This window comes from Schistocerca piceifrons, chromosome 1, assembly GCF_021461385.2.
Source record: "Schistocerca piceifrons isolate TAMUIC-IGC-003096 chromosome 1, iqSchPice1.1, whole genome shotgun sequence".
NCBI classification, from domain to species: Eukaryota; Metazoa; Arthropoda; class Insecta; order Orthoptera; family Acrididae; genus Schistocerca; species Schistocerca piceifrons.
Window position 1 is genome coordinate 632,292,406 of NC_060138.1, and position 144,179 is coordinate 632,436,584.

Genomic DNA, 144,179 nt, shown 5'->3' on the forward strand with positions numbered 1-144,179 from the left:
CAACGCTGTTAGCAACGACGCAACACCAGACAAGAACTGACGCAGAGGATATTATAAGACACAACAATGAGAATCTACAAAAAAAAAAAAAAAAAAAGACACGAACAATACCCACACAAAGTACTACGAGTCTCCGAGATACAACGTATGGCGCCAAACGCGTGCGTAAATGTTCTCAGTGCACCATAGTCTCACTTTGGAAAAAAAAAAAAAAACGCCCCTGTTTCGCAAGATAACGCACTACCTCCAGCCAAGGGCCGCCAACTACAAGCCGTTGCTTGCTTTAATAATAATTATATGTCTGAGTGATGTTTTATGTTATTTGTTTACGTAAAGGGAAATATTACCTTCTCAGTAACCCTCAAATCGTGAGCTATGCTCTTAATTTTTGCGTGTGAATTAGTGAATTTACTCATGGCACTTTTGTTGCCCATGTCTATGGTCAGTTTGGATCGTTGACATTCTTTGGAACAGCTTAAGGTGCAGAGTCTCTTTACTGCACTTGTGATAACATCAGGTACAGCTCTTCGGCACTTGGCACTGCAAAAAGCCCATAAGGAATACCTCGGACAGACAAACAGAACAAGCGCTTCCCACCAACGCGAAATTCGTCACTCTCGTTCGTTTACATACGACTGTGGTATGGGAGTTTCCGGTCAGTCCACTACTCTTTAGCATAATTATTACTGATAAAACGATGGTAAATCTCATACCATTTCATCTGCTGTTCCTGATAAATGAACAAGCGTCAAAATCATTCTCAACAACTACCAGGCTATCGTCAAGCATACACGCTTTCTTTATATCATTAGATCTTTTACTTTTATTCTCATTCTTTGCTTGTATTAAATTATCCAGATGTCGAATGTACGAATATATACATAGTTACACAATATCAATTAAGCAATGGATTGATTTTATTTTGTAAATGTATTGCTATGATTTATGTAAAGTTACGCTCAGAAAATAGCGAATTACTAAATGCCACAATTGGTTAAATTCTTTTCCAATAATCTTTTAATAATTAATTTGTCTTTTTTCTCGTTAAAACGTCAGTTATCACAAAAATTCTCATTTGCCTAATATGAGATAGTACAGACGTAGCTCAGATAAACAGTTCGTAGCATTACAACCTATGATTTCATATTAGATTGCTTAGACGAATTCAAGTATATGTATTATATGCAAAAGTAATGAAATCTATCATAGCAACATCAGTTGGTTAATGCGATCATCTCCAATGGAAGGAATGAAGAGATGTCAAGTTGTTCGTTCAACGAGACGCAGCAGACCTGTATTCTATTTGTTAAACTAATTGTCTGACTTGCCAGTGAAATATTTACAGCGAAATTTCCCACATAAAATTCAACACAATAATATACAAAACCTAACGAAGTTATACACAAATACTGTCCTCTTCATGTGTAATCCTAAAAAAACTTTTCATGTTAACCTTCGTTGGTTGCTAAGCATTATTTGGGCTGGACACTGTAGCCATGTAACATGGCGTTCAGAGTGGAGAAACTCAGGAATGGTTTAGCCCCCATCTTGCCACATTGCTAACAAGATTAATAATAGCTCCAATAGTCTTAACTATGAGTATGCCACGCAGTAAGGGATGCCTTTGAGAGTCCTTACGAAATTGGAATAAGTACAGTGACCTCAATAGCAAGAAAAACAGTTTCCCTCTCCCAGAGCGGTTACTTCTACACAACCTCCGCACTCAAACCACCAGTCGCCACTGTCTGTATAGAAACCATTCTAGGGTAAATACAGAATGGATTTGTTCACTGCCCAATCTGATATTTCATTTTAATATTACTTCTGAATCTTAATATTAACATTCATTTTACAATAATACTTCAATTGCCACCTCTTAGCTAGGGTACACAATAAAAAAAATAACATTTTCTTACTAACACCATGACACAGTGTAAGCAGTTACATAGCTTGTTTCTCCACTGTCATTAAGAATGGGGTACTTGAATCATACATAATGATAGTTAAGCACTATTTCAAATCTTTTATTTACATTAGGCCGAAATGAGACCCACTGACAAGTAACCAATAAATTATCAGAAGTTCCTGAGAGGACTTCTTACCTCTTTAATTTTGAAGAATATTGTTCTCCTGTTTCGTTTCACATTAGTCAGTTAAGAATGGTCATAAACCCTGAGTACTACACATACTCTTTTCCCTCCCAGTCTCTGGGTTAGTTAATATTACCACTTTTGACTGTGACGTTCTCGTTATCAGAAATGGTCCCTCATACAAAAAAATGAGTAGAGCTTACGAATTACCTTTTCACACTTAGTAATTCATGTACGGTTCTTAACTAAAATTAGGTTCCCCACCTTGAACTGTACCATGGTATCTTTCTCCCAACACCTTTAACGCTTTTCTGCCTCTTTGTTTTGCGATTACTTAATGTTATTTGCTGGCACTGATTGAATGGCAACATTATATTCTAGCCGATTAATCCACTTCAAGATTGTCTCCGCTTCTACTCCTCCTCCTACCAATTCTCCACTAGGGAAATCTTGGTAAAAAAGTGTGGTAATTCATTCAATACGTTTTCAAATTAACTTACGGGATTCGTCCATTTCGAATGCTTGTTTGCACAATAAATTCTGCGTAACTTACCTAACTCACACATGACTCTCACTGCCTGATTACTTTGTGGATGATATCTGAAAATTAAGATATGGATCACGTTTTCCCACGCCGGAAATACCATAAACTATTTGGCTGTAAATTGTGTTCCGTTGTCTGATGGCAGGTTCTTGAGTTTACCAACATCTTTTAAATAATGATGTCATTACTTAACTGTCACACTGTTTGTCTTTGCTCCTTTTTAGGGGATACATTTTTAGTAATTGTGACCAGCATTCTAAAACAACAAGGATGTATCCCAGCCCTCCTCATATGGCGAAACAAGGGTTGTATCATTTGAGAGATACAGAAGCGAGCGAGTGGGTCGGGACTTACCGCAGTTCACTGCTAGTAGCGCCACACCATCGCAATGCGCCTGTGCGAAGGATACAAAGTATTGCGCCGCAATGTAAGGATGAAATTAAAAATTAAAGTAGCTTTTCCGAATTTTTGTCATATGTGCTTCAGTATATTAATGTTGAAATTGTTAAATATAAGGATAATCAGATGAATATACTTCACTAAATACATTGTTTTAAGTGAATCAACAAGCTATAAAGTAAAAAATTGTTCAGAATGTGCATGTGTATTTCGCAATCAAGTGTTACAAGTCTCAACTTGAGCGGAGCAATATTTTGGTCAAAATCGGCGTTTTTACAAAAAATTGAAGGCGCTAAATGTTAGACTCGAGAAGATGAAAATTCGTACGAAGGTTCAGTCTGATAAAAAAAAAAAAAACATTAACCATGTGACCCCATTAAGCTATAGTTTCCAAGTAATTTACTAAAAACTAGATATGGAGCAAAAACGTCCTTATTTGTAATAGATTAAGTATCATTTGTATTAATGATAGTAATTTATGATTACAGCACTTGATTACATACATTAAATAATAAATCTGTAACAAGTTTCAAGACTTTAAAGCGACTAATAATCAATACAAGCTCTCTTAAGGACACAGTTCAGAGGACATGTTTTAATGTTGGTTCCGTTCTAAAACTTCTAGTCGGCAAAGTTTAAATGCAGCCAAGCTGAAACTTTTTCTGTGATCAAAGCCAACTTAACTCCATTCACATAAAAATTACGAAGATTGTAAGTTGACACACAACAGCGTTATAAAATATTAGGTGTCCGAGAAAGTGGCCATTTAGATGCTGCTACCTGGGCATTGAGCAAATGAAGAGAGATGTTCTGTTCGGCCATCCACTGCGCCCATCTATAAACACGGCATGAGAGGCAGTAATAAAGAGCGTATGTCATTGGTGGCCGGGAGACCCCTCGCGGGGCGGTTCGGCCTCCGCTCCCCATGTTCTTTAACGCCACTACGGCGACTTGCGCGTGAATGAGGATGAAATGATGATGAAAGACACACAACCCGAGTCATCTCGAGGCAGAGAAAATCCCTGACCCCACCGGGAATCGAACCCAGGACCCCACGCGCGGGAAGCGAGAACACTACCGCAAGACCACGAGCCGCGAACATGAGAGGCAGTGACAGACACACTTCGCTCCGAGCTATCAGTCCGTCCGCGGCAGTCAAACGCCGGCCGTGGCCGCCGAAAAGATCGGCTTTTACGCGGGGCCTCGGAAGACGTCACAGACAGTCTGCTGCTATTATAGACGCGTGTTTTCGGTACAAATAGGAAGTGAACTTTCGAGGGCCGTACACCGTCCTGGATCGCTTAGATTTCGCGGGAGTAACTGTTTGTGTGCGTCCCGTAATGTTAACAAACTCGCGTGGCGTGTGGTGAGATATTTTCCACTTTTGTGGCGAGCAATTAACTTTGATGAATAGAATCAGGACGAAAGACCATTTAATTAGAACTCACCGCAGAGGTCGCCTCTAAACTGCTCATAATGCTATTATGACAAGGACATTATTATTACTATTATTATCAGGAATATTGCTATGGTCGTGCGCATGAACTTTTGCTGAATATATGAATCAGTTAGAACTCAAAACTTTTGTTTATAATCATAGTTCCGCTGAGTAAATAGAGTGTAGAAACATTTCTTTCAGTGAGGACATGAAGAATGTGAACTTACAGGCTAGACACTATGGTCAGTATGTTCTCCATCGCTTTCTGGCTGACCGCAAATATAGTTTTCAGTCTCTTGTAAAAACGGCGAAGCTATAATTATTATAGTAGTTAACCCATTGCCCCACACCCAGCCTCACTTTTGGGGATGTATCACATCATAATACTTTCTCTACTTGCCAATTCATCTTTCTGAAGTACTGGTAATACTACTTTTCCATATGCCTGGTACAATTCTTTGGTCCTTAAGTGAGAATATCCTAAAAGAAAAGTTTGGAAGGTAAGAGACGAGGTACTGGCAGAAGTGAAGCTGTGAGGAGGAGGCGTGAGTTGTGCTTGGGTAGCTCAGTTGGTAGAGCACTTGCCCGCGGAAGGCAAAAGTCTCGAGTCTCGGTCCGGCACACAGTTTTAATCTACCAGGAAGTTTCATGCTAAATGTATGTACCATGTTAATAGTATTATGCTGTTTTTAGTTATGCATAGTAAATATTTCGCTATGAAGTTGTTCTTAAGAAATAAAATTATTTGGTGTATTTCCCAGTTTTCACTGTTGCTTGTGTTGTTTTGCTCTAAACATTGAATCTGAATGTTTAGGCTGATATCTTGTCTTTGTATGGTTCCTACATTGTAACAGAGTTTTATAATAAATTTTTCGTATTTATTAACTTTTAAAAAGTATATAGCAAAGTTTTCTGTTTCCATTACATCCTGGTTGCCTGAAAACCTGCTGGTAACCTCGGCAGTACATCAGATACTTGCTGTGTTATCTTTTACTTTTACATATCTAATTGCAAATCTAAATTCTTGTAAAAAAGGAGTCCATTTCATGAGTCATATATATAAGTCTGTTTTTAATAAAAATTTTAATGCACTATGAACACTATGTATTACCATTCCATTTCCTGCTAAAAGGGATTTAAATTTTTTGAATTTCCACATTGTGGGTAACGTTTTCTTTTCTTTTGTATTGCAATTCGTCTCAAGTTATGTTAGCATCCTGTTTGCGAAAGCTATAGGGAATTGTTCTGCTGTATTATGTATAGGACATTACTGAAATATTATGTATCCTAGATCCTAGTCTGAGACATCTGTTGTTAAGTGCAATGGTAAGTTGAAATCTGAGTGAACTAGTTGTGGTCATTGAGTTAAATGTCCCGATAGTTTGTTGGGTTCCTCTATATAATGTGTATTCCAGTTTTAATAGTATCAATAAATGTGGTGCATTTAGCGCAGATTTTGGAAGAAATTTCCTACAGAATCCTTCTGTCCCTAGACAAGATTCTAGTTGCTTTTAATTTGGTGGTTCAGGGCAAAGTTTAAAAGCATCTCGTCTCTGTGGATCATGTCTGATTCCTGTTGTATTCACAATGTCTTTCAAAAATTTTGCTTTGTTTTTACCAAATTGTGATTTCAATAGGTTAACCACAGTGTCCTGTGAACTTAATCTATAGAAAAATTCGTACAAGATTGAAGGTGTTCACTCCATACTCCATACTCACCTACTATGTCGTCCACATATATTAAAATTTTTCTCTTAACTCACTGCCTGTAACTCTGTCTAATGCTTGTATAAAAACTGATATCGAAACATTCAGTCCAAAAGGTAACACTAATAACTGGTATGACCACCTCTTGAATAGAAAAGCTGTGTGCTTTCTGGAATCCTTATGTAGACTAATTTTCCAGAAGAATCATCCGATTTAAAAAAGAAATCATAACTGTTATGTTATTTGAGACACGTGAGTGAACAATGTACTGCTGGAATGAGCAAACTCTCGAGTTTTACATGGTTACCGCTACGTAGCAGCAGTGTGTGCCCACTTCAGTTGTAATAAAAATGGTGTCGGGACAACTGAAAGCATTTTGTGTTCTGAGTTTTCGCAGTGCAGGTCAGTAATAACCGTGCAGCATGACTTTCGTACTAGGTATGTTGTGCATCCTCCTACAGAACAGAACATTAGATGATGGCATGAACAATTCCGAGAAACAGGTTGTTTGTGTAAAGCCAAATCGCCGGGCCGTCCCCGAGTGTCGAACGCTTCCGCCATAGCTTCACAAAGAGTCCACAGAAATCCGTTCGTCGTGCAGCTTCACATCTCAACATGCCCCTAATGTCCGTCTGGCATGTGTTGCGTCGACGCTTACACATGAAATCATACATAATTCAGCTACTGCGAGCTCTCTGTGAAGGTGACAAACAACAACGTGTGGAATTCTGTAATTTCGTTCTTGGCAAGATGGAGGATGACAGTTTTGTTCCACACTTAGTGTTTAATGACGAGGCAACATTCTATTTAACTAGTAATGTGAACCGTCATAATGAGAGAATATGGGAGTACAGAACAACCACATTAAGATATATAACATGTGTTTTGCGCAGTTTCGCAAGAAAAGGTATATGGTCCATTTTTCTTTGCCGAGAACACTGTCACAGGAAGCACGTACCTCGATATGCTCGAGCACTTCTTTTTTCCCACAGTTGGAGACTGATTCGAACGACTTCATTTGCCAACGGATGGGGCACTGGCGTCTGGAAGTGTGGGAATTTTTAAATCGAACGATTACTGAACGATGGATCAGTCGCATTGGACAAAATGATTCAGCCTTACATTAGTGACCTCCAAGGTCGCCGGACCTGACTGTATGTGATTATTTCTTGTGGCGGTTTATAAAAGTTTCTTTTTATGTGTCTCCATTACCAACAACTATGAATGAACGGAGACATAGCATAAGAGCAGCTGTGGAAGCCGTAACTCAAGACATGCTCACTGCAGTATGGGAACCATTTGAATATCGCATTGACATATGCAATGCATCACAAGGGGGCATATTGAACACCTATGAAAAGTTATGAAAAAAATCTTTTTGGATTTCCTGTTCATCAAAAAATGTTTATTAGTTTCAGAAATATCGATGTGCAAAATCTGATGATTATTTTTGATACTCCCTGTATTCTGCCCCTGCAAATTTCGTTTACATTTCTTCTATTATAGGTGCACTATCTCTTTTTGGTTCAATTATTTTATTCATAGTCCATCTTGTTTTTTGACTACTACTAAAGGGTTGTTATAAAAACTGTCAAAGGGTCAATGATATTCCAGTTAATCATTCTCTCAGTTTATTTTTGTACTAATATCTTTGTGGACATAGGTATTGATTATGGTCTTATTTGGAATGGATCATAAGTCTTAATCTTTAGAGTGCAAATGATGTCTTCATTTATTCCTGGTTTCATTGAGAAAACATCTCCTTGCTTGTATAATAATGGAACCATATCTTCTTTTTCTTGTGTGTTAATGTATTTTGATTTACTGATATTGTTAATTATATCACCTTAGTTTATTTGTAAATGAAAATCATCTAAGCTTTCGACTACCCAGCTTCTGCTATAAGCGTTAAGCCTATCTATTGTGCAGATATGGAAGTGCAACCTGTGATGGATTACTTTGCCCTCAATAACAAAATTGTTTTACAGTGTATTCCATTACGGGAGTTGCACCCATGCTTTTCGTAGTTTCAGGAGGTAAAAGTGCTCACAACCACTGATCTTAATCAAGCTTATTTCCAACAGCCCTTAGCTGAGGATTTGCAAGCAGTAACCACCTTCGCCCCGCTGGGTCAGGGAATTTTCTCCGTCCAGGGACTGGGCGTTGTGCTGTCCTCATCATCACCCTATCATCCTCATCGACTGCAGGTCGCTGAAGTGGAGTCAAATTGAAAGACCGGCACCCGGCGAACGGCCTGCCTGGCGCGGGGCCCTAGCCATACGATTACATTAAAAAAAACCGCCTTCGTGACTGGAACCTGTTTCAGTATAATCCTTTGGACTGTCAACGAGAGTGGCCATGTTGTCTCATATTCTGCCTAATGTTTTTCTTCCAATTTAAAGTTCAGTTGTGTCTATCACTATTTGGATACATTGATTATTTTAGTTGAGGTGTTCAGGTGCGTGTTAGGGAAGTCCTTAAGCATTTGCAAGAAGGTAGACTTACAATCAAACCATCTAAGGTAAAGTTCGCTCAGCCAGAGATCTCCTTTCTATGACATATAGCCTCCAATGTTGACCAAAGTGATACAGAAGCGATTTACATCTGCTCACTGCCCAGAAATGTGAAGACAGTGGCTCACTTCATAGGGATGGCGAATGTATCTGGGAAGTTAATCCCAAATTTCGCTCATTTAGCAGCCCCAGTTAATGAGCTGAGGAAAAAAGGGGAAAGGTTTGAGTATCTTCCATCTCAGAAGGCGCTGCTCAAGGCTCTGAAGGTGGCTCTGGTAAGTACTCCCACACAGGCGATGCCCAACTTGGGAAGGAGTTTATGGTCCAGATGAACGCTTTGATGTCTGGGGTTGCCAATGTCGTACTTCAGGAATATTGTAATGGAAGGCGACCTGTGGCTTATGGATCTTGTGACCTTTCTCATTTGGAAGCTAATTACTCCATATACGAAGATGAGGCCTTGGGAGTGTTGTTTGCCTTGGAGAAATTTAAGAAGTATTTAGAACACTGAACTTTTCAACCAGAAACTGGTGGATTCTCACAAGGCCGAGGCAGACTGGGTCTATTGACAAGAGGGCAGTGTTCAGTGGACAGAGTGTGTTTGCTAATGGTCCGAGCTGCATGTTTGGTGGGATATTCAGGAAGAGGAAAAGGTGCAAGCTATTAACATCAAACCAGGCAGAGAAGTGTGCCCAATTTTGATGACTCTTCCGCTCATTGTTGAGGCCATTGTGCATCAAAATGCAGATGTAGAATTAGTCCCATAAAGAGCATTTGAGAAAAAGGGGGAAATAGTCAAACCTTATGTTATGAGGGGAATGTCCTGCTTAAACCAAATTGGGGGTGTCATGGAGATAAAATTGTGTTAACATCGGAATTGTATCATACTTGTGCAAGTGTTACCCTGAAACACCTATATGGAGCCATTTAGGCAGTTTTAAAACTAGAATGAAGATTCACAAAAATTTTATTTGGAAAGGGATGGTCAAGGTGATACAGAAACTGGTAACGTCTGTAAGAACTGGTACCTCCATAAACCTGCCCTGTACACCCAAGAGGATTTACTGTTCTCCAATGTTATACAAGCCCCAATCCACAAAATATATATTGATTATGTCAGCCCATTTCCACAGCTGAAGGACTGGAACCACTTCATGTTTGTTTGTGTGTATACATGTAAACTTCCTTATTGGATAATTTCCACTATGAACATTGATGTGCTGTTTACTATCACCAATCTCAAGAGAATTTTTGATACTTTTGAGCTGTGTAGAATCCTAGTATTTCCATTGTTGGTGTTTAGGAACTGTTGTTTCGAGATGGGAATAGCTCATATTGCCATGGCACCTTACCAATCGACAGTAGTAGGGAGATGGTGGCACCACTCCAATTTTGATACCAAATTGATACCCAACTGTTATGCAAGTTAATTAAAGTGATCATTAATTACCCCACCCCCACCACTCACCCACCCCAACGCATCCCTGGATGATGTCATGTGTTTTTCTCATGTGGGTCCCAGCCCACTCCCCAACCCTCCCCCTTCCACAAAAACAATAGATTTGTTTTCGAAGGTTAATGTTTTCCTCTCATAGCTGTATCCTAACGAACAACATGTATTTCGAGGGTTGCAGCTGGTGACAGAAGTGCAAGGCTATCTGTTTGTCCCAGAACGAAGAAAGAGATTTTTTCTAAAGACAGTAGCTGCGTTTTTCCAGCCACGTGCAGCCACTTATCAGCAAATAGGATATTTTCGAAAAGTCCCTCTATTTGTTTGTTCCAGAATTTTTTTCTCCTTCACAGCGGCATTTTGTTTCCCCGCCACCTGCGTCATGCCTGCATCAGTCTGCTTGAAGAAAAAGAAGGCAAGTTATAACTTGGTGCTGGCATTCTGAGTTGCTATTGGTCCTCTGCAAAATAGAGGGTAGAGTCTGATGATATATAAAGCCCAACCCCCACCACACTCATCGTTCTTTTCGAGAAAGCCTGCTCAGAAAGTTTTGGGAAACGGCATTTGAAGCTGACTGCCAAACGGTTCTACTGCCTCCAACATACACGGCACGTAAGAACCACGAAGATAAGATACGAGAAATTAGGACTTTTACAGAGACATACAGACAATCGCTTTTCCATCACTCTATTTGTGAGTGGAACAGGAAGGGAAATGACAAGTAGTGGCCACCGCCTCGGCCTCCGCCACGTACCGTATGGTGGCTCACGGAGTATCTATGTAGATATAGATGTAGATCAACAATCTTTGACAGTGCCTATTTGTGTCTGTGTGATTCTCGCGATATGAAACGGTCAGCCAGTAGCAATGCCAGTAGCAGCGGTGATGGGAAACGGCCAGACTTGGAGTAGTTTCCATGTATGTGTTTATAAAAACATTACGAGTTCAAATTGCGACAGTTATAAAATTTCGTAGCAAAGCATTCAAAATTTTCGGGATTGTGATACATTTTTGTAACAATTGGTTATAAGACTTCTTTTTTTTCTATTGCGACATTTATTCCCATAATGTCAACTTGAAACTGAAAGTCGCCAACAAGCTGAAGACGTTGTGCTATGTAAGGCATCTCAAAACTCTGTGTGTTAGTTTACGTGTTCAAAAGACATCCCTTAGAGTACTCAAATCGCAACAACTGCTTGTAACATTTCTACTGTTGTCCTAGCATTAGAGAAGCAGCAACCGGATGGTGAAAATCAACAACAGGAGCAAGCCGAAGAGGTTATGCTACCATCATATACGTTTATCTCCAAACTTTGTGTGATAGTTTACATGTTCAGAAGACGGCTTTTGATGTACTCAAATAGCAGAAAATGAATATAAAATTTTTGATATCGCTGTTGCAGCATTAGAGCAGCAGCTGACCGACCTCGAGCAGCTGCTGGATGCTGAAATGCAGCAAGAATGTAAGTACATTTGTAATATATTGCTGTTAGACTTTTTCCATCGTTTACAGTTGTGTAAAACATATAGTCGTCATTGTTGTAGATGATTCTATGGAGCAAGAGGATGATGAGAATCTAGCAGGAGTAATTATGTATAATCACTATCTCGCTGCAGGCAAATTCAGTAACGAATTTTTGTCGTTGTTGTTTCTTATAATCAGCATCTTGTTGTAAACGACTTCCCTGAGATGGATCAGTGGCTCCACAACAACAGTTCTGGCGAGGGCGAAATACCGGAGTGGGTGCATGAGATGGCGCCTGCTGAAGGGCAGTGCCGTCTCGCCCATTTGGATGAGGAGGAGGAAATATTTGATAGGGTGGAATAACTAGCTGAAAGATCACTGAACTGCTCAATCCTGGGACCCAGAGTGTAAAAAGTGATTATAATGCAACCGTCGTCGTCACAGCATATAATTATTATTCTGAAATGCTGATGTACTTGATTGTTGATATTTGCTTACAGCATATATTCAAAAAGTCTTGGGCGTTTTACTTAATTTTTCCCGCTATTCGTATGTTACAGATGTGCCACCAACACTGCCACCATAACAGCTTGCTGTGGCATGGACACCTAGCGTGGTCGTTGTGGGAGCAGGCATCAAACATGAACGCAAGTGGCGTGCACCATCGTGCAAATCTCCACCACTCGTGGCCACGTGAGAGGCAGCAGAAGCAGCTGCGACCACTGCAGTGCCAGCCCACACACCCATCACTTAAACTCTGGCCTTTCTGTGTGGTTCAGTCAGAGCAACGATCTCACAACCCCGAGGCTGGCGTTCGTGACGGCTGCAACAGGCAGCAGCATCAATGAGCGCCATCTCCATAGCCAGGTTGCTCCCACAGGAGCTTACCGCCGCCATCTCCTCTTGCTCCAGCTCCAGCCATTTGCCCTCGCCGGCAGCGAAAGGTATGTGTGCCTCAGCACTTATCCCTCTCCCCAGAAGGCGCCTCCTCCCTAACGCCATCAACCAGCAGGTGGACACAGTCGCCTACTAGTTGTAATGTTCATGATAATGAACCTGTGGCTGGCGGTAGTGCTCTACCCCGTCCTGATAGTGAAGTACATGAGATCAGCGGCATCATGATCCTTCTAGAATACTCAGCGGTAGCTAGGGCCTTTGAGGGGCGCACCTGATTCACTAAAATTTAGAGTCAGGCTGTGGTATCGTGACCCAGTCAGGTTTCTAGAAACATGCCTGCCAGTGCTGGATGCAGAGCTCCTCGAAGCCCTCGATGTTCCTAGATTAAATGCCATTAAATGTAGCGCAGTACTGTGCTACGAGTTGGCTCACCCTCCTAAGCAGCCGGTTGCTGCTGAGGAGCAAAGCCTGCAGTACATCTGGGATGATAATGGCTTTATATCTCGAAGTACATCAATCTCCGAGTGGTATCGTGAATCCACCTTTGGTGCTATATTGGTCCTGTTTTCTGAGTTAGAGGGTTAGCTAAAGCACTCAGCCAAACACCACACCTCGACATCCATATTCATTCCTATGATCCGTTAAATGGAAGGTCCAGTTATATTAAACTCCCTAAGGATATAGCTGGTAAGAAGGCATGTATTAATATCCAAAATGAAATGGATGACGCTTGTTTTGCACGGTCAATCCTAGCTTGCAAAGGAAATTACACAAAAGATCTACAGCACACATCTTGATGCGGAACAGACCTTAACATTCGTGGATGTTATAACTTTGATGGTATTGAGTTCCCCATAAAGATTCAGGACATATCAAAGTTTGAGGTACAAAATCCCGGAATATTGCTTCACATTTATGGTCTGAAGAAGAACCAGAAAAGCAAGCGAGATGAGCAGGATAAGCATACCATAGTTGGACCACTCTATTTTTCGACACGTGCAGGTGAGCGTGGTTTTCATGTAAACATGCTGCTCTTTCCTGAAGCTGTTAATCGGCAGTACATATGGATCAAAGACCTGTCCCGCCTCCTTTACAAACAACTGTGAAAACGTGGGAATAAAAAACACATTTGCTGCAGGTGACTAAATACCTTGCCGAAAGAAAAGTATTTAAAAAGGCTGAAGGACTGTGTATGCAAGCAACCGGGAGATGTTGCTGCCCTTCATAAGACAACAAGTTCATTAAATTCAAGAAAGCTCACCACCAGGAACGATGTCCATTTGTTGTATACGCTAACTCTGAATGTCTCCTTTACCCTATCATCTGCTGTGAAGAGGCCCTTAGCCTCACATACAACCTTTGTGCAAATACATGTACTGCATGCAGCAGCGTATCAAATCGTATGATCATATGATTCAAGTCTTAACTGCTATGAATCTTATGTCGAGGATAATCCTGCAATTTCGTTGCTCACAGGGCTTGAAAAACTTTGACGGGATACTGGTAGGCTTTACAGGAACAACATCCCCATGACCGAATCGGAGGAGGATAAAAAAATTATACAATGATGCATTTATCAGTCGTATTTGTGGACTGCCATTAGAAAGAAAAGCTGAAATTCCCCATAAGACCACTGTCATCTGACAGGGAAGTTCCATGGTGCAGCTCACAACGTATGCAATATGAAGTATAAGTTGCTAATGTACATATCGTTTTCTTCCAAAATTAAAGCGGGAATTATGCCCACTTTCTAGTTGAGCAACTGGCTAATTTCTACTGGGAGAAAAATCAGACCAGCGTTCTAGCTGAGGGTGTAGAGAAATGAGTTTCATTCTCCAAATGATTAACGCCAAGAATTACACTCTGCTTCCTTGATCGCTACGTTTTATGCAGGCGTCCGTCGAGAAACTTGTTGAAACTCTACCTGGAGAGGATATGCATATCACCCAATCCGTGTACCCTGATGAGCAAAAGCTTCAGCTTGCGGCTAGAGGAAAGGATTTTTCCCTTATGAGTATCTGGATAGTAACGCAAAACTCTAAGAAACCAGGCTATTCAACATATTTGCATTACCAGTACTCTTACAAGCGATGCTGTAACCAGTGCAGATTATGAGCATATCGTTAATGTCTGGTGGGAATTCAGCATTCCCATATGGGTAAAGACACTAGACTATACATGAACACCGACGTGCGATTTCCTGTAGATGTTTTTGAAAAGTTCTGGAGTGTATGCATCACCACGTACTCTGTGGACCTCTCCTTTTATTACACGGCACCTGGGTTGTCCTGGGATGTGATGCTCAAGAAAACGAACTGCAGCATCAAACTTTTGATTGATGCTGATATGCTTCCTTTCTTTAAGAGCAGGATCCGTGGAGGACTTTGCCAGTGTGTCCATAGACAGGCCAAGGTACATAATCCATGTATGGATGTGGGGTTCAACGCATCCCTCTATTCTAATTATATTCTATATTGGAATGTGAATAACATGGACATATCACGATGCAGCCATTGCCAGTAGGTGGATTTCAATGGGTGCCCAAGAACGAATTAGAGGGAAAAGGTGGAAGAATAACTGGTCTGGTGACTGATTCTGATGTAGGCTACACCAGGAGGCAGACCTGATATACTCTGTTAGTATGCATGTCCTGGGCAACAAGTTCCATAAGTAAGTACTATCCCTAAACTGATGACCACTGTTGGACACAAGCAGATGTACATAATTCATTATCATAATCTCAAGCAGCTTAGGAAAGGAGGTAGGTAGAACCACCCAGGCTATCTCATTCAATCAATCCTTCTGGCTGAAGGAGTATATTGAAGTAAATACCAGAAAGGGGGAAGGCATGACTAGTGATTTTGAAATAGATTTCTATAAATTACTGAGTAATTCCATTTTCAATCAAATCATGGAGAATGTAAGAAATGATTGTAATATTTTGATTAGGACCGAATGGGATGGGAGTTGGGGCACAATAAAGTGCATCACCAGAACAAATTTTAAGTGGGTCACTATTTTCAATGAAAAGTCGAAGGGTTCAGTACAGTTTACAAAAGTTGTCTATTTGGGTTTGTATATACTGGACATCTCCAAACTCAACACGTACTGCATCCACTATGTGTTTGTTAAAACTCATTTCATGGAACCAAAGTGACTTTACATGTGTACGGATAGCTTCGTCTATTGGGTGAAGAACTGCAATCCATATGAAGTAATTAGATGTCATGGTGATAAATTCGACACATAAGGTAATAAATTCGACACATAGGGATACACAGTCAATAATCCTTATGGTAGTGTTCCTCAGGACAAGAAGGTTAGCGGCTTAATGAAAGACGAGGCGGGTGGAATGCCAACTGTGCAGTTTGTGTATCTATGATCAAAAATGTATGGATGCCACCCAAAGGTGGGCTAAGGGTGTGTGATATATGGCATCACATGTCCTCATGATCAAAGATTATTTGCAGTGCCTGTAGAGTGGTGTTTGCAGTGCTCTGCCACAGTCTCTGCATATGGTACAGCAAACTAGTATTCGATCGTGAGGTCATGAAGTGTACACTGTGCTGCAATCTAAAGTTGAATTGTCACCTCATGATGATAAAAGAGCCATTTGTGATGACAGGGTCAAAACCTTTCCATACTCACACTATTTAGTTGAAGCATGAGAGGGTGTGGGGTGGGGGACTCAGATGGTATGGATGAGAGAGAGTGAGTTACTGGCTGAGTAAGAGCATGTGTCGAGTAGTACGACTCTTTTATCATAGTGTAAATATTGTATATGTGTGGTGTATGGTGTGCCTGTATGTGTGATTGCTTATGTGTCTCCGTATATGCTTGTGAGTGTGTTTGTGTGTGGATGCCTGTGTAAATTTGTATGCCTGTTAATATATATATATAAAGTTTAAAAGTTGGAGTAAAATCATCAAAATGGAGAAAATATGAAGAAAAATAGTGTTACTGCAGTTTTTCTCTTTTGAACTTCATGTGCGTGTACCACTGTGTGAGCACATGTGCAGATATAATAGTTTTTAAGTTTCACCTACTGCTAGCTCTGAAGCCATACTAGTTCTAAGTAAGAGTTCCACCCAGTTCATTTTAGTATATCTGTTTGGGATGAACATTTTAGGGCCTCCAATTCATCCTATTGTTAAATTATTTTAGCTGCTTGAGGCAAAGAATGTTTAGAGTCACCTAGTTCAACATATAAATTAAGCCTTCTGTTTGGGTGGAATTTCACTAGTAATAGTAATAGCATTAGTGTAAGAGAAACTGTACCTCTGCAATAGCTGTAATCAGTACTGCAGTGTAAAACAAAAAAACTCAACCAGTACTATTAATTGTAAAAGCAAGAACTATGAATAAAAAAATTTCGACCAGTAACAAGGAATGTGAATTTTAAAGCAGTGTTACTTCATATGTTGTAAAAACAACAAGATTTGTGATTGTTAAGATGTACTACTACTGTGAATATTTATGTGTAAATAAAAAATTCTTATTCTTTACCAAACGTCTTTGTAGTTATTTCACAAATCCCTACCCTTGCAAATGTGTACAAAAGCTGTGTAAGATGCACAAGATATTAGTTTGAAGCATGAGGAAGGTAACGTTAAGGCAGCGGAAAGCAAAATACATGTAATGACTGCATGGTATTTCGCCTATCATGCTGCATATATAGTTTTTGGGAACAGACATATAGCAAACATGTCGGAAACTATATCACCTGTACTTGAACAAAACCACAGATGTAGGATCTGGGCAAAGCTACATACTATCTCAATAGGAGATAGGTAGAAAGAAAGAAAAACATTGAACGTGAGGTAAAAAATTCATTTATTTTCATTAATCCAGCTTAAAAGTATTTTTACGTTTTCATAAGCAGATGTAACACTATTTTCATACATCTTCTTCTTTTTGAGCTGATGGATAGCAGGGCACGCATAGAATTCCATGTCTTGAATAGATGCAAACTTAAGATTCGTTGCATCCATGTGATCTTCTCTCCACCTTTGACATAATGATGGTATCAGGATGATCGAGTATTCGAAGTGAGGTCATCATATCTTTATAAGGTACATCCAGATTGTTCCAGTGGAGTCGATGGAAGAAACGTGTTAACCATGTGATTGCAGGCTTTCTCGCCGTATTTCAGCTATGAAATGTTCACGGGTTATCAGAAGAGAGGCGTCGTCTTCTAGTCGCAACGTTTCTATGGACTGCGTATCCACACCACTCGGCTGATAACCCGTGAAGATTTCATAACGTGTTAACCACTTTGCACTCCTTCATGTTTTAGTACGATTCACATATTTGAAAGACCTCATAGATGCAATTCTCTCTATTTTATCACCATCTTCTGTGCAACCTTTGAATGCAACATCTTCAAGTATGAATTATTTGCACTCATCATCTTAGAAACCTTGAATGTCAGCATCGACATTCACACTCCAAGATGTCACTCAGAAATGCTCTGGGTATGACACAGCACTTGGTCATTTATACAGCACACTGGACAACACCCAGTAAGGGGGCAATGGTTAATCACACGATCATGTAGAACCGAAGCATACACTGCAGTGTGTCCTGGGAAATTTTGATGAGTATTCAAATTCGATTAGTTCATCTATTGGTTCTGATTTAATCATCTCTTAGAACAGTCTGTTACGATGATTGGTGCCAGCTCCTTGAATTTCTGTGGACTTAGTAGGCATCCTTCCTTTCCAACATCTTCATAGTAAGAAGCACAGAACATTCCACACATGCTAGACTGTATACATTCTGCTCGCCACTATAGCAGTAAACTGTCATACAGATAGAATTCTGAATTCAAGTAGACTCTTGTATTAGTTAAACTACAGTTGCTAAATACGTTGGGATCATTTGCTAAATTCCCCCTTCTATTGCTCCAAAATGCAAGTATGATAAATCTCGGTGTTTCCAACTGCACAGAGATTTTAATGGTTCAAATGGCTCTGAGCACTATGGGACTTATCTTCTGAGGTCATCAGCCCCTTGAACTTAGAACTGCTTAAACCTAACTAACCTATGGACATCACACACGTCCATGCCCGAAGCAGGATTCGAACCTGCGACCGTAGCGGTCGCGCGGTTCCAGACTGTAGCGCCTAGAACCGCTCGGCCACCCCGGCCGCCGATGTTTTAATAGCCCATGTTTGTCTGCTCACTGTCGATAGCATTAGATACTCAAAAATCTCACATGAGCGGAAAGCTAATGGCAGATATGTACCGGTACTCAGAAATTTTAAAAGCTTCAAGTGATCCTCCTCTGCCACAGCGATGTGTGTCATTTTCCATATAATTTCATTGATGAAGATCTGATTATGTTGATAGGGAGAATATCCACTGTCTGATCAGACTTATAAAATTTACTGGGATCCATCTTTAAAAAACCTGTCCCTTTGTCGAACTGACAACTGAACCTTTCTGTTTAGTCAGTCGATGCATTCACCGTCCTCATTTCAGATTTAAGTGTACTGGTGTTTGTACGGAGCTCAATCCCTTTTCCAGACTTTTTCAAAATTTCATTTAAATCGTCAATATCTTCTGCGCTAGGTTCAATTTCCACAATTTCGTTTTTACAGTTAATTTACAGAAGCAGTTTTTGTTAACCTCTGCGATATTTGGGGTGGTTATGTATGTCTACAGTCCAATCAGCGCGATGGTCCAGTCTCCAGTGTTGAAATCAATTGTTGGGAAGTAATTGACATGTAATACAGACGACTGTTCTTTTAAAGTCAGATTATGCAGCATTGCATCTAAACGTGGACTGGTGAATGGATGCTTAATGCCCGTCCTTATATCTCATTTGTAAACGTCAGGAGGAACATGATGGATAGATGACCACACAGGAATATATTAAAGTCTTGGTAGCGTCGAAAATCGTAGAACACATGTTTTCTGCCTTTGAGGTATCGTTGTAATTCTTTTACGGGTTGCAGGTCACCGAATGAGTCGGAATAGTAGACGTTATTTGAATTTTTGTTTGTTTGTTTAACATATGCTACGCAGTGAGTTCCACGACCTCCAGATGCATATAGATTCACAGTAGAGAGGATATAAAATGTAGACTGGCAATGACAAGGAAAGCGTTTCTGAAGAAGAGAAATTTGTTAACATCGAGTATAGATTTAAGTGTGAGAAAGTCTTTTCTGAAAGTATTTGTATGGAGTGTAGCCATGTATGGAAGTGAAACATGAACGATAAGTAGTTTGGACAAGAAGAGAATAGAAGCTTTTGAAATGTGGTGCTACAGAAGAATGCTGAAGATTAGATGGGTAGATCGCGTAACTAATGTGGAGGTATTGAATAGAATTGAGGAGACATCTACATCTACATTTATACTCCGCAAGCTACCCAACGGTGTGTGGCGGAGGGCACTTTACGTGCCACTGTCATTACCCCCCTTTTCTGTTCCAGTCGCGTATGGTTCGCGGGAAGAACGACTGTCTGAAAGCCTCCGTGCACACTCTAATCTCTCTAATTTTACATTCGTGATCTCCTCGGGAGGTATAAGTAGGGGGAAGCAATATATTCGATACCTCATCCAGAAACGCACCCTCTCGAAACCTGGCGAGCAAGCTACACCGCGATGCAGAGCGCCTCTTTTGCGGAGTCTGCCACTCGAGTTTGCTAAACATCTCAGTAACGCTATCACGGTTACCAAATAACCCTGTGACGAAACGCGCCGCTCTTCTTTGGATCTTCTCTATCTCCTCCGTCAACCCGATCTGGTACGGATCCCACACTGATGAGCAATACTCAAGTATAGGCCTAACGAGTGTTTTGTAAGCCACCTCCTTTGTTGATGGACTATATTTTCTAAGAACTCTCCCAATGAATCTCAACCTGATACCCGCCTTACCAACAATTAATTTTATATGATCATTCCACTTCAAATCGTTCCTCACGCATACTCCCAGATATTTTACAGAAGTAACTGCTACCAGTGTTTGTTCCGCTATCATATAATCATACAATAAAGGATCCTTCTTTCTATGTATTCGCAATACATTACATTTGTCTATGTTAAGGGTCAGTTGCCACTCCCTGCACCAAGTGCCTACCGGCTGCAGATCTTCCTGCATTTCGCTACAATTTTCTAATGCTGTAACTTCTCTGTATACTACAGCATCATCCGCGAAAAGCCGCATGGAACTTCCGACACTATCTACTAGGTCATTTATATATATTGTGAAAAGCGATGGTCCCATAATACTCCCCTGTGGCACGCCAGAGGTTACTTTAACGCCTGTAGACTTCTTTCCATTGATAGCAACATGCTGTGTTCTGTTTGCTAAAAACTCTTCAATCCAGCCACACAGCTGGTCTGATATTCCGTAGGCTCTTACTTTATCAGACGACAGTGCGGAACTGTATCGAACGCCTTCCGGAAGTCAAGGAAAATAGCATCTACCTGGGAGCCTGTATCTAATATTTTCTGGGTCTCATGAACAAATAAAGCGAGTTGGGTCTCGCACGATCGCTGTTTCCGGAATCCATGTTGATTCCAACAGAGTAGATTCTGGGTTTCCAAAACCGACATGATACTCGAGCAAAAAACATGTTCTAAAATTCTACAACAGATCATGTCAGAGATATAGGTCTATAGTTTTGCGCATCTGCTCGACGACCCTTCTTGAAGACTGGGACTACCTGTGCTCTTTTCCAATCATTTGGAACCATCCGTTCCTCTAGAGACTTGCGGTACACGGCTGTCAGAAGGGGGGCAAGTTCTTTCGCGTACTCTGTGTAGAATCGAATTGGTATCCCGTCAGGTCCGGTGGACTTTCCTCTGTTGAGTGATTCCAGTTGCTTTTCTATTCCTTGGACACTTATTTCGATGTTAGCCATTTTTTCGTTTGTGCGAGGATTTAGAGAAGGAACTGCAGTGCGGTCTTCCTCTGTGAAACAGCTTTGGAAAAAGGTGTTTAGTATTTCAGCTTTACGCGTGTCATCCTCTGTTTCAATGCCATCATCACCCTGGAGTGCCTAGATATGCTGTTTCGAGCCACTTACTGATTTAACGCAAGATCAGAACTCCCTAGGATTTTCTGTCAAGACGGTACATAGAATTTTACTTTCGAATTCACTGAACGCTTCACGCATAGCCCTCCTTACGCTAACTTTGACATCGTTTAGCTTCTCTTTGTCTGAGAGGTTTTGGCTGCGTTTAAACTTGCAGTGAAGCTCTCTTTGCTTTCGCAGTAACTTCCTAACTTTGTTGTTGAACCACGGGGGGTTTTTCCCGTCCCTCACAGTTTTACTCGGCACGTACCTGTCTAAAACGCATTTTACGATTGCCTTAAACTTTTTCCATAAACACTCAACATTGTCAGTGTCGGAACAGAAATTTTCGTTTAGATCTGTTTGGTAGTCTGAAATCTGCCTTCTATTACTCTTGCTAAACAGATAAACCTCCATCCCTTTTTTTATATGCCTATTAACTTCCATATTCAGGGATGCTGCAACGGCCTTATGATCACTGATTCCCTGTTCTGCACTTACAGAGTCGAAAAGTTCGGGTCTGTCTGTTATCAGTAGGTCCAAGATGTTATCTCCACTAATCGGTTCTCTGTTTAACTGCTCGAGGTAATTTTCTTATAGTGCATTCAGTATAATGTCACTCGATGCTCTGTCCCTACCACCCGTCCTAAACATCTGAGTGTCCCAGTCTGTATCTGGTAAATTGAAATCTCCACCTACGACTATAACATGCTGAGAAAATTTATGTGAAATGTATTCCAAATTTTCTCTCAGTTGTTCTGCCACTAATGCTGCTGAGTCGGGAGGTCGGTAAAAGGAGCCAATTATTAACCTAGCTCGGTTGTTGAGTGTAACCTCCACCCATAATAATATTAAGAGGAGTTTGTGGCACAACTTGACTAGAAGAAGGGATCGGTTGGTAGGACATGTTCTGAGGCATCAAGGGATCACCAATTTAGTATTGTAGGGCAGCGTGGAGGGTAAAAATCGTAGAGGGAGACCAAGAGGTGAATACACTACGCAAATTCAGAAGTATGTAGGCTGCAGTAGGTACTGGGAATTGAAGAAGCTTGCACAGGATAGAGTAGCATGGAGAGCTGCATCAAACCAGTCTCAGGACTGAAGACCACAACAGCAACAACAATGTATTCCGCATAACCACACCTCGGAATGTTGAATTTCCTCGTAACCAACTTAAGCAAATCCGTATTTGTAAATGCCCTGTGTGATAGGATTGCTAGGGAGCTTTTTTTGTTTTGTTTATGAACAAACCTAGTCTTTTTTGTATGGTTTTGTAAGTATCCCTTTTCCAATGGCTGCTATCTGCATCATGTGGTTATGTCTTCTTGCTTCCTGCAGTTGCTCCTGAGAATTCTGTGCATTCTTGACTGTCCTGCAATAACCCCAGCACAGCAGCCAGTGAACCCACCGCCGAGAGATCGGCTAGGGCAAGAAGAGGAAAGGAATAATTCCACCCAACGTCTTGCGTTTTGATAGGACCCTGGGTGGTTTAATCGATCTTCTTTTCCTCGCTCCTTTCTGCTGTAGAGCGCTTTTAGCTGCATACATAGCTGTCAGGATGCAGTTGTTCATGCACCCTTTGGTTTTCATCTTCTTTCTTAGCGCCCTATGTGCAGCGCTCGTAAATTGGCTGAACTTCTTCACACCCGAGCCCAACTTAACTTTACCATGCATAGTTTTTTCAACTACAAATGCTTCATTGTGTTGACCTATATCTCTATCCCTTCTTGCACGTATTGCCTTTCTTTATCAGGTAGAATTCGATCGGTGGTGTGATGATCTGTATTTGCTGCGATGTCGTGTTCCATCACGCATTGTAGAGCACATTTATCCCCTTACCACCATGCCCCAATCGTCTTTCAAGTTTTGTTCCAGAACCACAGTAGTTATATCCAGGAATGTGCGATTCGACTGGTTGTATGTCGAGAATAGCACCACCTCCTCTAACGTGGCTCTGTCACGCGTTATACAAATGAGGTGGTTGTGGTCTGTGCACTTTGTTATGTAGCAAATCGTAGGCGTCGACCCAGCTGTTTTGTGATTCGGAAAAACCAAGCCGTTTAACTAATTCTCTGTTCCCTCGATGCTGTGTGACCCTCTCAACGAGATACACTTCAGGTTGTGAGCTCTTCTGTAACTCTTCTGTGTAAAACCATCCTGCAATTTCAGTACCTCTCCTGTCCTTTAAGAGGTAGGTTCTAGATTTTGTTCTCTACACTTTGGAAACTGTGAATATCTCGGTTGACCAATTTGTCAAGTATGACATCTCAAATGCTGTCTTACGTTTTGAAATAGGTACGAAATCAGCTACACTAAATTATTGTTTGCGTGGATCTAACATTTTAATACGATTGTATACTGTATCTAGAAGTCTTTTATCATGAACATCGATGTGCGATGTTTGGTTTGATTTTACTGTGCAATTATTTTCAGGAGGATACCAGTCCAAAGACTGAAGCGCATCTGCATTTGGGCTTTAAGACGTTCCAAGATATTCGCCTTCAGGTGGGTGGATGTCGAGTAGTGATGTATTCCATACCGCTTCATCACAGTCTTGAAATATCTATTGTAAAACTCGCTGCTGTGATCTGTTTGAAAGTTGTCTGGGCTTCGATTTGTCCCCATTTGCAGAAATCGCTCAAACACATGAGCGACATCTTTCCCTGTTTTCGCTTTCATGGGTAATATCCAATCACATTTAGAATAAGTATCAATGACTGTTAAAATATATTTGAATCTGTTATTCACACATGAATATTTCCTCATGTCGACGAGATCCACCTACTACAGGTAGTCCAAACCTTTATAATAACATATCTTTTAGGGTATGTTTTGCTGTTTGTGCAGTTCTTGAGCTACGGTCTCCACACGTATTCCATGATACCTCTCCAATCTCAGAAAACGCTGAAACTACTTCATTCGAATGAGTTGTATTGCCAGTGCCAGCTGATGCGATGAGCATTCATAGCCTATCTATTAACCCATTGGGGGCGTCGTAATATACTGCGGGTGTCAATTGATCATTCTTTTATGCTGAATGTCAATACCATCATCACTGCTTTCTTTCCACCGTCCAATACAGGTTTTGTAATGGATTTATATTACACATTGCTTTGGCTATTTGCATTCTTATGCAGGTCAGTTAAAAGCAATATTTCACGATATATTTCCACATCTTTAGGCGAATAATTTACAGATTTTGTGGGTCTTGGGAAAATAGGGGTTCAGTAGACCAGTTATCCTTTGAAACCGTCTATCGCCAATCTGTATGGTGTTCTCAGTTAAAGTTATAGGCTGGATACTCCACATATATGGTTTTTCGCCACTGACACCGAATGTTTTGTCTATCCTACAGGAAACTTTCATCTATTTCTGGAAAACTTGGATGCATTGTTGTGCTATCTGTCAGATAGGGGAAAGCAAATTATTATTTGTGGGCACTTCAGTGTTGACTCACTGAAAGAGTGTAATAGGAAGAATGACCTGGAAGTCTTGCTCGGTTCTTTCAATTTGACATCTGTCATTAATTTTCCTACTCGGGTAGTAAAGGACAGCAGCACATTGATAGATAGCACTTTATAGACCAAGATAAGTTTAAAAACATAAATTATAGTCCTGTTGAGAATGGCCTTTCTGATCATGGTGCTCAGCTAGTTACAGTATATGACAAAGCTCCATTCAGTAATTCAAAATTACCCTCCAAAGTTGTGCATTCAATTAATGACTCAACAATTACAAATTTCAGGGAAAATCTTCAGCAGTTAGACTGGGATGAGATGTACAAGGAACCTGATGCTAATTAAAAATATAACTTATTTCATGATGCACTTGAAGAGAATTTGAAAACTGTTTCCCCAAGAAAGTAGTTAAATCTAATTATAAGAAACCATGCAAAAAACCTTGGCTTACTAAAGGAATAAAAAATCTTGTAACCACAAAAGGGAACTGTATCTTAACAACAAGAAAGAGTAATGACCCAGAAACAGCCAAATATTATAAAAACTACTGTGCTACATTAAGAGAGGTTATTAAAAAGTCCAGAAGCATGTGCATCATGTCTGAGATTAATACCTCTGATAACAAAATCAAAACAATTTGGAATATTATTACAAGGGAGACAGAGCAACCAAGAGTACAGGATGATGGCATTACCATCAAAGCGAATGGAAACTTGAGAAACAACAAGCCAGAAGTCGAAAACATTTTCAATAATCATTTTTTAAACGTTGTTGAGAAAATAGGATCTAAATATTCATTAGAAGAAGCAAGGCAGTTAATGGAAGAGGCCTTACCCACACAATTTGATAGAATTGAAATTCCACCCACGTCTCCTTCTTGAGTTGGGAAGATAATAAACTCTCTCAAGAATAAAAGCTCACATGGAATTGATGGCATTTCCAGCAGGATAATAAAAGCTTGTTCTCAAGAGATAAGTGGGATTCTTAGCCACATACGTAATAGCTCTCTGAAGCAGGATATTTTTCCAGATAGACTGAAGTATGCCATTGTTAAACCACTGCATAAAAGGGGGGATACATCTGATGTCAACAACTACCACCCAATCTCTCTTCTGACTGCCTTATCAAAAATTCTTGAAAAAGTAATGTATTGTACAGTAGCTTCACACCTATGTAAAAATAAAGTTTTAACAAAATGTCAGTTTCCTTTCCAGAAAGGTTTTTCAACGGAAAATGCTATATTTACTTTCACTAATGAAATATTAAATGCTCTGAGTAACCGGAAGTCACCCATTGGGTTTTTTTGTGATCTCTCAAAGGCTTTTGATTGTGTAAATCATGGTATACTTCTAGATAAGTTCAAGTGTGTGGTATGAATGGGACAGCGCTCAAATGGTTTAAATCATACATAACTGGAAGAGTGCAGAAAGTTGAAATAAGCAGCTCACGTAACATGCAAAAAACTGGTGATTTCTCAAACTGGGGAACAATCAAAATTGGGTGCCGCAAGGTTCAGTCTTGGCTCCTCTGCTGTTCTTAATATATATTAATGACTTGCCATTCTATATTCACGAAGATGCAAAGCTGGTACTTTTTGCCAATCGTACAAGTATAGCTATCACAACCAACAGACAAGAATTAACTGGTGAAATTGTAAACGACGTTTTTCAGAAAGTCATTAAGTGGTTCTCTGCAAATGGGCTCACATTAAACTTTGACAAAACACAGTATATACAGTTCCACAAAGTAAATGGAATGACACCATTAATAAATACAGATTTCGATCAGAAATCGGTAGCTACGGTAGAATATTCAAAATTTCTAGGTGTATGCATTGATGAGGGGTTGAACTGGAAGGAACATCTGCTGAAACGTTTGAGTTCAGCTACATATGCTATTAGGGTCATTGCAAATTTTGGTGACATACATTTCAGTAAATTAGCTTACCACGCCTTGTTTCATTCTCTGCTTTCGTATGGCATCATATTCTGGGGTAACACATTGAATAAAAGCGTTCATTGCACAAAAGATTGTAATCAGAATAATTGCTGGAGCTCATCCAAGATCATCCTGCAGACACTTATTTAAAGAGCTAGCGATCTTCACTGTAGCCTCACAATATATATATATATATATATATACACTCCTGGAAATGGAAAAAAGAACACATTGACACCGGTGTGTCAGACCCACCATACTTGCTCCGGACACTGCGAGAGGGCTGTACAAGCAATGATCACACGCACGGCACAGCGGACACACCAGGAACCGCGGTGTTGGCCGTCGAATGGCGCTAGCTGCGCAGCATTTGTGCACCGCCGCCGTCAGTGTCAGCCAGTTTGCCGTGGCATACGGAGCTCCATCGCAGTCTTTAACACTGGTAGCATGCCGCGACAGCGTGGACGTGAACCGTATGTGCAGTTGACGGACTTTGAGCGAGGGCGTATAGTGGGCATGTGGGAGGCCGGGTGGACGTACCGCCGAATTGCTCAACACGTGGGGCGTGAGGTCTCCACAGTACATCGATGTTGTCGCCAGTGGTCGGCGGAAGGTGCACGTGCCCGTCGACCTGGGACCGGACCACAGCGACGCACGGATGCACGCCAAGACCGTAGGATCCTACGCAGTGCCGTAGGGGACCGCACCGCCACTTCCCAGCAAATTAGGGACACTGTTGCTCCTGGGGTATCGGCGAGGACCATTCGCAACCGTCTCCATGAAGCTGGGCTACGGTCCCGCATACCGTTAGGCCATCTTCCGCTCACGCCCCAACATCGTGCAGCCCGCCTCCAGTGGTGTCGCGACAGGCGTGAATGGAGGGACGAATGGAGACGTGTCGTCTTCAGCGATGAGAGTCGCTTCTGCCTTTGTGCGAATGATGGTCGTATGCGTGTTTGGCGCCGTGCAGGTGAGCGCCACAATCAGGACTGCATACGACCGAGGCACACAGGGCCAACACCCGGCCTCATGGTGTGGGGAGCGATCTCCTACACTGTGCGTACACCACTGGTGATCGTCGAGGGGACACTGAATAGTGCACGGTACATCCAAACCGTCATCGAACCCATCGTTCTACCATTCCTAGACCGGCGAGGGAACTTGCTGTTCCAACAGGACAATGCACGTCCGCATGTATCCCGTGCCACCCAACGTGCTCTAGAAGGTGTAAGTCAACTACCCTGGCCAGCCAGATCTCCGGATCTGTCCCCCATTGAGCATGTTTGGGACTGGATGAAGCGTCGTCTCACGCGGTCTGCACGTCCAGCACGAACGCTGGTCCAACTGAGGCGCCAGGTGGAAATGGCATGGCAAGCCGTTCCACAGGACTACATCCAGCATCTCTACGATCGTCTCCATGGGAGAATAGCAGCCTGCATTGCTGCGAAAGGTGGATATACACTGTACTAGTGCCGACATTGTGCGTGCTCTGTTGCCTGTGTCTATGTGCCTGTGGTTCTGTCAGTGTGATCATGTGATGTATCTGACCCCAGGAATGTGTCAATAAAGTTTCCCCTTCCTGGGACAATGAATTCACGGTGTTCTTATTTCAATTTCCAGGAGTGTGTATATATATATATATATATATATATATATATATATATATATATATATATATATATATATGTATTCACTTATGAAATTTGTTATTAACAATCAGAACGAATTCAAAAGTAATAGCAGTGTACATGCCTACAACACTAGGAGAAAGGATGATCTTCATTATAAAAGGTTAAATCTAACTTTGGCTCAGACGGGGGTAGATTATGCTGCCACAAAAGTCTTTGGTCACTTACCTAATAGCATCAAACGTCTGACAGATTGCCATATAGCATTTAAAAGGAAATTAAAAGAATTTCTAAATGGCAACTCCTTCTACTCATTAGATGAATTTTTGGATGTAGTATGTAGGTAATTTCCCCTCCCCCCACCCCAAAAAATATTAAGTGTCATGTAATATTTTGTCTAATGTAATATCTTGTATAGACAACTTTTATTAACCTGACACACATCATTACAAAGTGTTGTATTCATGATATATGGAACAAGTACTAATCTAATCTAATCTAGCGTCATTGTGACAGTTAATGAAATCGGCAATAGTGTCATTGTCATCGTAATGAAATTTCACTAAGCGTTCATTGAGAGATTCAGTAGTTGGTTAAAAGGTTTCTCACAGTCTCTGTTCCCCTTGTCAAATGCCCTAACCTCAGCAACCGTAACTTCTCTCGAACGACCTTGTGTGCCTAAATGACTTCAAGCTTAGTCGACATCTTGTTGTATACTAATCAGACTTCTGTGCAGTGTGAGGTTTTATGTACTCACTCATCTTTTTCTTATGATGCTCCTCCTTCTCGGTAAAGCTATTTCCTCTTCAATTAAGTCGTTTACTTTCTTTTCGAGTGCATTAATCCGATCAATCAGGTTATTGTTCAGTCTCAGAAGGGTTTGACAAAATGTCTGAAGCTCCTTGCTGATGCCTCTGACTTTACGTTCGAGAGTTTTAAGTTTCTTGCCTATGTACAAGTGAACGTTTTGTCTATACACACCCATCCTATCCTCCGGGAATGCGTGCAAATTTATCTATGGTGATGCATATATTGATGTACACACCTCTTTCCATGTCTGTATATATAAGAACGCCTGGAAGTTCCATCTATATGTGCCATTATTCGGTTTTTTCGTTTTACCAACAAGAAACCCATACTGTAAGTGATTCCAACAATCTGCACGTATCTTTACAAAGTCATTGAACGACATGTCAGTTCCTACGTGAACCTGGAAGATGTGTTTTAAATTCAAATTGTCCTGTTTGAATTACTATAGTTACATATGCATTATACCTCACCAGCTGTTTTGGGAGTCTGGAAAATGTTTGACTTAGACAACATACCTCGACAGCCATATGGCGACGAAAACAGAAAGATAATCGAATTGTATCTGTATTTCGACAGCAACATCATGAAATATGTACAATGTGTTTGGCTTTAATTTTTCTGGTGGAGGGATATAACTGCTCTCACTGAATGTCTTGTACGTCACGCCACCTACTTTCTGCAATATCACCTGTAAAAGCTGGTACTTGGGCTGAAACAGTGTTTTTCAAAATACACATACATGCTCAAAGTGGACTTCATCCAGATGTTTTAGCAGCGACATAAGAAATTCTGTCTTGCCACATTTCGATGGACATACAATTATTGCACACATGTTGTCGGAAAGGAGTATGACTTCTTCTTCCGGTCTTCTCGCATGCTATCACAGCTCCAGTTGCTTACAACAAAGTCTTGATGCTTCACACTCCCTTCCACGATGCCTACTACATCAGGTATTGGCGAGCAGTGGGTTTTTATAGAAAATAGTGAACACTATGCCCTGCCATGATACCAACTGTGTCAGATACTGTCGTGCAATGGGCTTTTACAGAGAATTTAGTTAAATGACATAATTTTCTGCTGTTGTATGCATGTGGTCAAAATATGGGTAGCAATAGCTTAAGTACTTGCAATACAGTGAGAGATAACAAATAAAACACACAGATTTTATTCAGTAATCATACATGGAATGCACTACATCAACAGCTTCTTTCTTTATCTTAACACCAGTACAAAATACAAAAAATAAAGCTTTCTTGTGAGCACAGAATTCACCATGTATTTCTCTCAAACTTATTGTCAGTACATTAGTTTTCGCCAGCACCATACTGACTCACTGTTCGAAGTCGTCTACATGCACACTGCTCATACTTAGATACTCTGTAATGTCTCTGTACATAGCTTTAACACAAGACAGCCATCTTTTCAGTCTTTCCAACGCAATGGGTAGCACCATCTGTAGATCGAAAAAGTTTTTAATGGTGAAGTGCTGTAGATAAACGGATGTGTCACCTGATAGTCAGCAGTTAACTGCTGCTTGATGTAAGATTTTGCACAGCACAGTTTATCCCATTCCACCTCCATAAACCGTACTTTAATACTTTAAGCTGTACAGAGGAGCCAAGTAGATAACGCCTCTGTGCGATGTCAGGAATCGTCTGGAAGCGCTTGTGGCACTAAGAAACATGATTTTTCAGCGAATAGTTTATTTTGACAATTTTTACAAAAGGTGGTGCACTGTTGGCTGTAGTTGCCTCCTGCCCTGGTCATGGACAGACTCTCAGTGTTGGACACTGTGCTAATCCTTGCACCTGCTTCCTAGTGAGATGTTGTTCCTCTTGCGTCGATACGGATGCTTAACCCAGCCTGGTAGTGCGTGGATGGCTGCTACTGGCTAAGGGAGTGTATTCAATCCTGCTCCATAGCTCTTCTTCCCTGGACCACTGCATCCGTGGTGTGGTGTAGGCGGCAGGCATTGTAGCCAGTACTGCTAGCCTGGTAGACCCACACCTGGAGGTGCTTAGGCACACCGGATGGTGGTCCACCAGGAACCCTGGTCTTTGTCTTCTGTACCACACTCAAAAGAGTACAGCACCTGGTACTGCACTGTTTCTGGTAGTTCACCAGCTCTCCTATCAGTAATGGTTGGTGTGACACAACATGAAGTTCGTCAGTGCAGTCCAGCGTCTGCAACACTCCACGACTGGCTGGTACTGTGCCGGTTGATCTGAGACAAGACTTACTAAAACAGTATGGTCACAGAATGGAATGTCGTCGACACAGACTCCATCGCTCCCATTGACCTGAACCATTCTCCCCTACTTTGAGCTGGGGCTCTGGTATTTAAAGGGCTCTCCGTAGTTCTGTGAGGTGCAGTTTACTAGCGATGACTGCATGTGACCTCCTTATTCTGCTACCCTTGCTTTAATTCTCTCTTAGCAGGTAGTTAAATTGTTCTATGAGTGTTTTTCCTGGGTGTCGTTATTGCTTCTTCTGACAGTCCGCCACATGAATGAGCATGCATGTTATTTTGCTTAGCCTGTATCCTTTTCTGTTTTCCCACTGCGTTTGCTCTCTCTCACTCAGCTAATGTAGAGTTGTAGACTGTGATGCCTGTCTATCTTGCATCACTGTGCTTCCTGGTCCACCGCTTATTGTGGTGTAACATCAAGGTGGTTGAACTCTGTTAAAGTTTTATAACTTGGAACCGTATTAGTCTGTGCCATAACAACTGCATTCTCAATCTCTATCACGACATGGCAGTCTCTACCTGTGGATCCTTCTAAACCAATATCTACACACTTTGAACCACTTGCGGTTAAATAATACACTGAAATGAACAGTAGTGGTGCACAGGGCTTAATTGGTATCATCTCATCCATTACATCCTCACTTTGTCCATACAGTATCATTGGAATATTCTGTAATGGCGCATGTGATGGGATCCAGTACTGACCTGCATCATGTCTGATTAGAGACCCCAGTGCACTTCCGTGTGCCAGGGGCTGGTTGGGTGTCAGTAGTCCACAATAACAGCTCATTGTTTTGCTACAACAAGTTGACCAGGTGCGCGACAGGCTGGGACACATGTGCGACAGGATGAGACACCTCACTGCTGCAGACCCCAACAGGCTGGAGGATGTTGCGTCTACTGATGAGCAAAGACGAAAAATCGTTACAAGCGTTAATAGTAGCACAAAGTCTTCATCTTCCTCACACAACAGTAAACACAGACATTAAGCAAGGGGTACTTACGCTTCTGCGGCTTCTTACTATTTCGCCAGCCATCTTATATCCCCTATGTAATTGGATGCTGCGTTCTATAGACTACTGCCAGTTTCAAGCCCTTCTGGTGGCATTATTGTGTTGGGGGGTGCACTTGGGCTTTCCTTCCAAATGGACTGTGGTTCGAGTCCCAGAAAGGGCACCACTATTTTTTAATTTCCAGCCAGTTCTCAGCTGGGGGGGGGGGACGTCATTGTAGCCTTGGGAGAAAGAAATTCCCACTAAAATTCGAAATTCCCGCCAAAATTCGAAATTCCTGCCAATAGGGAGTGGGAGGAGGTGGGGACCCACCTGCTGGCAGGGGAAAACACATGACTTCATCTGAGGATGGGGGTGATTAATTGATTAATTTAATTAATTTGCATATCAATTCCATATTAAAATTGCACCAGTACCACCGTCTCCCTACTACTCCCGACTCCCTCATTTACAGAGAGCGTTAAACGAAATGTATCTACAATGCTCATTGGCTTCCATCACGATAATCATATTATGTAGGATACATCCTTGTGTTGGTTGAACTATGTGTTTAACACTTTCTGTCCATGAGGCATAAGAGGATAGTCTGAGCACTATGATGTTTCCTTCCCAAAATAATTCACTCCTGTTCAACCTATCGCACTTGAGTGATTTTTTGTGGAAAGGACTGCAAATCTGTGATATGTGGAAGAAGGCAAGGAGAAACGTGAAAATGAAACATGAAAGGACTGCTCAGTATTATAATATAGGGAAGGACCCATATAATTAAACCCAGGTATCAGACATATGTCAAAAATATTGGTGTTGTGAGCAAGGGGACAAGTTAGGTCATGGGCAAGCTTTTGCCCTGTTTCAGAGGTCCTGTTCAAATCGAAGGGTTCTGGTTACCTTAATGATAAGGGATCCAAAGAGAAGACTTATTTTCAGTGTCCATATCTGAAAGAGTAAACCATATCTGGGGGGGGGAGGGGAGCTTTTCTGAAAGTAACAAAAATGTAACCAGGTATTCGTTATTGCACAGTATACGTTAGTTGTTCTGTACATCAATGTTCTTTAGTATTTAATGGTATGGTTTAGTTAAAATTAAGATATTTTATTTTTTTGTTTTATATACTCTGAAAGTTGTAAACACTGCATACCTTACAGTAATCTTTCATGTTGGTTAATCGGCATGTGGGAGTTTTTAGGGCCTAGTTCCTACCCCCAGGACGTTACGTTTTTTGGCGGGGAGGATGTGCCATCACCAGGGGTCACACATCTGTGGCAATTTGGAAGGCTGTGTGAATCGAATTGTGACTGTGACAGTGCTACAGTGTGAGGTACTGCTGGCAAGAACACCGTTACACCCAACACCATCCACAGCCAATGTGGGCAGCTGGTAGTCATGGAAGAACAGAACGCTGGACACCACCAAGAGTAACGCTGACGACAAGAAGGAGGTCAAAGGAAGCACTGGAAGACATGCTCAAATAACTGTCAGCAGGCAGATTGCTGGCATTAGGCATGTGCTGTTTGCTGCAATTATGGCTCTTCCAGTGCAGTTTCAGTGAAAGAGTCTGTCCTGTGGCCCTACTGGAGTGTGTGAACTGAGGTTAGTCTTGGATCTGTGTGTGTATCTATTTTGATTACAGATCTCTCTGGTTCTGGTACATGTTATACGAGGGCCGTTCAGAAAGTAACCTCCGGTTGATTTAAAAAAATACACCAAGTTAAATAAAAATATTTTAATATATACATCTTACAACTACATCTTTGCACTATTTTTCTACATAGTCTCCATAGCGATTGAGGCACTTATCGTATCTCTTCACAAGCTTTGAGATTCCTTCTGCATAAAAATCACCCGCTTGTGCCTGGAGCCAGCCTGTGACCGCATCTTTGAGCTCTTCGTCGTCATCAAACTGCTGTGACCCGAGCCATTTCTTCAAATGCATGAAGAGGTGATAATCACTTGGTGCCAGGTCTGGGCTGTAAGGTGGATGGTTGATAACGTCCCACTTGAAGGACTCAAGAAGGGCCATTGTTCTGCGAGCAGAGTGAGGACGGGCGTTATCATGCAAAAAAACGATACTGGAAGTCAGCATACCACGGCGTTTGTTCTGTATAGCCCGTCGTAACTTTTTTATTGTTTCACAGTACACGTCTTGATTAATGGTCGTACCACGTTCCATGAATTCAACCAACAACACCCTTTGGCATCCCAAAACACCGTTGCCATCAGTTTTCTGGCAGAAAAATCTTGCGAGGCTTTTCTTGGTTTGGTAGGCGAATTTGAATGTGCCCACATCTTTGATTGTTCTTTTGTCTCAGGGTTCACGTACTTAATCCAGGTTTCGTCACCGGTCACGATTCTGTTTAACAATGGTTCTCCTTCGTCCTCATAACGTGACAGAAAGTCTAACGCAGAGGCCATTCTTTGAGTTTTGTGGTGGTCGGTAAGAATTTTGGGCACCCATCGTGCACAGAACTTATGGTAACCCAATCTTGCTGTCACTATCTCGTACAAGAGAGTCTTAGAAATCTGTGGAAAACCAGTAGACAACTCCGACATTGAGAAACATCGATTTTCACGAACTTTTGCATCAACTGTCTGAACGAGTTCGTCAGTCACCAATGATGGTCTACCACTCCTCTCTTCATCATGAACGTTTTCTCGTCCACTTTTAAATAAACGTACCCATTCACGGACAACTCCTTCACTCATAACTCTTGGTCCGTACACGGCACAAAGCTCACGATGAATAGCTGCTGAAGAATATCCTTTGGCTGTAAAAAACCTTATGACAGCACGCACTTCACATTTGGCGGGGTTTTCTATTGCAGCACACATTTCAAACTGCCACAAAAACTAAATTAGCGCAGGTACGACGTTCACTCGACCACGGCTTGATGCTGACTGACCTGTTGAGTGCGTGAACGCACAGATGGCGTCGCTACTCCCCCCACAACCCGCACTGTGACCAATCGGAGGTTACTTTCTGAACCGCCCTCGTATGTCTGCCTACTATATAGACATTATCAAATTTATAAGAAGCAGATGGAAGTACTCTGTGGATATTAATCTGAACTGCTGCCAAATACTCATTGAACCAAATTCTGTTTGTCATGCTAACCCATATGCTTGTGGGTAATGTAGAGTTCGACATGTCAGGCATGGTGGTAAGTCTAATTACTTGATAGCAGATAATTCAGCAGGACCATGGGCTCCATTAACTAAAGCTGAATTTCCTCTATGTTAGATATTTTATATAGTGTCATTTCATTTATCTCCTTGTTTTATTTAAATTGTATATAATTTCTATATCTACATTTACATCTATATTCTTCAAACCACTGTGCATGGAAGTGTATGCTCCCATTATATCTGTTATTAAGATTTTTCCTGTTCCACTCATATGTGGAGCACAGGAGAATGAGTGTTTAAATGCGCTGGCACCTGCTGTAATTAATATAATCTTGTCCTCAAGATCCCTAAGGGAGTTATATGTAGAGGGCTGTACTACATTCCTAGAATTGCCAATTAAAGACAGTTCTTGAAACTGTGTGAACTGAGGTTAGTCTTGGATCTGTGTGTGTATCTATTTTGTATGCAGCTCACTCTGGTTCTGGTATATGTTTAAGTCTGCCTATTATATAGACATTATCATATTTATAAGAAGCAGACAGAAGCACTTTGTGGATATTAATCTGCACTGCTGCCAAATAATTATGTGACTAACGAATCACACGTGATTTTGAGCACAAGGTTGAAGTTGAAATGCTAGTTTGTGTAACAATACTCATTGAACCAAATTCTTTTTTTCATGCTAACTCATATGCATAGTGTTCGACATGTCAGGCATCGTGGTAAGTCTAGTATTTTTCATGATAGTTTACATCTATCTTCAATAGTATGCCAATTTAGTTCTTTCGCCATCTCTGTGATGGGTTAGACAAACCTGTGTGACCATATATGCTGTACTTCTCTCTACAAGTTCAATAGCCCATGTTAGTCATATTTGACATGGGTTCCACAAACTTATGCAGTATTTTAGGAATGGTCACACAAGTGATTTGTAATCAGTTTCTTTTGGAGACTAGTGCCAAAGTCTGCTACCTGATTTACCCACACCTGAACCTATGTGATTGTCTCATTTCATTCCATACTAATCGTCACATCCCGGTATTTTTATGGGTTTACCGATTTCGACTGTGGCTCACTGGTATGATATTCGTAGGATACTATGTTTTCTCTTTTTGTGAAGTGCACAGTTTTACATTTCTGTATATTTAAAGCAATTTGCCAATCTTTGCACTACTTTGAAATATCATCAAGATCTGGCTGAATATTTATGCAACTTCTTTCAGACAGTCTTCATTACAGATAACGGCATCATCTGCAAAATGCCTGAGGCTATTATTAATGTTATCTGCAGGGTCAGTAATATACATCATGGATGGCAAAGGCCCCAACAAACTTCCTTGGGACACACCTGAAGTTACTTCTACATCTAACAACGACTGTTCATCTGAGATAATTCGCTTCATCCTCCCTACCAAAATATTCTCAATCCAGACACAAATTTCATTTGATACCCTATACGATGTACTTTTGGTAATAAGCATTGATGTGACACTGAATCAGATGCTTTTCAGAAATCAAGAAATACTGTATCTACCTGACTGCCTTGATCCAAAGCTTTCAGTATGTCATGTGAAAAAAACGAGAGTTAGATTTCACATGATCGATGTTTAGGGAATCTAAGCTGGCATGGAGGAGGTCATACTGTTAGAGATATCTCACTGTGTTTGAACTCAGAATATGTTTTAAGATTCAGCAGAAAATTGATGGCAAGGATATTGGACAGTAGCTTTGTGGACCATTTGTACTACCCTTCTTGTAAAGGGCCTGCACTTTCCTTCAACTACTGGGCATGGTTGTTTGTGGCCTGGAGCTCTGTTCAGTTTCAACAGTTTCAGCTGTTTCTCAACATCACAAACACTAATATCTGTTTCATTCATGTTTTCAAAGGCACAAGTATTAAACTGGGGCAACTATCCTGGGTTTCTTGTGTAATGGAACATCTGAAAATGGAGTTACGGATTTCTGCTTTTGCTTTGCTAACGTCAATTCAGTTCCTGTCTCATCTGCAGGTAAGTTGACACTAACTGTAGTGCCACTAACAGCCTTTACATGAGATCAAAATTTCTTTGGATGATTTTGTGAAAGATCATCTGAAAATATTCTGCTGTGGAGTAATTGAACTTTTCACACATTGCCCTCTTAACAACCAAAACATATTTCATTCAGTATCTCTCTGTCTATAGTCCTATGCTTTGTTTTATGCTTACTACGCAGTAGTTTCTATTTCTTCAGAACTTTCTTTACAGTGACTGTATATCATGGGAGGTTCCTTCCATTATGAAATGTTCTACTTGATATACATCTATCCAGTGATTGGTAAACTATTCCTTTAAACTTGAGTCATATTCCTCTACATGCTACTGTCCTGTGCTAAAAGTTTCAAGTTCCTCAATGAGATAGGACACTACCGCTTTTTTATTGAGTTTAGTGAACGTATATACGTTTCTACTCGTTTTAGTTTCCCTTTGTACTTTGGTATCAGTGTTGTCACAACTGCCTCGTGGTCATTGATACCAGTCTTCAAAGAGGTCAAATCTGTTTACTGTCATTAGATCTAATAAAGCCTACAGGTTGGTCAGAAAAAGTCTGAAAAGCTTTCAAGGGGATTTCAGGGTAGGTTTCACTGAGAAATAATTCTTAAGAAAAGAATTCGATATGTTGCGCCATTTCCAAGTTAATTAGCATTAAGATAGGCATTCGAGGCATTTCACTCGCAAATTCAAGTGCGCTGCCAGATACAATGATTGTCAGTTGTTCTCATAGCATAGAAGGTAGTGCACGAGACTGTTCAACCTTTGACTCAGATTCGATCCTTACTACCGTCCAATGTCCAATTTTTGTGTCACTCTTTTGTTCGGTTTTAGGAAACCAAATGAAGGACTTGTTTGGCGATGCTATCTCTGGCGGACCGCTTGAATTTGTATGTGCAACAACCTGACTGGTTAACTTCAGTGATAATTAACTTGGAAATGGTGCAACATATCGATTTTTTTTCTGATTAATTATTTCTCAGTCCCACCTACTCTGCAACACACTTACTAGCTTTTCAGACTGTTTCTAACTACCCTATATTTCCATGATGAATAGGGTTCTGAATTATCTGTTCAAAGTAGTTTTCAGAGTAGGTATGTAGTAGTGTTTCACAGGATGTCTTGCCATGCCCACCAATAACAAAATTTTAATTTGTCAGTGGGCTGTTGGGTGTTTAAAGTCTACACTGACGATTAAAGTATAAATAGAGAATTTACGTACATGGGAAATGACGTTTCCTCTAAAGTTTTCAGTGAGTCTGGTAGTCGATACAAGGATGTAGTTACCATTTTATGCCCACTGTTGATACTCAGTCTTGCTCAACAATCTCACATGCAGCTTCAGTTTCTGTATCGTTGTATTTGAGTGTTTTGTCAACTGTGACAAACAGACCACCTCCATTTCCCATAAGCCTACCCTTTCGATGTACACTAAAATTTCCCTCCAAAATATCACTGGTATCAACTTCATACTTTAACCACCGTCCTGTACCTAGCTTTAGATGAGCTTCGCTGCTTTCCAGGTGCACTTCAAAATTTAGCACTTTATTGCGAATCCTTCTGCAATTAACCGCTAACCTGAAGCAGCTGAAGAAGTACGCCGGGAAATCTGCCGTGCCCTGACGAGAACTAAACCGATCAAGTGGAATATTACCAGCAGGGAGAGGGCAGCCATTCGGGACCTGAGACAGAGCCCTGAGATTGTTGTCTTACCGGCTGACAAAGGCAATGCTACGGTTGTTCTTTCCCGTAAGAACTACATTGAGAAGATGCAGAGCTGCTAAGTGACGAATCTTCCAGGAAGATCAACGCTGACCCGACAAAGAAGGTGGAGAACAAGACTAGAGCTCTTCTGAAGGACGCAGATTTAGCAGGGGGTGTCCCCAAGAAATTGACACGTCAAGGACCTGTACTGCTAAGACTTTATGGACTCCCTAAAGTCCACAAAGAAGGGGTGCTGTTACGCCCAATTGTCAGCAACATTAAGGCACCTACATATTTACTGGCCAAATACCTGGCAGAATTACTAAGCTCTTATGTGGGTTACTGCCCTCATCACGTTTGTAATTCTGTGGATTTCGTAAAACGTCTCGACAACTTCAAGCTGAAAGACTCAGATATCCTGGTGAGTTTTGACGTTTCATTTTTCGCCAGGGTCGCTCTTCGAGAATCAGTTGAGCTTATTGCACAGAAATTTGACGAGAACACAACCGACCTTTTCAAGCACGTTCTGACCTTCATGTATTTTCTCTTTAGTGGAGAATACTATGAACCAACAGAAGGAGTCACATTGGGGAGCCCACGCTCGCCTGTGGTCGCGAATTTCTATATGGAGTACTTCGAGGAGGAAACTTCTGCGTCATCCAAATGGAAACCTACTTGTTGTCTACGTTATGTGGATAACACGTTCGTGATCTGGCCCCATGGAAAGGACAAGCTCCTAGACTGCCTTACACACCTTATCTCCATACATCCGAACATCAAATTCGCTATGGAGACCGAAGCAGAAGGAAGATTACCATTCCTGGAATCGTGGTCAAAAGAAGAGTGGATGGCACCCTGGGCCACGGGGTATACAGGAAGAAAACGCACACCGTCCTGTATTTGCAAGGGGATAGCTGCCACCTCCTTGCACAGAGGAAAGGGTCCTAAAAGCACTGGTGCACAGGGCGCACACCATCTCTGACACAGAGAATCTGCCCCAAGAGCTGGAATACCTCAAAACTATATTCCAGAAAAACGGGTACTCGGAATGGCAGATCAGACGCGCTCTCCACCCCACCTCTACAGTACAGCGTGTGGAGACGGAAGAAGTCACGGAGAAAGAGATAGCCACTTCCTGCATACCGTATACTGACGCACTATCGGGGAAAAAGGAGGAATATTGAGGAAACACCGAGTAGGAACTGTCTTTTGCCCACCAAATAAAGCGCGAGCATTATTGGGAAGTGTCAAAGACGATCTCGGTTTGCGGAAGGCCAGCATATACCAGATTCCGTGTCAATGTGGGAAGACTTATATTGGACAGACAGTGCGCACCATCGAAGATCGTTGCCGAGAACATCAGAGGCACACTCGACTTGGGTACCCCAACGAGTTGGCGGTCGCAGAGCGCCGTGTGTCCGAAAATCACGAAATGAACTACCAACATACCAGGTTCTTGGCACAGACATCTAAATACTGGGACAGCGTCGTTAGAGAGGCTATCGAAATTCATACCAGGGACGGACTCATCAACCGAGATTGCGGCTACAACCTCAGCAAGGCATGGGAACCAGCAGTGAGTCTAATTAAAAATACGCTCAGCAAAGGAAACGAACGTGTGACTAGGGTGGATGAGGCAGTTACACCGACGCCACCACATACACCGACGCCAGCGTCTCACCGACCACTGATGCGCTGGCGCGGACCGCGAAGAGAACGCCTCGCGAGGGGAGGGAATTTAAGACGGCCGCCCGCCCTCAGGAGCACAGTTTGTCAGCGCACCTGACGATGGCGACATGTCTGATCGCCGAAATTTTGTGCCCATTGGACACTATGGACAGGCAGTACAGCCGTGGAATGTTCGAGTAACCTCTAGAATTTTAATACTCTCGGCGTCATTCCTTTGGATCTCATACTAATACTTCTGAATATCCTACAACTGTCATTATCTGGAGTGAGTAGAGAGTTGCCTAATCTAAAAAAAAACCTCGTGTGCACCCCACACGGTCAGCTAGCTGGGTAGCAGTCTTTTATGTGCAGTGCACATTTGCTCCCTTTGGAGACCCTAAAATTCTCAACCCTGTGGCACAAGTTCAGGAAGTTGCAGTCTACAGCGTCACAGAACCTTCAGAGTCTCTGGTTCAGTCCTTCCATTCTCCTGAGAACGAGAGCGGCCCTATCAATTCTGAGGACAATGCTGCAAATTGTGAGCTTTGTTGAAACTACATGCACAAGGCTGGCTCCCCAACCTTCTCTGCCAGTCCCTGGAATGATCCAGGTATGACCTTCAAGCCCACACAACAGGCATAATCTGTTCCAACGTGCACCACAGTCTGCAGTTGGTTGCACACGGTTACTTCAATGGCTGTCGGAATACCCTCTTCAGCATGGTGAATGAGGCCTCCAGGCATACAAACTGAGTGCACATGATGTTGCTTCCTGCCCCTTTCTGCCATTTGCTTCAGGGTACCATACATTTGAACTGCCAATGATTAATAGATCCATACCCTTTTGTGTTTGCCTCCTCTTGACACATGACAAAGTAGGTTTCTCAACAAGTGAAGTGAGTCCCACTGACTCAGTTTTAGTTTCAGTGAATGACTGCACCTCGAACATGTTCATTAGGGGAATTGGTACTGCACCTAGAGTCCTCCCTGGTCTCTGTCTACCCTTTATAGGATGTCTAAACCTACCACTGACAGACCACTTGCAGAGAAGTGGACGAGCAGTGACAAATTCTATACTTCCCACAGGGGAGACAAGATGTACAGGGGAGGACAGCACTTGAGGTATCTATCGTGTCCCCAGTGTCCGAATTTCGGGAGCTCTCCCAACACTCGGATCTGCAGCAGCTGCCGATCATTTTGACAGTAGTCAGAGCAATTTCTAGCTGCTTATGAACGTCATCTAACTTATCATGTATTCGAGAACAGTGTTCATGTTGGGAACTGCATTATGGATGGTGCAATGTTTTCCAGTACAGTGAACAAATAACTTTAAACTAAGCCTGCTCATTATCTTTTGACCTGTTGAGATACAATATTATTAATTCCCTTTAAGAACTGAAGCAATCAGTAAACAAAAATGCATGTGATAAAAATTGCTAGTCTCCTAGAACTTTTTAGGTTACAGTTGCTAAGAAAGTCGAAAACAGTGTTATGGGCTATAGATAACATACACTCCACTTGACAGGGAAAGTATGTAACACAGTATGTTTGCTATAATATTTGCTATAGTAACTAAATTTACTACAAAATATCTTTTTCACACGACAGTGGTAATTTCTCAAAAATGAGTTTTTATTCATGTTGATATACGCTGAAATTTGGGGTGAGCTGTTCTATCACAAACGCTAATTTGCTACATATGAAGTAAGTTACCCACAACATTTGTAACTTACGAAAATTTTCAAGAATGCCCAAAAATGGTCAAAAATGAACCTATTTCTCACATAATTATACAGTAAAATTAGGGAACGATTGTTTTGGAACAAGGACAGATATGCTGTTATTAAAAATTATAAAATTTCTAAAAGAGAACAATTTAAGTTTAAATCTACAATTGACGATAATAATATGAATTTATCACAGCACTCGCAATTGTCCGAAATTTCGCAAAATGTCATAACACACATTAGTACTGACACAATGAAAGACTGCACAGAAGTGATGTGGACAGTAAAATATTAGCATCCAGAATTTCAAAAGGCACACGAATTTGGCACATACCGTCTCACAAAGGACAATTCGGAAGTAATCTTTTATATGTGAATAAATATGTGAATTGCACATATTTATTTGCTTACTTGAATTATTTGACAACTTCTACACTAGTATGATACAGATGAACACAACAGTGTCAGTTTATCTCAAGGCTTAAATGATTTTTTAGTAACTCTTGCCTTGGTCTTCTATCAAGGAAGCATTATGTTGCAAATAAATCTATGTTGTTATTTTAGAAGCCCAAGTGATTTGTTTAAAATTAAAGCCAATTTTAGAAAAGTTTTTGTAAATGTGTATTTCATGTGGTTGTTAAATAAAATGTTGAAAGCATATGTTCAGTCATATTTCAACCCAGCCCTAGCAGTCCCACTGTCACCAGTACAGAAACTGTGGTTACTGCACAACACACGTGCAGCAAAGCATAGATTTACAGACAGAGAGATGGCGAATGAAATGTATTTGGTTGTCGAATAGGTGTTCAAAGACTATCATAGCAGAATCGTATTGAAACATCTTTCACAAATCCCAAAGAAACTCATGTGAAGGTACCAAAGTTCGAAAACTACGAAAACTACTAACGGGCCGAATTTGGGGACTGTATCTTTCCAACACAACTGAGACCTACAAATTCTTGGTCTGACCAATACCTCGTTATGTCAAAGGCACCTGGATTTCAGGTGAATCATAATTTTTCACTACCTCCAAATCCTGAAATACCATGTACTCCGCTTCTCCTTCCATGTCTGCCAACAATGCAACTCTAGAATCGTTTAGCAACGTAGTCATTTATCGTCTTTTCTCTCCTTTGATGAACGCTTTCAGATTTCCTAAATTTCCTGCCAACTTTACTCCAAGCATCCTAACATTTCATCACCTATTATTAATCTTAGTACTCTAATGGATCTATTTTAGAGCACTCTCCATATCGTATCCCAATGAAACTTTAGCTGCCTCCCCCTATCTGAACATGAAATCTACACAGAGATCTACCCATCCTTTTATCTTTAATAGAATACTCCTCTTCCACCCCATGCCTAGCCCCTTCCTCTGCCAATTTCCTCTCTCCCTTTATAAACGCTTTTTCTGGACTTCTGGGTCTTCTTCTCCAGCTCTCCCATTCCACATCCTTTCCGAAGCACTCTTTCTCCAACAATACTCTTCACCTCCAAGTCCTGTGCCTTCACTGAACTGAAGTGCTCCTTTTTATGAAAGCTGTCATCAGTTGACAGCGTAGAAAAAAGACTATATTTTACTGAAAATCTTAAATATTCAGCCATATGTTTTGACCATTAAATTTTTTTCTTCAGACTATGTTTGTAAGTTATATTCATTTCATGCTCTCCATGGAAGGGGGCAGTGTTCTGCTCACATCCCATCCCCACCCCGACAGGCGAGGGAACGAAATAACAGTAAAAAAAGAAAAAAAGCATTTAACAATCTTCTTAAGCGAATTAAAGGGGAAGAGTATCAACAGTAGTCCTTCGGGCTGCAACAACAGATGAGAACGAAGATATGGACTGATCTTCCACGGAAAATGAAATGGGCCTAACGTGGGATACCCTGAAACTGAAAATAGAACAGAATACAGTGTTTCACATTCATTGGTCTCCTTGCGTTTGCCAAATTTCAATCTGGACCTCGCCACGAAGTGTTACCAATACGCCTAAGCTTACAGTAGCATCCAGTTTGAGCAGAGTAAGACATAAGGTTTCCTTCTCATATAACCCGTGGAAAATTGTAGTAATTCGCCTAATTACTACCGTGTGCCGCAAAGAATAAGACTGTCAGGAACTGTTTTTGCGGCGGGTCGTAGCTCTTTGTTTGTCGGCGGGATCAGAGATGCGTACTTGCGTAGCACTTGCTATTCGTCACTTACCTACTCTCTGGCCTTTACATATACCGTGTTTGCATGTAGTCACAATTTTTGCAGTATATGCGGATTTTGCTTTGTGTAGATATTTATATTTATTTTGATAGTATTGTATTTATCGCAATGGGTAGTATAGACAAAGCAGTAATTACAGGCTTCATATGCCGGCTTTGTTCTAAAATGAACAGATTTGTTATTCATATTTATGGAGAAGAAGGAGCGAGGCTACGGCTTGCTGAGAAGATTAACGCATACTTACCCATTACGGTTAGTTGTTGCTTTCATTGGTGATATGCATTGTAGTACGTCTCGTGTGTTAACGTAATACTATCTTGTAGAGGTGATTAACCTTGTTATGTTTGCAAGAAATCGCAAGGCTACAGTTCAGTATGAATTGTTTATAGATTGAAAACAATCACAAAATCAGCAATGTTGCGTAGATTTTTTGGTGAAATACCGACTTCTGCCAGCACTATGAAAACTGCATTGTGTACAATAGTACGCAATGTTTCGGAGTATTCAGTATTTGCAAAATATTTCACCAGTGTTATATTTGTTTAGTTAAAAGTTTTCTTTTAGTCTGTAGTATCTGTTAAACGTTAGCTAAGAAAGGCATCAGTGAACATGATTTTAAGGACTGGACAGTCTTCTGCATTCTCTGTTCATCATATAACTTTTCAACAAACAAGGGACAGTCTGTTGTATGTAACAAGTACTGTTCAAATGGTTTGCATGCATAATAAATTACGGTGTACCGGTATCTCAGTGCTACAGACAAATTGGCGTATTCTATTCAGATCTCAGTACACGTCACTAGATTCATTTACGCAAGTAAAATCCATAAGTGACATTTTTATATAATGGAAAGACTACTTTAAGCAACAGTTACCTAAATAGAAGTATTGCAGCCCATGATCACATTGTATGGCGATTAGTAAGGCTTCTGACTCTCAAGTGCCGCAGCAAAAACTTGTTACAGCCCTCAGTCATTGCTTTGTGTGTTGTATGTTTTTGTGCAACCTTTTATTCTAAACTAAAAGTAATTCTTATAAATTTCTAAATGCATGGGTGACACATGTCTGAAGAAGGTACACTTTCTTCTGTAGAGATGTTTCCCGTGTTGTTTACTCACTTATTCTGAGCGATTTGTGTGAATTTCTTCTTTATCAACACACTACTTTCTGAAGTCTTGTGTAACACCATGTATCAAAACCATCTCTGCCTTTTTTTTTAACCCACCATGTCTTGGTGTCCCCACCATTGCCATTTAATTACTTCCAATGTTCTCCAGTGATACTCCAGAACCTTACACATTTCTTGACCACTATCTACCTCTAGTAGGTTTCATCAAGACTTTTACTGAAAATTTAAAGAACAACTTTGCTGTATACCCAGAAGCACACTATTAATGATTCTGTATATGTGTTATTAATTTTTCCAGTGCTTGCATTCTTTTGCTCAGACAAAGATGCCTTTAAATTTTTGTAAGCCTTTCTACCTCGTTTTATTACTCCTGTTCTGAACTTTTTAGGTGCTCAATTACCTGAACTGCTAAACTGTTGCTTACTAATTTTTGTTTGTCGTTTTAAGTGGTAGTTTTATTATGTATCCTCGTTCTTTCCTTTTTTAGCATCTTTATGGTGCATTTTTGTTTTGGTACATCATCTGTAGTCCATTGGTACTTCGAATACCTCTTTTAACTTGATAGTGTGGAAAGTTCCCACAAGTGATTAACTTGATGCATTTCAAATAGAGATTGATAATATTCAATTGTTAACAATAGTGTCCACCAATAATTTTCCTGTTTGTGTCATATAGATTTATTTTGTCCTGTGTTTTCATATATTGTTCTCATCACTATTATAGGAGCGAGGAATGTAAGATGAAAGAATCTCATTATTTGTTTTGAATATCCTTGAAAGCCCAGCAGGCCCCTTACCCGTGAACATGTCACTGACACAGAGGCCTTTGATTAGAAATAAAATCAGTGATGTCAATAACTCTTTACCCATGATAACTATTTTGTTGCTTGAACTTAATCACATTGTTATGCAAGGGTGCAGCACGTCATGGAGCAGTCATAGTTGCAAGTGGTCACACACCTGGAAGGAAGTAACACTGAATCTTGTATGTCATGTCTTACACCGCTTGTTACTCCAAACTACCCCCACACCCCCGGCCCTTAATCTCAGTACTCTGTGAATTAATTTCTTTTCTGTGTTGATTAATTTCTTTTCTGTGTTGTTGTTGTTTTTGTGGTCTTCAGTCCTGAGACTGGTTTGATGCAGCTCTCCATGCTACTCTATCCTGCGCAAGCTTCATCATCTCCCAGTACCTACTGCAACCTACATCCTTCTGAATCTGCTTGGTGTATTCATCTCTCGGTCTCCCTCTATGATTTTTACCCTCCACGCTGCCCTCCAGCACTAAATTGCTGATCCCTTGATGCCTCAGAACTTGTCCTACCAACCGACCCCTTCTTCTGGTCAAGTTGTGCCACAAACTTCTCTTCTCCCCAATCCTATTCAACACCTCCACATTAGTTACATGATCTACCCATCTAGTCTTCAGCATTCTTTTGTAGCACTAGATTTCGAAAGCTTCTATTCTCTTCTTGTCTAAACTATTTATCGTCCATGTTTCACTTCCATACATGGCTACACTCCATACAAATACTTTCAGAAACGACTTCCTGACACTTAAATCTATACTCGATGTTAACAAATTTCTCTTCTCCGGAAACGTTTTCCTTCCCGTTGCCAGTCTACATTTTATATCCTCTCTACTTCGACCATCATCAGTTATTTTACTCCCCAAATAGCAAAACTCCTTTACTGCTTTAAGTGTCTCATTTCCTAATCTAATACCCTCAACATCACCCGACTTAATTCGACTACATTCCATTATCCTCGTTTTGCTTTTGTTGATGTTCATCTTATATCCTCCCTTCAAGACACTATCCATTCCGTTCAACTGCTGTTCCAAGTCCTTTGCTGTCTCTGATAGAATTACAATGTCATTGGCGAACCTCAAAGTTTTTATTTCTTCTTCATGGATTTTAATACCTACTCCAAATTTTTCTTTTGTTTCCTTCACTGCTTGCTCAATATTACAGATTGAATAACATCGGGGAGAGGCTACAAGCCTGTCTCACTCCCTTCCCGACCACTGCTTCCCTTTCATGCCCCTCAACTCTTATAACTGCCATTTGGTTTCTATACAAATTGTAAATAGCCTTTCGCTCCCTGTATTTTACCCCTGCCACCTTCAGAATTTGAAAGAGAGTATTCCAGTTAACGTTGCCAAAAGCTTTCTCTAAGTCTACAAATGCTAGAAACGTAGGTTTGCCTTTTCTTAATCTTTCTTCTAAGATAAGTTGTAAGGTTAGTATTGCCTCACGTGTTCCAACATTTCTAAGGAATCCAAACTGATCTTCCCCGAGGTCCGCTTCTACCAGTTTTTTCATTCATCTGTAAAGAATTTGCGCTAGTATTTTGCAGCTGTGACTTATTAAACCGATAGTTCAGTAATTTTCGTATCTGTCAACACCTGCTATTTTTGGGATTGGAATTATTATTATATTCTTCTTGAAGTCTGTGGGTATTTCGCCTCTCTCATACATCTTGGTCACCAGATGGTAGAGTTTTGTCAGGACTGGCTCTCCCAAGGCCGTCAGTAGTTCTAATGGAATGTTGTCTACTCCCGGGGCCTTGTTCCGACTCGGGTCTTTCATTGCTCTGTCAAACTCTTCACGCAGTGTCATATCTCCCATTTAATCTTTATCTACATGCTCTTCCATTTCCATAATATTGCCCTCAAGTACATCGCCCTTGTATACACCCTCTATATACTCCTTCCACTTTTCTGCTTTCCCTTCTTTGCTTAGAACTGGGTTTCCATCTGAGCTCTTGATGTTCATACAAGTGGTTCTCTTATCTCCAAAGGTCTCTTTAATTTGCCTGTAGGCAGTATCTATCTTACCCCTAGTGAGATAAGCCTCTACATCCTTACATTTGTCCTCTAGCCATCCCTGCTTAGCCATTTTGCACTTCCTGTCGATCTCATTTTTGAGACGTTTGTATTCCTTTTTGCTTGCTTCATTTACTGCATTTTTATATTTTCGCCTTTCATCAATTAAATTCAATATTTCTTCTGTTACCCAAGGATTTCTACTAGCCCTCGTCTTTTTACCTACTTGATCCTCTGCTGCCTTCACTACTTCATCCTTCAAAGCTACCCATTCTTCTTCTACTGTATTTCTTTCCCCCATTCCTGCCATTTGTTCCCTTACGGTCTCCCTGAAACTCTGTACAACCTCTGGTTTAGTCAGTTTATCCTTAAATTCCCACCTATTTTTCTGTGTATGGCCCAAAATTATTAAAATAATTTGCAATATTGCTGTAGGGGCTATGCATTACTATTTCTTCCAGTGGAGAGATACTGATGTCAGTGTCCTATTTGTAGCCATTTTTTAGGATTATTTACACTACCTGGTGATTTCATTCCTAACTGTTGTGCTTCATTCCTTTAGCTGATGAATCTCAATTTATAAGTAAGTTGAAAATATTCTGTGCTAACCATCAAAAGTAAATTCCAGTTAGGAAATGGGTAAAATGATGTGTGATAAAAAAATGTCAAGAAATGAAAGAAAAAAGAAATCGTTCCATAGTGAAACTAGTGTCTCATCATGAAAGCTTAAATGAAAATATCTGTTAAAAATTGTGAATTTTTATTGAGGAGGAATAATTATTGCTAACCATTAATGAATATAGAAATTATTGTAGGGAAGACATCACCCTGGTTTGGAATTATAAATTATGTTAGTGTTGGTGTGAATGTTAAATGTCAAAAATGGGTGTTAAAGTAGCATAGGTGAATCATAAAACATCAACTGCAGCAAAACAATCAATGATATTACTTGGACGGAAGCAGAGATACTTTAGTGGTGATGTGTTACGTTTGTTGAGAGTCAGGCTTATACAGAAAAACTAGGAATGGGGATTTCATTATCACAATGTCCTTCATCTTCTTTCATTTTCCCTATTTGTGTTTTTGCTTTAGCCTGATAGTTCTGTGGTTCCAGAAACACATCAGCTGTCTAGCTATTAGTGGACGCCGAAGCATCCTGAAGGAGATCCCAGGAGAGCGGTCGAAACGTCGATTATTTTAGAAGGAAATATGACGCAGCCTAATAACCCAGAAGATTTAATCTATAGTGACAATGACCACGAAAGCATGCAGACTTACATAATTATATAGTGCTTAGACAGGGATTTAGGATCCAGATTTTAAATTTTAAGACATTACCAAGGGCAGATGTGAACTCTGACCACAATTTATTAGTTATGAACTGCAGATTAAAACTAAAGAAACTGCAAAAAGGCAGTAATTTATGGAGATGGGACCTAGGTAAATGGAAGGAACCAGAGGTTGTTGAGGGTTTCTGAGGGAGCTTTAGGGAACAGTTGAGAACAACAGGTGACACGAATACAATAGAAGAAGAATGTGTAGCTTTGAGAGATGTAATAGTGAAGGGAGCAGAGGATCAAGTAGGTAAAAAGGCGATGGCTAGTAGAAATCCTTGGGTAACACAAGATACATTCAATTTAATCGATGAAAGGAGAACATATAAAAATTCAGTAAATGAAGCAGGAAAAAAGGGAATGCAAACGTCTAAAAAATGAGATTAATAGGAAGTGCAAAATGGCTTAGTGGGAATGGCTAGAGGGCAAATGTAAGGATATAGAAGCGTACATCACTAGGTGTAAGATAGATACTGCCTAGAGGAAAACTACAGATGCCTTGGTGGAGGAGAAAAGAGAACCACTTGTATGGATATCAAGAGCTCAGATGGAAAACCAGTCCTAAGCAAAGAATGGAAAGAAAGAAGAAATGATCACAATAATAAAATAAGGGAAATAAGAGCTCGCACTGAAAGATATAGGTGTCTGTTTTTTTCGCGCACTGTATGAGATTGGAATAATGGAGAATTATTGTTCGATGAACCCTCTGCCAGGCACTTAAAAGTGATTCGCAGTGTATCTGTGTAGATGTAGGTGTAGAAAGATGGAAGAAGTGTGTAGAGGGTCTATACAAGGAAGATGCACTTACAGGCAATATTATGGAAATGAAAGAGGACATAGAGGAAGATGAGAAGGGAGATATGGTACTTCTTGATGAATCTGACAGAGTACTGAAAGACCTAAGTCGAAATAAATCCCTATGAGTAGACGACATTCCATTGGAACTACTGGTAGCCTTGGGGGACCCAGCCATGACAAAACTCTTGCATCTGGTGTGCAAGATGTATGAGACAGGCAGAATGGCCTCAGACTTAAAGAAGAATATAATAATCCCAATTCCAAAGGAAGCAAGTTCTGACAAGTGTGAAATCCCCGATGGTATTCAATCTGTATATTGAGCAAGCAGTAAAGGAAATAAAAGAAAAACTTGGAGCAAGAATTAAAGTCCGAGGAGAAGAAATAAAACCTTCAAGGTTTGCCGGCGACATTGCAATTTTGTCAGAGCCAGCAAAGGACTTGCAAGATCAGTTGAACGAAGTGGACAGTATCTTGAAAGAAGAACATCAACAAAAGCAAAACAAGGGCAATGGAGTGTAGTCGAATTAAATCAGGTGATGCTGAAGGAATTGGATTGGGAAATGAGACACTTAAAGTAGTAGCTAAGTTTTGCTATTTTGAGAGCAAAATAACTGATGATGGTTGAAGTAGGGAGGATATAAAATGTAGACTGGCAATAGCAAGAAAAACATTTCTGAAGAAGAGAACTGGTTAACATCAAGATTGAATTAAGAGTCGGGAAGTCATTTCTGAAAGTATTCGTATGGAGTGTAACCATGTATGGGAGAGACACATTGATGGTAAACAATTTAGACAAAATAGAATAGATGCTTTTAAGGTGTGGTGCTACAGAAGAATGCTTAAGATTAGATGGGTAGATCACATAACTTATGACGAGGTACTGAGTAGAATTGGTGAGAAGAGAAATTTGTGGTACAACCTGACCAAAAGAAGGAATCAGTTGGTATGACACATTCTGAGGCATCAAGGGATCACCAATTTAGTGCTGGAGGGAAGTGTGTGGGGTAAAAATCATAGAGGGAGACCAAGTTAAGAATACAGTAAGTAGATTCAGAGGGATGTAGGTTGCAGTAGTTACTTGGAGATGGAGAGGCTTGCACAGGATAGTGTAGGGTGGAGCACTGAATCAAACCAGTCTCAGGACTGAAGACCATAACAACAACAAGATTACTGCAGCACTGTCTAAATTTTTCGCATGTGGTTCAATATAGAGCTTTCTGATTGTAATTTGTAAATTTCCACAATTGGCAAAAAGTACTTCAGTTATCCATGCCTTGCAACACAGTATTACAGCAGCCTATGTATGAAGTTCCAGGAACTGTTTCAAAGGCAAATTACCGTAGAGTCACAGAGTGTCTGAAATTTGTCCCTCAGTACTGTGTCACATTGCAAATCAAGGATTTCTATTGGAAAAGCTTGGTAAGATGTCTCAATACCTATATCTAAGTCCATATGCTGCAATCCACCGCGAAGTGCATGGCGGGTGTACTTCCCATTGCACCAATTGTCGGTGCTTTTTTCCCTTTCCAATCGTACAGAGAATGGGAAAAAAGATTGCTTAAATACCTTGGGTGTACTGTAATTAGTCTAATTTTGTCTTTGTGATTCCTGTGAGAACAATATGAAGAGGTTTTTTAGAATATTCCTAGATTAATCATATGAGGCTGCTGCTTGAATTTTTGTAAGTCGGCCTCTTCGGGGTTAGTTTGTGCCTGCTTTCAAGTATTTGCCAGGTCAGCTATTTTGTCATCTGCATGACACTCTCCCATGGGCAAAACAATCCTGTTTCCATTTGTGCTGCCTTTCTTTTTATTCCATTCAGTATACTTTGTCAATCCCATTGATACATGTTCCTTATACAACACTGTAGGATTGGTTGAACAAGTGTTGTGCATGCACTACAATCTCCTTTGTGGAATGATCATTTTTCTCTAATGTTCTAACACTGCAACAAAATCTGCCACATGCTTCACCTGTAATAATCCTTTGCAATAATTCAATTTAATCTCCTTACAAATGTGGCACCCAGGTATTACGGGAGTTGACTGATTCCATCTGTGAGTCGTTGATGTTATAGTCACAGAATATTACGTGTTTTGATTTTATGAAGTACACAATTTCACATTTCTGAAAATTTAAAGCAAGTTGCCAACCTTTGCACCATTTCAGAATGTTATCAAGATCTGACTTAAAATTTGTGCATTTTTTTTTTAGGCAGTAACTTAGTTTATTAATAGATTACTGTTCCATCTTCAAAAAGTCAAGATTTAATATTAATATTACCTGCAAGATCATTAATATGTAATGTTGCAGCAAGGATCCCAACACATTTAATTGGAACCAAGGAGGTTAGAATAAGGGAAGATGGCACTGACCAGGAAGTGAGTTTTTTAGTTAAGTACTGTGTGACATTTGCCCTCTTAGCTTTCATAAGTCTAATTAGCAGTCATTTCTGAGTGTCTATTTTAATACAGTACAAAGTATCACTCAAATGCAGTGTGAATACACACTCAACGCCAAATGTTATGGACATGCCGGTATGTTGTAGGTGGCTTCACTTTTGCAGTGTAAGGATCTCTCTCCTTATTCCAACTTCTTTGGTTGGAACTTGCGTGAAGTTATTTAACTACCACTCTAGATGAATTTCCATCCAAGATAACATGTTGCATCCTCCATACCACCCACTTAAATGGAGAGATAAAAAATCTTAATTCTAGTCTAGGTCTAACAAATTTTGAAATCGTGATGCATTTTTGGCATGTAGTGTTCTTCTCAGTTCCATGTACTTACGATAATTTTAACTTCATCAGCACTCTACAACGAAGTCAGTATTGAGAAATAAAACATATCTTCAAAATTCATCCTTTTTAATTGAGGTTATTTCAGTTTGAATGCGTTTGTCTTATCAAATAAATAAATAAATAAATAAATAAATAAATCACAGATTTTTACCATGAAATGACATTATCATTAATTTCTAGTATTTCACAGTGTCTGATAGACAAGTGAGTCATCCAGAGACAGAACAATGTACAGCAGCTTTAACACTTACTTTTATATCACATTTCTAAATCTTCTTCTGAGTTCTTAATTCTGCACTACAATGGCAACTGAAAAAGGTAAACTGTTTGACATTGAGAGTAAGGTCCTGCTTGATGAATTACTTCATTGAAAGGTTTCAGATAAGTAGTGAATTAATGTGGAATTTTGTAACTTATGCTTCAAAAAGTTTTTAATCCTGCGAGATTTTCTCATTTATTTTTTAGATCACTTTAGTGCCCTGCAAATTTAAGTGAAAAATTTGGGTTTTGCTGTGCTAGTAATCCTAGTTTCATAATGCTACTGTACATGAAACTTTTTCACACAATTTAATGTTGTGTCACACTAATATGTAAGGGGCAGTCAAACGAAAACAAGACAGATGGAAAAAAGCAAGCAAAGTGCTTATTATTTCCAAAGTAATCATTATAACTAATGAGAGACAAGACAGTCAGTGCCTTCATGGAAAAATGTTTGCAGTTGCCTACAGAATGCCAGTTGTATCCGGGCATGCATCTCATTGTCTGAAACAAATCAACAGCCACAAATATCTTTCTCAGGGCTCAAACAATATGGGAACCATATGGGGAGTGTTAGGGACTATATGGAGGATGTGTAAGGGGTTCCCAGCAAAACTTCTGCAACATAGGTGAAAGAACTTTGGCAGCACGGGCCAACATACACTGAGCAATTCTGAAACAGCAAAGCTGATCAGTTGTCATGTGCCACTGTTGTGAAGATCTTTGAAATATACATGAAGGACAGTGAAACTATGAGTAGGCATTGAAGTATGTAACATCCATGTCTCATCATAAAACATGGAAGTTGGAGGCTTGCTGCTTCCGCGTTGCCATCTCCTTCATCAAGCAAGGTGGCGCAGTGGTTAGTATACTGGACTCGCAGTCGGGTGGACGACGGTTCAGTCCTGTGTCTGGCCTTCCTTAATCCAATGAGACTGATGACCCCCAACTCCTTCCCATCTCTGTGTTCTGATTTCTGTTGGCCTGGCTATCCACCTGGTTTCCTGTATTGGTTGCAAATTTGTTCCTTTTGTCTGTTCTTTCATCCTTTTTGGCGTTTAGGTCCCCACTTGAGCTTTGACCTCCACTTCCAAATTTCCTGTTTCTAGTGTGAGCCATATGAGGAAGAATTCCCTCCCTAGCATCTACGATGTGGATTCCTCTCCCCCCTTCCTTCTCCTCTCCCTTCCCTTCTCCCCCTTCCACTATACTAGGTCACCAGCACGTGTAGACAGTCTGTGTGGTGGGGCTGTTACGTACCCACATGGCTGAGCCCCCGGACAACACAGGGATCACACTACTGGTACCTGAGCTTTTCCCTCCCCATGTATGCCTAGGAGTGGTTCTTGTGTTCTTAGAGCATAGGAACTCCCAACAACGGCCTCCGTGCCAGACGGCCCTTGCTGTGACTAGGTGGTGCCCATGGGGAAAGCCCCTGCTCGGAGTGGGTGGTATCAGGACAGATGCTTAGCACATGAAGTGTATCAAGCTGCAAAAATTTGGCTGTTCTCAAACGGCTGTCTCTTCGAATGGTGAGGGATCATTGAATGCTGCTTTATGTGACCTGGCAACCTTCCCTTCCCTGGCTACACCATGGGAGGAGGGCCAGGCTCGCAGTCTTGGGATGAAACCCTTTCCCGTTACCTCATCTGTACGAGGATGGATGGGAACACATTCACCACCACAAAGCCATTGTTTTTCATGGAAAACATCGAGGAGAAGTTTGGTGAAGTGGAGTCTCTTAGTAAGATGCGGTCGGTCTCCCTATTGATCAAAGCTTGTTCTACCACCCAATCCACAGCTCTTTGTGCCTGTGATCTTGTTGGCAATGCCCTGGTGTCTACCAGTTTTCACTAATCTCTGGATATGGTCCAGGGAGTAATCTTTTGTAGGGACCTCACCCTGCAAACTGATGAGGAACTCCGGGCTAATCTGGAGCGGCATGGTGTTCATTTAGTTCGACATGTTCGCAAAGATAACTGCACCGATATTGGCACCTTCATTCTAGCTTTTGATGGAGACACCCTCCCAGAGAAGGTCAAGGTTATGTGCTACAGATGATGTGAAGCCGTATGTCCCTCCGCCTATGCAGTGCTTTCATTGCTAGCGTTTTGGGCATATGTCTTCCCACTGTACGGTGGACCCTTTGTGTGGTGACTGTGGCCACCCACTCCATGAGGGAAGCCCGTGTTCCACCACCTGTGTGTGTCAATAGTGCTGACCACCACTCCCCTCGCTTGCTGGATTGCCTGACTTACAAGAGAGAAAAGGAGATCCAAGACTACAAGTCCCTGGATAGCTTGTCGCATGCTGAGGCTCACCAAAAGTATGAGAGACTCCATACAGTGTCACTTTCTTCAATTTTTGCCTCTATCCCTCTCCCCCCTTCTTTGGCATCTGCCAGTGATTGGGCTCCCTCATGGGACTCCTCTCACCGGCGTCTCTCAAGCCAGAAGACTCTTATCACCACTCGGTAATGAGGTACACCATGTGTGCACCCCAAGGTCGCCCACTCTTTCGGTTCCAGATCTTGCAGAAGCCTGTACTCCCCCTGTGCCCTGCCCTCCTCCACCTTCGAAAGAGAATAAGAAGAAACATAAATCCCGAGACAAGGTGCCCCCGGTACCCCTGGAGGTGCCATCTCCCCCTTCGCAACCTGAGTCTGACATCTTATCTATGGATGTTACTCCATTCTTGTCGGTGACGAGTGACCTGACCTCGTCCTCGGCTTCTTCATGTCTACATTGGATTCTCGCCACACAATCATCCAGTGGAATTGCAACAGATACCATAGTCACATACTGGAAATGCAACGTCTTGTCTCCTCCTAATCTGCATTCGGTCTTTTTTTCAAGAAACGCATTTCCGTGCTGACCACTTACCAACATTTCGTGGTTATTGGCTATTCGGCCAGAACCATGCTGTTTCTGGGGTAGCATCTGGTGGGTCTGTGCTGTGCTTTGGTTCGCTCCGATGTCATTAGTGACTGGATCCCCCTAAGTACCAACTTAGAAGCGATAGTGGTTCGACTGCAAACGACTCCAGCAATAACAGTTTGCAATGTCTATCTCCCTTCAGGTACGCCACTTTCTTACGTTGCACTGTCTACCTTAATCCAGCAACTCCAACCCCCATTTCTCCTCCTTGGGGACTTCAATGCCCATAATTGACCAACTTATCAGGGACTTCTATTTGTGTCTCCTCAATATTGCTTCCCCTACCCGCTTCAGTGCCACCCATGGCACCTTCTCTGCTATCGATCTCACAATCTCGTCCCCTGTCCTTGTGGCCTCCCTGCATTGATCATCCCATGATGACCTTTGTGACAGTGACCACTTTCCAGTGATTCTATCGTTTCCCTGCTGCTGCCAGGCAGACAGGTCCCCATGTTGGGCATGCTGGAGGGCCAGTTGGCCTTTATATGCATCTGCTTTGAACTTTGACACCTCGGTCTCGAATTCCATTGATATATACATGCAAGGCATCTCTGCCACTATTCTTCATGCTGCTGGCACTGCTGTCCCCCAATCCACAGGTCCCCCTCATCATCGACCGGTACCATGGTGGACCAAGGATGTCGCTGTTGCTGTCCAGGACTGCCGATGGGCGTTGCAGAGATTTGACACCTTTCACAGACCAACCTCCTTACTTTTAAACGTCTCTGTGCTAAGGCTCGTTACCTTCTTAAGTGGAGTAAAAAGAATGCTGGGAGCACCATGTTCCACCCTGGGGTCATATGCCTCTCCATCGCAGGTTTGGTCCAAGCTCTGTAGCCTTCTGGGCCACCAGCGACAGTAAACTGTTCAGAGTCTGAACCTCCAAGGTGCTGTATGCGCCAGTCCATTGGTCCTCGCTGAACACCTTGCGACAAACTTTACAATGGCATTGTCGTCCTGTTCCTACACTGCTTACTTCCTCCGGCAGAAACACAGAGTTGAACAGACCCCCCTTCTGTTTCATCCCGCACCACAGTGAGCCCTATAATGCATCCTTCACTGAAAGGGAATGGGTGCAGGCTCTTAGCTCTTACCGAGCTAGGTGGCGTAGTGGTTAGACACTGGACTCGCATTCGGGTGGACGACGGTTCAATCCCGCGTCTGGCCATCCTGATTTAGGTTTTCTGTGATTTCCCTAAATCGCTCCAGGCAAATCCCGGGATGGTTCCTTTGAAAGGGCACGGCCGACTTCCTTCACCATCATTCTCTAATCTGATGAGACCGATGACCTCACTGTCTGGTCTCCTTCCCCAAAGCAACCCAACTCTTAGCTCTTCACGAGAGACAGCCCTAGGCCCCGATTCCATCCACAACCAGATGATCCAACACTTGGAAGTTTCCCAGAGGCAACAGCTCTTCAGGGTCTCAAACCAGATTTGGCTCGAGTGCTTTTCCGTCACAATGGTGAGACAATATAGTTATCCCCGTCCTTAAACCGGGAAAAACCCAACATCTCTAGACAGCTACTGCCTAATTAGCCTGACGAATGTACTTTGTAAACTGCTCGAAAGGGTGATCAGCTTCAGATTATGTTGGGTACTCGAATCTCGGGACCTTTTGTCCCCATATCATTGTGGCTTCTGGGCAGGGCGATCTCCAACTGATCATTTACTCCAATTTGTATCAGCCATCCGACAGGTTTTTACTCACTGCCAGCACCTTGTCATGGTCTTCTTTATAAGGCGTAAGTCATGGCTTGGCGCCATCACATTTTAATTACCCTTCATGACTGGGGCTTCTATGGCCCCCTTCAGATTTTTATCCACAAATTCTTATCTCACTGGCTCTTCCAGGTTTGAGTTGGCACTTCACTCACAAGGGGAGGCCGCCAATTGTGAAATTCAGATTCGATTCATACTGCGCATAATAAAAGCTCATGGCCAGAGGTGTAAAGTGGCAAAGCACTAAGATGCACTTCTGAGCCGTTGTCGAGAAAACCGACAGTTAAAAAGAAACCGTTGTGGTGAAATACTCTCTACGATTTACAATTTTCCACAGCGTTGTGGCGCAGCGGTAAACGCTCGGGTTTGTAATCCGAAAGTCACCGGATCGAATCTTGCGCCATTCAACTTTTTTTTTTTTTAGTATTTGTTTTATGTCATTCAAAAATAAATATATATATATATATATATATATATATATATATATATATATATATATATATATATATATATATATATATATATATATATATATATATATATATATAAAAAAAAGATGATGTGACTTACCAAACGAAAGCACTGGCACCTCGATAGACATACAAACATACACACAAAATTCAAGCTTTCGCAACAAACTGTTGCCTCATCAGGAAAGAGGGAAGGATAGGGAAAGACGAAAGGAAGTGGGTTTTAAGGGAGAGGGTGAGGAGTCATTCCAATCCCGGGAGCGGAAAGACTTACCTTAAGGGGGACGGGTATACACTCGCACACACACACATATCCATCCACACATATACAGACACAAGCAGACATATTTAAAGACAAAGAGTTTGGGCAGAGATGTCAGTCGAGGCGGAAGTACAGAGGCAAAGATGATGTTGAATGACAGGTGAGGTGTGAGTGGCGGCAACTTGAAATTAGCGGAGATTGAGGCCTGGTGGGTAACGGGAAGAGAGGATATATTGAAGAGCAAGTTCCCATCTCCGGAGTACGAATTAGAATAGAGACCCCACGAACACAAATTTGCTGTGGCAGGTATGAAATATAAATTCCGTTACTCGCTCGTTACACTTGATGGACAGATGTTGAATGGGCCGAAACGAGCCGCCGCATAACAGCGTAGTTGCCTGCTAACTTCGAAAGAAGGTAGATGCGGTCCCTAGTGCAACTTATAACATCGTCGAAAATCAGTTCGGGCGTGAGAGCTTTGGTACACCCTGTTAAACAAACGGAAAAATGGAGGCGGTACAATTGGAGAGCGATCCGCCTTCACCAACATGCATAAGCAATTCATTAATTCGCGGCATGCAACTATATATATAATCCGAAGGTCACCGGATCGAATCCCGCGGCATGCAACTTTTTTTTATTATTAGTTTTTTGTAATTCATATATATATTTTACAAAAAACTCGATCCGGTGACCTTCGGATTACGAACCCGAGCGCTTACCGCTGCACCACGACGCTGTAGAAAATTATTAACCGTAGAGAGTATTTCACCACAACGGTTTCTTTTAACTGTCGATTTTCTCGACAACGGCTGAGAAGTGCATCTTGGTGCTTTGCCACATTACACCTCTGGCCATGAGCTTTTATTATGCGCAGTGTGAATCGAATCTGAATTTCACAATTGGCGGCCTCCACTTGTCAGTGCCCCTCAGATTTAGGAGAATGCTATCCCACAGGGTTCTGTGCTAAGTGTCACGCACTTCCTCATTCCCATCAATGGACGTGTGACCTCTGTTGAGCCTCTTGCTACACCAGCATTGTACGTCGACAATTTTTGCATCTGGTGCAGCTCCTACTCTGTAGTATTTGCTGAGTGCCAGCTCCAAGGCGCCATCCGATGGGTCTTTGTGTGGGTCACTGCCCACAATATACCCCGATCCAGAATTTTATTCAGGCAACCAGCTCCTCGATGTTGTAGCTCAGTCCTGTTTCTCGGGGCTTATTTTTGACAACGAGCTGACATGGCTACCCCACATTCACCACTTAGACTACACGTATGTGGAAGCTTAATGCTCTCCAACACCTGGCCTACACATCTTGGGGTGCAGACCATTCCACTCTTTTTTCTGTTTTTACGGTGCTCTTGTCTTGTCCAGACTAGATTATGATAGTCAGGTTTATGGCTCAGCAGCTCCTTCCACTTTGAAACTCCTTGACCCTGTCCATCATTGTGGGGTGCATCTGGCTATTGGTGCGTTTCGCACTAGTCCTATTGATAGTCTCCTCACAGTAGCAGGGATTCCCACTCTACAAATTTGACAGAGCCAATTCCTTGTTTCTTACACAATTGCAATTCACCAATATCCTGACCATCCTGTGTATTCTGTGCTCTTCGCCAATGAGGGATGTCTCCCTCCCAACACCCACCCACTGGTGGGATTGCCAGTTGGCATGCGTCTCACTTCTTTCTGTTGGGATCTCCATCTCCACTCTCTGGACTACACCCCTTGTCTTTCCTCCCATATCCCCCCCCCTCCCCGCCCCCCCCCCCCCCGCCCTCCCTCTTGGATGGTGCTTAGACCACAGATTAGGACCGATCTATTCCAGGGTCCTAAGGTCTCTGTTGCTCCTATGGTTTACCGGCATCTTGTATGTGCCATCCTTGCAGAGTTCCAGGGTGCCACCACCTTGTACACTAATGGTTCTAAGACAGTCGATAAGGTGGGATATGCTTTCACGTTTCCTACTGGCTTTGAACACAATTTATTGCCAGGATCATGTAGTGTGTTCACAGCAGAGCTTCTAGCCATTCACAGGGCTGTCCTTTCTGTTTCTCAGCTGTGGAATGTGTGAACGATGTGGGCCACTTGCATCCTTATGTGCTTGATGTCTTCCCCGATGGCAATTATATCTTCCAGTAGGGTAACTGCCCATGTCAGAAGGCCACAGTCTTCCTACAGTGGTTGGAGATTCAGATATGTGTCTCAGCCACCAGATTCACCTGATTTGAAGCCTGTGGAACTTGTCTGGGATGCTACAAGGCACCAACTCCACACTCACAAAGCACTGATTCATAGTTTGTGGCAATTGTGTTATCAGTTTGTAGATTACTAGTGCCACATACCTTTGAAAACCTGCCATGGTCTTCGTGTATCCACACCAAACAGAATTGCTGCTGTATTGAATTCAAAAGATGGACCAACACACTATTAAGCAGGTGCTCGTAATGTTTTGACATATCGTTATATACTGTGCTCCTATTAATGCTGCTGCAGATAAGGACACTTGTTGCCACAGTGATGTCTTTCTCCAATATTGGCTAGATTGTAATGTATCATACAGTACACTCAATAAGACTAAGCTTATGTAAAAAAAAAAAAAAAAAAAAAAAAAAAAAAAAAAAAAAAAAAAAAAAACCTGTCTTATTGGTGTCTAAAATCCACTCCACTCCAATTTTCCTCACTCACAGCACCAATTGTTGTAGGCTTCATAACACCTAGCCAAAAGCTTTAACCAGAATGCCGTTCTGAGTCACCATCTGATACTACTGAATTGACTTTATATCTCCAAAATGCTCTTCATTGAGGTTAGATTTGATCAAATGGGAGAGCATTAAGTTTACCAAATCAGACAAGTATCTTTTGTCCAGATACTGATGCATACGAAGTCTTCTATGTGTCAGCAAATGATGGCAAAGGATAAACACACGCCATTTCTGTTCTCGTGGCCTCGAAACAGGTAGTTGTCACATGCCATTAAAGTGCTTCTTGTTTCTCATGCAAGAATTCAGTCCTAATACTTATTTAATTGACTGTGTACGGCTGCAATATTTGAACAGCTTTCGAAAATCACTTAACACACAAAACTGTGACTCACTCATGTACATGACCTTACATGCTGTTCTGGATTCCACCTACATCAGCGAGATATCAGATTTGTCAAGCCAGTTGGTGCGTTTGTATGAGGAGAATTTATCTGGCAAGTAGCTGAGCATGCAGAAACCCTGGGGCAAGCCAGTGATGCAAATTGCGACAGGTGATGTGACCCAGAGAATGCTGTGAGGTGTCTAGGCAGGACAAATGTTGTTGATGTAGTAGGATGTCTATGACCACATAAAGGCAAGATAAAATAAACAACGGAAAATCCAGGTTGGTGTAATGACAATATTATGAAAAGGTTAGACTGCTGATCACCCTATAGGGGAGATGTTGAGTTGCAGATAAGCACAACAAAAGACTGTAAAACAAGTAAGCTTTCAGCCAAAAATGCCATCATCAGGATTAGCCCTTTGTACTCCGTAAGGCAGACACAAGGCGGTTCCACGCGCTCTTATTTAAATGGCTACCGCCTGGGCGGCAGTGCACCGCAGAGATTTGTGCGGATCTCTTTGTGGAAACAATGTGGCCGCTGGCCAACAATTGGGGTATACATTAAAACAAAATGTGTGCTTTCATTCCTATATTTATGTAAGCTTTTACAGTACAAAACTTTCCATTGTGTGGTATTTTTTGAAACGCTCTTCAGGGTGGAGAGCTGGGTTTCGTGAGCATGTTTCGCGCCTGCCACCTTTTTTTTCTGTCTGAGCACACTGCACAATCCTTATGCTTATTCCCAGGAAGCTTGTTGATAATGTGCAACTTTCCATTCAAGCGTTCCTCGTCATCAGAAGTTGAATGATGTCCTCGTTTCTGTCCTCGAGTTCTTTCTTCGGCAAGTAATCCTCTTACAACATTTTTACGGAATGCTTTGTGAGACGGTATTGTCAAGTTGTTTATCTCACAGTGGTTCTTGTATAGTAAATAGTTGTTTACAAGTCCTACCTCCCCCCATGAACCATGGACCTTGCCGTTGGTGGGGAGGCTTGCGTGCCTCAGCGATACAGATGGCCGTACCGTAGGTGCAACCACAACGGAGGGGTATCTGTTGAGAGGTCAGACAAACGTGTGGTTCCTGAAGAGGGGCAGCAGCCTTTTCAGTAGTTGCAAGGACAACAGTCTGGATGATTGACTGATCTGGCCTTGTAACATTAACCAAAACGGCCTTGCTGTGCTGGTACTGCGAACGGCTGAAAGCAAGGGGAAACTACAGCCGTAATTTTTCCCGGGGACATGCAGCTTTACTGTATGATTAAATGATGATGGCGTCCTCTTGGGTAAAATATTCCGGAGGTAAAATTGTCCCCCATTCGGATCTCCGGGCGGGGACTACTCAAGAGGACGTCGTTATCAGGAGAAAGAAAACTGGCATTCTACGGATCGAAGCGTGGAATGTCAGATCCATTAATCGGGCCGGTAGGTTAGAAAATTTAAAAAGGGAAATGGATAGGTTAAAGTTAGGTATAGTGGGGATTAGTGAAGTTCGGTGGCAGGAGGAACAAGGCTTTTGGTCAGGTGATTACAGGGTTATAAATACAAAATCAAATAGGGGTAATGCAGGAGTACGTTTAATAATGAATAAAAAAAATAGGAGTGCGGGTTAGCTACTACAAACAGCATAGTGAACGCATTATTGTGGCAAAGATAGATACGAAGCCCACACCTACTACAGTAGTACAAGTTTATATGCCAACTAGCTCTGCAGATGATGAAGAAATTGATGAAATGTATGACGAGATAAAAGAAATTATTCAGGTAGTGAAGGGAGACGAAAATTTAATAGTCATGGGTGACTGGAATTCGTCAGTAGGAAAAGGGAGAGAAGGAAACATAGTAGGTGAATATGGATTGGGGGGAAGAAATGAAAGAGGAAGCCGCCTTGTAGAATTTTGCACAGAGCATAACTTAATCATAGCTAACACTTGGTTCAAGAATCATGAAAGAAGGTTGTATTCCTGGAGATACTAAAAGGTATCAGATAGATTACATAATGGTAAGACAGAGATTTAGGAACCAGGTTTTAAATTGTAAGAGATTTCCAGGGGCAGATGTGGATTCTGACCACAATCTATTGGTTATGAACTGCAGATTGAAACTGAAGAAACTGCAAAAAGGCGGGAATTGAAGGAGATGGGACCTAGATAAACTGAAAGAACCAGAGGTTGTACAGAGTTTCAGGGAGAGCATAAGGGAACAATTGACAGGAATGGGGGAAAGAAATACAGTAGAAGAAGAATGGGTAGCTCTGAGGGATGAAGTAGTGAAGGCAGCAGAGGATCAAGTAGGTAAAAAGACGAGGGCTAATAGAAATCCTTGGGTAACAGAAGAAATATTGAATTTAATTGATGAAAGGAGAAAATATAAAAATGCAGTAAATGAAGCAAGCAAAAAGGAATACAAACGTCTCAAAAATGAGATCGACAGGAAGTGCAAAATGGCTAAGCTGGGATGGCTAGAGGACAAATGTAAGGATGTAGAGGCTTATCTCACTAGGGGTGAGATAGATACTGCCTACAGGAAAATTAAAAGAGACCTTTGGAGAGAAGAGAACCACTTGTATGAATATCAAGAGCTCAGATGGCAACCCAGTTCTAAGCAAAGAAGGGAAGGCAGAAAGGTGGAAGGAGTATATAGAGGGTTTATACAAGGGCGATGTACTTGAGGACAATATTATGGAAATGGAAGAGGATGTAGATGAAGATGAAATGGGAGATAAGATACTGCATGAAGAGTTTGACGGAGCACTGAAAGACCTGAGTCGAAACAAGGCCCCGGGAGTAGACAACATTCCATTAGAACTACTGATGGCCTTGGGATAGCCAGTCATGACCAAACTCTACCATCTGGCGATCAAGATGTATGAGACAGGCGAAATACCCTCAGACTTCAAGAAGAATATAATAATTCCAATCCCAAAGAAAGCAGGTGTTGACAGATGTGAAAATTACTGAACTATCAGTTTAATAAGTCACAGCTGCAAAATACTAACGCGAATTCTTGACAGATGACTGGAAAAACTGGTAGAAGCGGACCTCGGGGAAGATCAGTTTGGATTCCTTAGAAATGTTGGAACACGTGAGGCAATACTAACCTTACGACTTATCTTAGAAGAAAGATTAAGAAAAGGCAAACCTACGTTTCTAGCATTTGTAGACTTAGAGAAAGCTTGTGGCAACGTTAACTGGAATACTCTCTTTCAAATTCTGAAGGTGGCAGGGGTAAAATACAGGGAGCGAAAGGCTATTTACAATTTGTACAGAAACCAGATGGCAGTTATAAGAGTCGAGGGGCATGAAAGGGAAGCAGTGGTTGCGAAAGGAGTGAGACAGGGTTGTAGCCTCTCCCCGATGTTATTCATTCTGTATATTGAGCAAGCAGTAAAGGAAACAAAAGAAAAATTCGGAGTAGGTATTAAAACCCATGGAGAAGAAATAAAAACTTTGAGGTTCGCCGATGACATTGTAATTCTGTCAGAGACAGCAAAGGACTTGGAAGAGCAGTTGAACGGAATGGACAGTGTCTTGAAAGGAGGATATAAGATGAACATCAACAAAAGCAAAACGAGGATAATGGAATGTAGTCAAATTAAATCGGGTGATGCTGAGGGGATTAGATTAGGAAATGAGACACTTAAAGTAGTAAAGGAGTTTTGCTATTTAGGGAGTAAAATAACTGATGATGGTCGAAGTAGAGAGGATATAAAATGTAGACTGGCAATGGCAAGGAAATCGTTTCTGAAGAAGAGAAATTTGTTAACATCGAGTATAGATTTAAGTGTCAGGAAGTCGTTTCTGAAAGTATTTGTATGGAGTGTAGCCATGTATGGAAGTGAAACATGGACGATAACCAGTTTGGACAAGAAGAGAATAGAAGCTTTCGAAATGTGGTGCTACAGAAGAATGCTGAAGATAAGGTGGGTAGATCACGTAACTAATGAGGAGGTATTGAATAGGATTGGGGAGAAGAGAAGTTTGTGGCACAACTTGACTAAAAGAAGGGATCGGTTGGTAGGACATGTTTTGAGGCATCAAGGGATCACAAATTTAGCATTGGAGGGCAGCGTGGAGGGTAAAAATCGTAGAGGGAGACCAAGAGATGAATACACTAAGCAGATTCAGAAGGATGTAGGTTGCAGTAGGTACTGGGAGATGAAGAAGCTTGCACAGGATAGAGTAGCATGGAGAGCTGCATCAAACCAGTCTCAGGACTGAAGACCACAACAACAACAACCTCCAACAGCCAGAAGTATAGTTTTCACCACCACTTGAGACTTTTCATTAGAAAACCATAACTGGAAATAATATGGTCAGATCGATCAACTCCACCCATCTTTGAAGTATAATCAATGATCACATTTGGTTTCTTTATTTCTTCCCTTTCCTTTCTGTTTCTCCTTTCTATAAGTGACACTGAGTTATTGGCTTTTGTAGAAAGCATGAGAACTGTTTGTTTATCTTGCCATGCCAGAACCATCATTTTGTTGTTGCGGAGGCATTTTATTTCGTGCTTCCTTAGACGCAGAGCTCCTTTCTTGATTGCAGCTGGAAGGTTTTTGCGATTGGCCTGAATCATTCCTGTGAGATGCATGTTCTGTTTCAACAGCTCGTCAGCTAATGCAACACTTGTATAAAAACGGTCAGTGTACAAATGACACCCTGATTGCCCTGTAGCATTTCTGATATTAGCTAGCAGCTGAAGAACTATTCTCTCAGAAAAATTCAAGTGTGGACAAATCAATGACTCAGTTGTTACAGCCCCAAAATAGGGTATCAAACTGCAGATATAACCATTTGATGAATCCGAAATTACATAAACTCTGAGTCCCCATTTTGTTGGTTTTTGAGGATTGTATATTTTGAATAATACACGACCCTTGAATGATACTGTGGATTTATCAGCAGCTTAATACTGATATTGTCGATAAATTTCGAGAAACATGCCAGACAAGTAATTCAGTACATTTGTTGCTTTACTCAGACGTGACTGAACATGACTGTTCACACGTGTAGCACTCGTCGGATTAGAAACATGAAGCGCCCAGAAAATGTGCATAAATCGTCGGCGACTAAAACAGTCTGGAAAGAAGTTGGATGATTGTAACCATTCTCTTGAAAAAAAGTCCTGAAAGTTCTTACACTTTTGTAATGCCATATTCAGTAGCACACCATGGAAGCGTTTCATTTCTTCCATGGTAACATTTCTCCAGTCCCACCATGCAGAATGTTGTGGATGTGGTGTCACTTTATATATTATTGATGTAGCATACCTATTCATTTCATCTGCTATTTGTTGAAATAGGTTATCTGTACAAATTAATTGAAAGAATCCGATGGGCAATGATGGAACAGAACTACTTTCTGTTATAAAACCACACTTTGATTCGTCAAAAGGAAAATCTGTTAAGTCAGTGTCAGTGTCGCTCCACATTCGCCACGATTCCTCTGCTGAATCCCTAGAAACATGCACATTGTCACTGTTTTCTTTGTCATTGTCACTCGAATTGTTTTGAAATGAATCACTATCATAATCAAAATCATTTTTACTCTCGTTTTCTCTTAGAGATTGCTCCAAAAGATCTAAATTCTCTTCCTCAGAAAGGACTGTACGTGAAGAACTAACCATTTCGGGCACGTGGACTTGACCATAATAATTACAATCTCTGACTTAACACAGCTGCTACTGTTCAACACTGAGTTAACACTAGTTCTCCTAGATGGTGGCACACTGCAGCAATAATGCCTAGTAGACTCAAAATACGTCTGAGAGCTTCGAAAATTCATGTCAAATGAGGCTCGACATCGGAGTGGAAAACAAATTCCGCGATGTCGAGTGGCACTCGACACTGGAGTGGAAAGGGTTAGACAATTCTCTCTCTCTCTCTCTCTCTCTCTCTCTCTCTCTCTCTTTCTCTCTCTCTCTAACACACACACACACACACACACACACACACACACACACACACACACACAGTGAGTAGCAATCTATCTATTTCATAATACTGTCACGATAAAACAAACCTAGCTTTGTGTTGTAATTTGGTCCAGTGTACCTTATTGGCCATTCAATTGTCCCCATAGCTTTGATATAACAGTGTAAACAATAATAAAATATTCTTGAGTTTCAAGCTGCATTGCCATTGCCAGTGTCATCACTGTTGCTTAGTTCCACATCATATATGGTAATGTTTTGGCAGTGTGACCACTGCACCTGTTTCAACTGCCCAGTCACAGCATCCCAGGCCATAGTCAGCTGCAATCCACCATCTTTACTGAGGGTGTAGTCTGTTATTTTGATCTTCATTATGCTATCCCGGTAGTCATTGGTTTTTTAACAATAAAAGTGTCATTGAATGCAATTCTGTGCCTGTTTTCCAGTACATGTTATGCTATAGTTGATTTCTTGGGATAGCGTAAGCTGAAATATCTTTCACGGTCCAGGTGTTTTGAGGCTTACATTGTCTTTCACAGGCTTCATTAGTTACCATATCTTTGCTGGGGCCTGAAGATTGAGTTGATTGTATGTCCCTTCAGGAGCCAGCTAATCTTCCCTGTTATTGAACCGCAAAATGGTAAAAATATAGTTTTCTTCATGTCTTTTTTGAGGCCTTGTGCTTTTGTAGCTTAGGTGTAAGTGCTTGCAAAATTTGTGTGTAGTTGTAACTGTTGTCATTCCCAATGAGATAGTTTCAGCTTGATGCACCAAATTCCTCAGAACAGACAGTTGATGTGCTGGGTTGGTGGTAGCTGCTGGCATGCAGATACTGAATCGTGTGGATGGGCTTGCCGAAAACACTGTGATTGAGAGATTTATTGTGTCTACGCCGGACACACAAATCCACGCCGGACATCCACGAATAGCAAGGAACGATCTTTCCCTACTTCCACATGAACTTTCTGTGGTTGTGGATGTTGTTGACGTGTTCCCGCAACTATTCCAGCTTTTCATGTCTATGAGGCCATTTGATGAAGTTATTGTCGCTGTAACGATGGAAACAACAAGGCTTTGTAGTAGCCGTGTCCAGGGTGGTCTACCCTGAATGAATGCTCCAGAGGTTGGCTACAACTGGAGTTAATGGGCTCCCTATTGTGGTGCCATCAGTGTGGTTGAAATCATTATCATATATGGTGCGGGAGTGAGCACCAGTGACATCACGTATGACGGTGTGGGTATATAAGCATGTTAGTAGCATCCAGACGTCAGTCAACCAATTGACAGTGGCAGATCTCTGCTGAAAGCTCATGGACAGTGAACCAAGTGACGTGGTTTAAAACCCGAGAATGTTTTGCTAATGGATATGGCAACAAGAGCCTTCATTTGTATTATAAACAATGTTCAACTCTCAGTGCTCCTTACACTGACTGGCTGACTTCTAACCCCTGGTCATCCAGCTATGTGTAGTGTCACACAACTACTGGTTGTACTATCCTTCATGTCTTTCAGCTTGAACGCTGTCTGCTAAAGTATGCAACATGTAGTCAAGACCACTGTACTGAAGACTTCTGCCTGTATACTGTTGCGGAACTGCCTTGTGTGCCATGTATATAATGTACAGGGCATACATTAAGTCTGGGAACACTTTCAGTTATTTATTGCACAAGAACTAAACATTGTACAGATGTCATACATACTGGATTTTGAAGAGAAACTCTGAAAGCTTTTTTTTTTAGAAACATTCAACATGTGAACCATGGGTGACCCGGCAGATGTCAATACTGTAATCGATTTCTTGCCGTACCCATCCCAGCATGGCATTGTCAACTGTGGCAGTCGCTTCTTGTATTCTCTCCCAGAACTCTGCTATATCACGTGGTAGAGGCGGTACATGCACCATGTCTTTAATGTGTACCACAGAAAAAAGTCACACGGAGTGAGATCTGGTGATCGGAGAGGCCATTTCACGAAACAGCTGTCCTCTTCCGTAGCACGGCCAGTCCATCGATGTGGCAGCTCCGTGTTCGGGCATCCACAAGCTTCACGATGGAAATTGAGACGGGCATCCACGAGCTTCACGATGGAAATTGTGAGGAAGCCCATCCTGCTGAAAGATGAACGGATTACATTTGAGCCATCAGCCATTGCTGCAACATGTAAAAGTAGGAATATCCGGTGACAGTGCTCTCAGCGAAGAAGAATAGCCCGTACAATTTTCGACGTGACAAGGCACAAAAACATTTACCTTTTTGGAATCATGCTCAAATTCAGTGCATTTATGCAGATGCTTTGTACCCCAGATTTGACAATTGTGCCTGTTTACTATCCCATTAGTGTGAATAATGGTTTTGTCGCTACAAATTAAGCAATCAACAATGCCATCCCCATCCTCATTCAATTGTTGCAACTGCTATCAAAACTCAAAATGCTTGTCTTTGTTGTCGTCATGAGCTTCTGCACTAGCTCCAATTTGAATGGTTTGATAGACAGCTTCTGTTGCAGGACTTTCCACTCTGTCATTGGAGCCATTTCGAGTTTGGGGGATGCACAACACACAATTTCTTTGGACTCCTTATGGGTGTGTCTAGTATGCGCTCCACACTCACTTCACTCACACTGGGACGTCCGCTTCTCTTTGCTCGACACAAGCAACCCTTTGTGACTAGCGCTATCAGCAAATTACGAAATAACGCTGTTTGAAAGTGTTCCTGGATTTCATGTACACCCTGTATTTCAGCGTTGTCCCCATTTTTGTCCACAATCTCATCACTGTGCCATGTTTCTTCATAGATCTTGAATATCTCATTATTTCTAGGTATGAGTGTAATTGAGTGAAATGTAAAATAATTGATTTCATTGTGGTGAACTGGCCTTTGGCTCTCAATTAATTAATTTACGAAGCTTTTTCTGTAAATATACTGAGGTGACAAAAGTCATGGTATAGCAGTATGCACATACACAGATGGCAGAAGGCGTAAAAGGGCAGTGCATTGGCGGAGTTCACGTTTCTACACAGGTAATTCTCGTGAAAAAGTTTTTGATGTTATCATGGCTGTACAATGGGAATTAATAGATTTTGAATGTGGAATGGTTGTTGGAGTTAGACACATGAGACATTCTATTTTGAAAATTGTTACAGAATTAAGTATTCTGAGATCTACAGCGTCAAGAGTGTGCCGAGTATACAAAATATCAGTTGTTACCCTCTCACCAGGGACAATGCAGCGGTGGATGGTCTTTAGTTAAAAAAGAGAGCAACCAAGAGCAGTGGTGTTTACATAGAATTTCAGTGCTAACAGACAAGCTACACTGCATGAAAGAACGGTTGAAATCAATGACGGGTATATGACAAACATACCTATTAGGTGAGTGTGCCAAAATTTGGCATTAATAGGCTACGGCAGCGAACAGTAGGTGAGAGTGGCTTTGTTAGCACCACCACATCGCCTGCAGCACCAGTACTCAGCTCGTGACCATATCAGTTGGACCCTAGATGATTGGAAAACTTTGCCCAGTGAGACGAGTCCCTATTTCAGTTTGTAAGAGCTGATGATAGGGTGTGTGTGTGGTGCAGGCCCCAAAAAGCGATGGATCCAAGTTGTGAGTAATGCACTGAGCAAGTTGACAGTGACTATGGTGTGAACTGTCTTTACATGGAATGTACTGGGTCCTCCAGTCCAGTTGAACCGATCATTGACTGGTAATGGTTATATTCAGCTACTCAGAGACCATATGCAACCATTCATGAACTTCATGTTTCCAAACAATGATGTAATTTTTGTGTGATGCGAAAACAGATTGCCAGAGTTGCAACTAAAATGGGTGTTTATTTAGTCAGTTTCAGGCTATGCCCAGCGTCAAACCAACCAATGTTTTCCAAGTAGAATGTCCGTCCAAAATAACAGAAAATTCATGTGTGTGTGGTCCCAACTACTTTTGATTATTCTAGTCGTGTGTGCCATATTAATGGCAGAAAGTAGTAGTGGCCACATTTCTTTCATCCATTTGCTCCTTCAAAACATTTACACATGTCATCTTTTAATTTATTTCACTATGTTTTAATGTGTGTAACTGTACGTACAGTGATGCTAAAAATCATAAAGAATAAGTTTATGTTATTTGGAAGTACAGGTGCATATATTAAACAGTATAAATGTTTATTTGTGATATAGATCAGTGCCAATGATCCTTTGCCCAAGACTGTCTGTGTACCTTGCATACAACGTTTGGAAATACATCATGAACTCATGGAGCAGTTCACGTGGGCCAGAAAACGTCTTGCAGAATCAGATGATGGAAAGAAGCGTACAAGAGTAAGTTAGGGTTTGTAGAATTTTACAACTTGTTTCTACATGTTGTTTAGTAGTACTGATTGTAAAAGTAGTAGCAAATATTTTCTTTGCTTTAAAGTATTGACTATCGTAGTTCACCTAAGTCATCTGGGGAAAAGAATTGCTTTGTTGTATAGAATGTTTTTCTCAATGACTTGTAAATTTTTAGTGCTTAAATCAAAGTCTTTAATGTTGTGAATAGATGATAAACATTCAAATTAAAAATCAACATGCTGACTCAAAGAGAAAAGTTCTGCTGAAACAATGTCTTAGAAGTATTAACTGGCTGAGCAAATGGTATCAGGATTTTAGAACTGTCTCTGGGAGAGATGAGAACAATGTGGACGAAACCATCGTCGTGGTAAGTATTTGAAAGAAGTGGGAGACTGATATTAGAGAGGATATAGCTGGTGGACAACATGATCATCGAATCAGAAAGAAAAGTTACAGTGGTATGAAAGGTGATGACAAGAATTAAGGATCTGAAAAGCAGCACTTGTCTAGATTGCAAGCAAACTCAAAAAGGACTACAGAGGTGTACTGATGCTGGATACATAAGGAATTTGGAACTTACAAAAAAATTCAGACATCCTAAAGGAGGACAGAGCCAACTGAGTTTATTAGGGATGTGATTCAATGTTCTAGAATTGGAGATATTATGGACAAGATAAAAACATGTTGGCCAACCCAAACAAATGGCCAGCCATAGTTCATTTACACAGCTAATAATATATTATTATGCATGTGAAACATCACTGGTTTTATTGATCTGAATGGGAGGAGGGGAGGGAGAGGAGGGGAGACAGATGACCACTGATATTACGGAGAGAATGTGATTATGCAATTGATGAATAGAATACACTTAAATTTTAGATTATCTGGATCTTTGCCAAAGGCTGGTTGGCAGGAAGATTGTCAATGCAGAAACTGTAGTACTTAATTCCAGTCATTGTATTCTATTCACCATTTGTGGTTTCTCCTTTCATTGAATGGCAATCTGTTTTTATTTTTTTCGTCTTCTTTTCTGTCTTCTTGCTTTTTTTTTTTTTTTTTTTTTTTTGTGCAATGTACTTTGAAGAATGGATTCTTCAATACATCCTGTATGTCTTTCCACAACCTAATTCGTTCATTTCTTGTTTACGAAGAACAGTACTGAGAATTCTCTTCTGTTTGATTCGTTGTCTGTCAAGTTTGCGTTTTTGCCATTTTAGTCATTTTTGCTACATGAACCTTCTGTTTCTTTATTCTCTTTATATCTCTGCATTACTTTGCCCTTTCCTCCTAGTCATTCCTGGCTTTTGCATCCTTTTCAACACACATTATCTTACAGTTAAGTGAGGTCTCATATAATTAAATACAGAAACTTGTATTGTTGGCAACAGTTATTTGACTGTTCCACAGTTCTATTGAAAGTTTTCTGTGGCTTTCTTAAATAGCTTTTTGTGACTACTGAGATGAGTTTTAGGTCATTTTTCAAGATTCTTATTTCATGTACAATTTACAATGATTTGGCAGATGACAACCCATATTAAGAATAGATGTATTTCCTTCTGTGAGTCATTCCATGAAAAGTCAACGCAGTGGTTTTATTCCCCACCTCAGATTTAAATGAAACTTTGCATGGTAATAGTCCACATATAGATTAAGAAAAAATCTGCATATAGATTAAGAAAAATATCCATTCTATTAAAATATGTTGATCCATTTGGAGAGTTATGCAATGTGAAGTTGTCAAAAATAGCCAAAAAATGCCATACTGTAATCATTTCAAATTGCTGTTGCAACTCTCCTAATAAAGTTAAAATGATGGGATAGGTATCATTTTGCAACATTTTTCATGGGTGTTCTTGTGATGTATAACACAATATGGCTTTGAGATCAAAATTGGTTTCCAGATTTACAAGGAAGTTTAACTTCTTGATTTATCAAAAAGCACATTCAAAAAATTTTCAATGAATTGTGTACAACACTTCATGTTATTAATTAATTTCCTGAGTATGAAAATGGGACTGTCATTGGTTCACACCTTTATAAAATTTCAAAGATGCGTATTTCACTAAAAATTGACATTTTTGAACGATTATTAAGTGACAATATACGAGGGCCGTTCAGAAAGTAACCTCCGGTTGATTTAAAAAAATATTTTAATATATACATCTTACAACTACATCTTTGCACTATTTTTCTACATAGTCTCCATAGCGATTGAGGCACTTATCGTATCTCTTCACAAGCTGTGAAATTCCTTCTGCATAAAAATCACCCGCTTGTGCCTGGAGTCAGCCTGTGACCGCATCTTTGAGCTCTTCGTCGTCATCAAACCGCTGTGACCCGAGCCATTTCTTCAAATGCATGAAGAGGTGATAATCACTTGGCGCCAGGTCTGGGCTGTAAGGTGGATGGTTGATAACGTCCCACTTGAAGGACTCAAGAAGGGCCGTTGTTCTGCGAGCAGAGTGAGGACGGGCGTTATCGTGCAAAAAAACGATACCGGAAGTCAGCATACCACGGCGTTTGTTCTGTATAGCCCGTCGTAACTTTTTTATTGTTTCACAGTACACGTCTTGATTAATGGTTGTACCACGTTCCATGAATTCAACCAACAACACCCCTTTGGCATCCCAAAACACCGTTGCCATCAGTTTTCTGGCAGAAAAATCTTGCGAGGCTTTTCTTGGTTTGGTAGGCGAATTTGAATGTGCCCACATCTTTGATTGTTCTTTTGTCTCAGGGTTCACGTACTTAATCCAGGTTTCGTCACCAGTCACGATTCTGTTTAACAATGGTTCTCCTTCGTCCTCATAACGTGACAGAAAGTCTAATGCAGAGGCCATTCTTTGAGTTTTGTGGTGGTCGGTAAGAATTTTGGGCACCCATCGTGCACAGAACTTACGGTAACCCAATCTTGCTGTCACTATCTCGTACAAGAGAGTCTTAGAAATCTGTGGAAAACCAGTAGACAACTCCGACATTGAGAAACGTCGATTTTCACGAACTTTTGCATCAACTGTCTGAACGAGTTCGTCAGTCACCAATGATGGTCTACCACTCCTCTCTTCATCATGAACGTTTTCTCGTCCACTTTTAAATAAACGTACCCATTCACGGACAACTCCTTCACTCATAACTCTTGGTCCGTACACGGCACAAAGCTCACGATGAATAGCTGCTGAAGAATATCCTTTGGCTGTAAAAAACCTTATGACAGCACGCACTTCACATTTGGCGGGGTTTTCTATTGCAGCACACATTTCAAACTGCCACAAAAACTAAATTAGCGCAGGTACGACGTTCACTTCGACCACGGCTTGATGCTGACTGACCTGTTGAGTGCGTGAACGCACAGATGGCGTCGCTACTCCCCCCACAACCCGCACTGTGACCAATCGGAGGTTACTTTCTGAACCGCCCTCGTACATAACTGTATTCTTAACATATCTATGTACACATTCAAATTTACTGTTACCACATACATTCAATATGCCACTTGCAAAAACTGATACAAACAATATGTGTTTTAAGATTTCGCGCCATTTTAAATGCTTCACTTGTTTTTGCAGTATCATTTCCCGCTATCTGATACATTCTTCCTGTTGGTGTTAATGGGTCTACTTTAGAAAAATTAACATTTACAGATCAGGTTTTATATGAATGCAGAGTCTCGTAGCGATAACATTGAATAAAATGTTCTTGGGTTTCCAATCGCTTCAATTGCTTAAAAAATTCAACGATACCTCTGTTGTGGCTCATACTAACGGCTTCTGGGACAGTTTAATAAAGGAAGCTATTGAAATAAAAATTACCGCAAACACCCTGAATAGAGACAGTGGCTTGCAGCTCAGCACTGCGTGGGATCTAGCGATTGCGCAGTTGAAGAGGCACATCTAACGCCAACTCAAAACATGCCCATATATGGCAATGTCAAGGGCAGCAGTCACATCACAGCCGGCAGCTAGCATATATAAGGACGCACCAACAGCCCACTGGCAGTAATATCACTTGACAATGGCCAAGGAGTGCTTGGCCGAAAGCTAGTGTAGTTTTAAGCAATTGACGCGGTTGGAAACACGAGAACATTTTATTCAATATCAGGTTTTGTAGGATATGTATAAGACAGTGATGAGTCAGCTAGGTGACCTTCATGTTTTAAGAAAACATAATCTAGTCACCATTTCTTGTGGCAGTAACATATCCATGAATATCTCTCAAAGCCAGTTTTTATGGAGGTTTTGTGACTTTTCCAACAGTCTTCAAAAGTCTTTACCAGTAATTTTGAAGTGCATGACGCTGTCAGTGTAAAGGAATGTAACCTCGGTGTCTCTTTGATGGTAACAGCTTGACTAAAGAGTTCTTCTAACACGCTTTCAGTTTCAAAGTACTCTTCTTGTGTTGAAAATTCAAAGTGACAGATGTAAAATTTTTTTAACTGCGCAATCAAAAAGTCGTGGTGAAGTAATAATTTGGTTATCATAGGCCTCTGCAGATTTCATTTTGTTGCTAATCTCTGAACAGTACCGCCAACATGATGTCAGTATCCTATTCCATGAGCAGAGGCAAAAAAAAAAAAAAAAAAAAAAAGAGGGGGGAGGGGGGCATTCTGTTTCCATGAAAAAATATTTTTTGTGGAAACATAAGTGTACAAAATTCTTTTTATTCTTGTACTGGGCTGCACTGTCATCTGAAAAGTAGTATACAGGGTGTCCAGAAAAGGGCTCCCTGATTTCAAAATTAAATATCTCGAAAACAAAGATCGATAGAGGAATGTTTATTATGAAAGCTCTAAGAAGTTTATATAGCAGTTTGAAATAATAGTTACAAAAGCTGCTAACAGATGACACTGTACGCTGTACAGTTCATATCAGCATACATAAGTGAAATAATCGTATGAAAACAATCTTTGCAAACAATCACATCGCAATGTTTTCAAAATGTTCACCAGTGGCACTACAGAGGTGGCGCAAATGAAGAATGAAATTCGCCATAACATTTCGTAGGGTCTCAACCGAAATGGATTCACGTGCCACAGAGATCGCCGATTCAAGCTTGTCCAGCGTGGCGGGATGCTTCGGGTAGACCATGTCTTTCACTGTGCCCCACAAAAAAAAAGTCACAGGGAGTCAAATCCGGCGAATATGGAGGCCAATCCATGCCTGCACCAGTAAATTTGGGATATTCCAAAGCAATGACTCGATTCCCGAAGTATTCCTCAAGAAAGCGAAACACTTGTTCGGCCTGATGTGGTCGGGCTCCATCTTGCATAAACCATTCAGTACCTGGTCAGTCCTCTTAACGCTTGCTGTGTGGCGATGAATTGTTCCAAAATTGCAACACAACATGCACCAGTGACCGTTTCTCATTTGAAAAAAGGGCCAATAATGCCTCTGCTGCATACTGCAGCCCACACAGTAACTTCAGGAGAATACAGGGGTTTCGCTTCACACCAATATGGCTTTTCAGAACCCCAAAATCGCCAGTTCTGCATATTCACGTATCCATTCAGGTGGAAGTGTGCTTCATCTGTAAACCAGATGCAGCCAACATCAAATACTTCACTATCAATCATTGTGAGCATCTGATTAGCAAAGGCAACCCTTCGTTGCACAGCTCGTACGGGTATGGCCTGGTGCGTTTGAATTTTGAATGGAAACACGTGTAGGCTCTTTCTCAGTATTTTCTGCGTGCTGGAATGCTACAAACGAGTCTCAGACGCAATTCTACAGACGGATGACATTGGATTTCGCTGAATAATTCCAGAAACTGTGGCGATATTTTCAGGCGTAACTGTGGTTTGCTTGCGGCCAACATGCCCCACTAGATGATCAGTTACGCTGCCTGTTCGTTGAAATTTTGCGAAGAGCGTATGAATGGTTTTCGCATCGGGTCCTTTTGGAACATTAAATTGTGCTTGAAAACTTCGCCTTGTTGCCGCAGGACTCTCTTCTAACCTGTGGTACTCTAGCACCAGAAAAACGTGTTGTTCAGTGGAGTACATGGTTTTAATTTCTTCCTTCGGTACGCAAACCTCCTTTCCCATTTCAATAGTGGAACTGATCGCTCTGGGCTTCGGATCACTATTTATACTAGGCATTACATATGGCGATTGCAGTGCCATCTGTTAGCAGCTTTTGTAACTATTATTTCAAACTGCTGTATAAACTTCTTACAGCTTTCACAATAAATATACCGTTTACTGCATTCCTCTATCGATCTTTGTTTTTGAGATATTTAATTTTGAAATCAGGGAGTCTTTTCTGGGCACACTGTATCTTCTGTATATTACTTTTAAATTTGGTTTTGAAAAATTAAATTAGCTTTTTGTGGAAACAGTAGGCTGATATATTTTTATGCTCAAGATAGTTTGGAATTGTGACATACCTCATATGCTCTGTTTTCTTCTCTTCTTTGTAATAAACTACTAAGAGGAGCATTGTTGCATCATTACTTGACCAGTGATAAATCGGAGCCGCATCTTGGATTACAAAAGCGTAATTCTCAAAGAAGTCAGATGTAACAACATATTCACCCTCATTCAAATTTACCTCAATTGCATTTACAAAAGAGCTTTGCTAGAAAATCATGGAGGATCAGTGTGGTCAATTTTTCAAAAAATAATTCAATAATGTCCAACTACGTCTTCTGCATTGTTTCTAAGTTACATCTATCTTCTGAAACCTACCATGGAAAAGTGATATTTTCAACCATACTATAAACAAATGCATTTTGCAGTGTAATTTTTATTGGGTTGCTTCCTATGCAAAAACTACAGTTTCCCACAATACAGCGAACTGGTGGTGGGTTGCACAACATTTTTGCCAAACAGTTGTTTATAAGAGGCCAGTTCTCCATTGCTCAACATACCGAGCTTAGCATTTTCTATCATGAATAGTTGGAATTAGATTTTTATCCCGATTTATACTTTTTACATATGCCCAAAACTCATCATCATGGCTTTCAGATTACAATTGTATTAATTATAGTTTTATTAGTTGTTATAAAATAATCACCCATGATATCCCCAAGTTACATTTTAAACATATTTAAAATTAATTTATGGAAAAGTGAAATTTGTTTTATGGGTAAGTTTTGGATGTTTTTACTTAAATCTGTAAATTTTACCAAAATGTAATTTTTAGTGAAATATGTGTTTTTGATATTTATGAAAGCGTGAACTCCCCAGTCCCACTTTCATATTTCGGGAATTAGTTAACAATAACTTGAAGTCTTGTACACAATTGTTTGAAAATTTTTGGAGCTGCTCTTTTTGATAAAATAAAAATTTAAATTTTCATTGAAATATTATAAACCATTTTCAAACCAAACCCGCATTGTGTTGTATATCATAGGAAAGCTTATGAAAAGTGCTGCAAAATGACACTTCTCTCTTCATTTTTTAGTGTCATTTGGACAGTTGCTACAGCAATTTGAAATAATGGCAGTGGGGCATTTTTGGAAACTTCACATTGGTGTATTTTCAAAATAGATCAACATATTTGTAAAAAATTGGTATTGTTCTTAATTTCTATTTAGGCTAGACCAAGTCCCATCAAAATCTGAGATACGTCCTGCTACATTATTTCCCAGGTGTTTTGTATACATGCACTGCAACGGTTGTCTGTATGCGTTCTGAGCTTCGTGAATAAAAAAGTTTTTTATTTATTTATCATACAATGTGTGTGCCTCACTGCCTTATCTGATTGGCAAAAAACCTCGTTTCAGTATCTTGAATTGTTTAAGAAATATGATGATTTTTGTGACCACGACTCGGACGCACAAGGATGTGATTGGGCGTGATGTGAGCAACCAGCCTTCAGATATAAAACCCAATAACACAAGAAGGAAATGAGATATTCTTTTGCTCTCAATTTTAAATAAAATTTTGATATCTTACCTACATTTCATTCACTACAGCGTAGGAGGAAAAATCAATCTCAAGCAAATTTTAAACAGTGAATTTTGACCTCCGCAAAATGTTTAAAAGTTTGTTCTATATTTGCTTACTTTGATATGGCACAGTAACTGTGACATATAATGAAGAGAAATTCAATTCTTTATGAAGCAAAGATATTCGATTGTAAGATATTAAAAAATCAAATTTTTTTTTTAACTAACAGCTTTCGAAAAATATGTTAAGTATTTCAGATATGCCAGAATGCCATCTGTCAGCAAAGGCACCAGCATTTGGCGAGCATTACTGCCATAACAAAAGCCGCCTCAGCATGGAATGCAAAAAACATGTCTGTAGCAGCAAAAGGGTTAAAATTTTGTTGATTTGACAGGAAATGTCACCTACCTTGTTTTAGCTTTTTGACATTTCATCCTAATTCCCTCCAAAAACCTCCATAATTTTTGCTCATTATTTGTCATAAATATAATTTATTCTGAGCAATGTTGGGATATCAGTTTGTGTAACTTTCTGGTCATTCAGATTACTTATTTGTGTGTTAATCATATATTGATTTTTTCACTGTCAGCTTAATGTTGTCAGTTGCCTGTAACTTTTCACTGTGGTGTTTTGGTACTATAGTTTTCCTCCAATGTTTCCTGACATTGCACGCTATTGGTGTCAATGTCATATACCTTAAAGTCCCAAATACTACAATTACTGCTACCACCACGACCACCACCACAGCTGATAAAGTTTCTTTTGTTTGCATGAAAGATCTCTGTTTCAAGAAGTTGGTAACTTATTTTGCATAGTTTTTGATCATTATATCATTTTAAGTAGTTGTGTAAAGTGCCAATTTTCTCATCTGTGTTGTTTGGGGCACCAGCATTGAGATTATTGAAATTATATTTTACAAAAAATTCCTCATAGTTTGTTATATTCTCTGGACCTGTGTTAATTGTGTCTATTATAGTTGTCACCTTGATAGAGTTTTGGCAAAATGAAAACCATTGTTCCAGTGTTAAGGAGATGTGTCATAAGGATACCAGCTTTCTGGTGTACAGCAGTTGTACTTCAAAGTACCAAGGCAGCAACAGAGGCTGAGTTCTGCAGTTTGCATCTTACGGGAAGGTAATATTTCCACGTATCAATCACATCAGTATTCTTCACTTTCTTCAGTTGTGTGGCTGCAAAAATATTCTAACTTAGAAACTTCCCTTGACTGTCTCTCGTGCTTCTCAGTAAACATATGAGCAAGCTGACTGGTGTTGAGGAAAGGCATATTGTTTCAACTCATTTTGTTTCCCCTTTCTGCATTATGAATATATCTTGGCACTGCCTTCATCACTCTTATCTCTGAATATTAGTTAACCTGTGAGATGGGGATGGTTAGTCAAATCCAGTGTGATACCAAATTGATCTCTGTGACAATTATTGAAGATGCTATATTGAATAATTGTCCTTCGGTTGGTTAGTGTACCACATTTGGACTCGAACAGAGCTCAGAAATTTCCTTGAAGATAGGACAGTGGTCATCTGTTGACTACAATGCTGTTAGGACTGTGTTTTGTAGCATTCATAAATAAAAAGTTAGATACATTCACAGCAAAAATAATATTCACCTTGCAGAGGGCACTGTAAAAATTAAGCTTATTTAATTTATTATCACAAAATTATAACTGTGGGTTGTGCACTAAACATTGCAGCAAGGTGGAATATTTGGTTGGATTGATTATCAGTGGTATACTTCTCTCATAGTGTCACTGTCAATTTATGATTTCCGTTGGTTATTTTCAAAAATCATTGTAAGTTTCAAAACACCATCAGCTATACTCTGTACCCCTCATTCAGTAAGCTAATTGTAGTAGTTTGAGAGTTACGTAGTTTCTTTTATGGTTTCATCTGTGACTTTCAAAGTTGTACATTTGCATATGACATTGATTTGAGCTGCTGTTTTCAAAATTAAGATAGTGTTAAACATATTAGATTGTTGCATTTATTATATTGTAAATCATTTGTGAACTTTAGATAATTATTCTGGCAATTTAAATTTTATTATATTCTGTAAGCCAGTTGCAAAATGTTAGTTTTTTTAACAGAAAGTAAATCTCAATTGACAGTAGAATTTGTGAAAATAACTACTTATTGGAGGAACCATTCTTGACGTACTCAGGTGTGTGTATCTGTTACTTAATGTCTCTGTTATACAGTGGTTGAATATCTTACTTGTCTTAATCATTTCACATGTATCACCCAGGATTTCTCCCATTTCTTATTAAACTTTGTGATTCAGAAGATGTACAAAGACCAGTTTAAGGCTTCATGGATTTCCAAGCAGAAAGTAAATGTTGGAGAGAAATAAATTGTACACTTGTTGTAAAAAAACTTTATTCATGATAATCCCTCCATTGAATTGTCCTTAAAATGTTTTAGTTGTTGAGGATGCATGAAACGGTATTGTTTTTATGTCCATAGGTTGGAGGATAGTCTGGTTTGGATGCAATGATTGATGGTTCCACATTTATTTTGATAACTAATATTTATTGCAGTCTCACCACCAAAAAGTAAAGGTCTACATAAGAAAATGATGATGGAAATGATCATCCTTTATCAGTATGAACATAGCAACACCAAGAGTTTGTCGTGGTCTGGATAGCCGAATGATGCTGCATGGTGCAGAGTCGGCTGTGCTCCAACAGACTGGCTGCTGTAGATGACTGGTGCGAGTGGCTCAACTGAAGCTGTCACGCCAACTGTTGGCTGGAGCATATGCCATGGCTTTTGTACACCACGTCAGAGGATTACCCATGGGCTGTACAGGATGAAGTGTGCGCTGCCAATGTGTAATGGTAGAAGGCCCTGGTGTGCTCGTTAGCATTGAGCCTGTAAGCAGAATGTTCACAATCAGCACCAAATACAAACACAAGAGGTATTGGTAAGATGCAAAGGAGGAGCGCAGGTCAAGGCTAGAGTCAATAACAATGGGGCTGGCTGCGATGGGAACAGGAGAGCGGGCTGCAATACGGGTCAAAATGGTAAAGAAAGCATGGCCACTCCAGTGGACATGACGGTTGCTGGGGAACACATCAATCGAAAAACAGGCGAACGAGCATGGAGGAAAGGATAGGGGCCAGCTGAAGGGATGCCAGGAAGGGTGGGAAGGATGCTATGGCATGTGTTCAGAGCACAAAAACCTGGCATTACGAAAAGTCACTGAAAACGAGAGCTGCAAAAAACAGGCAGGAGGCAAGATACGTGGGCTCGATTGACTGCAGTCAGGCTTGACAGTGCGGCAAGGTGCACAGAAGAGTGCTTGGGAGTATGGAGCTGCATGTGGGAGAGCAGACACCGAGAAGACAATGAAACGGGAAGTGGAAAACAAGGGCAGAACTAATGGAGAATTGGGTGTGGAATGACATTGGGTACTGTCTCTGAGACGGAGGCCAGCCAAGGCTGCACCCCTAAGGCAAGGGGTCGGAAGGCAGGAGCAACATCAGGCTCACGGTGTGAGAGGGTGACAGCTGGCAGACCAACACAGGGCGGGAATGCACCACTGGAGCAAGTGGCGTCAGCATTGGCACTGATGGTGGGTGTGATGGTGGTGCCAAGGCAGGCAAGAGAGAGTGACATGACAGCCAGGACTGGGTTAGCCGACGGTGGGCGGGCCAGGGACGCTAGAGCTGGAGGTACGGGAGCCGGTGGCTTGTGTTGGAACCCAGGACAGACATTGTAGCACAGGAGGAGAGGCACTGGGTCTAAAGTCTGGATTGGCAACAAAGGTGCCAGAGGCAACTGAAGACATTGATGGATGGGAAGGACTAGTGGGAGGGTCAAGCTGGGAGGCCAGAGATGGAAAAGCAGTCCTGGAAGAGAAAAAATGGAGGAGCAACGTAATGAAAAGTGAGGTGGTCACACAGGTGAGCATAGGAGAGGGGAGTAAGATCGACCCCACGATGAAGGGACAGAAGAAGCTGATAGGCCGAAGAACCGAACCAGGCAAGGAGAAGAGCTCATTGGCGAGAGTCCTCAGTAATGCTGAAGGCTACGAAGGAATGCTTCAGATGGTTGTGTAAAGCGGACCGCGGCTTCAAGGCAGCTTTGAAGACCTGGAGCATTGGGTGCAGATGCATTGATGTTGTGAAGCACTAAGTTGGTGCTGTGGAACAGAATCCAGTTATCCTTTTTGCCACTTTTATGTCCATAGGTTGGATGGTATACTGTTTTCCACACAATGATTGATGCTTCCACATTTAGTTTGTCAGCTAAGATTTATTACAGTCTCACCACTGAGAAGTAAAGTAATGGAAATCAATATGAACACCAAGAGTCAGTTGTGATCTGGATTGTGATGTAGGTCATGATGTGTAAGAAACTTCTATAAAAAACCTGTCAGTCTTAAGATGTACTGCGTGTTGATGAGATGGATGGCTGTTGAGGTGGAATAGTTATTAGCGGGTAACCCCTGGGGAACCTGCCATACCTCAGTAGTATAAGGCTTACCTAGGCATATGGGCCTCTGTCTAGGTGGACTTTATTACCCTAGGTGCTTGTGAGATCAAGATGGAGGCATTGAACTTTTCTTCCACATCCCAGTGGTATCAACACCCAATCAAATAAGAGGGCTCATGTAGCCAGACTCAGAGATATTAAAAGTTCTAGTGTCTTTAGTAACAGAATGCATGCTGCTGGTCAGTGTTTTTTATTAGTTAAAAGAAAAGGGGGAAGTTTCAAAATAGTGTCACATTTTTCCATACAAAAGGGTTTAGGGGGTGGGGAATATGCCATTGAGTCTGAGCTCCACACTACATTAAACTACAGTAAAGAACCATGTGGCCCTATGTCCCCAACTCTATGCGCTGTGCTTTGTGCACACCAGTCGTACAAAGGGAGGTTATCATGTTTGGATCACAGATTTACTTCAGACTTTGTACACCTCTAGTAGGCCATTAAAACAACATAATGTGCAAGTAGTAAGATGCACTACTCTGACAATTCCGAGAAAATCGCAAGAGAAGTTTTACGAGTCTGTTATGTAACTGATGTATCTGTGCATAGGTGCCAGGTGCTAGAATTCATAGTGGTCAAGTGGTTAGCATTAGAGCCTAAAATGTGTCAGAACACTGTTGCAGAAGCAACGAAAAAAGTATGCCAAATTCAGAAGAATGCAAAATCCCTAACACTGGCTAAGTTTCATGGAAGCTCGAAATTTAGTGCGGACGTCAATGCTAGATGCTTTTAATAGTTTCCACAATGAAACATTGTCTCAAAATATGGCAGAAAACCAATAGAGATTCTGGTCATGTGTAAAGTACACCAGTGGCAAAAAAAAAAAAAAAAAACTGTCAATACCGTCACTGCGCAATAGCGATGGAAAAGTTACCGATGATGGTGCCACTAAAGCAGAATTACTGAATACAGTTTTCCGTAATTCCTTCACGAAAGAAGACGAAGCAAATATTCCAGAATTCGAAACCAGAACAGCTGTTAGCATGAGTGACATAAAAGTAGATATCTTAGGTGTTGCAAAACGACTCAAATCACTTACGAAAGGCAAGTCTTCCGGTCCAGATGGTGTACCAATCAGGTTGCTTTCCGAGTATGCAGACACAATAGTGCCTTTCTTAGCAGTCATATACAACTGCTCACTTGACGAAAGATCTGTTCCTAAAGACTGGAAAGTAGCACAGGTCACACCAATATTCAAGAAAGGAAATAGGAGTAACCCATTGAATTACAGACCCATATCACTGACCTCAGTTTGCAGTAGGATTTTGGAGCATATAGTGTGTACTTGAACATTGTGAATCACCTTGAAGAAAATGACTTATTGATACATAACCAACACGAATTCAGAAAATATCATTCTTGTGCAACACAGCCAATTTTTTATTCCCATTAAGTAAAGAGTGCTGTCGACAAGGGATCTCAGATCGATTCCATATTCCTAGATTAGCAGAAGGCTTTTGATACCGTTCCTCACAAGTGACTATTAATCATATTGCGTGCATATGGAGTATCATCTCAGTTGTGTGACTGAATTTGTGATTTCCTCTCAGAGAGGTCACAGTTCATAGTGATAGATGGTAAATCATCGAGTAGAACAGAAGTGATATCCGGCATTCCACAAGATAGTGTCATAGGCCCCCTGCTGTTCCTGATTTACATAAATGATCTAGATGATAATCTGAGCAGCCCTCTTAGATTGTTTGCAGATGACACTGTAATTTACCATCTAGTAAAATCATCAGACGTCAATTCCAGTTATAAAATGATCTAGAGAGAATTTCTGTATGGTGCGAAAAGTAGCAATTAGCACTAAACAAAGAAAAGTGCAAGGTCATCCACATGGATACTAAAAGAAATAGGATAAATTTAGGGTATACGATAAACTGCACAAATGTAAGGGCTGTCAATTTGACTAAATACCTAGGAATTAACATTATGAGCAACTTAAATTGGGAAGACCACATAGATAATGTTGTGGGGAAGGCGAAACAAAGACTGCACTTTGTTGGCAGAACACGTAGAAGATGGGACAAACCCACTAAAGAGTCAGCCTACATTACACTTGTGTGTCCTCTGCTGGAATATTGCTGTGCGGTGTGGGATCCTTACTAGGTAGGATTAATGGGGGACATTGAAAAAGTGCAAAGAAGGGCAGCTCAATTCGTGCTATCATGCAATAGGGATGAGAGTGTCACTGATATGATATGCGAGTTGGGGTGGCAGTCGCTGAAACTAAAGAGGTTTTCTTTGCAGTGAGATCTATTTACGAATCAATCACCAACTTTCTCTTCCGAATGTGAAAATATTTTATTGACACCCACCTACCTAGCGAGAAATGATCATCATCGATAAAATAAGAGAAATCAGAGCTCGAATGGAAAGATTTATGTGTTCCTTTTTCCCAGGCGCCATTTGGGAGTGGAATGATAGAGAAGTAGTATGAAAATGCTTTGATGAACCCTCTGCCAGGCACTTAAGTGTGAATTTCAGAGTAACCATGTACATGTAGATGTAGATGGTTCCACTCACACTCGAACTTTAGTTTTTGTAGTGCAAGTTTAAATTCTGTGATATTCAGTAAATTTACACCTGTACTATTCATTCTTGCTACATTAGCAGTGTCTCACTACTATGCAAGTTAACTGCCAAATGAGGCCTGCCTCTGTGTCTGCAGCTCGAAGCATTGGGTTGCAAAGTAGTTCGGGGTACATTACCAGATTGCATGCATAACGAATTTCGCAAACCATGGCAGGCATTAATTTTTAGGGAAACTCAATGTATTTCTTCATTTACTTGTCAATAGTTATAAGTATGATGGGTCTAATAATTAAATTTAATTAAAAACAGTAAGTACACAAATAAGATAAAATTCACTAAAACTTCATGAAAATACACATGGTTGTTTTTGATTATAGTCCTCTCAAATGTCATATAAATTAATTATAGTACCTCTCAAATGTCATATAAATTAAATAATGTGACCAGTGAAAAACATATAGACTAAAATTTAAGTTTGAGCCCGAGCTGAACTGTCACCTCACACTCGTTTCTCTTAGGAAGATCAAACGCTAACCACTAAACCACCATGAGTGCTAACATCCAGCACCTACACACAGATATGTCAGTTACATAATAGACCTTCTCTTGCGATTTTCTCAGATTTGCCAGAGTAGTACATCTTATTACTTGCACGTTATGCTGTTTAAGAGGCCTACTAAAGGTGTACAAAGTTGAAATAAATCTGTGATCCCAATATCGTGGCCTCCCCTTGTTAGATGTAAAGGAGAAACCACTTGTGGCAAATGTGGTAAGGCTGCCCACAAATTGGCTGTTCATCTCCTCAAAATTGTGTGAATGTCTCTGGGGCTACCATGCCTGGAGTAGAGACTGCTGTGTCTTTCTTGAGGAACAGGAAATTAAAACCAGAAGATGGATTCTCTGTGCTGAGGCCAAGAAGATTTATGAGACTGCAGCCCTGACTTTTGCTTCCTCCTTTGCTTCGGTTGTTAAACAGCCAGTACAGAAAACTGTTGCTGCTACACAAACAGAGATAGCAAGTGTTAGCACTAGTACCTGTGTTTGTCATTGTACATGTGCTGCTGCAGTTACTTCACAGCCCACACTCCCTCACAAAATGTCAGGCAAGTCTAACATTGCAGAGCTCCCTGCTCCTCCAAAGGTTCAGTTTGATCCACGGTCCAGTGCTGTCACTACCTTTACCACTGCTGTGGCAAAAAAATCAAAGCCCAAGCAGCCACCACTGATGGAGTCAGAAGTGAACAGACTGATGTTGATGTCATCCTATCTGATGCCTCTTTTGACTCTTTGGTAGAGCTAATTGACGTCTTATGTCGGACTAGGGCAGTCATCTCGCCCCAAGACTGAGCTCCTATCCATTACGGGCTCAATGACAAGGTGAAAGTACAATCCCCATTACAGTTGGCTCCCATATTACAGTGGAACATTAATTGGTTCCGGACACATGTAGAAACTGAAACTGTTACCACATGAATGCCCTCTGTGCCTGTGTTTACAAGAAATACGTTTCTAAAGCCACTGATACTCATGTATTATGGGGCTGTAAACTTCACTGAAAGGATGACCTCACTGGGGACATAGCTAAGGAAAAGGTTGCGTTGTTTGTCCATAATGCACACCACTTCTCTGCTCTCGCCCTGGCTACTGATCCACAAGCTGTTGCTGTTGAAATTCACACGTTTCAGAGGAACACTGTTTGCTCCCTGTATCTGCCTTCACAAGATGAAATATTCTCTGAGGCTCTCACAGATCTTACAGAACAACTCCTCCGGCCATTTCTTCTCGAGGAAGTTGTCAGTGCCTATCATGTTTTGTGGAGCTCAACCTGTACTTGCTGTTGAGGTTGGGATTTGGAGAGCCTCACGACATCTCACGAGCTGTCTATCCTTAATACGGGTACTCTCACCCAGTTTTGTGCTGCTGTGGGTCATTCTCAGCCATTCACATCTCCTGCTCTATGACCCCCGTAGACAATGTTCAGTGGGAAGTCATTGGCGACAATTCCAGTGACCACGTCCCACCCCACTTTCACCTACTGGATGGAGCATTACCTGAAGGGGGGGAAAAAAAGACAAACCACTAAAATGGATGGTCAGCAGAAGTAACTGGACACTGTTACCCAGCTGACTGTCTTTGAACACACAACTATGTCCAGAAATGCAGGGACCACATTACACGTATGAGCCATCATGACGCTGACTTGTTGTTGTTGTTGTTGTTGTTGTTGTTGTGGTCTTCAGTCCTGAGACTTGTTTGATGCAGCTATCCATGCTACTCTATCTTGTGCAAGCTTCATCATCTCCCAGTACCTACTGCAACCCACACCCTTCTGAATCTGCTTAGTGTGTTCATCTCTTGGTCTCTCCCCCTGCGGGTCCGGGGATTAGAATAGGCCCGAGGTATTCCTGCTTGTCGTAAGAGGCGACTAAAAGGAGTCCCTCCCCCTCAAGGGGGTAGTTAGCGCCTGCGTCCGGAGACGGACAGTTCCACGACCTATATTTGCGGTCATTTTGGTTTTTCACTTCTTCTCGTTTCTTCCTTCCTTTGGTTGGTTCCTTAGTTCGTTCTTCTCCATCTCACTGTCTTCCTTACTCTTTCCCTTGCCTTCTTCTCCTTGCCTTCTTCTCCTTGCCTTCTTCTCCTTGCCTTCTTCTCCTTGCCTTCTTCTCCTTGCCTTCTTCTCCTTGCCTTCTTCTCCTTGCCTTCTTCTCCTTGAAGGCCGACCCACGCGTTCGCACGCGTAGCCAGTGACGAGGTAACGCGTAATTCCCCGCCCTGGGTAGACAAGTAAGGCACGCACGTACCCCCTGGTAAAGGCCAGGCCCAGGGAGGGGTGATTGCCTGAGCTGATACCTTCTGACCATGCTGATTGGTCCCTCCGTCTGTTTCTCGGGAGGTGTGACCTGAGGTGTAAACATTCATCTAAGGCGGGAGTGCCCTCTGAGAGGGTCCCCACAAGGAAGGAGCGCGCCATCGGAGACGCTGGCAATCATGGGGGATTCCTCCGCAATGGATTTCTCTTCTTCTTTTCTCTCGACTTTTGCCCATAAACGGAAACTTGACCAGCCACCAGTGACAAAAGTACTACTGCCTGCCCCACAGTTCCTTGTAGTTTCTCGAGCTGAGGACGGCAAGGATTTTTCCTCTGTCAATCCTTTCGTTATCCAGAAGGGCGTAGATGCCATAGCCGGATCTGTCAAGTCATGTACCAGGTTGCGTAATGGTACCTTGTTACTAGAAACTGAGAGTGCCTTTCAGGCACAAAAACTGCTTCGGGCCACACTCCTGTACACATTCCCTGTCCGGGTGGAGGCTCACCGCACTTTGAATTCGTCTCGTGGTGTGGTATGTACTCAATCACTCGACAGATTGACTGACGAGGAGATTCAGTCTTTCCTCGCTGAGCAGGGCGTGACGGCTGTCCATAGGGTCATGAAAAGGGTCAACAATGACCTTGTACCGACCCGGACACTTTTCTTGACCTTTGATAGTGTTCAGCTGCCGTCGCATATCAAAGCGGGCTACAAGGTTATTTCTGTTCGCCCCTATGTCCCGACACCTACGTGCTGCTACCAGTGTCAGCATTTTAATCACACTCGCCAGTCTTGTTCCAATGCGGCTAAATGTGTCACTTGTGGCAGGGATGCCCATGAGGGTGACTGTCCACCTCCGTCTCCTCATTGTGTGAACTGTCAGGGTGACCATGCAGTGTCCTCCCGCGACTGTCCCATCTACAAGGAAGAACGCTGTATCCAAGAAATTTGGGTCAAAGAGAAAGTGTCCACCTCGGCTGCTCGCAAGCTATTTGCTAATAGGAAGCCCACGCTGCTCCCAGCGGGAAAATACAGTACTGTCCTCACCTCTCCTCGGACTACCAGGGAAGTGGCGACGCAGACATGCGATCTGACCTTCAGCACCACAGTCGTCCGTTCGGCGAGTGCTAAGATCGCGCGGTCGACGTCTCCTCTTCCTGCTGTCACCTCTCAGACACAAGCACCTTCATCAGCTTCTGCCAAGACGAAGACCCAGAAGTCAGATGCACGGGCCTTCAAGAAGGAACCGTCCCGTGCAGACTTCCTATGTACCTCGAACTCCCAGCTGTCGACCGGTACTTCCACCAAACGACCTTCCAAGAAGGCTCATAGGAAGCACAGTTCTCCTTCTCTGCCACGGCGCATTTCTTCTCCTGCGCCACCCAGCGGTTGCCGCCCCAGGCCGTCATCCGTTTCGCCTGGCCGCACCGCTGGTAGCCAAACATCTGGCCGTCCACCGGCGATGGAAGCTCCTCCTCCCGGCCATCTTAACGAGATGGCTGATGAACCTATAGAACCAATGGACGATGACTGTCCGCCTACTGATAGCGGCGGCAATGCTTGCTCGAAGCCAGGCCCTCAGCGGCCTTCGAGGTGACCCATTCTTTCATCTTCCTTTTCTTCTCATGATGGCACTTATTCACTGGAATATTCGCAGCATTCGCTCCAACCGAGAGGACTTGAAGTTGCTGCTGCGCTTGCACCATCCGCTCGTCGTAGCCCTCCGGGAAACGAAGCTATGCCCATGCGATCACATTGCCTTGGCACACTACACCTCTGTGCGTTTTGACCTACCCCCTGTGGTAGGTATTCCGGCTCATGGAAGGGTTATGTTGCTGGTCCGGGATGATATTTACTACGATCCCATCACATTGCACACCGGCCTGCAGGCAGTTGCCGTCCGAATTACTCTCCCCACTTTTACATTTTCCATTTGTACCGTTTACACTCCATCGTCATCTGCCGTTACCAGGGCAGACATGATGCAAATTATTGCTCAGCTACCTGCACCATTTTTGTTAACTGGAGATTTCAGTGCCCACCATCCCCTTTGGGGCTCTCCAGCATCCTGCTCGAGGGGCTCCCTGTTAGCAGACCTTTTCAACCAGCTCAATCTTGTCTGCCTCCATACTGGCTTCTTTCGGACACATCTCACACCTATTCCCATTTAGACCTCTCTATATGTACTACCCAACTTGCACGCCGGTTTGAGTGGTATGCCCTTTCTGATACATATTCGAGCGACCACTTCCCGTGTGTCATCCATCTCCTGCATCATACTCCCTCTCTGTGCTCAACTAGTTGGAACATCTCCAAAACAGACTGGGGGCTCTTCTTTTCCAGGGCGACCTTTCAGGATCAAACCTTCACAAGATACGATAGTCAGGTCGCACACCTCACGGAAGTCATTCTCACTGCTGCTGAATATTCCATCCCTCACACTACTTCTTCTCCACGTCGCGTACCGGTCCCCTGGTGGACCGCAGCGTGTAGAGACGCTTTATGTGCTCGCCGACGTGCTTTACGCACCTTTAAACGCCACCCTACAGTGGCGAATTGTATCACTTATAAACGATTACGTGCGCAGTGCCGTCGTATTATTAAAGAAAGTCAGCTGAGCTGCTTTCACAAGCACCTTCAACAGTTTTACTCTTTCTTCTGTTGTCGGGGTAGCCTGCGCCGGCTATCTGGCACTAAGGTCCACTCACCAGTTTCTGGCTTGGCGGTCGCGAATGACGTCCTTGTGGCCCATGAGGATGTCTCCAATGCCTTCGGCCGCTTTTTCGCAGAGGTTTCGAGCTCCGCTCATTACCACCCTGCCTTCCTCCCCCGAAAACAGGCAGAGGCGGCTAGGCCACCTAACTCCTGCTCCTCGAATCGTGAAAGTTATAATGCCCCTTTCACCATGTGGGAATTCGAAAATGCACTTGCCCGGTCACGGTCCTCTGCTCCAGGACCTGATTCTATTCATATTCAGATGCTGAAGAACCTTTCTCCTGCGGGTAAAGGTTTCCTTCTTCGTACTTACAATCGCATCTGGATTGAGGGACATGTTCGCGGGCCGGCCGCGGTGGTCTAGCGGTTCTGGCGCTGCAGTCCGGAACCGCGGGACTGCTACGGTCGCAGGTTCGAATCCTGCCTCAGGCATGGATGTGTGTGATGTCCTTAGGTTAGTTAGGTTTAAGTAGTTCTAAGTTCTAGGGGACTTACGACCTAAGATGTTGAGTCCCATAGTGCTCAGAGCCATTTGAACCATTTGAACATGTTCCCGCATGCTGGCGCGAGTCTATTGTTGTACCAATTCCTAAGCCGGGGAAGGACAAGCACTTGCCTTCCAGTTATCGACCCATCTCACTTACCAGCTGTGTCTGTAAGGTGAGGGAGCGTATGGTTAACTCTCGTTTGGTTTGGCTGCTCGAATCTCGACGCCTACTTACCAATGTACAATGTGGATTTCGTAGGCGCCGCTCTGCTGTTGACCATCTGGTTACCTTGTCGACCTTCATTATGAATAACTTTTTGCGGAAGTGCCCGACCGCGGCTGTGCTCTTTGATTTGGAGAAGGCTTACAACACCTGTTGGAGGGCGGGCATTCTCCGCACCATGCATACATGGGGCCTTCGCGGTCGCCTCCCTCTTTTTATTCGTTCCTTTTTAATGGATCGACAGTTCAGGGTATGTGTGGGTTCTGTCCTGTCAGACACCTTTCGCCAGGAGAATGGGGTGCCACAGGGCTCAGTTTTGAGCGTCGCTCTCTTTGCCATAGCGATCAATCCAATAATGGATTGCCTCCCAGTTGATGTATCAGGCTCCATTTTCGTGGACGATTTTACCATCTATTGCAGTGCGCAGCGTACATGTTTCCTGGAGCACTGTCTTCAGCGTTCTCTTGACCATCTTTACTCCTGGAGTGTCGCCAATGGCTTCCGTTTTTCTGCCGAGAAGACGGTCTGTATTAACTTCTGGCGCTACAAAGAGTTTCTCCCACCATCCTTATGACTCGGTCCTGTTGCTCTCCCATTCGTGGGGACAACAAAATGTTTAGGTCTTACATTTGACAGGAAACTTAGCTGGTCTCCACATGTGTATTATTTGGCTGCCCGTTGTACCCGTTCTATAAATGTCCTCCGTATTCTCAGTGGTATGTCGTGGGGAGCGGATCGAACCGTCCTACTTCGCCTATATCGGTCGATCGTCCACTCAAAGCTGGATTATGGGAGCTTCATATACTCCTCTGCACAGCCGTCCATCTTACGTCGCCTCAACTCCATACAACATCGGGGTTTACGTCTTGCGATCGGAGCGTTTTATACTAGTCCCGTCGAGAGTCTTCATGCTGAAGCCGGTGAATTGCCACTGACCTACTGGCGCGATATACTGCTTTGTCGGTTCCTTTTTTGACGACTCTCTCGATCGTCCATACGGGTTGTATGTCTCTGCCCTGCTACCCCTGGAGTTCGCTTTCGTCGCCTCCTTCAACACGTTGATTTTTCACTCCCTGCAACCTTTAGAGTGGGCGAAAGCCACACGCCACCTTGGCTCCAGGCTCAGGTTCGCGTTCACCTTGACCTCAGCTCGCTCCCAAAGGTGGTTACCCCCCGGTTCGGTCTACCACTCCCGTTTTGTCGAACTTCGTTCGAAGTTCATTAATATGACCTTCATTTATACAGATGGCTCTAAGACCAATGACGGGGTCGGGTGTTCTTTTATTGTCGGGGCACAAAGTTTCAAATACCAGCTCCATGGCCATTGTTCGGTCTTCACAGCTGAGCTCTTTGCTCTCTACCAGGCTGTTCTTTATATCTGCCGCCACCGACATTCTGCTTATGTCATCTGCTCCGATTCCCTGAGCGCCATCCAGAGCCTCAGTGATACGTATCCGGTTCACCCTTTCATGCACCGGATCCAACGCTCTCTTCAGCAGCTGGTGGACGACGGTTCTCCGGTTAGCTTTATGTGGGTTCCTGGCCATGTCGGTATCCCTGGGAATGAAGCTGCAGATGCCGCGGCCAAGGCTGCGGTCCTCCAGCCTCGGACAGCTTCTTGTTGTGTCCCTTCATCAGATTGTAGTGAGGTCATTTGTCGGCGCATTTTATCGCTGTGGCATGCTGATTGGGCTGCACTTACAGACAACAAACTTAGGGCCTTGGAACCTCTTCCCGCGACTTGGACGTCATCCTCACGCCCTTCTTGGTGGGAGGAGGTAGTTTTGGCCCAGTTACGGATTGGACACTGCCGGTTCAGCCATCGCCATCTGCTGACGGCTGCGCCGGCACCGTTCTGCCCATGTGGGCAATTGCTGATGGTCCACCACATTTTAACGTCCTGTCCGGATTTTACTACACTGCGTCTTGATCTTGGCCTGCCATGTACTCTCGATGCCATTTTAGCGGATGACCCAGGAGCAGCTGCTCGCATTCTTCGTTTTATCAACTTGACAAACCTGTCTAAGGACATTTGATTATGCTGTTTTTTTAATCCTATGCCTGTCAATCTTTTATCGTGTTTTCCCTTTTAGTTGCAGTTTTAAACTTGTGCCTCGCGGTGCATTCCTAACGTAGTCTGGGCGCTAATGACAATTGAAGTTGTGCGCCCTAAAACCACAAAAAAAAAAAAATCTCTTGGTCTCCCTCTACGATTTTTACCCTCCACGCTGCTCTCCAGTGGTAAATTTGTGATCCCTTGATGCCTCAGAACATGTCCTACCAACTGGTCCTTTCTTCTTGTCAAGTTGTTCCACAAACTCCTCTTCTCCCCAATTCTATTCAGTACCTCCTCATTAGTTACGTGATCTACCCCCATAATCTTCATCATTCTTCTGTAGCACCACATTTCGAAAGCTTCTATTCTCTACTTGTCCAAACTATTATGGCTACACTCCATACAAATACTTTCAGAAACGACTTCCTGACACTTAAATCTATACTCGATGTTAACAAATTTCTCTTCTTCGGAAACGTTTTCCTTCCCGTTGCCAGTCTACATTTTATATCCTCTCTACTTCGACCATCATCAGTTATTTTGCTCCCCAAATAACAAAACTCCTTTACTACTTTAAGTGTCTCATTTTCTAATCTAATTCCCTTAGCATCACCCGACTTAATTCGACTACATTCCATTATCCTCGTTTTGCTTTCAACTGCTCTTCCAAGTCCTTTGCTGTCTCTGACAGAATTACAATGTCATCGGCGAACCTCAACATTTTTATTTCTTCTCCATGGGTTTTAATACCTACTCCAAATTTTTCTTTTGTTTCCTTTACTGCTTGCTCAATATACAGATTGAATAACATCGGGGAGAGGCTACAACCATGTCTCACTCCCATCCCAACAGCTGCTTCCCTTTCATGCCCCTCGACTCTTACAACTGTCATCTGGTTTCTGTACAAATTGTAAATAGCCTTTCGCTCCCTGTATTTTACCCATGCCACCTTTAGAATTTGAAAGAGAGTATTTCAGTCAACATTGTCAAAAGCTTTCTCTAAATCTACAACTGCTAGTAACGTAGGTTTGCCTTTCCTTAATCTTTCTTCTAAAATAAGTCGTAAGGTCAGTATTGCCTCATGTGTTCCCATATTTCTACGGAATCCAAACTGATCTTCCCCGAGGTCAACTTCTACCAGTTTTTACATTCGTCTGTAAAGAATTTGCGTTAGTATTTTGCAGCTGTGACTTATTAAACTGATAGTTCAGTAATTTTCACATCTGTCAACACCTGCTTTCTTTGGGATTGGAATTATTATATTCTTCTTAAAGTCTGAGGGTATTTCGCCTGTCTAACACATCTTGCTCACCGGATGGTAGAGTTTTGTCAGGACTGGCTCTCCCAAGGCCGTCAGTAGTTCTAATGGAATGTTGTCTACTCCCGCGGCCTTGTTTCGACTCGGATCTTTCAGTGCTCTGTCAAACTCCTCACGCAGTATCGTATCTCCCATTTCATCTTCATCTACATCCTCTTCCACTTCCATAATATTGTCCTCAAGTACATCACCCTTGTATAAACCCTACTCCTTCCACCTTTCTGCTTTCCTTTATTTGCTTAGAACTGGGTTTCCATCTGAGCTCTTGATATTCATACAAGTGGCTCTCTTTTCTTCAAAGGTCTCTTTAATTTTCCTGTAGGCAGTATCTATGTTGCCCTATTGAGATAAGCCTCTACATCCTTACATTTGTCCTCTAGCCATCCCTGCTTAGCCATTTTGCACTTCCTGTCGATCTCATTTTTGGGAGGTTTGTATTCCTTTTTGCCTGCTTCATTTACTGCATTATTATATTTTCTCCTTTCATCAATTCAATATTTCTTCTGTTACCCAAGGATTTCTACTAGCCCTCATCTTTTTACCTACTTGATGCTCTGCTGCCTTCACTACTTCATCCCTCAAAGCTACCCATTCTTCTTCTTCTGTATTTCTTTCCCCCATTCTTTTCAATTGTTCCCTTATGCTCTCCCTGAAACTCTGTACAAGCTCTGGTTCTTTCAGTTTATCCAGGTCCCATCTCCTTAAGTTCCCACCTTTCTGCAGTTTCTTCAGTTTTAATCTACACTTGATAACCAATAGATTGTGGTCAGTGTCCAAATCTGCCCCTGGAAAAGTCTTAAAAGTTAAAACCTGGTTCCTAAATCTGTGTCTTACCATTATATAATCTACCTGATACCTTCTAGTATCTCCCAAAGTCCTCAGGTCATCTTAGGAGTCAACCTGTATTATGGTGAACTGGTGAATGCCACTCAGGAATGCGGGCCAGGCATTCAGGTCTTCAATGTTTTAAGTACCGCCTGACGGCAGAGAACCTCATCAGCATTTCGTGTTGCAAGAGTTGAAGCTCAGTGTGTAATTAAGAAGAGCAAGAAAGGTTCATGGCAAGTGTTCCTGGATTCCATCAACTGTTCCACTTTTTCTGCGAAAGTATGGGAAGCCATCAGTAGGATATCTGGAAAACACAGTCATGCCAGGATCTGGCATTTCATCACTAACATGTGACTATAGAGAGGGGGAAATCGGACTTCAGATCCAACAATTCTATGACTTACAACTACCCTTCCTCCATGTGGGAGCTGGAATCGGCTCTATATGTGACTTGTGATACTGCACCCAGTCATGACCAAATCCAGTACTGCATGCTTCAACAGTTACCAGCAGCATCAAAGGAAATCTTCCTAGATTGTTTTAATCTTATATGACACACAGGTAGCTTCCCAAAGTCATGGAGAGAGGCACTTTTGATACCTCTCTGCAAACCGGGAAGGACTGCACTTCTCCTAATAGTTATCAGAATATCGCCTTAATGAGCTGTGTATGAAAGACCCTGGGACGAATGGTTACAGTCGTCTAGTCTGGTTATTAGAGACCGGGCAACTCGTTAGCCGCTCTTGCTGTGGGTTCCAAAGATTTCAGTCCACTGTCAACAGCCTGTCCTGCGGGAGGCAGCTATTCAGCGGGCTTTCCTACATAAGCATCACTGTGTTCACATATTTTTCAGTTTCAGTAAGGCATACGATGCTACTTGAAGACGAAGTATTCTTGCACAACTGCATTTGGTCGCCACCTTCCCACCTTCATATGGTCTTTCCTGTCTCAGCGGTTTATAGAACCTGAGTTGATGACATGTTGTCAAATCATTTTGAACAGAAGGATGCTGCCCCTCTGGGCAGTGTTTTAAGTGTTACCCTCCTTGCCATGGCCATAAACAGTATCTTATCTACAGTAAGCAACCCTGTACGGTGCTCTTATTTGTAGATTATTTTGCTTTTTTTCTATTCCTCCTCCAGTGTTGCAGCAGTGAGCTGTCAGTTGCAACTTACAGTGTGGGGGTTGCAGGAGTGGACTGCGAAGACAGGGTTTCATTTATCTACAGGTGTGTGTGTGTGTGTGTGTGTTTTTGTTTTAATCATTTTTGTGATGTTTTTAATTTACCTGCTGTGCATATATGAGGGCACTGTTCTACATCTTAGAGACTCTGTGAGGTTTCTGGGCCTCATTTTTGACTTCAAATTGTCATGATTGCCACTCCTGACCTGAAAGCTAGAACCCAGGAGGTTAAGTGCATTAGCCACAACTTTTGGGGAGTGGCCATGACGCGTCTGCTCCAGTTTTATAGGGCTTTTGTGGTTTCGTGGCTTGACTATGGGTGCACGGTGTATGGATTGGTGAGGCTTTCTTATTTGAAGGTATTGATGCTATCCACTATGAGGGGAATTAGGCTGGCAATGGGTGCTTAATAGGACCAGCCCCATACACCCTGTCTCTTTGCCGAGGCTGGTGAACTGCCACTTGAAATTCGATGCCAAGTCCTCATGCTGCTTCAGATATGTAAACTTGTCACAGCTCCAAATTCACTCTCATACCGTACCATTGCTCATTCCCCTCTGGAATGCCTTTTCTCCCATTGTCCATGAGCAATAAGGCCATTTGGGATCTGCTTGTGGCATGTGCTGGAGTCACTTGGAGTGGAGCAAGAGCTTTATCAGTCTACCACTCCTTATCCGCTGTATGTTTCCCAGTGTAAGAATTGCGGTCATTGGTGCATCACCTCCATGCATTTAATAACAATCTAAGTAATTTTGTGGGGGTTCAGGATGTGTTTGCACACTGGTTAAATTTAGTGAACAGGTACTACTTAACACTGCATTTGATGCTGAACTAGCTACAATCCAAGGTATGATATAAAAGTAATAGAATTTTTTAAAAATTTTGCAGGCTTTATAAATTCAGTTTTTTCTTTCACATGTTCCTGATGTATGTTTGCATTTTCAGCGGTTTTGAATATTTAGTTTATTGTTGACAGTTGAAAAGGTCATATGCGTTTTTGAGTCCTCAGTGAATTTTTCCTTAAAAAAAGGTAAAATAAAAGAATATGTATTAAATTTTGCTTGAAAAATAAAGTGCAGCACCACATTTGAAATGTTGACTGTGGCATTTGACAAACCTGCTATGAGTAAGACAAGAGTTTACAATTGCTTTAACTGTTTCAAGGAGGATCGAGAAAATAATGAAGATGATGACTGCTGTGGATGCCCTAGCACATTAATTACTGATGAAAATGTGGAAGAAGTAAGGAAAATTTTTCCAAAAAGTCACTGACTCACCAACAGAGAGGTTGCTGATGATGTAGGCATATACTTCAGCTGATGTCAAGCAATTTTTTAAGATGATTTTGACATGAAATTTGTAGCAACAATGTTTGTTCCGAAATTGTTGAATTTTGACCAAAAACAATGATGTCTTTACATCACAGATCGAAATTGTTAACAGATGGTGAAACATGGGTATATGGGTATGACATTGAAACCAAGGCCCTATCATCCCAAATGAAACTGCCTGGAGAGCCAAGATAAAAAAAAAAAAATAAAAGAAAATAAATAAAAAAATATAAAAAATTCATCACGTTCGATCACTATTTCCTACATTACAGTTGGATGGTTTCCTGTTGTATGGCCATACACTCAGTAAGGAATACTACCTGAAAGTTATGTGCCATTTGCATGAAGGGATTCAAGGAAAATAACCAGACCTATGGCATAACCACTCATGGAAATTGCATCATGATAATGCTCTCACTCACACCTCAATGCTTGTTCATGGTTTTTAGCAAATAACAAAACTGTTATTTTGCCTCAACCACCATATTCACTGGACATAGACCCCTGTGACTTCTATTCATGAGGCTGAAGAGAACCATGAAAGAATGGCATTTTGCCTTTATTGATGAGATAAAATCAGACTCACTGAACATGTTGAACACCATAACAAAAACTGAGTTCCAGAAGTGTTTCGAAAAGGAAAAAAAGCACTGGCGCAAGGTATTATATTTGAGGGGGATTAGTTCGAAGCTGACTAGGTTGACATTGACAAAAAAATACAGATTCTGTAAGAAAAACAAATTCTCATTATTTTTTGACTGTACCTTGTGTAACCTATACCTCCTGTCAGGTAGAGATATTCCTATCAAGAGATGGAAGAGATATCACATCAATTACCCCTCCCATTTATCCTGTTGGTTGGTTGGGGTGCCTTAGACTTACTGTTGTGCAGTTCTAGGCTCGTATCTATAATGGCATGTCCATAATGTTTTGTGTGATGGTGACCATTACTTTAGTGTTTTATCAGTACCACATTTGAGACCTAATGATGCTTTACCAAGGCAGGCCTTAGAAAAAGTCAGTTAGACAGCATACTCCTCTGAAGCCTGTATCAAAATATTCCAATAAAACGACATTAAGAGAGCACAAAAGGGATCACCTGCACAGTGCATAATGTGGTACCTTGCCATTCTGGACCATCTGGTACTATGCTAGTATCAAGAGATAGTGAGATCATCAGAAATGGACAAAGGGCATTACAGTGAGAAATAATCTTGATTTTAAGTAAAAGACTATGAGCAGAAATGTGTTACTTAATCAAACAGAAGTTGGATTATTGGGAATAGTATGTCGCTTCAATGAATGTACTTGCAACAGACACCCAGATGTGAGCTGAACTGTGATATATCAGCTTTCCCAGCTGTAATACCTGGAGTTTTAGACTGAGGGTACTTCATATTAATTCTTCTGACAAGGCAAAATAACTGGCAATGTACTTCACTGATATGCTTACTTCAAACTTTTCTCTCACATATTTTAATCAACACTGAATTTTTTTTAACATAGCATAGCATTCTATCTTTTAAAACCTGACAGATAGATACCTGCAATGCCCTTTTACAGACTGGGAAATTAACAGTGAACTAAAACAATGTAAAGGTACCTTCCCAGTGCCAGATATCCTAATAGTGTTTAATGGGATTGGTCTGTCAGACTCTTTTTGTGCCTAGGAACAATAAATTTGCTTTCACGATTTCAGTGCAGATTTCAAAGGTCCGTATCCACAGCCCACCACCTTTTATTACTAGTCTTCTGTCAGGGAGGCCTTCATGCTTCGACATGACCATATAATCCAAGTTACACCCCCCCCCCCCCCCCCCCCCTCCATGTAACTTTCCAACATCCATTAAAATTTTCTCACCCCATTGTTATTACAGAGTTTGAGTTGGCATCTCTCTTACTAATTAACATATACAGGAAAACTGGGTTCTTAGAGTTTAAAAGGAAGAAACAGAATAGGTGTTGAAAGAGGAGAAATAAAGGGCAGAAAAGTAACGTTATTTAACAGTAGCAAAACTTGATTGGCCAGTTCAATAAATGTGTTTGCTAGAAAATGGAGAGCTATAATCAACTATAGGAAAATGCTGACAGCAGTTGAACTAAGTTAGTAATCTCAAAGATAAGTGAGGAGGAAAACAGAAGGAGAAGGAAGAGTTATACTGCTAGGTAAAAATTTTGGAGTGGTATTGGCCAGCAGCAATAGGAAAAATTGGGTTAGTAAACTAAATTGTTGTCTTCCATAAAAGTTGGGGCAGTGGGGACTTCGAAAATGGAATATAGTACTGAGTGGGACTCAGACAAAATTGATACAAATATTAAACAGACCAATTTGGCTCTTATGGAAGGTCTGTGATACAATGATTGGTAACTTGCTTAAAAAGCAAATGAGCACAGAGCTGAATGGGCATCATAGGGCAGTACAAGATCTTGTGTTGATACTATCCTACTGGATGCTGTAAGAAGGCAGGATATACTTCTAATGACTGAAAACCTAATATCAGAGGATAAAGATTTGTCTCACTATTCGGATCAGGTGTATATCTTTTTAGGTTAAATTCAAAATTCAGAGAGGCAACTTTAAAGTAAATTAAACTGGGACTCTCATTTTATAGCATGAGCATAGAGGAAAGGGGAGTGAACTTGTATAATCATAATATTAAGGAGGAAAAAAGAAACACCATGTTAATTAAGTATACATTCCAAAGTGCAGAAATCTAATTTTCTGTAAATCAGTATCTAGAAACATTAACTTGTGGGTTACTATTGTTGCCATGTTCAGGCCATTACTGAGAAATTGAAAAACTTACATGGGAAGCCTTGTGAAAGCTGCATAGACACACATCCACCTGTGCCAATGGATTAAAATAAACTTAATACAGAATACTGTTGAAAGATAAACAGAGAAAGTAATAATAAAAGAGGATAATAGTTGTAATAAAGAAAATTTATGAATGATAGTAGAAGTGTAGCAGTGACTTTCTTTCTCACATTTGTCCTTTAGGTAATAGGAGAGAGAAAAATGCTCTTAAGAAGTTGATAAGAGAAGCCAAAGTAACTTCAGTAAAATTGAAAGTCCATCTGAAATGTAGAGTATATTAATATCCATGTAGAATAAAGTTTGTATGAGGCACTGTAAAGCTGTTGCTTTATAATATGTAATGTTCTTTGTAATAAATGTAATATACCATATAATTAACTCTATATTTTTCAATAAATCAAAATATTTGGTTATCAAGCTTTTCTGTGGGAAGGGTGATTCCTAGACTTCTGTAACTAAGTCAAGTCTCTTTCCTTAGATTATATAAAAAATTTGAAATAGTAATGCATGCAAAAGTTTCAACTCACGGATGGAGAAATGACATGTTGAATCGGTTTAAATTTTTACTTCAAAAGTGATATTCAACTGAGACTCTTAGCTGTTCAGTCAGTGAGGGCTTACCAGGATTTCCCAATAATCACAATATATCTTTTGTTAATACAATACATTTGATTGTATTGGTAATGACATTTTGTTGTAGTTAAAGTTTTAAAGAATAAATAGTTTCTCATGTACCTAATTTGGTTAATAGAAAATTGAGAAAGTTCTGATATGCCATTGAAGTAATATGGAGGGATGACCCATCATCATCTGCATGGGAGAAAACTACAATAGGCTTAGGTTTAGATTATGATAATTTGCTGTTCTCAGTGCATCTGAATGATCTACCATTTTATTTTTTACAGGTATCAGAATTGGTTATTTCTTCAGGTGATAGAAGCATTATTTTGTGAAATTTATCAAGTCTTCTTGCCCAAATGACGATGTTTTAAACAGTAAAAAACTGACTTGTTGAATTTTGTACTCTAAATAATGTGATGGTTTTGCGTAACATAGTGTAAAATGAAAGTAATAGAGAGGATAGAAACTTAAAAGTTCTAGTAGGAGCATGTTGTTGAAAACATAACATGTTAAAGCCATGTAGTGACTGACTAAAGTATTTAGGTTTAGGTACTTTTATCATATGAATAATTGTAAACTTCAGGAATTTAATGTGTTTTGTGCATTATGTTCATTCATTGATCCCTTTTATGATAGTATTTTGGGGGTAGCTGTACCCTTAGGGACAAAGTATGTAATACACTAAATATGTTGAATTAAGTGTAAGGTTCACAAATGAAAAGTCTCATATCTATACACTTATTTCTGATCTTGTCTGATTTTAGAACAGTAATTTGATGGTTTGCTAAAATTTATTCTTCTAGATACATAATCTACATTGATAATCTAGATATTATTGGTTTCTGAGAAAAATCTGTTTCTGTTTATCCAAATTGGGAATCAGTGAAACCAGCTGCCCCTGTCTGTTCTTTCTTGTTTTTTTGTATATTGACCAATAATGTTCTTACACTTTTAAAACACAGTGACTGCACAAAGCATGTACAGTTGTTCATATAAGAAGTAAAATATTTCTCTGTTAAAAAAAAAAAAAAAAAAAAACTAAAAAAAAAAGTTAATCAATTTTTCATTGTACAGTAGTCTCCCGTTAATCCGAACTAATTGGGACCGCACCTTGTTCGGATTCCAGATTTGTTCAGATTAGCCAGAATTGCGGTGAAGAGTTTCCAAAATAAAGTATACCAAGCAGATAAGTAGGTACACCATTGTAACAAATGGGAACAAGTGTGGGAAAAATGGCTCACTCACTCCGTGCCCTTTTTGTTGTGCTTTGTTGAAACCTTTGTAGTGTCTGAGATCAGTGCACTGCCAGTTGGCTCACAAAGCGCTTAGTTATGTTAGTTATCGATTGCTGGCACTCATAACACTTGTATTCATTCGGGTGTAGTGGTGTACATATTTTTGTCATGAGTAAATGGAAACATACACCGTTAACTCTCAAAGAAAAACTGATTGCTTTGAAGTGGATAGACAATGGTGAGTCCTGTGCAACATCTTCGGGAAAAACGGTCGAAATTTGGCAGACTTTTAAACAGTCCCGGTACGATAAAGTGGATGAAGCTCTTTACCTTTGGTTTGCGCTGGAAAGAGAAAGGGAAACTTCTTTGAGTGGCGCACAGGTTCAGGAGAAGGCTGTTTACCTGATGAACAAGTAAATGAATGGTGATGAGTCTTTTAGTGTGAGTAAGGGTTGGTTGGACAGATTCAAAAAACGTCATGGAATCCATCAGCTAACAATTACTGGAGAGAAGCTTTCTTTTGACCGTGATGCAGTGAAGGAATACTTGCGAGAGTTCGAAAAAATAAGAGGGTGAAAGGATTCTCCCCAACAAATTTATAATGCTGACGAGACTGGTCTTAATTTTAGGGCGTGCCAACAAAACGCCTGGCATCAAAAGCAGAAGACCATGCTCCTGGTTTAAAATGTTCAAAGATCGCGTGACTATATTAGCGTGCAGCAACACTGCTGATAATCACAAGCTGCCTTTAATGCTGATCGGCAAATCTGCTAGGCCCAGACCTTTTGAAAACTGCAACATGAAGTCCCTGCCCGTATATGATAGCAATCAGAAAAAGCCTGGATGGATGGTAAGCTGTTCAAAGAATGGTTTCACGGCCAGTTTGTTCCCTCTGTTTGACGGTTTTCTAAGGAAAACCATTTGTCTCCCCGTACAGTCCTTTTCATTGATAATATGCCATCTCACCCCAGCACTGAGGAATTATGTGATGGAGAAATTGTGGCAAAGTTTTTGCTGTCGAATGTTGCACCGCTTCAACAGCCGACGGACCAGGGTGTACTGCAAACATTAAAACTGAGGTACAGAAAATTTTTTTTTAAGAATGGTGATTGAAGGTGATAGCATTCCTTTAGTGGACAAAATAAAAAAGACGAGTGTGAAGGATGTTGTTTATTGGGCCGCTGAGGCATGGCAGAATATTTCAGAAAATACTCTGAGAAAATCGTGGAGAAAACTGTGGACATCTCTTGAGTTTCAGGACTACCTAGTTGAAAATGAATAGGAAAATCTACTACAAATGATACAAATAATCCCTGGATGTGAAGAAGCTAGTGAAGGAGACATAGATGAGTGGATAGCAGCAGATGGGCATGTGTGGAGAGCCTTACTGATGCTGATTTAGTTGCTGTTGTGACTCAAGACCAGGAAGATACGGACCACTGTGACAGAATTGACAATGAGCCTGAAAGTGACAAAGGAGATCTGGTGCCGCACAGTGATGCAGCAGAAGCCCTTGACCTCGCGCTACTTTATGTGGAGCAACAACCCACTGCTACACCTGCTGATTTGATTTTTATGAGACGATGGTGCAACTATACATCATGTAACACTGTCTTCATTATGCCAGAAAACAATTATTGAGTTTTCGTCATCTAAAAAGTAGGGATAAAATGTCTGTTGTATTTTAGTAAGTTTAACATATTTCCTTTCATTGTTATGCATTGTTTAAACCTGTTCTCTTTCCAATTTTTCTAATACATGTGTTCTGTACTGTGCAAATTAAAATAGTGTGTATGTACAGCAGTTTACTGCACAGTTTTCCATATTGGACAAAAATTTTTCATGTTAGGATTAACCAAACGTTTGGATTACTGGGGTTCGGACTAGCGTTACTCTCCTGTAATTGCAGCAAAAATGGTGAAAGTGTATTATTGTTCTCCTCCCTTATAAATTATGGCGAAAGTAATAGTGTTTGGTAGTGTTAATGCATGTGCTATATTGACAAGTCAGAACTTCCACTACTCACTATTTCCAGGCTCTACCAAAGTGCAAATTTATTGTGAAACTGAACTACTGTTTGTTGCCAATTCATCAAGCTTAGGATCGCTTGTTACTGTTTGCAGGTGAAACCTCGTACTCTGTCAAGGGAATGTGTGTTGGTGTTAACCAGAGAAGCTGCCCATCAGGACACTCCACCTGTTGGGGACACAGCAGCCCAGTAGTTGCTTCTTTCCACAGTCATTTTTTTTTTTACTATATTTATTTTATATGCGACAGCAATAGTGTTATAAAATAAACTGAACTCTGAAGGTGATATTGAGTGTGAATTGTGTACATACAACTTTTATTCTGAGACTGTGCTGTTTATTCTCTAAGTGTTATTTTTATTTAAAATATTTAACTTTATATAAAGGATATAATCATAATTTTTTTTTAAATACAGACATACGCTGTGATCAGTGATGATATGTGAAACAACTTTTTACAATGAAACATTCGCACTGACAAAGACATTGTAACAATTGATTTTTTTTCTTTGATTCATGCATTAGGTATATAACAGACCAAATATTTTTTTCCCTGACTGCTTTGTGTGTGTGTGTGTGTGTGTGTGTGTGTGTGTGTGTGTGTGTGTGTGTGTGTGTGTTCATGCTGTAACTTTTCTTGGAAATGTTAACTTCAGCTATGATCAGTGCTGCTTTGTCACAAGTCACATGAAAGTGAATAAATCTTAAAATGTAACTTTTTTTTAGTTCTGATTATGTTGTAGGTTTTGTATTATATGTGTAAAGAAACCAAATAAGTTCTTTTCTGAATGCTTTAATGTAGAGGCTGTGTGCATTTGTGAGAATGACGATGAATGGTTTGTTCAGTCCTATAGTGTACAATTGTATACAGCATATTTCAGATCAGACAAAACTGTGTGTTTATATTGACCAAAAAAAGTAAAAAGTATCATTTAATCATCTGAAAGGACTCTGTAATAAACTCATTAAAAGTGAAATTATATTCTCTCCATTTCTTATATGTAAATATATCAAAATTCATTGACATTCTTTAGTTATAGAAATAAGATAATTAATTTTTGTTTATAGCAGTATTATACAAAGTTTGTAAAGTCATAATTTTATGTGTGAAGTAATGACTCGAAACAGAGGGGATATATTTTATATTCATAATTTCTTAACAGTGAATGTCTTTGAATTACGATTGTAGAAGTGCATACCATTTCCAATTGATTTATCGCTGCATCAATATCATTCACCTGGAATGAAAACTGATCCTGCATAGCAACTGTCAGCCAGTAGCACTTGGCAGGATACATTACTTTCTAGTCATACAGGAGGATGTTTGTTATTGCTACAGACTGAGTAGAATGATAGTTAAATTTTCAAAAACTTGTTTAACTCTCTATGTTCAGGAGCATCCTCAATGTTTTTGAATGTTGTGTTTATAAGATATATTATTTTTTATCGTTAAGTCACCTCATCAGCACTGTGACTGGGGGAGTGGACGCACTGACTTCATAGGACAGTTTGTCACGTGAAATCTGAAGCTGCAATGCTCAGCTGATTCTGTACTCCCAATATGTACATTAATTAAAATTGAGCATATAAACAGTGCTATTAACTGCTGTTTGAAGAAGACATGACATTGAAACCAACAGGAAATTCTCACATCCATAGCACAAAGCACCATCTCAAATGTTTCCTCACATTATAAAATATTATAACATGCTTATATATTACTTTTTAAAAAATACCATTATCTTTCTTCTTTAAAGTGTTCCACTATGCTGAAAGAGATGGGTGAATAGATCTCAGTGTGATTAATGACTGTATATTACTACAGTTCTACTTTTTAAAATCTTTTCCTCCTTTCGTCTTTGGCTTACGTTGTTTGCAGTATGATCAGTATAATTGTTGGTCATCAAAATAACACAAGATGCTCCTCCTATCAGCTTCAGATAGAACTAGCTCATTCATTTGGCATGGTAATTTTCCTAACATTCCCTCATGTGTCTTCTGGGTAGCAAGTACAGGACAATTGTTTTTACGGAGCTGAATGATTAGAGAAATTTGTTATTATCTTTATTGTGGTACTTGTAGAGTGTGTATCTACAAGGTGGTATTTGAATGACATCCTCTTATGTTATTATTTGAAAGTAAATGTTGAAAGTATCTCAGCAATCCTTAATCAGTATTTCAGTGAAAGTTTTTTATAGCAAGGGATTGTGAAATATTGTTTCTTTGTTTACTCTTGTAAATAGCTCACTACCTGCTTTCATGGCATTCTCTTATAATGCCATGCTATATCTGTTTCCTTAGTACTTTACGTCATGGATAGTTGCAGTTAATTCTAATTTTATGTTTGGTGTATTTAAGGGAAGTGATAAGAAGTTAAGCGTTTAAATCCTGCTTGCACAGAGTAAGATTATGCAATGTGGAAGGTACACATAGCTACAGGATTTGCCTTTAAAAGACTTATACAGTTATATGAAAGGAAATTGGAAATCAAAAAACTAGATCAAGACTATGAACTTTTCTGTAGAGCTTATCAAAATCATCCTCCAGTCTGAAAATTCCAATACATAGATCGTGCTGTTCCCATTCAGCCATGTGCAGCATGGGTGCTCATGAGTGCCTGTGCGTTGCTCATCAGGCAGGTGCACATAGGGTAGTTTGCCCACCAGGTGACCCCATTGCATGGTATTGTAGTGCCTTTTCTGTCATCTGCATGATCATTTATCCACTGGTGCCCGAAGGTGCTCAATGGAGGCATACGTTTGTATATGGCTCAGATTCCTGACTGTCTGTGCATGAGCTGTTTGTCCACGCATGCCTGCAGACGCTCCCTCAAGTTGGAACAAGTGGATGTAATGACCTAGTTTCTTTTGTTAGGTGTCCATAAATGTGAAGTATGCAAAAGGTGATTGGTACAACAGGAGTCACAGAAGATACTTTTAAAGTTCACATTAGAGAATTTGTATATGTTCATTCAGACATTTTAGGATAAACGTGGTTAAAAAAATTGTGCCTTGAAAATTTGGAAATAAATCACTTTTCTTTGGGCAACAGGCTATAAGCCCACAAATAGGAAAAATGAATATGAATTTCTTAGATATAACAGTGACAGCATTATTTGAGCAAAGTGGTATAAGAATACTATGAATCCTTAGAAATGAAAGTAGCTTGCAGGGCATATTGCCAAATGCTTACCAGAACCTTCAATGTACGATGTATGGGGTGAGTGATCTGTGCTGTTATACACAGAAATAGAGGGGCATTCCCAGGATAGTCTACTGTGGAAAGCTGCATGAACCTGATCTCTGAAGACATCATACCTTTCCACCGGCAAGGTACTTGAATAAAAGTGATGGAGAGTAAATGTAACTTATGTGCAATATTGTATTTCCATGTTATCCATAGTGACACATTCCCAATTTGAGTATGGAAATGGAAACTTCTACACAACAAAGCGGTTAGTTTGTAGTTCAAATCACAAAATAAATCCTAAGTTCTAAATTTATTTTCTAATTTGAACTACAAAATAAATCCTAAGTTCTAAATCCCCCCCATGAACCATGGACCTTGCCGTTGGTGGGGAGGCTTGCGTGCCTCAGCGATACAGATGGCCGTACCATACGTGCAACCACAACGGAGGGGTATCTGTTGAGAGGCCAGACAAACGTGTGGTTCCTGAAGAGGGGCAGCAGCCTTTTCAGTAGTTGCAGGGGCAACAGTCTGGATGATTGACTGATCTGGCCTTGTAACAATAACCAAAACGGCCTTGCTGTGCTGGTACTGCAAACGGCTGAAAGCGAGGGGAAACTACGGCCGTAATTTTTCCCGAGGGCATGCAGCCTCACTGTACGATTAAATGATGATGGCGTCCTCTTGGGTAAAATATTCCGGAGGTAAAATAGTCCCCCATTCGGATCTCCGGGCGGGGACTACTCAAGAGGACGTCGTTATCAGGAGAAAGAAAACTGGCGTTCTACGGATCGGAGCGTGGAATGTCAGATCCCTTAATCGGGCAGGTAGGTTAGAAAATTTAAAAAGGGAAATGATAGGTTAAAATTAGATTGTTGTTGTTGTGGTCTTCAGTCCTGAGACTGGTTTGATGCAGCTCTCCATGCTACTCTATCCTGTGCAAGCTTCTTCATCTCCCAGTACCTACTGCAACCTACATCCTTCTGAATCTGCTTAGTGTATTCATCTCTTGGTCTCCCTCTACGATTTTTACCCTCCACGCTACCCTCCAATGCTAAATTTGTGATCCCTCGATGCCTCAGAACATGTCCTACCAACCGATCCCTTCTTCTAGTCAAGTTGTGCCACAAACTACTCTTCTCCCCAATCCTATTCAATACCTCCTCATTAGTTACGTGATCTACCCACCTTATCTTCAGCATTCTTCTGTAGCACCACATTTCGAAAGCTTCTATTCTCTTCTTGTCCAAACTAGTTATCGTCCATGTCTCACTTCCATACATGGCTACACTCCATACAAATACTTTCAGAAACGACTTCCTGACACTTAAATCTATACTCGATGTTAACAAATTTCTCTTCTTCAGAAACGATTTCCTTGCCATTGCCAGTCTACATTTTATATCCTCTCTACTTCGACCATCATCAGTTATTTTACTCCCTAAATAGCAAAACTCCTTTACTACTTTAAGTGTTTCATTTCCTAATCTAATCCCCTCAGCATCACCCGACTTAATTTGACTACATTCCATTATCCACGTTTTGCTTTTGTTGATGTTCATCTTATATCCTCCTTTCAAGACACTGTCCATTCCGTTCAACTGCTCTTCCAAGTCCTTTGCTGTCTCTGACAGAATTACAATGTCATCGGCGAACCTCAAAGTTTTTACTTCTTCTCCATGAATTTTAATACCTACTCCGAATTTTTCTTTTGTTGCCTTTACTGCTTGCTCAATATACAGATTGAATAACATCGGGGAGAGGCTACAACCCTGTCTCACTCCTTTCGCAACCACTGCTTCCCTTTCATGCCCCTCGACTCTAACAACTGCCATCTGGTTTCTGTACAAATTGTAAATAGCCTTTCGCTCCCTGTATTTTACCCCTGCCACCTTCAGAATTTGAAAGAGAGTATTCCAGTCAACATTGTCAAAAGCTTTCTCTAAGTCTACAAATGCTAGAAATGTAGGTTTGCCTTTTCTCAATCTTTCTTCCAAGATAAGTCGTAAGGTCAGTATTGCCTCACGTGTTCCAACGTTTCTACGGAATCCAAACTGATCTTCCCCGAGGTCGGCTTCTACCAGTTTTTCCATTCGTCTGTAAAGAATCCGCGTTAGTATTTTGCAGCTGTGACTTATTAAACTGATAGTTCGGTAATTTTCACATCTGTCAACACCTGCTTTCTTTGGGATTGGAATTATTACGTTCTTCTTGAAGTCTGAGGGTATTTCGCCTGTCTCATACATCGTGCTCACCAGATGGTAGAGTTTTGTCATGACTGGCTCTCCCGAGGCCATCAGTAGTTCTAATGGAATGTTGTCTACTCCCGGGGCCTTGTTTCGACTCAGGTCTTTCAGTGCTCTGTCAAACTCTTCACGCAGTATCTTACCTCCCATTTCGTCTTCATCTACATCCTCTTCCATTTCCATAATATTGTCCTCAAGTACATCGCCCTTGTATAAACCCTCTATATACTCCTTCCACCTTTCTGCCTTCCCTTCTTTGCTTAGAACTGGGTTGCCATCTGAGCTCTTGATAATCATACAAGTGGTTCTCTTCTCTCCAAAGGTCTCTTTAATTTTCCTGTAGGCAGTATCTATCTTACCCCTAGTGAGACAAGCCTCTATATCCTTACATTTGTCCTCTAGCCATCCCTGCTTAGCCATTTTGCACTTCCTGTCGATTTCATTTTTGAGACGTTTGTATTCCTTTTTGCCTGCTTCATTTACTGCATTTTTATATTTTCTCCTTTCATCAATTAAATTCAATATTTCTTCTGTTACCCAAGGATTTCTATTAGCCCTCGTCTTTTTACCTACTTGATCATCTGCTGCCTTCACCACTTCATCCCTCAGAGCTACCCATTCTTCTTGTACTGTATTTCTTTCCCCCATTCCTGTCAATTGTTCCCTTATGCTCTCCCTCAAACTCTCTACAACCTCTGGTTCTTTCAGTTTATCCAGGTCCCATCTCCTTAAATTCCCACCTTTTTGCAGTTTCTTCAGTTTCAATCTGCAGTTCATAACCAATAGATTGTGGTCAGAATCCACATCTGCCCCAGGAAATGTCTTACAATTTAAAATCTGGTTCCTAAATCTCTGTCTTACCATTATATAATCTATCTGAAACCTGTCAGTATCTCCAGGCTTCTTTCCATGTATACAGCCTCCTTTCATGATTCTTGAACCAAGTGTTAGCTATGATTAAGTTATGCTCTGTGCAAAATTCTACAAGGCGGCTTCCTCTTTCATTTCTTCCCCCCAATCCATATTCACCTACTATGTTTCCTTCTCTCCCTTTTCCTACTGACGAATTCCAGTCACCCATGACTATTAAATTTTCGTCTCCCTTCACTACCTGAATAATTTCTTTTATCTCGTCATACATTTCATCTATTTCATCATCATCTGCAGAGCTGCAGAGCTAGTTGTCATATAAACTTGTACTACTGTAGTAGGCATGGGCTTTGTGTCTATCTTGGCCACAATAATGCGTTCACTATGCTGTTTGTAGTAGCTTACCCGCACTCCTATTTTTTTTATTCATTATTAAACCCACTCCTGCATTACCCCTATTTGATTTTGTATTTATAACCCTGTAATCACCTGACCAAAAGTCTTGTTCCTCCTGCCACCGAACTTCACTAATTCCCACTATATCTAACTTTAACCTATCCATCTCCCTTTTTAAATTTTCTAACCTACCTGCCCGATTAAGTGATTTGACATTCCACGCTCCGATCCGTAGAACACCAGTTTTCTTTCTCCTGATAACGACGTCCTCTTGAGTAGTCCCCGCCCGGAGATCCGAATGGGGGACTATTTTACCTCCGGAATATTTTACCCAAGAGGACGCCATCATCATTTAATCATACAGTAGAGCTGCATGTCCTCGGGAAAAATTACGGCTGTAGTTTCCCCTTGCTTTCAGCCGTTCGCAGTACCAGCACAGCAAGGCCGTTTTGGTTAATGTTACAAGGCCAGATCAGTCAATCATCCAGACTGTTGCCCCTGCAACTACTGAAAAGGCTGCTGCCCCTCTTCAGGAACCACATGTTTGTCTGGCCTCTCAACAGATACCCCTCCGTTGTGGTTGCACGTACGGTACGGCCATCTGTATCGCTGAGGCACGCAAGCATCCCCACCAACGGCAAGGTCCATGGTTCATGGGGGGTAAAATTAGATATAGTGGGAATTAGTGAAGTTCGGTGGCAGGAAGAACAAGACTTCTGGTCAGGTGACTACAGGGTTATAAACACAAAATCAAATAGGGGTAATGCAGGAGTAGGTTTAATAATGAATAGGAAAATAATAATGCAGGTAAGCTACTACAAACAGCATAGTGAACGCATTATTGTGGCCAAGATAGATACGAAGCCCACACCTACAACAGTAGTACAAGTTTATATGCCAACTAGCTCTGCAGATGAGAAGAAATTGAAGAAATGTATAATGAAATAAAAGAAATTATTCAGATAGTGAAGGGAGATGAAAATTTAATAGTCTTGGGCGACTCGAATTCGAGTGTAGGAAAAGGGAGAGAAGGAAACGTAGTAGGTGGATATGGATTGGGGCTAAGAAATGAAAGAGGAAGCCGCCTGGTAGAATTTTGCACAGAGCACAACTTAATCATAGCTAACACTTGGTTTAAGAATCATGAAAGAAGGTTGTATACATGGAAGAACCCTGGAGATACTAAAAGGTATCAGATAGATTATATAATGGTAAGACACAGATTTAGGAACCAGGTGTAAAATTGTAAGACATTTCCAGGGGCAGATGTGCACTCTGACCACAATCTATTGGTTATGACCTGTAGATTAAAACTGAAGAAACTGCAAAAAGGTGGGAATTTAAGGAGATGGGACCCGGATAAACTGAAAGGACCAGAGGTTGTACAGTGTTTCAGGGAGAGCATAAGGGAACAATTGACAGGAATGGGGGAAAGAAATACAGTAGAAGAAGAATGGGTAGCTCTGAGGGATGAAGTGGTGAAGGCAGCAGAGGATCAAGTAGGTAAAAAGACGAGGGCTAGTAGAAATCCTTGGGTAACAGAAGAAATATTGAATTTAATTGATGAAAGGAGAAATTATAAAAAAGCAATAAATGAAGCAGGCAAAAAGGAATACAAACGTCTCAAAAATGAGATCGACAGGAAGTGCAAAATGGCTAAGCAGGGATGGCTAGAGGACAAATGTAAGGATGTAGAGGCTTCTCACTAGGGGTCAGACAGGTACTGCCTACAGGAAAATTAATGAGACCTTTGGAGATAGGAGAACCACTTGTATGAACATCAAGAGCTCAGATGGCAACCCAGTTCTAAGCAAAGAAGGGAAAGCAGGAAAATGGAAGGAGTATATAGAGGGTCTATACAAGGGCGATGTACTTGAGGACAAAATTATGGAAGTGGAAGAGGATGTAGATGAAGATGAGATGGGAGATACGATACTGCGTGAAGAGTTTGACAGAGCAGTGAAAGACCCGAGTCGAAACAAGGCCCCCGGAGTAGACAACATTCCATTGGAACTACTGACGGCCTTGGGAGAGCCAGTCCTGACAAAACTCTACCATCTGGTGGGCAAGATGTATGAAACAGGCGAAATACCCTCAGACTTAAAGAAGAATGTAATAATTCCAATCCCATAGAAAGCAGGTGTTGACAGATGTGAGAATTACCGAACAATCAGTTTAATAAGTCACAGCTGCAAAATACTAACACGAATTCTTTATAGATGAATGGAAAAACTAGTAGAAGCCGACCTCGGGGAAGATCAGTTTGGATTCCGTAGAAATACTGGAACACATGAGGCAATACTGACTGTACGACTTATCTTAGAAGAAAGATTAAGGGAAGGCAAACCTACGTTTCTAGCATTTATAGATTAGAGAAAGCTTTTGACAATGTTGACTGGAATACTATCTTTCAAATTCTGAAGGTGGCAGGGGTAGAATACAGGAGCGAAAGGCTATTTACAATTTGTACAGAAACCAGATGGCAGTTATAAGAGTCGAGGGGCATGAAAGGGAAGCAGTGGTTGGGAAGGGAGTAAGACAGGGTTATAGCCTCTCCCCGATGTTATTCAATCTGTATATTGAGCAAGCAGTAAAGGAAACAAAAAAAAATTCGGAGTAGGTATTAAAATCCATGGAGAAGAAATAAAAACTTTGAGGTTCGTCGATGACATTGTAATTCTGTCAGAGACAGCAAAGGACTTGGAAGAGCAGTTGAATGGAATGGTCAGTGTCTTGAGAGGAGTATATAAGATGAACATCAACAAAAGCAAAACGAGGATAATGGAATGTAGCCGAATTAAGTCGGATGATGCTGAGGGAATTAGATTAGGAAATGAGACACTTAAAGTAGTAAAGGAGTTTTGCTATTTGGGGAGCAAAATAACTGATGATGGTCAAAGTAGAGAGGATATAAGATGTAGACTGGCAATGGCAAGGAAAGCGTTTCTGAAGAAGAGGAATTTGTTAACATCGAGTATAGATTTAAATGTCAGGAAGTCGTTTCTGAAAGTATTTGTATGGAGTGTAGCCATGTATGGAAGTGAAACATGGATGATAAATAGTTTAGACAAGAAGAGAATAGAAGCCTTCGAAATGTGGTGCTACAGAAGAATGCTGAAGATTAGATGGGTAGATCACATAACTAATGAGGAAGTATTGAATAGGATTGGGGAGAAGAGAAGTTTGTGGCGCAACTTGTCCAGAAGAAGGGATCGGTTGGTAGGACATGTTCTGAGGCATCAAGGGATCACCAATTTAGTATTGGAGGGCAGCGTGGAGGGTAAAAACCATAGAGGGAGACCAAGAGATGAATACACTAAGCCGATTCAGAAGGATGTAGGCTGCAGTAGGTACTGGGAGATGAAGAAGCTTGCACAGGATAGAGTAGCATGGAGAGCTGCATCAAACCAGTCTCAGGACTGGGGACCACAACAACAACAACAAGTTCTAAATGTTGTAATTGTTCCTAAAAACTCCGTATTTGATTTCTGTGACACTAAATCATATTTACCTACGCATCTACAGCACCAGCAACGGGAATTATTATGAAACTTCCTGGCAGATTAAAACTGTGTGCCGGACCGAGACTCAAACTCTGGACCTTTGCCTTTCACGGGCAAGTGCACTACCAACTGAGCTACCCAAGCACAACTCACGCCCCGTCCCCACAGCTTTACTTTTGCCTGTACCTCGTCTCCTACATTCCAAACTTTACAGACGCTCTCCTGCGAACCATGCAGAACTAGCACTCCTGAAAGAAAGGGTATTGTGGGGACATGGCTTAGCCACAGCCTGGGGAATGTTTCCAGAATGAGATTTTCACTCTGCAGCGGAGTGTGCACTGATATGAAACTTCCTGGGTAGTTCAGTTGGTAGAGCACTTGCCCACGAAAGGCAAAGGTCCCGAGTTCGAGTCTCAATCCGGCACACAGTTTTAGTTTCATATCATTGCACACTCCGCTGCAGAGTGAAAATCTCATTCTGGAGGAATTATTATAATTCTGTCACCAAGTAGTTGCTAATATCTCAGTTTAATGTCTGCGTGATATGTCTGTGTCATTTAGCACTACGTGGATGAAAACAGAATTGAATATCTTAAAAGTTCCTGAAACTATCTGATGTTCCCACCTAAGGTAATATTTTACATATGAAAATCATAGTGGACCAATTCAGGAGCTCCGTAATGCTATTCATAGAAGGTACAGTTGTATATAGGGGAAACTGCAATGACAGAAACGTTTAATGAAATGCTGGAGTTTATACTTGTCCAAGAATCGGCAATTGACATTCAACATGGCATAACATAATGTCTATAAATTGCAGGAGAGACCCATCATAGTTTGATTAAACCAGCTGATGATTCACTGACACCAGTGAAGTATGCCGGTGATTGGCAACACTATGTGCGTGAGATCTTTGTGAATTCTGCTCTTGTAAGTAAGAGATTAGAAGCTACTTATAAATGTTTCTTGTTATAAATATAATCATGGTAGTGTGTGTGTGTTGTGTGAAATAAGGTAAAAATGGTGTGTGTAAAAAGTGTATTTTTCTTATTGCACCTACAGTTATAAATCTATAATTAATTTTACTGATAAAAAATCTACTCACCAAGTGGTGGCAGAACACACACATAAAAGAAGGTTTTCATTAGGCAACCTTTTGGAGACAGTTGCTCCTTCTTCTGGAAAAATAGTTGAAGGGGAAGGAAGAGGAATGAAGAAAAAGGACTGGAGAGGTTTAGGAAAATGGGTACACTCAGAACCCTGGGTCAGGGAACCATTAATGTATGGGATGGTACGTGGAGTAAAAATCGGGACAGGAAAAGAGGAGTTCTGCTGCTAGGTAGCAGTTGTGAGAGGGGTGTAGTCCAGCAGCTACAGTAAAAATTAGATTCAGGGTACTGGGTCAGATTTTGTGAAACAAAGTGCCAGTTTTAGCCAGGTCATAGAAAACGGAAAATTTGCAACCCCCCAAGGGGGTGATTATGTGCCTGGCTACCCTGGGATCTCAGCCTTTGCACCATTACTCCCTTTCTGTGCTGCAAACTTCCATTATGTCTTCCCCCTTTACCTCTCCATTGGATGTTTCGTTGTGCAGACCCTGCTTGGAGCTGGTTTATGATTTGGGGCTCGAAACGGGACTACCTTCCCATTCTTATCTGAATTCCTCATGCCAACATTTTCTGAAAAGGTCAATTTAGCTCGAATTTTTAACTCTGTGGACCTTATACTGTTACATCTATACCCAGATCCAGTAGTAAACTACCCTTTAAAAATTATTGCTAGTGAGTTTACTATCTCAGACTAAATTTTCCATTAACATGCTACCCAGTTCATATTAGCAACTATAGAGTGAGTAAGCCATTTCTTAATAACCCAACTTTGAAATTTTGTGATATGAACTGTGCAGTCATGTTGCGCCACATATTCTTGAAAATTTACTTCTCTCCTATTTCTAAAAAGCTATGATGATTATCATTCATTATGATTATTTAAAGTGATAGCTCTACTTGAGAGCAAACCAAAGAACTGTTAGCAAAATTTTATTCAAAGTGATTTGTTTATAATGAACTAAAATGCAATTTAAATTATTGTACTGTAAAATTCATTGGAATTGTATATGAAATTAAGCAAACTTTTCCAAACTGAATATCAGAAGATGTGGGACAATATGTGGCCAATTTTTTGTAACCAAAATTGTCCATTGGCTTTTAATTGTTATTTGTAAATATTGCATTTAACAATGTATTCGATTGTTTAGTTTTACATAAAAGGAAGTGGCACAAATGAGTCACGATGTCAGTCTGTGTTATTGTCGTTCGGAGGCTATCAGATGGCAAATTTATATTCCACCAATGTACATGATAACCAGTCACAGTATAAGAAAAGAAAAGTATTATACTTGGCATTTTATTTAAAAGTTGTACAACAGCGATGCTGAATTCTGAGACTGTGAAGCAACAACCCCCAGGGATATCAAAGCTGAGTATCTCACCATATGGCACAGCTAAGTTGTTATGTGAATTTTCATTAACTGTGGTTGAGTCCAATTATAGACTGTACTAGAGAAACTGTATTTTTTCTCACTCAACGTCAGTGATAATTAAAATGCTACCCTCCTCTCACATATTTAAGTGTGGCATTTTATATCAGAGTTTTCATTTCTGATGTTTTCAACTTTTCATTAAATAAACATGTGGTTCCCATTGTTGGATTTGACCTGCTACCAATTTTCAGAATTATCTAGAAGTGCAGATCATGCAGGGAAGGTCACCCAATGCGGTGTATGCTCCACCTTTGTGCCTTTCCATCTTTGCACCCTTCCCTTTACTGAGGTGATACGCTCAAAACCCAACACAGTAGCCATCCTGTTGGAGAGGAGGGGAAGTTGCTGTGCTGTGCGGTAGTAGCCCCCTGACCATGCATGGATCACACTCTTTGAATGCAAAGGGATATGACCGTAAAGTGTTCCCTTCCTTGGCTATGCCATGGGAGGAGCGTTGGCCGGGCAGCAAGCAGGGAAATACTCCTTCCCAATACTTAGTTTGGACAAGGACTGATCCCTTCTTGGCCATGAAGCCTTTATTCTTTGTAGAAACTGTAGAGGACAAGTCTGGGGAACCTGCAGCAATCTCCAATATGAGGATGGATCAATTTCAATCAAAACAGCATCCTTTGCCCAGTCATGGCACTGCTTGCTTGTAACAAATTGAATGGTATACTGGTGACAGTCACTCCCCATAAAAATCTTAATATGTTTTAGGGCATTATTTTTTGCAGAGATCTGTTCTTACAATCTGTTGGTGAGCTAAGTGCCAACTTGGAGCAATGGGTTGTTCACTTTGTCTGTCATATACATAGAGGGCCAAAGGACAATAGTGTTGCTACCGGTGTCTTCATTTTGGCCTTTGGGGGTGATTCATTGTCTGAAAAGGTCAAGGTGATGCAGTATGAAACTGTACACTGTTTTCCAGAGAAAGAAGAAGATAAAACCAACCATCTCTGGACAAATTAACTTACCAGGAGGCCAAGAAGTGGTTAGAGTAGTTGCACCCAGCATTTACAACATTGTCTGATGCTATAGCTGTGATGACATTGCTGCCTTTGGCAACGGTTTTCGGGCCTTTTACCCCTCCTACAGTAGGCCCTCAAGGCCGCTCAAATAGGCCCCCCCCCCCCCCCCCCCCCAATGGTTGGGGACTCCCCTCTTGCTGCTTCCTTGCACCTATTTTGGGATTGATCACTTCCCACCCACCAGACACATTGGACCCCACCTCTAAGCTCTAAGACGGAGACAGATCACTTTCCTATAGCTTGTCATGCCAGGAGTGGGGTCCATCAGGGCACTTCCGTCCAAGGCTTACACCTGTCTACAAACGTACACCGGCCAGTGGCCGAAGGTGCCACAGGCTGCTGGCTGTAGGGCTTGACAATCATCATCTTTACCTGAAACTGATTCAGAGAAGCCCTTGCAATCACTGAAATCTTCCAAGAAGAAAAACGTTCTCGTGGCCCCTACGCCACCAGATCCTACATGTTCCACCCCTGTGGCCGAGACGGAAGTTGCGGTGGCCTCTGGGGCCCCAATTCACACCACGCAACAGAACTCGGAACCTATGTATATTGATGCCATAACCCCTCAACCAGGGACAGTAGGTTGCGGCGGGTTGGGGTCAGTTCATACCTTGTACTGCTCTTATTAAATGTCCACCTACCTCAGTATTTATAACTGTCCTAAAATTTCAAGACCAGTAATGTTTATTGCTTAATAACATATGTTTATGGCTATCAAGTCCACATTTAGTGAGGTACTATTTTATCATTCTCAGTTCCCAGTCAAACAACAGATTTCACACGCAAAGCAGCCAGAAATCTACACAAGTCTGACCCGTTCATGTTTGCGATCTCTGTCACCACTATTTGCGAGTTCTACGTTCAGTCTCATTCAGTGGTCTTACATAAAAGATGTGCTTGCCAGATACTCCATAAATGAATACAGAATATGCCATGTGGAATTTTCACTGAGGTCGAAAGTTCACATGCTAGTAACTTTCCAACAAAGCAATCTATAAACTTCAAACTTTCATCAAAATGTTCGTAACTGCGGCAGCTTTAGTCATGACTCATACTAAATGTGAGAACTCAATATTTCTTCATTTTACACACAATGAGCACCGGGACATTTCGCGTCCGATAGCTGACGATTGACTTTCTCGGTGCTACTCCACTCTCTTCATATCTATGTGGGAACATCTTAATTCTGATTGGCTGATAAGTCTGACTGATCAGTCAGAATGATCCTTCTAGATCATTCTCGTGGCAAAACTTGCCTTAGCCAGTCACTAAACAGAAAGTCATTGACGCCATTCCAAATGCAAATACTAATATAATGTTTAATAAAAAGACTGAAAAGAAAAATAATCTTGAAATTAATTTAGAAACCAATTAAACTTCCAACTGATATTCTGGCTGCCTTCTTACAAAAGCAGTCACACCTTGACATAAGTCATTATGAATGTGGGTACAATACAGCTTTCCCACAATCCGATTGCATAGTGTTTTACAGAAAGTAAAATCAAATTTTACGTATGTCCCACCTACACACACTCATTCGTTCCCATTTATTCCCACAACAACATAATAAACAAATATTAATTTTTCATGAATTTCATTCTATGAAATGTGAAATAATTAAAGTTTTTGAAAATAAAAATCCCAGTTAAATGATTCTACACATTGAGAACTTTGGTTATGATTTCAGTTGATAACAAAAGACAAATGATTATTGTTCCTAACTGAATTTTACACCCTAAGTGTCGGTTTTATGGTTTTTTAGGTAATTTTCTCAATCTCCGAAACTATAATAGTTAGAAAGCTGTCATTTTTATGAAATCTTCTACTGAATAACAAAAAGTAGTATACCAAGTTTGAAAAAATCGGTTAATATTTAATATGTTTTATTTAGATTCGTAGGGGGTTGTGAATATACGGTTGCACTAGGTGACACGGTAGCCCGTTCACACGGCCACATAGCGTCAGCTGCACGGTGATTCATAGCTGAGGCATTGTCCTGCAGCTTCCTCACAACCACCAGCTTCACATCTACATATCTTACTGCAATGAATGTTACCCCGTAATAACTTGCGATGTCACAAGGTCACCCAAGGCTGTGTCCATAATCCCTTTGTGGACTCACAGTGCATCAAAAACATTATTCTCCAGATTGAAGCAGTTTTTTCACCAACTGGCTGAACTATGATATTTTTTAACATTTCTTCTGCTTTCTGCATTGCCGTTCAGGAGACTTGGTTTCCAGCAATGCAGGCTGTGGCCCTTCATGGCTATCCAGGGATATCATAAGAATTGTGCTATCAATGACAGAGTGTCGGGCAGAGTTCGCACATATATTCTGGACGCACTATATAGTGAACCTGTGGCTCTTAATACATCTTTGGAGGCTGTGGCTGCTAGACTAAGGGTATTTCAGGATATTACCTCCCTCCCAATGGTTAAGTGTCTCAGAATGTACTGTTTTCATTTGTTTCTCAGGTCCTCCCACCTTTCGTAATCTTGGGTGATTTCAACGCCCATAACCCTTTGTGGGGTGGAACCACAGTCACTAGCCACAGTAAAGACCTTGAGAACTTACTGACACAACTTAACCTTAGCCTCTTGAATACTGGCACCTCCAAACACTTCAGTGTGGCTCAAGGAACTTTTATTGACCTTTCCACATTTGCAGCCCTTGTCTTCTCCCATCCACCCACCAGAAGATTTATGATGACCTGTGTGGCAGTGACCTCTTCCTCCTTCCTGTCATTCCCTCTGCATCATTCCCCTGGACGCTTGCCCCGATGGGCTCTCAATAGTGGTGACTGGGGCACTTTCGCCTCTGCTGTCACCCTTCGCTTCCCGCTGCATGGCGATATCAATGAGACAGTTGAGAACACTGCTACAGCCATTCTTTCGGTAAGTGATTTAGCGATCCCCTGTTCCCTTGATCCTGCCCCAACAGAAGACAGTACCTTAGTGGTCATCAGAAATCAAGGGCCATCAGAGGCTCTGCAGTGCCATAAGTGGCACCCATCAATGGAGCATCTCACATTACCTTTAAGCAGCTCCATGCCCGGGCCCACTACCTAATAAAATGACGGAAATGAGAATGTGGGAAATGGTATGTTTCAACCATCAGACCACATTCCTCTCCTTTGCAGTTTTGGGCTAAGATCAGACGTCTCTATGGATACCAGACACCTGCAGGTGTAACTGGTATTACCTTGAATGACACGTCATTGAACATTTTGTCTGCATAATGCTCAGACCTCAGCGTTTGAGAATTATCAATCTGTCTTTTGTGTTCTAAAACAGCGACTGGAGTGAAAGCAGTTATGTTTTACTACATGCCACTTTTAGTCATGTAATACTCCATTCAACGAGAGGGAATTAATCAGTGTCCCAGCCCACTGCACTGATAGAGCCCCAGGGCCAGACTGCATCTACAACCAAATGATCAAACACCTACCAGTGGATTGTCAGTGTCATATCCTTGGCATCTTTAACCACATTCGGAATGTGGGCAAGTTACCATTGCAATGGAGAGAAGGCATCGTTGTCCCAATGCTAAATCCAGGTAAGCACCCTCTAGAGATAGACAGTTATTGCCCAATAAGTCTCACCATTGTTCTCTGTAAGTTGCTTGAACACATGCTAAGCTGGCGGCTGTGTTGGCTTCTTGAGTCCCGAGAAATACAATGTGAAATGTGTTTTCTGACCTCCATCTAAAATTAGAGTGATTTTGAGTTCTGATAAGGATGATATTGGTCTGCACAAGGTGGGTGTATATTGGATTCCTTGTAGCTGTGGCATGGCATATATTGGTCAAACTATCACAACCGTGAAGGACCGATGTACTGAACATAAACTGCACACACGATTACAGCAGCCAAGAAGATCAGCTATTGCTGAACATTTCTTGGATATTAGTCATCCCATGTTATTATATAACACCAAGATATTGGCATGCACATACAGCTATTGGGACAGTGGTATTAAGGAGGCAGTTGAGATTAAATTAGCAAGCAACCTCGTTAACAAGGATGGAGGTTTTTGTTTAAACTCTGTTTGGAATCTGGCTCTCTCCCTTGTTAAAAAACAGAAGGACAGAGTCATAGCTACCTCACCTGCGAGTTCATAGTCTCACTATCGATATCTCTGACTTCGGTCATCTCTGGTGCCACTAGTGTTCAGTGTATGTGTTATCTTTCCTGCATCAGTCCGAGAACTGAGGTTTTAAATTTGCATGTACGTCGCCTGTCCATTGCAGTTTGCCTTGAAAATGGCGGGGTGTTCTCCTGCTGAAATATTGGTGGTCACTGAAAGTGTTAGCTGGCTGAATTCCCGGAAGTTATATGAAAGTTGTATACACAAGGAGAAACTCAGGTCTCACATAATTTGGTAAAGTCAGAATGAGCCATTCCATATTCCAGATTCGTAAAACTTGACAGCATAATACCGAATGGAAGTCTGTTTCTGGGATACTGATCTGAAGAGACGGTTTATTGGTAGCCAGTTTGGGCAGGCAGCAATTTCATTCCCTGGGATCCCGAAGGTCACCGAGAGTCCACATAGTTCAAGGGCATACAGGGAAATCTGGACTGCAATGACCAAGGGATGGTGAGGGTAACACTGGTCAAGAGCTTGCAAACTGCTCAAGGAGTAGCTGTAGTTGAGAAATGATCCGCTGGTGCAGAAGAGAGGTGTTCAAGAGCACGAGGTGGCTAACAACTCATCAGTGAAAACACTACAGCCAAGGAATACTGTTCAGTATGTCCCATATGAGTGTAAGCAAAGCCCACATGACCAGCAACCATTGAGCCATCAGTACAGACTACTTCTCAACCCCAGGAAGTGCCAAGGATGGAGAAAAACTGGCAGCAGAGGGACTTGGGATGAACTGATTTTTTCAGACCTTGTGATACATCAAGATGAAGCTGTGGCCCACAGATGTGGCACAGAGGTGTATGAGAGTGGACCCAGAGGAGATTTGGAAGAGGAAACAAGTGGAGGTCAGAGAGGATGGGCTAGGTGCAGGGTGCGATCGTAACTTCTGATCTAGGCTGCTGTTGTGAGAGATGGATTTACATGTTTGGAAAGAGAAGGTGGCAGTCCAGATGCTTGGGGAACTGTGAATGAGGGTAGCATTATCAACAAGCTGTTGTTGGTGCCTAATCCACAATGTAGGGACCCCAAGTGCTGCAAGTAAGCTGTTGACCTGACTGGTTCGAAAGGCACCTGTCATAAGTCAAACCCTGCAGTTGTGTATCGGATCCAGTAGCCGCTATGCCGAGGATGATGCCAATCTGTATTGCAGACACTATAATCAAGACAGGATTGTATCTGGGCTTTGCAAAGCTGCAGAAGGGTAGTGTGATATGCACCCCAGATGGTGTTACTGGGCAATGGAGTGTATTAAGGTACAGCCAGCACTTAAGCTGACAAAGATGGGGAATCCACATCAACTAAGAATTGAAGACCAGTCCTAAAAAGCAGTAAGTCTCCACCACATTGAATAATTAGTTGTCAAGATGAAGTTCTGGTTGTGGGTGAACAGTACAACGTCAACTCTTGGCAGCTAAAACCCGAAAGCCTTGGGGGAGAGAACACTACATGCCTTTTGTAAGATGCCTTGGAGTCAACATTCAGCGACACGCAAAGTAGAGGAGCAAGAATGTAGAGGCAAAAGTCATCAGCATACAAGGAGGGTGATCCTGAGTGCCCACAGCTGCTGCTGGACCACTGATGGTTACTTGAAAGAGAGGGACACTCAATACAGAGTACTGCGGAACCCCATTCTCTTGGATACGGGGGGCGGGGGGGGGGGGGGGGGGGGGGGCACTGTGGGAAGCAGCACCTTGAACCCGGAAAGTATTGTGTGGCAGGATGTTCTGGATAAAAAATCAGGAGCAGACTCTGTGTAAGGTAGCAAAGAAAATGGCTTTACAGTGTTGTCGTCACGCAAAAGCTGTTCAGATGGCAGACTCCAGGTAATCCAGAATTTCAGTAGTGGAACTGCCTTGGCCAAAACCATCCTGGGACAAAGCTAGAAGACCTCGGGACTCAAGAAGCCAACACAGCCGCCAGCTTAGCATGTGTTCAAGCAACTTACAGAGAACAATGGTGAGACTTATTGGGTAATAACTGTCTATCTCTAGAGAGTGCTTACCTGGATTCAGCATTGGGACAACGATGCCTTCTCTCCATTGCAATGGAACTCAAAATCACTCTAATTTTAGATGGAGGTCGGAAAACACATTTCACATTGTATTTCTGTAAAATACAACTGATCTTGTTGGAAGTGTTTCCTATGTAAGGCAAAAAAGCAGTAGACTTAGGTGTCGACTCAGAATTATCATCAATCACAAAGTACCTTGGTACACAGGGCACATGTCGTTTCCGACTCTGAGACGTTGCCAGCTGAGCTGTCCCATCTTGAAGCTACGTTTCATCAAAATGGTTATAGTGATAGACAGATTGAACATGCGTTGTACTGTCGACCAACTGTACATCGGGTACTGATGTTTCTGACTGACGGTGGTCCACATTTTGCTGGACTGCCTCAACCTAAGTGCCCTGTGGCAGAGTCTTAATTTCCCTGACTCGTTATCCCAGGTATTAGATCTTTTACCACTCTCTTTAAGGGAAAGCCATTTAACCTTATCGGCCCATTGAGATATTGGCAAAACACATTGTTGCCTCCTCTGCCCAGACCAGGTTGCGGATGTCTGGGCTTTGTGGTCCAGCCTGGTCCTAACCCTACCTGCTCTTTTACTCTCCTTCACCCCTCTCACGTGGTCTGTTAGATTTGTTCATCTTTTGTCTGTGTAGTTGTCTTGCCCTGCCTGTGTTGCTAGGCTTTCCTGGGCAATTCCTGAGTGGAGTATGTCTGATAACAGGTGGGGGCAGAGGATTTATGTCCCCTCATTGCACTCTGGTTTTGGGGGCTTTTGGCTGCTCCCTAGATGAGACACCTTGCCTGTCTTTCTTCCTCTGTCTCCCTTTCTTCTTTTTTCCCCTCAGCTTTGTTGGTGTTTGGTAGACCTTGAGGTCTTCAACCCCTGGGTTTTGCATGGCAGGTTTTCTCTGATCTACAATCATATCGACAAATCTGTTTGAGAAAAAAGGGACAGATGACATAGTAGTTTGGTTCCTTTAATCATCCAACTAGCCAACAAATTTGCAAAGATTTTAACAAAGAAGATAAGGTATTGATAGTGATGGAGCTTGAAACAGCCTAGCCAGAAATGAAAAATATAGAATTAGGGGCGATGTGGGGAGAATAGGAGCAGCTAGTAGCACACAAATAAGAGTTTTGTGGAAGTCATTTTGTACTATGACCAGCCCTGAGTTAACTCTGCTGTAAAGCAAGTAAACATGGAACTGAAAGGGCTCCTTCAGATGAATACAAAATCTTGTATTAGTTTTAGGAAGATAAGAATATAAATCAGATGGCCTATAGCTGGCTAAGATGGTTAAGGACAAGCTAGCAGAGAAAACAAGGAAATAAAATTGACAGAGGCTCCCAGCTTATAATAACACGGAAAAAGTGAAAGCAACTTCTTTAGTAGGAACATTAGGGGGTTTAAAAATAGTGTAAATAAGTTGTTAATTTGTTTGCAATATCTCAGTAGTTGGAAAGAAACTGATATCATTTGTCTGTCTCAGCACCATATAACCACAGGCATATAAAATCATAATGTTAGTGATTATAAGTTAGTAGTATATTCAGGTAGATCCGATACGGATAAAGGACAAGTTGTCACATACCTGAAAGAAGGACTATAAATACAACAATGTAGAAATAAGTAATTTTGTATAGATCAAGGTAGAGAAACATTCTTGTGGATTACTGGTGGGAAACATTATATTTGTGATTGTTATAGTATGCAGGGATCCACTGGGTGACTGGGAAATTTTTCAAAAAAAATTATGAGTTATTTTGCTCTGTCAGGCAGAAAGAAGGGACCAATAATTTATGGTGATTTTCATGTAAATTTCTGGAAGGAATCTGACAGTGAAAGTGATATAGAGGTGCTTTAAATCACTTATAATTTGGCATATATCTTCAGTTTCCCCAACCGAGTTGCTCAAGATAGTAATACCCTTATAATTAATGTATTCATTCAACAAGCATAAGTTACAGAGACAGAAGTCTATCTGGTAGTTAATGGATCACCAGATCACGATGCACAGAAAGTCACTTTATATTACTTGACTCCGTCTACACTTTTTCAGAAACAGTCTAAGAAAAAGTGAGGCTGATCAATGACAAAACTACTTACATTTTTAAAGAAACCTTAAAAAATGTTAACTGAGGTGAAGTTTACAATGATTATAATGCTGAAACTAAACCGAACATATTTCTTAATGAGTTTTTATCCATTTGGGAAAATAGTTTTCCTAAAAAGATAATTAAATGCAATAATGTCAAGTCATTAACAATCCTTGGATCGCTACAGGTACCAACCTCTTCACAATGAAAAATGGACTTGGATCCAATAGCCAGACCAGGTAATGACCCAGAAATACATTTTTGCTATAATCAGAACTGTAACATATCAAGAAAAGTTGTAAAAAAATATCAAAGAGTTTGCATAGCCTGTCCAAAATTGACACATTAGATGCAAAATAGTCAATATGTAGTATTATTAATAGTGTGGCTGAAGAAACCATAGATGATGTTATTTATGTTAAAGAGAAAGGAGAATGGGAGCACTGTAAAAGACAGTTCATGCGTAGCAGATATTTTTAATACTTACTTTCAAAAAATTGGTGGGAAAATTGGCACAAATCATTCACAAAAGAAAGTAAAATTGTACACTGAAGAAGCAATACAGAAGACATTTAGTGAATTAAAAATTAATTTCTCATCACCATCCGAAATAAGAAAGATCATCATGACCAAAAATTAAAAGCTCATATGGGGTGGATTAAAACTGAAGAAACTGCAAAAAGGTGGGAATTTAAGGAGATGGGACCAGGATAAACTGAAAGAACCAGAGGTTGTACAGAGTTTCAGGGAGAGCATAAGGGAACAATTGACAGGAATGGGGGAAAGAAATACAGTAGAAGAAGAATGGGTAGCTTTGAGGGATGAAGTAGTGAAGGCAACAGAGGATCAAGTAGGTAAAAAGACGAGGGCTAGTAGAAATCCTTGGGTAACAGAAGAAATATTGAATTTAATTGATGAAAGGAGAAAATATAAAAATGCAGTAAATGAAGCAGGCAAAAAGGAATACAAACGTCTCAAAAATGAGATCGACAGGAAGTGCAAAATGGCTAAGCAGGGATGGCTAGAGGACAAATGTAAGGATGTAGAGGCTTATCTCACTAGGGGTAAGATAGATACTGCCTACAGGAAAATTAAAGAGACCTTTGGAGATAAGAGAACCACTTGTATGAACATCAAGAGCTCAGATGGAAACCCAGTTGTAAGCAAAGAAGGGAAAGCAGAAAGGTGGAAGGAGTATGTAGAGGGTCTATACAAGGGCGATGTACTTGAGGACAATATTATGGAAATGGAAGAGGATGTAGATGAAGATGAGATGGGAGATACGATACTGCGTGAAGAGTTTGACAGAGCACTGAAAGACCTGAGTCGAAACAAGGCCCCTGGAGTAGACAACATTCCATTGGAACTACTGACGGCCTTGGGAGAGCCAGTCCTGACAAAACTCTACCATCTGGTGAGCAAGATGTATGAAACAGGCGAAATACCCTCAGACTTAAAGAACAATATAATAATTCCAATCCCAAAGAAAGCAGGTGTTGACAGATGTGAGAATTACTGAACAATCAGTTTAATAAGCCACAGCTGCAAAATACTAACACGAATTCTTTACAGACGAATGGAAAAACTAGTAGAAGCCGACCTCGGGGAAGATCAGTTTGGATTCCGTAGAAATACTGGAACACGTGAGGCAATACTGACCTTACGACTTATCTTAGAAGAAAGATTAAGGAAAGGCAAACCTATGTTTCTAGCATTTGTAGACTTAGAGAAAGCTTTTGACAATGTTGGCTGGAATACTCTCTTTCAAATTCTAAAGGTGGCAGGGGTAAAATACAGGGAGCGAAAGGTTATTTACAATTTGTACAGAAACCAGATGGCAGTTATAAGAGTCGAGGGACATGAAAGGGAAGCAGTGGTTGGGAAGGGAGTAAGACAGGGTTGTAGCCTCTCCCTGATGTTATTCAATCTGTATATTGAGCAAGCAGTAAAGGAAACAAAAGAAAAATTTGGAGTAGGTGTTAAAATCCACGGAGAAGAAATAAAAACTTTGAGGTTCGTCGATGACATTGTAATTCTGTCAGAGACAGCAAAGGACTTGGAAGAGCAGTTGAACGGAATGGATGGTGTCTTGAAGGGAGGATATAAGATGAACATAAACAAAAGCAAAACGAGGATAATGGAATGTAGTCGAATTAAGTCAGGTGATGTTGAGGGTATTAGATTAGGAAATGAGACACTTAAAGTAGTAAAGGAATTTTGCTATTTGGGGAGCAAAATAACTGATGATGGTCGAAGTAGAGAGGATATAAAATGTGGACTGGCAATGGCAAGGAAAGCATTTCTGAAGAAGAGGAATTTGTTAACATCGAGTATAGATTTAAGTGTCAGGAAGTCATTTCTGAAAGTATTTGTATGGAGTGTAGCCATGTATGGAAGTGAAACATGGACGGTAAATAGTTTGGACAAGAAGAGAATAGAAGCTTTCGAAATGTGGTGTTACAGAAGAATGCTGAAGATTAGATGGGTAGATCACATAACTAATGAGGAGGTACTGAATAGGAATGGGGAGAAGGGGAGTTTGTGGCACAACTTGACCAGAAGAAGGGATCGGTTGGTAGGACATGTTTTGAGGCATCAAGGGATCACCAATTTAGTATTGGAGGGCAGCGTGGAGGGTAAAAATCGTAGGGGGAGACCAAGAGATGAATACACTAAGCAGATTCAGAAGGATGTAGGTTGCAGTAGGTACTGGGAGATGAAGAAGCTTGCACAGGATAGAGTAGCATGGAGAGCTGCATCAAACCAGTCTCAGGACTGAAGACCACAACAACAACACATTGGGTGGATAACACACAAACGGCTATGGTGCTATAATGTATAATGTTCTTGGGACCTGTAGTGTTTCAAGAATTTCCGCGCAAATTCTAGAATCACTCAGCTTTCCACCATCTCGAACACATGATAGTTTAGATGTGAGTGGGAGAAAGGAACCCTATCTAATGCGCGTCTCCTGTCTGTGTGTGTAGGTTTGAAGTTTGTCGTATGAAGACGGTAGACACAGTGGTCGAATGGCACCAACAAGTACTTGTCAGTCGGTCCATGGAAGTCGTAATTAAAGCACACAGCAGCACCAAGGCACTTCTGTGTTATTGTGTGATGTTTTGTGACTGTGACTATTGTTAGCGATGAAAGAACAATTGAGTGAAAAAATATTTTTAGTAACTTTTAACTTGAACTTCCTAGAGGCAATACGTGTATGATTCCTGTATAATAGAGCCGTGGTTATCAAGCCAACACTGTTGTAAATGTAACTTAATTGTTTCTAATGTGAGATGACACAGTTGACTTACAAGAAGTCAATTGATTATGTGAGAAGCGTGAATTTTGTTCTTTGTGGAAGTTCAAATATACCGATAGTTGTTGAAAAGTATTCTTCAAGCACATCATTATTTCACAAAGAGAGAGAGTCTTATAGGTTCCTGTGACTAGCATCATTCTTCAGAAAAGAAGTTTGTAGAGATTCAAGAAGCCAGCTATCCAGAGAAGATCAGCTGTGCATTCCCAAGGAAGTCAACTCGTGTAAGAGAAGTGGGGAGTTTGCACATACACTTCACACACACTTAGGCAAAAAAAGTATTTTAAGACCAGACGAGAAAAGTAGATATTGAATATGGCCATAGCAACCAAACCAGACACGATAAGGAATTTGCTCTGAGACTTCAGAACGTGGCTGAGTATTCAAAGGAGAAAAAAATTTGAATTGAGAAATAGTGAAGAAGACTCCAGTGTTTTCCTCTGAGAAGAAATATGCTGAGATCACTCTAAGAAGACCTGCTGTAGGGAGTATACAGCTCTCGTAGGGACACAGATGCGGAAATCAACATCGGACACTGACGGCAGCATTTGCTGTTCACCGGTGCTGACCTGCCAACACATCCGCTCATGTAAGCTGCGAGAATTCCACGCCAGGTGAGCGCTAAACGAAACTTTAGTACCTTAGTACGAAGTGATACAAACTATTTAATAGCAGAGATTATGTAACTTACCAAATGAAAGCATTGGTATGTTGATAGAGACACTAACAAACCCAAACACACACACAATATTCAAGCTTTCGCAACCCACAGTTGCTCCATCAGGAAAGAGGGAAGGAGAGGGAAAGATGAAAGGACGTGGGTTTTAAGGGAGAGGGTAAGGAGTCATTCCAATCCTGGGAGCGGAAAGACTTACCTTAGGGGGAAAAAGAGACAGGTACGCACACACACACACACACACACACACACACACACACACATATGTATACAGACACAAGCAGACTTACGTAAAGGCAAAGAGTTTGGGCAGAGATGTCAGTCGAGGTGGAAGTACAGAGGAAAAGATGTTGTTGAATGACAGGTGAGGCATGAGCAGCGGCAACTTGAAATTAGCGGTGGTTGAGGCTTGGTGGGTAACGGGAAGAGAAGATATATTGAAGGTCAAGTTCCCATCTCCGTAGTTCTGATAGGTTGGTGTTTATGGGAAGTATCCATATAACCCAGATGGTGTAACATTGTGCCAAGATGTGCTGGCTGTGCACCAAGGCATGTTTAGCAACAGGGTGATCCTCATTACCAACAAACACTGTCTGCCTGTGTCCGTTCATGCGAATGGACAGTTTGTTGCTGGTCATTCCCATATAGAAAGCTTCACAGTGTAGGCAGGTCAGTTGGTAAATCACGTGGGTGCTTTCACACGTGGCTCTGCCTTTGATCGTGTACACCTTCCGGGTTACAGGACTGGAGTAGGTGGTGGTGGGAGGGTGCATGGGACAGGTTTTACACCGGCGGTGGTTACAGGGGTAGGAGTCAGAGGGTAGGGAAGATGGTTTGGGGATTTCATAGGGATGAACCAAGAGGTTACGAAGGTTAGGTGGACGGCAGAAAGATACTCTTGGTGGAGTGGGGAGGGTTTAATGAAGGATGGACCTCATTTCAGGTCAGGATTTGAGGAAGTCGTATCCCTGCTGGAGAGCCACATTCAGAGTCTGATCCAGTCCCGGAAAGTATCCTGTCACAAGTGGGGCACTTTTGGGGTTCTTCTGTTGGAGGTTCTGGGTTTGAGGGGATGAGGAAGTGGCTCTGGTTATTTGCTTCTGTACCAGCTTGGGAGGGTAGTTGTGGGATGCAAAAGCTGTTTTCAGGTTGTTGGTGTAATGGTTCAGGGATTCAGGACTGGAGCAGATTCATTTGCCATGAAGACCTAGGCTGTAGGGAAGGGACCGTTTGATATGGAATGGGTGGCAGCTGTCATAATGGAGGTACTGCTGTTGCTTGTTGGTGGGTTTGATGTGGACAGATGTGTGAAGCTGGCCATTGGTATCTCTGCCTACGTAGATCAACACCTTCAATCCATTACATGCGGTCTCCCATCCTTCATCAAAGACACCAACCACTTTCTCAAACGCCTGGAATCCTTACCCAATCTGTTACCCCTGGAAACCATCCTTGTAACCATTGATGCCACTTCCTTATACACAAATATTCCACACGTCCAGGGCCTCGCTGCGATGGAGCACTTCCTTCCACACCAATCACCTGCCACCCTACCTAAAACCTCTTTCCTCATTACCTTAGCCAGCTTCATCCTGACTCATAACTTCTTCACTTTCGAAGGCCAGACATACCAACAATTATAGGGAACAGCCATGGGTACCAGGGGCCATCCCTTCATACACCAACCTATTTATGGGTTGCTTAGAGGAAGCCTTCTTGGTTACCCAGGCCTGCCAACCCAAAGTTTGGTACAGATTTATTGATGACATCTTCATGATCTGGACTCACAGTGAATAACTCCAGAATTTCCTCTCCAACCTCAACTCCTTTGGTTCCATCAGATTCACCTGGTTCTACTCTAAATCCCATGCCACTTTCTTGACGTTGACCTCCATCTGTCCAATGGCCAGCTTCACACATCTGTCCGCATCAAACCCACGAACAAGCAACAGCAGTACCTTCATTATGACAGCTGCCACCCATTCCATATCAAATGGTCCCTTCCCTACAGCCTAGGTCTTCGTGGCAAACAAATCTGCTCCAGTCCTGAATCCCTCAACCATTACACCAACAACTTGAAAACAGCTTTCGCATCCCACAACTACCCTCCCAGCCTGCTACAGAAGCAAATAACCAAAGCCACTTCCTCATACCCTCAAACCCAGAACCTCCCACAGAAGAACCCCAAAAGTGCCCCACTTGTGACAGGATACTTTCCGGGACTGGATCAGACTCTGAATGTGGCTCTCCAGCAGGGATACGACTTCCTCAAATCCTGCCCTGAAATGAGATCCATCCTCCATTAAACCCTCCCCACTCCACCAAGAGTGTCTTTCCACCGTCCACCTAACCTTCGTAACCCCTTGGTTCATCCCTATGCAATCCCCAAACCACCTTCCCTACCCTCTGGCTCCTACCCTTGTAACTGCCCCCGGTGTAAAACCTGTCCCATGCACCCTCCCTCCACCACCTACTCCAGTCCTGTAACCCGGAAGGTGTACACGATCAAAGGCAGAGCCACGTGTGAAAGCACCCACGTGATTTACCAACTGACCTGCCTACACTGTGAAGCTTTCTGTGTGGGAATGACCAGCAACAAACTGTCCATTCGTGTGAATGGACACAGGCAGACAGTGTTTGTTGGTAATGAGGATCACCCGTTGCTAAACATGCCTTGGTGCACGGCCAGCACATCTTAGCACAGTGTTACACCGTCCGGGTTATATGGATACTTCCCACAAACACCAACCTATCAGAACTCCGGAGATGGGAACTTGACCTTCAATATATCTTCTCTTCCCGTTACCCACCAGGCCTCAACCTCCGCTAATTTCAAGTTGCCGCTGCTCATACCTCACCTGTCATTCAACAACATCTTTTCCTCTGTACTTCCACCTCGACTGACATCTCTGCCCAAACTCTTTGCCTTTACATATGTCTGCTTGTGTCTGTATACGTGCGGATGGATATGTGTGTGTGTGCGAGTGTATACCTGTCCCTTTTTCCCCCTAAGGTAAGTCTTTCCGCTCCCGGGATTGGAATGACTCCTTACCCTCTCCCTTAAAACCCACGTCCTTTTGTCTTTCCCTCTCCTTCCCTCTTTCCTGATGGAGCAACCGTGGGTTGCGAAAGCTTGAATATTGTGTGTGTGTTTGGGTTTGTTAGTGTCTCTATCAACATACCAACGCTTTCGTTTGGTAAGTTACATCATCTTTGTTTTTAGATATATTTTTCCCACGTGGAATGTTTCCCTCTATTATATTCAAACTATTTAATAGACTTTATTACTGTAATTATTACACTTAGCATTAATTTTTAAACGCTCACAAGGTCTAAAGCTTGTAAAATCATGGATCTCATTCAGCAAGTTGGAGAGACGTCATAATAGACTTTATTACTGTAGTTATTACACTTAATTTTAATTTTTAAACGCTCACAGGGTCTAAAGCTTGTAAAATCATGGATCGCATTCAGCAAGTTGGAGAGACATCAGAACCAGCCAGGGCTATGTGAATTACTAAAGAAGGGCCTGACTGGTCTGAGTCAGTAAATCTAACTAAAGTTGGAATCTTAAGATAGACTCACTGCATTCTAACTCAAATGTTCAGAGGGAAGCTTCGAATGCCCAGAATCTTAAGTTAGACTCGATAAACGCTGCTCTAAGTGAATAACTAGATGCACAGAGTGCGACTTTAAGTAGAGAACTGGACTCGGTGAAGTCCCAACTGAATGGCCAAACAACAAATTTAGGATTGTTAAATGCTAAAGTAGACTCACAGAGCAAAGAATTTGGTAATCTGGGCGAAGGCATGGATGCTTTAAAGACTAAATTTGACACCTTGAATAGTAAAGTAGAGGATTTGAAATTAGACTTGAAGCAAGAATTAACCAATACATTGGGCATTCATGTAAATCAACTTTTCACTGACTTTAGTCTGAAACAGAATGATCAATTACAAGATTTAGCAAATAAGTTAGAATTTGATATTGAGGGAAAATGTAATACTGTAGAATCAGAAATCAATGAAAAGTTAGGATAGTCTGAAAATGTATGCAATTTTAAGTTTGATGGTGTACAGCAGGGATTGCATACTTTAAAAGAGTGTGTTCAAAATCAAGATAAGTTATGCCAATAATCCAATCGCAAATTACAGGTGTAAGTACACAAGTGGATAATGTAGAAAGAAGCTTCCATGAGAAGATAGCAAACTCTGATATTGTAAATATAAGTAATTTGGAGGAACAATTTGAAGGGATCATAGATCAAAAAGTCACTGAGAGAATGACATCCGGGAACATGTCGCCTATTGTTTATTCCAAACTTTCAGATACTCAAAAGGTTATAGATGACGTGTGGGAATAATTTAAACTTGCCCAGGACAAAGTGGAAAAACAGGTAACTTCATCCAATGTTGTGTTAACCAGTGAAGTAGTTACTGATTTACAATGGGGAGCAAATTTAGGGTTATCGAGACAATTCCCTAAATTCAAGCCCAATGGAGATGCGCACTTGACACATTCCTTGAAAAGGTTTAACCAAGCTCTACCGAAAAATTGGGAGGACTCTAAAAAGATTGAATTTGCTGTGGGTGACCTTCTAGGAGAAGCCTCCGAATGGGGAGCCGTAAATACTGAGAACTTTTCCTCTTGAGCAGATTTCCAAAAGAGGTTCAAAGAGAAGTATTGGTCTGCAAGTGCCCAGGAAAAACTAGTATCAGATCTGTGAGACGTGAAATACTACAATAATACTTATGGCACCATGAAGAAGTATTTTGATTGGCATCTAACAAGGGCAAAGTACTTATATAAGCTGATGGAAGAAGAAGAGTTAGTACAAATTTTAATTAGATGATTACCCATTTATGCAAGGAAAGATATAATATGTAGTGGTTGGAAAACAGTAGAAGAGTTGTTGTCCTTTGTGGTCGCACTGGATGCATTAAATAAGGACCGCAATGAAAGCTTGCACCAATGTGATAATCCAAATTACAAAAGAAAAAGTGGTAATAATTTTAAAAAAATATGAGGTTAACCTATGTAGAGTACACCAGTTCAACATAAAAAATGGTAATGAAAATTATCAGCTGAAACATCCATCTTCGAATTTAGGTCCCACAACTTTGCAAGAATTTATACCGAGTAATAATAGAGTACAAAGTGATAACGTAGTATCTTGATTTGGTAACCAACCTGTGATTACTAATAATGAGGAAAATGTAGTGCGAACTGGATCCAGGCCTACGGCCCAGGTCGTGGAAATACACTAGGAGGACTTAGTCCATACAAGTATATTAATTTTACCCACAAAATACCTACAAAAGAATGGTTGCTACTGGAAGAAACAAGCTCAACTACCAACGATCCACAACCTATTATAGCAGAGACTGTTGAAAATTCCCAGGTTAACATATCTATAGATTCAGGGAGTGAGGTATCGCTCATCTCCAACACATTCTTTAGTTCATTACAGCCTAAACATCACGTACTGTTATTACCAGTGACCGGAGTTTACATAGTTGGAATAACAGGAACAAAAAGTAAGATTGTAAAGTATGAAACTCAAATGAACTGCAGTGTTGGAAATGTATTATTTCATCAAACGCTGTTAATAGTAGAGAATATCAATAGAGATGTGTTGTTTGGTTTAGATTGGCTATTAGAGTTTAAAGTTATCTTGAACTTTGATGAAAATCTTCTATGTTTTGGTAAAGGGGACAGTAGATATTAGATACTGTTTGTGACAGATAACTACATTGGAAAACAAATAACTGAGTGTCAGTGTTTGTGATTAACAGCCACAGTGCAGTTGTCACCAGAGATCGATAATGTAGATCCAGGAACACATCGAACTGGTATACGAGACAAAGTCACTAATATTAACCGATCAACAAGAGCAAGATTTATATAAAATTTTAATGGAGTAAGAAGTGGTGTTCTCCATTTGTCTAGTAACATTAGTGACTGTGTTTGTAAATTCAAAATCAAAGATGACACTCCATTCTTCTGTAAGCTGTATCCAATACCGGTAAGTTTGAAGGAAGCAGTTAGCGATGAAATCAACAAGATGATTGATAATAATATTATAGAACAAAGTTCTAGTGTCATGAATAATCCATTGGTTGTGGTAAAGGAAGCTACAGGCAGAGTACGATTAGTATTGGACACTCGTACATTGAATAGACATATAGAGACAGAAAGAGACGGACTGACTGGCATTGAGAAATTGTTGTCCAGATTTGAAAAGGCGAGGTTCTTTAGCACAATGGATTTGACTGCAGGATATTGGCAAGTAAAATTACACCTGGAATCCTAAAAACATACAGCATTTTTGTTTGATGGTAAATCATATCTTTTTTAATGTATTACCATTTGGACTAAATACCTGAGTCCCGATTTAAATGTGCACTGGATGAAGCACCAGGGAGAGATTTGCTAAAGGATTTGACAATACATGTAGATGATATCCTAATAATATCAGCTACTTGGGAAGAGCATTGTCGAACCTTGAGTAAGACTTTGAAAAGATTTAAAGAGAAAGGTATTATGATAAAGTTATCTAACTCATATTTTGCACGCCAAGAGCTGAAGTTTTTAGGTCATATGGTAGGGGTGCAGGGAATTAGATTGGACCCTGAATGCATCAAAGCTATTAAAGAATGTCCCCACCCTAGAAATGTAAGACAGTTAAAGGAATTCGTAGGTACGTGCCGAGTAAAACTGTGAGGGATGGGAAAAACCCACCGTGGTACAACAACAAAGTTAGGAAACTACTGCGAAAGCAAAGAGAGCTCCACTCCAAGTTTAAACGCAGCCAAAACCTCTCAGACAAACAGAAGCTAAACGATGTCAAAGTTAGCGTAAGGAGGGCTATGCGTGAAGCATTCATTGAATTCGAAAGTAAAATTCTATGTACCGACTTGACAGAAAATCCTAGGAAGTTCTGGTCTTACGTTAAATCAGTAAGTGGCTCGAAACAGCATATGCAGACACTACGGGATGATGATGGCATTGAAACAGAGGATGACACGCGTAAAGCTGAAATACTAAACACCTTTTTCCAAAGCTGTTTCACAGAGGAAGACCGCACTGCAGTTCCTTCTCTAAATCCTCGCACAAACGAAAAAATGGCTGACATCGAAATAAGTGTCCAAGGAATAGAAAAGCAACTGGAATCACTCAATAGAGGAAAGTCCACTGGACCTGACGGGATACCAATTCAATTCTACACAGAGTACGCGAAAGAACTTGCCCCCCTTCTAACAGCCGTGTACCGCAAGTCTCTAGAGGAACGGAGGGTTCCAAATGATTGGAAAAGAGCACAGATAGTCCCAGTCTTCAAGAAGGGTCGTCGAGCAGATGTGCAAAACTATAGACCTATATCTCTGACGTCGATCTGTTGTAGAATTTTAGAACATGTTTTTTGCTCGCGTATCATGTCATTTCTGGAAACCCACAATCTACTATGTAGGAATCAACATGGATTCCGGAAACAGCGATCATGTGAGACCCAACTCGCCTTATTTGTTCATGAGACCCAGAAAATATTAGATACAGGCTCCCAGGTAGATGCTATTTTTCTTGACTTCCGGAAGGCGTTCGATACAGTTCCGCACTGTCGCCTGATAAACAAAGTAAGAGCCTACGGAATATCAGACCAGCTGTGTGGCTGGATTGAAGAGTTTTTAGCAAACAGAACACAGCATGTTGTTATCAATGGAGAGACGTCTACAGACGTTAAAGTAACCTCTGGTGTGCCACAGGGGAGTGTTATGGGACCATTGCTTTTCACAATATATATAAATGACTTAGTAGATAGTGTCGGAAGTTCCATGCGGCTTTTCGCGGATGATGCTGTAGTATACAGAGAAGTTGCAGCATTAGAAAATTGTAGCGAAATGCAGGAAGATCTGCAGCGGATAGGCACTTGGTGCAGGGAGTGGCAACTGACCCTTAACATAGACAAATGTAATGTATTGCGAATACATAGAAAGAAGGATCCTTTATTGTATGATTATAAGATAGCGGAACAAACACTAGTAGCAGTTACGTCTGTAAAATATCTGGGAGTATGCGTGCGGAACGATTTGAAGTGGAATGATCATATAAAATTAATTGTTGGTAAGGCGGGTACCAGGCTGAGATTCATTGGGAGAGTGCTTAGAAAATGTAGTCCATCAACAAAGGAGGTGGCTTACAAAACACTCGTTCGACCTATACTTGAGTATTGCTCATCAGTGTGGGATCCGTACCAGGTCGGGTTGACGGAAGAAATAGAGAAGATCCAAAGAAGAGCGGCGCGTTTCGTTACCGGGTTATTTGGTAACCGTGATAGCGTTACGGAGATGTTTAATAAACTCAAGTGGCAGACTCTGCAAGAGAGGCGCTCTGCATCGCGGTGTAACTTGCTCGCCAGGTTTCGAGAGGGTGCGTTTCTGGATGAGGTATCGAATATATTGCTTCCCCCTACTTATACCTCCCGAGGAGATCACGAATGTAAAATTAGAGAGATTAGAGTGTGCACGGAGGCTTTCAGACAGTCGTTCTTCCCGCGAACCATACGCGACTGGAACAGGAAAGGGAGGTAATGACAGTGGCACGTAAAGTGCCCTCCGCCACACACCGTTGGGTGGCTTGCGGAGTATCAATGTAGATGTAGATGTAGATGTATTACAGACGGTACATACAAGGGCAAGAACTAAATGACCCAAGAATTTTATGTTTATTAAGAAAGGGAATACCGTGGGTTTAGGATCAAGGGGCGAATGATATGTTTGAAAATGTCAAAAGAGCACTTGTTGAATCACCCATGTTATATCATCCAGTTGTGAGTGAACCATTTAAATTGTCAACAGATGCATCTGATTATGGTATTGCTGCTGAACTGTTCCAAGGAGAGTGGGATCTAAATAATGTAGAGCACCGAACCATAGCTTTTGATAGCCATAGTATAAATAAGCATGAATTAAATTATACAGCTACCGAAAAAGAACTATTGGCAATTGTGTGGAGTATTCAGAAATTTCAAACACTAATATGGGGATCAGAAATCAATGTTTATACCGATCATCAAGCTCTATCCTTTCTAATGAGTAGTTGATTGTTGCATAGTAGGTTAATGCAATGGATGCTGTTCCTACAGGAATATGATATTCGAATACAATGTGTAAAAGGTTCCACGAATATTGTACCGGATGCTTTGTCTTGGCTACCAATAGGAATGGAAGAATTAAAATGTACGGAAGGACCCGGCGTTATTTTTACAATTAATTTTATGTCAGTAGAATATCCGAACATCAGGGTACAAGAGATGGCTCAAAGAATAAAAGAAAATATGCACCATGATCCCCATTCTACAGAAATGTTTTCTATGTGTATCCAAAATTGCTTACCTCGTAATCAAGTAGGAAAATGGAAAATTACAGGTCATAATTTGTTTTGGAGAGACTGCGTAACATTGCAACATTGACACTTATGCATTCCAAAGTTAATGGAAGATGCACTTGTGTGGTATGTTCATACAGGATATGGACACTTTGGAATAAAAAAGTGTATAGACCAAATGCATAAGTTTTGTTATTTTAAGAAGCTAGGGCATAATGTAGCATCTCTGATAAGAACTTGTGAAATTTGCCAGAAAGTGAAAGAGATTAATACTCATATGAAGTACAAAATGCATCTGATTACTCCTAAGTCATTGCACGATCTCACAGCAACAGATATTTTTGGACCAGTTCCAAAAGGAAAGGGAGGAGTGTCGTACAGTTCAATCATCATAGAGTGTTGGTCAAAATGTGTTCAACTATATCCAATCAAAAGAGCCAATACACAGACAGTTATACACTGTTTATGACAATACTTTCCGGAAGTAGGTAAACCAAAACAGTTTTTTACAAATAATGGCCCAGAATTCATGAGTAACAAATTTAAAGACTTTCTAGCATGGGAAGGTATTAGTCAAGTATTAATATCCAACTATAATCCATCCCCGAATCCATGTGGACGAGCGATGAAGGAAATTGGAAAACTATGCCGTACCTACTGCTGTGAAAAACATACATTATGGGCAATGGAAATTAAAGACTTTGAATTTATTCTAAATGAATTACCACATTTATCAGCTGGTTTGACACCGTTAGAAGTAATAGGCAAACCCTTTGTAGGAGAACCTCTCATTATATGTTTTAATTGGCCCGAACAACCTATTGTCAATTACAAACTGAATCAGGAAATAGTTTCTAAGAATTTAATTGAAAAAGCACAACAAACAGTAAGTAAACATAATGTAAAAGCTGTTGAACCTTGGTACAAGGTTGATGACCTAGTTCTAGTAAAACAACAACTTCAAAGCTCTGCCCTTAAGAAAGAGAGACAAAATTTTTTCCAAAAATATGAAGGACCTTACCAAGTATAATCGGCAAACCATCCCAAGACATTATTTTTAGTGGATCCTACAACTGGATCAAATAAAGTACAATGCAAAAGATGTAAAGTTATACATATCCCCCAGGGATGTTAACATTCTGAGTTAACGGGCGGAGTGATGACCGTCGGATCCCAAGTTGTTTTCGGTGTTTCTTCTAAAATAGTTTTCCTCCACCAA

General features: G+C 41.2%; 1 protein-coding gene across 1 annotated transcript; it reads left to right on the forward strand.

Moving 5' to 3' along the window:
* The first annotated feature begins 44,913 nt into the window (after window positions 1-44,913).
* On the forward strand, window positions 44,914-108,539 carry LOC124804825. Its single transcript, XM_047265172.1, has 3 exons — window positions 44,914-45,339; window positions 72,821-72,961; window positions 107,659-108,539. The coding sequence occupies exons 1-3, from the start codon at window positions 45,136-45,138 to the stop codon at window positions 107,755-107,757; spliced, it is 444 nt and encodes a 147-aa protein (XP_047121128.1). The 5' UTR covers window positions 44,914-45,135; the 3' UTR covers window positions 107,758-108,539.
* The last annotated feature ends 35,640 nt before the right edge of the window (window positions 108,540-144,179 follow it).

Coding starts and splice junctions, on each gene's coding strand:
- LOC124804825 (XM_047265172.1), top strand. CDS start 45,136: ATGCGGATTTTGCTTTGTGTAGATATTTATATTTATTTTGATAGTATT. Junction 45,340..72,820: donor ACGCATACTTACCCATTACG/GTTAGTTGTTGC, acceptor TTTGTGATATAG/ATCAGTGCCAATGATCCTTT. Junction 72,962..107,658: donor ATGGAAAGAAGCGTACAAGA/GTAAGTTAGGGT, acceptor TACTGTTTGCAG/GTGAAACCTCGTACTCTGTC.